We start from the raw sequence: 144,179 nt of genomic DNA on the forward strand, positions 1-144,179 counted from the left end.
TAGAACTTCTAGTACTATGTTGAATAGCTGGTGATAGTGGACAGCCCTGCCATGTTCCTGACTTTGGGGGAAAAGTTCTCAGTTTTTCCTCATTGAGAATGATTCTTGCTCTGGGTTTTTCATAGATGGCTTTTATGATATTGAGGTATGTACCCTTGATGCCTACACTGTGAAGAGTTTTGATCAAGAAAGGATGCTATACTTTGTCAAATGCTTTTTCTGCATCTATTGAGAGCATCATATGGTTCTTGTTATTTCTTTTATTAATGTATTATATCATATTGATTAGTTTGTGGATGTTGAACCAACTCTGCAGCCCAGGAATAAATCCCATTTGGTCATGCCAAATAATCCTTTTAATGTGTTGTTGGAACCTATTAGCTAGTATTTTGGTGAGAATATTTGCATCCATATTCATCAAGGATATTGGTCTGTAATTCTCCTTTTTGATGGAGTCTTTGTCTGGTTTTGGAATCAAGATAATGAGTTTGGAAGTTTTCCTTCCGTTTCTATTTTTTTGGAACAGTTTCAGAAGAATAGGTATTAATTCTTCTTTAAGTGTTTGGTAGAATTCCCTGGGAAGCCATCTGGCGCTGGGCTCTTGTTTGCTGGGAGACTTTTGATGACTGCTTCAATCTCTTACTGGTTAAAGGTCTGTTCAGGTTTTTCAGTTCTTCCAGGTTCAATTTTGGTCATTTATATGTCTCTAGGAATGCATCCATTTCTTCCAGATTGTCAAATTTGCTGGTTGTATAGTTACTTATAATATGTTCTTATAATTCTTTGTATTTCTTTGGTGTTGGTTGTGATCTCTCCTCTTTCATTCATGAGTTTATTAGTTTGGGTCCTTTCTCTTTTGGAGAAGTCTGGGCAGGGGTTTATCAATCTTATTAATTCTTTCAAAGAACCAGCTTCTGGTTTCGTTGATTTTTTCTACTGTTCTTTTGGTTTCCTGCTCTAATCTTTATTATTTCTCTTCTGCTGCTGGGTTTAGGCTTTCTTTGCTGTTCTTTCTCCAGATCCTTTAGGTATAGGGTTAGATTGTGTAGTTGAGACCTTTCTTGTTTCTTGAGAAAGGCTTGTATCATTGTATAATTTCCTTTCAGGACTGCCTTTGCTCTATCCTGTATATTTTGAACAGTTGTGTTTCCATTTTCATTTGTTTCCATGAACTTTTTCAATTCTTTAATTTCCTGGTTGACCCAGTCATTCTTTAGAAGGATGCTTTTTAGCCTCCATGTATTTGAGTTCTTTCCAACTTTCTTCTTGTGATTGAGTTCTAGTTTGAGAGCATTGTGATCTGAAAATATGCAAGGAATAATCCCAGTCTTTGGTACCAGTCGAGACCTGATTTGTGACCCAGGATGTGATCTATTCTGGAGAATGTTCCATGTGCACTAGAGAAGACTGTGTATTCTGTTGCTTTGGGATGGAATGTTCTGAATATAAATGGTCCAGTGTGTCATTTAAAGCTTTTATTTCCTTGTTAATCTTTCGCTTAAATGATCTGCCCATTTCAGTGAGGGGGGTGTTAAAATCCCCTACTATTATTGTATTGTTGATGTGTTTCTTTGATTTTGTTATTAATTCGTTGATATAATTGGTTGCTCCCATGTTAGGGGAATAGATATTTAAAATTGTTAGATCTTCTTGCTGGACAGACCCTTTGAGTATGATATAGTGTCCTTCCTCATCTCTTATTGTAGTCTTTGGCTTAAAATCTAATTTATCTGATATAAGGACTGCCACCCCAGTTTTCTTATGATGTCCATTAGCATGGTAAATTGTTTTCCACCCCCTCACTGCAAATCTGGAGGTGCCTTTGGGTCTAAGATGAGTTTCTTGTAGATAGTATATCAATGGGTCTTGGTTTTTTGTCCATTCTGATACCCTGTGTCTTTTGATTGGGACATTTAGCCCATTTACATTCAGGATAACTATTGAAAGATATGAATTTAGTGCCACTGTATTGCCTGTAGCGTGGCTGTTACTGTATATTGTCTGTTCCTTTGTGGTCTATTACTTTTAGGCTCTCTCTTTGCTTAGAGGACCCTTTCAATATTTCCTATAGGGTTGGTTTGTTGTTTGCAAATTCTTTTAATTTTTGTTTGTCCTGGAAGCTTTTCATCTTTCCTTCTGTTTTCAATGAGAGCCTAGCTTGATATAGTATTCTTGGCTGCATGTTTTTCTCATTTAGTGCTCTGAATATATATATCATGCCAGTCCTTCCTGGCCTGCCAGGTCTCTGCATATAAGTCTGCTGTCAGTCTAATATTTTGGCCATTGTATGTTATGAACATGTTGTCCTGAGCTGCTTTCAGGATTTTCTCTTTGTCACTGAGACCTGTAAATTTTACTATTAGATGATGGGGTGTGGACCTATTTTTATTGATTTTGATGGGGTTTCTCTGTGCCTCCTGGATTTTGATGCTTGTGCCCTTTGCCATACTAGGGAAATTCTCTATTATAATTTGCTCCAATATACTTTCTGCCCCTCTCTCTTTTTCTTCTTCTTCTGGGATCCCAATTATTCTAATATTGTTTCATCTTAGTCTGTCACTTATCTCTCAAATTCTTCCCTTGTGGTCTAGTTGTTTATTTTTTTTCTTTCTTTTGCTTGGCTTCTTTATTCTCTGTCATCTGGTCTTCTATATCACTAATTCTCTCTTCTACCTCATTTATTCTAGCAGTAGGAGCCTCCATTTTTTATTGTACCACATTAATAGCTTTTTTGATTCCAACTTGGTTAGATTTTAATTCTTTTCTTTTATATCTCCAGAAAAGGATTCTCTAGTATATTCCATGCTTTTTTTGTATACACACACACACACACTCATGCACATGACTATATAACTATATATGTATATATGACTATATAGTCATATATATGACTATATGAATATGTGTGTGTGTGTGTATGTGTATATATATATATATATATGAGAAAGAGAGAGAGAGAGACTGGTAAATAGACCAGAGTCCCCACTTGATATTGGGTGTATTCTGTCTCTTAGAAGAAACTATCTCCCAAAATTTTAAAGAGAGAAAAACTTATATATGTACGAAAATAAGGGTAAACACAAAGAAGTGATGGGATATGACTGTTAAGATGAAAAATAAAAGATTCTGAAAAAGGAATTGATGGTTGGGAAAAAAAGGAAAAAAAAGGAGAGAATGTGATCAGGCTGGAGCTATATTTAGACTCTATTTTTATCTATTAGAAGAAATTATATCCCAATTTTAAAGAAAAAAATCTATATACATACAAAAATAACATTAAATACAATGAAGGGATAAAATATGACTGTAACAATGAAGATTAAAAATTTTAAAAAGATTTTTAAAAAGGTATTGATAAGATAAAATAGTTAAAAATGTTAAAATATGAATGAGGAAAATTAAAAAATAGAATAAGAAAAAATAATATAAAAATATTTAATTTTGCAAGACTAAAGGATCACAGGGAAAAGGTCATGAATTCTGTGCTGCTTTCCCCTAACTTTGGAGTTCTACAGTTCTCATTGATCAGTGAACTTGGTCTTGGCTGGATGTTCTTGCTGATCATCTGGGGGAGGGGCCTGTTGCAGTGATTCTCAAATGTCTTTGCCCAAGGTGCAATTGTACCACCCTTGCCAGGGGCAAGGCTAAGTTACCTCCTTGGGTTTGCTCTCCGTGGCTCTTATTCCCTGAACACTTTCTGTAGAGCCTTGGAGTATGGGAATGAAGATGGTGGCCTCCCAGTCTCTGTCCAGGAGTAGCTGAGAGCTCAGGGCCCCACTCCTCAGTGTGCCCTCAGAGAAAAGAAGTCAGTCCCTCCCATCTCCCTGGTCTCCGGGTGCACTCTGTGCTCACATGTCTTGTGACTGAACATTTCTATCTCTGGTCATGGCCCCTTTTGGACTCTCCAAACCCAGCAGATTCCTGCCACATGCTTCTTCACTACTCCTCCCAGAGGAGGAAGTTCTGTCTCCCCAGATCTGCCACCTGTGGGATACCTGCTTGAAGAGCAGTGGCTTGACTTTGCCTTGGATCATGGTTAAGGTAACCCTGAGCTGAGAGCCCACTGCTCAGCTCCCTCTCTGTAGCTGGCTTCCCCACTCCGATACCTGTTAGCTCTGCTGCACTCAGACAGCCCTGGTCTTTCTGTGACCCACGGGTCCTGAGACCACACTGTCCCCACAAGGGCTCCACCCCAGGATTGGCATCTGGAGCAATATCCCTCAGTGGAGCAGACTTCTGAAAGTTCTGATTTTATCCTTCACTGCTTTCTTACTTGCTGAGAGCCGGTCCCTCCCCCTGTGGTCTATCTTCCTGTTGCTTCAGATTCACTTCTCCACAGGTCCTACCTTCCCAAAAGTCATTAATTTCCTGTCCCTAGAATTGCTTCTCTTCTTCTCTTCTATCACCTGTTGAGTTTATAGGTGTTCAGAATGGTTTGATAACTATCTAGCTGAACTCTTGGGACCTAATGCTATTTCAGTTTCCCAGTCCTCTGCCATCTTGCTTCCTCCTAGTGTCTTCTATATGTAGTATCATGTCATCTGCAAATAGTGACAGTGTTACTTCTTCCTTTCCAATTTGGATTTTTTTTCTCTTTTTTTCTTACCTTCTTGCTATAGCTAAGATTTCCAATATATTTAGAATAAAAGTGGTTAGAGTGGGCAATCTTGCCTTGTTCCTGACCTTAGAAAGCTTCAGAGTTTTAGCAGTGAGTATGATGTTGTGGATATGTCATATATGACCTTTATTATGTTGAGGTACATTCCTTCTCTACTCACTTTGTTGAGAGTTTTTTTTTTTAATCATAAATAGATATTGACTTTTTTTGTCAAATGCTTTTTCTGTATCTATTAAAATGATCATATAATTTTTATCTTTGGTTTTGTAAATGTGCTTTGGTTTGTAGATGTTGAATTTTTCTTACTTGATCATAGTGACCCTTTTAATATATTTTTGAATTTGGCTTGCTAATATATTAAAGATTTTTATATCTATGTTCTTCAGGAATATTGGCCTATAATTTTCTTTTTTATAGTGTATTTATAGTGTACTTTTCTGGTTTTGGTATTAAGGTAATGCTGGCCTCATAAAATGGGTTTGGAAGCGTTCCTTTCTCTTCAATGTTTTGGAATAATTTGAGAAGAGTGGGTACTATTTAAATGTTTGGTAGAATTCACCTGTGAAGCTGTCAGTCCTAGACTTTAGTATTAGGAGTTTTTAAATTACTGATTCAATTTCATTACTTGTAATCTGCCTATTCACATTTTCAATTTCTTTGATTCAGCCTTGGAATGTTGTGTCTCCCTAGAAATTTATCCCTTCTAGGTTTTTTGGTGTATAATTATTTATAGTAGTCTCTTTGATCCATTTTATATCTGTGTTGTCAGTTATAACTTTTCCTCTTTCATTTCTGATTTATTTGGACTCTCTCTTTGATGATTTGACTATAGGTTCACTGACTTTTATAAAAAAATCTTTTCAAATGAATCAGCTCTTAGTTTTATTGATATATATATATATATATATATATATATATATATATATACTTTTTTTTCCTATTTTATATAACTCCATTTTCATCCTGATTATTTCCTTCCTTATACTAACTCTGGACTTTATTTGTTCTTTTTCTAGTTCTTTGAGGTATAAAGTTAGATTGCTTATATGGGATTTATCTTATTTCTTGAAGTTGGCCTGTATTGCTATGAACTTCTCTCTTAGAATGGCTTGCTGTATCCCATAGAATTTGAAGTGTTGTGTTTCCATTTCATTTACCTCAATTTATTTTTTAATTTCCTCTTTCATTTCTTTGTTGAATTATTGATTGTTCATTGGCATTAGGTACTATTATTTTGGGTACTTAAATATTTATTTATTTATTCATTTATTCCATTAAAAAATATTTTTAGAAAGGGAGGAGAGGGAGGGGCAGAGAGAATCCCAAGCAGGTTCCATGGCCAACATAGAGCCCCAATGCTCTGTGCTTCCTGGACCTGGATATCTGTTTTCTTCCCCAGATTGGGAAAGTTTTCAGCCATTGTATCTTCAAATAAGTTTTCTGCCGCTCTTTATCTCTTCTTCTTGGGCCCCTGTAGTGGGAAGTTAGTATGCTTAATGTCCTAGAGGTCCTTTAAACTATCCTCATGTTTTAAATTCTGTTGTTCTAATTGGGTGATTTACACCATTCTGTGCTCCAGATTGCTGGTCCATTCTTGTCATCTAATGCTTGTATTCCCTGGTGTGTATTTTTCATTTTAGTTATTGTATTCTTTAACTCTGATGTGTTCTTTCATATATATTCTAAATCTTTGCTGAAGTTATCACTGTCTTTCTTTAGTCTTTTGAATTCAGTAAGCATCTTGATGACTATTACTTTGAACTCTTTATTAGGCAAATTTCTTACCTCAATTTCATTAGTTTTATTTATTTATTTTTCTTAGTGGGGTTTTAGCTTGTGTTTCTTTTGGAACACGTTCCTCTGTTTCATTTTGTTTGACTGTCTCTGTATGTTTCTATGAATTACCTCTGCTGGGCTTAATGGGGTAGCCTTGTGTACAAGTGTCCTCTGTGTAGACAGTGTGCCTGGAAGCTTTGCTAGGTGCCTGGCTGCAGCTGGAGAGGGCACAGATGTGGGGGGAGCATGCTAGATTTATTGTTTTGGGGCCAAACTTTGTCTGGGACTAGAGTGGACAAGGTCTCGGGAGTTCTGCAATACATTAAATGTGATCACCTTGACAGGATAGCTAGAGCTGAAGCACGTGTAGGCCAGGCATTTCTGGGGTATGTTTCATCAGGAATGTCTTAGTAGGACAGTAAGAGCTAGTGAATGTGATATCCCAGGGTTCTGGGGTATGCTGCATTGAAGACACATTGTAGGACAGTTGGAGCTAAAGCGAACATGAGCAGAGTTCCCTAAGCACTCTGCACTGAGGCCACTCAGTGGGACAGCTGGCATTGAAATGGGCATGGGCTGGGGTGTCCTATGGTTCTTCACATTGAGCCCATCCGGGTGGGATCGCCAGAGCTATGGCCAGGGGTTTCTCAGGGCCATGTTGGAGTCAACTCTGCTCTTTTATGTTTTATCCTTTGCACAGAAAGTGTGGCAAATCTATTTTAAAAATTCTTTGCCCTAAGGTTTCTAGCTTAGATTCCACCATGTAAGTGTCCTGTGATACTTTGAGGATAGATGGTGCAGAAGCTTTTTACTACTCTGGAGATGAGGGTGGTGTGGGACTTTGGCAGATAACAGAAGTGATAAAGGGAAAAGATTTATATCTGGGAAAATGCCTCTGTTTGCCTACTAGATTACTGGTTTAATATAAAGGATTTAAGTTGGGAATAGGCAGATTAAAGAGATGCACAAAGCACTGTAAATGGGAAAATAGTAGCTCATATGAGGTTCTTATTATGTAGACTCAATAGATCAAATCATTTGGCCCTTGGTGATCAAACTCCATCTTCAGACCCTCTCCCCTTCCTACAGGTCAGAAGCAGGGCAGAAGTTTGCAACCCTCTAATCACATGGTTTGTTCCTCTGGCTTATGGGCTTTCCAAAGTTCATCTCTATAACATAAATTCAGATGTGGTTGGGAGTGGCTTGTTACTACTAATAGAAGATACCTTTATTACTCTTATTAGAAAATTCCAAGGGTTTTAGGAACTCTGTGCCAGGAAGTATAAAAGTATAATGAAGACCAAATGTATATTTCTTCTTATATTACCATTACATGCACCTGGTTCTCCTGTGAATCATCCATCTCAAGGACACAGGAAGATGAAACTATCATGACAGTTTTCAGTCATCCTTACAATGCCCAGATTTCTTAAAAACTTGCAGTGATTGCCTTTGACATTTGATCTCTTGGGACTCCTAATTGTGTTTTGAAGGTAACTAATTTCCTGTATTAGATTACTTCCTGCTTAGTGTTTCTAGAAATTAGTAAGAGAAGTACCTTTTCCCCTAACTGATCCAGGAAAGGGACTCCTTCAGTAATTTACTTTCCCTGAAATTCGCATTTTATGATTTACATATATATAAAACTGCAAATAATGATTTGACAACATATCCTTTTTTTTCTCAAGTACATATGCATTGTTTATGGAAACTGAACAGATAGGTCTGAAAGAAAGTCTCCAAAATATCAGAGAGATAATACCTTATATCCGCTCTGTGACCACAATGCAACTAGGTTAGAAATTGATAGTAAAAATATTTGAAAAAAGATTTTAGCTACATATTTAAAATCTCTTTCCAAATAAATATGGGTCCAAGAGAAAAACCATAATAGAAATTAGAAAGTAATCAGTGGTGATGAATAAGCTATATATCAAAGTATGTAAGATGAAGTTAAAGCATTACCGTGTTGGGGGTCACCAAGATGACCTTCTGTTTCAATAATTAGAAGGATTCACAAGACTCAGCATATAGTTGTACTTACAGCTATGATTTATTATAACAGAGTTGTACCAAGTATAATCAGCAAAGTTGGGGCAGGAGAAATCAAGAGCAAGTTTCCAAGTACCTTTTCTTAGAGGAATGACATAGGACATGCTTAATTCACCCAGCAAAGACTTTTGACAATGCATATAAAATGTTGCCCATCAGGGAATCTCATTTGAGACCCATTGACCAGGGTTTTTGTTATGAACTGGTTATATAGGTAACCCTTGCCTGGAAGGCTTCCAAATAATGAAAGCAAACTTTTCAGCATAAACCATATTGTTGGTACAGTTTAGGCACAGTGAGACACTCTTACCATTTAAAGATGGGAACCCTCCCAAAATACAAGTTCTTATATACCAGCCAAGGCCCAGCCTTTTAAGAGCCATTTCAAAAGATAGCAGACAAGCTTGCTATGGTATATTTTTTCTACATTTACTTTAAATGTGGGAAAATATATCACTTTAAATGCTTCTGTTACAAATCATCCAGAAGAAGAAATCAGAATAGTGGTAGAATTAACCTCAGGAAAATACATAAGTAAAACAATTAAAAAGATAGAGATTAGTAAAATAGCAGAACTATAATAGAACCAACCAAACTAAAACTTGATTCCATGAAAAGAGTATAAGATAAAAATTAATTGGAAAGAATGAAAAAAAGGTGGTGGGGAGAATAAATAAACATTAATAAAAATGAAAGTGTAATGTTACTACAGATAGACTACTTAAAGGATAATAATATTATAAGAGTAATCTTATGTGAGTAAATTGTGAGAGAATAAAGATTTCTTGACATTCCTATCAAAAGAGCTGTGTCTGTTGTCCTTAATTCTGGATAGGTTCTCTGATAATTTGACCAACTGAATATGGAGAACCATGCTGTTCTCCTTATATCAGACTCAGAGTTTAGGAGACTGGCAGCTTCCATTTCCTGTTTCTTGGAACTCTCATGTTTGGAGCCAATCCATCTTGCTTTATTGAATCCAGGCAATTCTGTGAGATACCCACATGAAGAATAAGGGAGGCATCAGTCCAACAGTCCCAACTCAGGCCCCAGCAGAGAACTTAGCAGCCATGTGAGTGAGCCATCTTGGAAGTGAACCATTTAGCTTCAGTTAGCCTCCCCAGATAGTGCCATGTGAACAAGCCATCCAACTAAACCCTACCCAAATTGGAGATTAGCAAGCATAATAAATTACTGTGTTGTTTTAATCCACTTGGTTTGGGATGGTTTGTTTCACAGCAGTTATAGAAGACTACATAAAGAACTCAATGAAATTGACAATTACATAGAAAAAATATAATTTTCCAAAATTTACTGAAGATAAAGTAGAAAGACAGACTAGTCCCAATGTTATTAAATCAGAAGTTAAAATTTTGCCATAAAGAGCAAATAAAATCCTGATAGTTACACAGATGCCCTCCACCAAATAGTAGGCATATGATTCCTATTTTATACAAACTCTCCTAGAGAATAGAATTTTTTGTTACTTATTATAGTAAGTAAGTAACTAAGCCAAACTCACTATGAAAAACAGAAGTTTTTTTGAGTTTGCCTGGGTGACTCAGTGGGTTAAGTGCCTTCCGCTTAGTTTATAATCCCAGGATCCTTGCTCAGCAGGGAGCCTGCTTCTCTGCCTTTCCTTGCCACTCTGCCTGCATGTGCTCGCTAGCTCACTCTTTCTTTCTCTCTCTCTGACAAATAAATAAATAAATAAAATCTTAAAAAGAAGAAAAGGAAAAACAAAAATCGTAGAAAAATGCCTCTCATGATCATAGATATAATATTTCCAAGGAAAATATGTACAAACAACAAAATATATTAAAATGTTAGTAAACCATGACCAAGTTTTATTTATCCCAGAAATGAAAGAATGGTTTAGATAAAATCTAGAAATATCATTTACCGTATTAATATATATTAAAGCGAATGTCAACTTGCTCGATCTCAAGCAAAACAAAAACTTTGAAAATTATTCAGCATCTATTAAAAAACAACAACAAAAAACAAACAAAAAAGCCCCAGAAAACCAGGGAAAAGAGGATTTCTTTAACCTGAGAAAGGATATTTGTAAGATATCTAATAATTTCATGATTTGTCTTAATACTAAAAACTTTACTATACTTATTTAAATATAATTGGTGCATTTGGGATCACAATTATATATTTTTTCTGTCTTGTAATTGCTTTTATGAATAATTTCCTTCACTAATTTGAATTCTTTATCATCTATGAAGTCTCTATAATTTGCATATTTCTCTGGCACTTTCTAAACCTTCAAACTTATTTTTTGTTAACAGCTTAGATGTATCTTAGAAATCTACTTCCAAAATTCTTCATTTTTTTAAAGGAAATTTCCTACAAACTTTAGAATTAGATTGCCCAGTTCAACAAAAATAAAACCACCTTTGTTGTTATTGGGGTCTAAAAGAGGAAAAATTGATACTTTTATGACATTGAGTCCTCCTATCAAAGAATATAGCCTGCTTCTTTATTTCGTTACTTTTTTTTTCCTCAGAGGCAACGTAAAATTTTCTTCATACAAGCACACCTCATTTTACTATTCTTTACTGCACTTGGCAGCTATTACTTGTTTTCCTCACAAATTGGAGAAATTTGTGGTAACCGTGTGTTGAGCAAGTCTATTGTGCCCTTTTTTCCAACAGCATTGGCTCACTTCCTGTCCCTGAGTCATATTCTGGTAATTCTCTCCATATCTTAAACTTTTTCATTATTATTATTTTTATCATGATGACCTATGATCAGTGATTTTTAATGTTATTATTTTAATTATTTTGGGGGCATCACAAACCATGCCCGTGTAAGACAGCAAACTTGATAAATGTTGTGTGTGTGCTCATTGCTCCAACAATATTGAAATTAGGCCAGTTAATAACCCTGCAATGCCCTCTAGGTGTTCAAGTGAAAGGAGAGTCTCACATCTCTCACTTTAAATCAAACGTTAGAAATGATTAAGTTTAGTGAGGAAGGCATGTCAAAAGCTGAGGTAAGCTGAAAGCTATGCCTCTCGTGCTGAATGGTTACCAAGTTGTGAATGCAAAGGGAAAGATCTTAAAGGAAATTTAAAGTGCTACTCCGGTGAGCACATAAGTAAGACAAACCCCAAAACCAGCTATTGCTGACATGAGGAAAATATTAATGGTCTGAACAGAAGATCAAACCAGCCACAACAATCCCATAAGCCAAAGCCTAAGCTAGGAAAAGGCCCTAACTCTCCTTAATTCTGTGAAGGCTGAAAGAGGTGAGGAAGCTCCAGAAAGAAAAGTCTGAAGCTATCAGGTGGGTTCATGAGGTCAGAGGAAAGAAGCCATCTCCCTAACATAAATGTGCACAGTGAAGCAGCAAGTACTCATACGGAAACTGCAGCAATTTATCCGGAAGATTTAACCAAGATAATGAATGAAGGTGGCTTCACTAAACCACATAGTTTTTCTTCCTTTTTTTTTTTTTTTTTTTTTAAAGAGTCTATTTATTTATTTGATAAAAACAAAAGAGGGAACACAAGCAGGTGGAGTGGGGAAGAGTGGGAGAGAGAAAAGCAGGCTTCCTGCTGAGAGCCCAACGCGGGGCTCAATCCCAGGACCCCGGAATCATGACCTGAGCTGAAGGCAGACACTTAATGACTGAGATTCCCAGGTGCCCCTAAACCACAGATTTTCAATATAGACAAAACAGTCTTCTATTCCAAGAAGATAACATCTAGGACTTTCACAGCTAGAGGAGAAAAACCAATGCCTGCTTCAAGCTTCAGGAGACAGACTGACTCTCTTGCTGGGGGCTAATGCAGCTGGTAACTTAAAAATTGAAGCCAGTGCTCATTTACTGTCCCCAGAATCCTAGGGCTCTTAAGAATTATGCTAAATCTGTTCACCTCTGCTGTATAAATGGAACAACAAAGCTGGATGACAGCATATCTATATATCAGGTGGTTTACTGAATATTTTAAGCTCATGGCTGAGACCAATTGCTCAGGAAAAAAAAAAAAAAGAGATTCCTTTCAAATATTATCACTAATTGACAGTGTGCCTGGTCACCCAAGAGCTCTGATGGTGGGGTGCCTGGGTGGCTCGGTGGGTTAAAGCCTCTGCATTCGAGCCCCACATGGGTCTCTCTGCTCAGTGGGGAGCCAGCTCCGCCACCCCCACCCCCGCTGCCTGCCTCTCTGCCTACTTGTGATCTCTGTCTGTCAAATAAATAAATAAAATCTTAAAAAAAAAAGCTCTGATGGTGATGTAAAACAAGGTTAATGTTGTTTTCAGTCTCGTTAACACTGTATCTATTCCATGGTTCATGGATCACGGGGTAATTTTGACTTTTAAGTTTTATTATTTAAGAAATACATTTTATAAGGCTATAGCTGCCACAGGCAGCTGGTTCTTTGATCTGGGCAAAGTACATTGAAAACGTTCTGGAAAGGATTCACCATTCTGGATGCCATTAAGAACAGTCGTCATATTTTTTTATTTTTATTTTTTTACATTCAATTTTTAAAAAATTTTTATTTTTCCATTAACATACAATGTGTTATTTGTTTCAGAGGTACAGGTCTGTGAATCATCAGTCTTACACATTTCATAGCACTCATGGTAGCACATACCTTCCTTCATGTCCATCACCCAGCCATGCCATCCCTCCCACCCTCCTCCCCTCCACGAACCCTCAGTTTGTGTCCTGAGATTAAGAGTTTCTTACGGCTTTTCTCCCTTCCTGGTCCCATCTTGTTTCATTCTTCCTTCCCTTACCCCCACAACCCCTCCTCCCTACCTCTCAAGTTCTTCATATCAGAGAGATCATGTGATAATTGTCTTTCTATGATTGGCTTATTTCACCCAGCATAATACCCTGTAGTTCCATCCTCGTTGTTGCAAATGGCAAGATTTCTTTTGATGGCTGCATAGTATTCCACTGTATATGTATATCCACACCTTCTTTATCCATTCATCTGTTGATGGATATCTAGGCTCTTTCCATAGTTTGGCTATTAAGAACATTACTTATGTCAACAAAATATCAACATTAACATGAGTCTAGAAGAAGTCAGTTCCAACCCTCTTGGATGACTTTGAAGGGTTCAGCTTCTGTGGAGGAAGTAACTAAAGATATGGTAGAAGTCGTAAGATAATTAGAGGTGGAGCCTGAAGATGTGGCTCAATGGCTGCAATCTCCTGATAGAACTTGAACAGATGAAGAGTTGCTTTTTCTGGGTGAGCAAAGAAACTGGTTTCTTGAGATGGAATCTATTCCTGATAAAGATGCTGTAAAGATTGTTGGAATGACAACAAAGAATTTAGAATATGACATAAACTTAGTTGATAGGGCAGCACCAGGGTTTGGGAGGATGGAATCCAATTTTGAAAGACATTCTGTGGGTAAAATGCTATCAAACAGCATCACATGCTATAGAGAAATTGTTTGTGAAAGGAAAAGTCAATTGATGCAGCAAACTTCATTCTTGTCTTATTTTAAGAACTTGATGCAGCCACTGCCCTGATCAGTCAGCAGCCATCAAGACTGCTACCTAGACCCTCCACGAATAAAAAGATTACAATTCATTGAAAGCTCAGAGGAGGACTAGGATTTTTTAACAGTAAAATATTTTGTAATGAAGATATGTACTTTTTTAGATGTCATACTGTTGCACACGGAATAGAGTACAGTATAGTATACACATAACTTTTATATGCACTAAGAAACAAAAAAAAAAAATCATTTGACTCACTTTATTGTGGTTTAGAAGCAAACCCACAATGTCTTTGAGGTATGCCTGTATATGTAACGCCCTTTGTGAGGGCAAAATTCTCTGATATTCAATCTATTTCCAGTTTTTGTGATCCATTGCACTTAAACTGGTAGAGAAAATGTACAGTTAGGTATAGGTATGTGTCTACAAATAAATATAAACTGGGGCACCTGAATGGGTCAGTCAGTTAAGCATCTGTTTTCGGTTCAGGTCATGATCCCAGGATCCTGGGATCGAGCCCCACATGGGGCTCTTTGCTCATGCTCACTGTCTCTCTGTCAAATAAATAGAGACTTTTAAAAAATAAATAAGTATATACTTAAACAGAAGATTTGCATAAATCAACACGCTTCTCTCATTTAAACTACATAAATTCATCAATTATTTTTACCTTTACTTTTACATTTTTGAGTGTCATTACGAATGGGTGGCTTTTTCCAAACCCAGCCCATTCCAGCCAATTGGAATCTTCATTTTCCTTTTGATGCTAATGTTGTTCTACTTGGCTGTTGCAGAACCCTTCAGACACTCCTTTGTGTCTTCAGCCCTGGTTCGTGCATTTATAAAGCATCCTTGTTTTCTAGCAGCAACATTTTCCTGGCCTATCTTGATCTTTTCCCTGCCCCAAAGAGCAGGGTTGCTTCTAATGAAAGTATTATCAGGATCGAAATCTAAATGCTAGAGGAACAAAGCAGCTTGGTTCACATGGATATTTTGTAAGTGATATAACTCCCTTGGCTGAACACTTAATGAGGAACCATGAAATACCTTTCTTTTTAAAAGTTTTTTTTTTTTTTTTTTTTTTTGTAGTCTATAACGATACATAGTTTAGCATTGTTAAATCCTGTTACTTTCAATTCTAATAAAAGAACATATTTATATTGCTATTTATATCTTAGGTCCTCATGCAGGTTGTTGTTAGGCTGCCTTCTGTAATGTTGTTCACCAAGACTTTGCATTACATTGACCACAATAAGGCAATAAAGTGAAAGTAAATTTAAATAACTACTACAAAAAAGAGGGATACAGTTATGGTTTATCTTACTGGTAAGACTATATACCTTAAAAAATCTAGTGAAGAAAACTAGTGGATTTAATATGGAAATTTGACAGGGTAGTTAGAAATAAGGTAAATATGCAGAAATTATTAGCTTCATCTTCTCCAACAGAGTTGGAGAAATAATCCATTTCTAATAGAGACAAACTGTGTGATAAAAGATTCCAAGAAAACTATTAAGCTACATTACAGAACATGATTAAAAAAAAAAAGATCTGAATAAAATGAAAAGATATGGGATGTAATTATAAATAGTGACTTAAGTTTGTGGGTTGTTTTTCTCATCTTTGGATTGTATGTGATAAAGTTTAAAATGAACATTTATATGAATGTTCCTATGAAAGAATATATAGTTGAGTATAGCTAAATATACACAAAAATGAATAGGTATGGATTCCTTGCTAGATATTAAGTCCTACTATGCTCATACTGTACTAATTGTATGTTATTGCCCTGATGATATATGACAGCTTAGCAATCAATGCCTTATAACAACAAGCATTTCTTCTCATTTGTCTGTGGGTTGTCTGGGATGGCTTTACTTCATGCTTTGTAGTGGTGAGACTGGAATCCAGGTTTTAAATTGGTTTCAGCTCTACTCCATATGTCTTCCCATCCCTAGACCCTGTGGGACATGTTCTTCTCATGGTGATTCACAGAAGGACAAAAGGCTTGCCTGAAACTAGCACACTTTGACTTCGGCCCATCTTCTATTAATCAAAGCACATCACACAGCCAGGTCCAACATCAGTGGGACGTAGGAAATGTGCTATACCCACTCCAGTGTGCTATGGGATCACATGGCAAGAGAGTGGAGAATTGAATAAAACATACTGCCTCCGGTCACTATAGTAAAACCAGTATAGTATTAGCTTAGCTTTCCAGTCATCATGCAAACTTAATATACTACAAATTTAGACAATCAGTTTGGTAGGAAGATGATGGTCCAGGGTATAAATGGCTCTGTCCCAAATGGTTAACCATTTGATTAATGGTAATGAATTTAATTAATGTGAAAGAAACACATTTGATTCCCAATTTCACACTATATTCAAAGCAATTTTAGCAACATTATAATATAAATGATAAAAAAATTAAGATTATATTTAAAGAAATTTAGGGAATTGGGGGTAGAACTTGTAAAATAAAAAGTAAACTGCACCATTAAGAGAAATATAGCCATATTTAACTCTATAAAATTTGAATATTTTTCTGTGTAGCAAAAGCCAAATCAGTAAACATTTTGGGAAAATATTTTCAAAGTATATGGCAATAGTTTATGTTAAATATAACATAGACAAAATTCTTAAAATTGATAGTAAATGAAAGATCCAGTAGGAAAATAAACACAAGTCATACACAAACAGGCATTTCAGAAAAGAGCGAATTCAAATCATAAATATATGAAAATAAACCGAGCCCCTCCATACCAAATTTTCAGAAAAATCACAGTAAATTAAAATTGAAAACTTGCTTTATGCTCACCATATGGGCAAAAATTACAAAATGAATGATAACACCTGTTGTCAGATATCACAGAAAAAAACAATTTTCAGATTTTAATGGTAGAAATATGCATTGTTGGGGGCTCTTGTGGAAATCAATTGGGCAGTAGTTATTAAACTTAAAAACTCATCTTCCAACTAGAAATACTGTACAATGAGAATTCTATAGAAATAAAAGCAAGAATACATAAACATGTATGTAAATTGCTATTTTTTAGGGGAGTGTTATTAATAGATAAAAACTGGACATCTGATAAAGGTCAATAAGTAGGAGATTACACGAATCATGGTATATTTTTACAATATTATTGTCATAGCATAATTGTACAGAATTATTTTTACACCTATGAGTAATCAAGAATTATATGTACTATGAAGTAACAAGAAGTGGGTGCAGAAGGAGAGAGGACCTGGAAGGGAAGTAAGCAAGCAGACACAGTGGGAATCAGTACGAGTTTGACTGAGAGTGATCTCATAGTACTTAGGATACAACATACTATTTAAGAGGCATGATATTTTGTAATTTTCCCTGGGTTTATTATAACATGGTAAACTAGTCACCAATAACAGCTGGGAAATTCATTCTGAATCCACTTATGTGACTTTGAACTCTTGGAGCTTTATGTAGTTGCCAACACGCTTGCCATAGGCTTGGTCCTTCTAGGTTCTTTGAGGCCCTGGGACGTGCGGCAGGAGCAGAGATCAAAGAGCTGCCAAGAGTGTGCAGCAGTTTCTCAGTAGTTCAACCAATGCTTGTATCTGGGATTGACAATCTTATTCTCCTTAAAAGTAATGCAAGGAAAATTATAGGATTTAAAACTGAGCGCAGCTGCTTTATTTTACTGAGGAAGCATCTGGAGTCCACAGGTTACATGTAATTTATGTTCACCTCCTTAGTGGCAGATCCTGTCTCTGCTTTGACTCTGTATTTATGATCCTTTGGTCAAATTTTCAACTTTTTTTGTTTTGTTTTGTTTCCCTTATTTTGAACTTCATTTGTTTCTCAGAATTAATTACCTTCTCTTTCAAAGTAGCTACAAATGGTTACAATTTATTGAGTAGCTTTTATATTCCAGATTCTTCCCATATGTTGCCATTAATCCTTGCACCAACACTCTAAATCTGGATAATATTGTAACTTATTGATGAAAATAGCCATAGAAAGATGCATAATTTGCTCAGGATCCCAGGGCTAGGAAATGGCGCAGAGGGGATCTGAACTGATGACAAGGCCTTCTGTTCTTTCCACTTGAGCACCCTGCTTTTAACATATTCCCTGCCCCCAGTTCTAGTTCCTTTCTCTTTGGGGTGATGATGCCTGTTTTTTCTTTTAAAGCAGTAATTCTCAGCCTATGTGACGGTGGGGAATATTTCTAACAGCAAACATTTTCTCAGACTAATATCTGATAGTAGCTGTGTTCTAGTATTTATAATTACTGAGAAAATAGCTAATGACAATAAACTTGTATAAATTCAATAAAACAATGTATCTTTTAAATTAATTCATATTTGATTAATCTTATTGTACCTACAGATATTTGCAAAGAGTAGCGAACATAAATATATGCAGGCATATTATCTCATCATTTGAAAATGCCTAGGCTATATATGGATTTGAATATACATGTTTTTAAGATTTTATTTATTTAAACAAAATTTTTTGGAAGATTTTATTTATTTATTTATTCGTCAGCGAGAGAGAGATCATAAGTAGGCAGAGAGGCAGGCAGAGGGAGAATCAGGCAGCCCAATGCAGGACTCGATCCCAGGACCCTAAGATCATGACCCGAGCCGAAGGCGGTGGCTTAACTGACTGAGCCACCCAGGTGTCCCTTTATTTATTTTAGGAAGAGAGCATGCACAGGCAGAAGGCCAGGGGCATAGAGGAGGAGGGGGAGAGACGAGCAGACTCCACTAAGAGCAAAGCCTGACTTGGGGCTCAATCTCTTGATTCTGAGATCATGACCTCAGCCAAAACCAAGAGTGGGTTGCTCAACCGACTGACCCATCCAGGCATCTCTGGATTTGAATACTTCTAACAACAGTTTATGGGCTTCCTGAGAATCCACAATTCTGAGTGGAAGGCTATGCTCTGTAATACGTCAGCATCTGCTTTTTCTACTCTCTAAAGTTATCAGCCTCCACTTTGCACTGGATGGCTCTTATCTTTATTGATCTTTGACTTATTAGTTCAGTTACCAACTTCCTTTTGCATTCAGTGCATGATTAGTGGCCTGATAAGATAAGTGGTCCGCTCAAGATGTTAAAACAAGGTGATATTGGACCCAGTGTGTTGCTCATAAGCACTTCTTGGTCCTAGAGCAACTAGAGGCTGAGTACAGACTCTCCTTTCTTCTTTACCTCCCAGATTTGAGGCGACATTAAAACTTTCTTCTACCTACCCAGCCTCTTGGCAGTTCATTTCAGAAGTGTCTTCTCCTTGTGTCACTGGTCCCTGACTTGTTCACCTGGTTGATGCTATCTATCTATTTACTATTATCACTCTGACCAGTTCAGTTCTAACATAAAGGGGTCTTTTAATTGCGTAATCTATGATCTACACCAGTGTCTCTTGTTGGTTTAAACAGGTGTCATTTAAGCAGAAGCAGGAAGTGGTAGGGAGTTCTAATCTAGTGTTCATTAATCTTTGATATGGAGCCATACTTCCTGTTTTTCTGATCTATAATTTTAATTCAAGTGATGACTTATTAAATTGATCTACAATTTTTAGACTTTGAGTCACAGAATATTCCTAGAGGGATCCATTCATATAAGAAGACACCATGTCCGGAACTTCTGAACGCAGGTACCACCAACTTTACCACCTGTACCATTATATGTCAGTCTGGTTTAACTCACTGTACTAAAATTCTGTTCTTGGCCTTTTCTAACTGAGTTCCAGAAGCCGACATATCTTACCTCTTTTCTCACTACCCAACAAACACACATTTTACTTGCCTTGCCTTTTCTAGTCTTCTCTAGGTGCTGGCTTTTAGTGTTCTAACATCTATTCACTTACCAGGAATGTTGTGCTATTTTATATTAAACCTCCATTCTACTTGCCCACACTATGAATGAAATTGGCCATAATCCTAGAAAATTATGTTTAGTATCATAATTGAGAGCACAGCTCTGTAGGGCAGAAGTTGTCAACAGTGGGTGAGAGTAAAATTTTTCCCAGCTATAGTTTATATGGGTCAATGGGAGGACACTGATGGATATTGAATTCTTAAGAGACTTGGGTCAGAACTGAGGAACTGACTATGTTATAATTAATAAATCCAGAGTGGGTCAAGAAGAGATAAAGCCAAGTATGAACCAGCAATAAAAATTCAGGTTGTCAGATCCAAGGGGTCAGATAAAGTAAGTGACATTTAGATATAAAATCAGAGTCTAAAGGGAAACCAAGATAGTATATGAATGGAGACTGTAACTGATTAAGCTCATGTGAGAAGAAGGACTTTTTCAGAGCCCAATTAGTAGACAGTATAGCACCTCCAGTGGTCATGGATGGATGTGTATACACAGTACTTAAGAATATACTAGGAAATGCCAGTCTTCCTACCTAGTTTTGTCTGCCCATCATTACCTGCCTACCAACTTAGTGCGTGGATTCAATGCCAGGCACCATAGTAGGCCTTGCTGTGAGTGAACAGCAGTGCTTTCCTGTGAATGTTGAAGTATGTTTTCAATGCCATAATAAGCAATATATTATCTATACCTCATCACACCTCTCTGTGGTAGTGTGTGTGTGTGTATATATCTATATCTATACCTATATATATAATAAAAGCAAGTTTTCCAAAATAGTACTTAGCATTTTTACAAGAAATTCTTTGATATATCTAATGTTTTTCCTTTTAGAAATTCTGATGGTGATTTAACAAACGGTTTCAATATCTAAAAGTGTGAAACAATCTGTAGTTTAAAAAACACTACTGTAGACAGGATCTATGAAAGAAATAATAAGCTATACTTCCTTGAAATTAAAAGTTTCTCTGTGAAAGATAATATCAAGAGAATTAGAAGACAAGCCACAGTCTTCAATATTTTGAAAATATTTGCAAAAGACATACCGGATAAAGGACTCTTACCCAAAATATATGAAGAACTCAAAAAATCCAACAAGAAAATAAACAACCCAATTAAAAAAAATGGTTTAAAATCTTCAAAAACTCACCCAAGAGCATATGCAGATGGCAAATAAGTAGATGAAAAGACTCTCTACATCCTATATCCTCAGGGAGATGCAAATCAAAACAACGAGACACCACTATACACCCTCTCAAATGGTCAAAATCTGGAATACTGATATCGAATCCTGACATAGATATGCAACAAAAGAAACTCTCAAACATGGCTCATGGAAATGTAGAACAGCACAGCTACTCTGTAAGACAGTTTGGCAGTTTCTTACAAAACCAAACAGACTGTTACCACGTAATCCAGCAGTTGCTTTCCTTGGCATTTACTCAAGGGCGTTGAAAACTTGTGTCCACAGAGGTGGTTGGGGGGGGGGTACTACAGATAGATGTTTCTAGCAGCTTTATAAATAATTGCCAAAACATGGAAGCAATCATGATGTCCTTCTGTAGGTAAATGGGTAATCCATAGTATATCCATACAATGGAATATTACTCAGTACTAAAAGGAAATGAGCTATCAAGCCACGAAAAGACATGGGAGAACCTTAAGTGTATTTTGTTACGTAAAAACAGCCAGTCTGAGAAGGCTGCTAACTGTATGATTTCAACTTTATGACGTTTTGGAAAAGGAAAAACTAGAGAGAGAACAAGATCAGTGGTTGCTAGGGTGGGATGAGGGAGAGATGAATAGGCAGATCACAGAGGATTTTTTAGGATAGTAAAAATACTCTTTATGATATTATAATGATGGATATGTGTTATTATACACTTGTCCAAACCCATAGAATGTATAATCCTGAGAGCAAACCTTATGGTTTAATCTGGATATTATGGACTTTGGATGAAATGTTAGTGCAGGTGTATCCTTGATAAAAAAATTTACCATTCTGGTGGGGAATATTTTTTTTGAAAAATTGTTTCAGTCATTACAAATTTTTTGTTTGTTCATCAACTTGTAGCTCATACAGACTATCCAATTTCTAGCTGATTAATGTCTCTCATTACTAAAGTTTAGAATTTGAGAGCACTGGGGGCTTGGGTGGCTCATTCGGTTAAGTGTCTGCCTGCAATTTAGGTTAGGATCCCAGAGTCCTGGGATTGAGTCCCACCTCAGGCTCTGCTTAACGGGGAGCCTGCTTCTCCCTCTTTCTCTGCTGCTACCCTTGCTTGTGCTCTCCCCACCCCCATCAAATAAATAAGTAAAGTCTTGATAAAATGTGAGAGCACATTCCTTTTTTAAAAATAACTCTAAGTCAAATTTTTTATTACTTTGATTTTTATTATTAAAGTATAGTTGACATACAGTGTTATATTAATTTCAGGTGTGCAACATAGTGATCTGACAATTCTGTACATTACTCACTGCACACTGAGTATGGTCACCATCTGTCAACATACGTTATAATGTTATTGACTATATTTCCTATGTTTCACTTTTCATCTCTGTTCCTTATTTATTTTTCAACTGGAAGTTTGTACCTCTTAATCACCTTTAGTTATTTTGCACACTCCCCTAACCCACTTCCCTCTGACAACTATCAGTTTGTTTTCTAAATATATAAGTCCGTTTCTGTTTATTTTTTTAGATTCCACATATAGAAATCATGTGGTATTTGTCTTTCTCCATCTGATTTATTTCACTTAGCACAATACCCTCTATGTCAATTCAGGTTGTCACAAATAGCAAAATTTCATTCTTTTTATGATGAGTAATATTCCATTACATCCATTCATCTGTCAGTGGACCTTTAAGTTGCCTCTATGTCTTGACTATTGGAAATAATGTCTCAATGACTACATATTAGTGTTTCTTTTCTTGAGGTAAATGCCCAGGGGTGGAAGTACTGGATTGTAGGATACTTCAATTATTATTTTTTAGAGGACCCCAATACAAATTTACATTTCCATTGACAGTGTGTGAGGGTTTCCTTTTTTCAGCATGCTTAGAAATACTTATTAATTCTTGCCTTTCTGCTACTAGCCATTCTGCAGGTATAAGGTGATAACTCATTTTGATTTTGATTTGCATTTTCCTGATTAGTGATTTTTAGCATCTTTTCACATGTCTCCTGGCTATCTGTATGTCTCCTTTGGAAAAATGTTTATCCAGGTCCTCTACCCGGTGTTTTAATAGGATTATTTTCCCTCAGTGTTGATTCTGTGTGTGTGTGTGTGTGTGTGTGTGTATTTTACATATTTTGAATATTAACTCCTTATTGGATATGTCATTTGCAAATACCTTCTCCCATTCAGTAGGTTGCCCTTTTGGATGGCTGATGGTTTCTTTGCTGTGAAAAAGCTTTGTATTTTGGTGTAGTCCTAGTGTGTATTTTTGCTTTTGTTTCCCTTACCTAAGAAGAAATAACTGTACACATGTAGCTTACGCTGATTTCCAAGAGATTACCATCTGTTTTCTTTTAGGAATTTTGTGGCTTCAGGTCTCATGGTAAAGGTCTTCAATCTATTTTGAGTTCATTTTTTGTATATGGTATAAGAAAGTGGTCCAGTTTCATTCTTTTGAACGTTAGCTGTCCAGTTTCCCAACACCATTTATTGAAGAGACTGTCTTTTCCCCATTGTAATTCTTGCCTCCTCAACTGTGTGGGTTTATTTTCTGGTTCTTTATCCTGTTTCATGGATCTATGTGTCTGTTTTTATGCTGGGACCATACTGTTTAGAATACATTAGCTTTGTAGTGTATCTTGAAATCTGGGAGTGTGCTATATCCAGCTGTTCTTTCTCAGGATTGCTTTGGCTATTGGGGATCTTTGTTTCCATAGAAACTTTAAGATTATTTTACCTAGTTCTATGAAAAATGCTATTGGTATTTTGATAAGGATTGCACTGGATCTGTAGATTGCTTTGGATAGAACAGACACTTTAAGAGGACTAATTTTTCTAATCCTTAAGTATGGTATATCCTTTCATTTGTTTGGGTTATCATCAATTTCTTTTATTAATATCTTATAATTTTCAGACTATAGGTCTTTCACCTCCTTGGTTAAATTTATTCCCAGTATTTTTTGCTGTGGTTGCAATTATAGGTAGATTGCTTTTTATATTTCTTTTTCTGCTACTTCATTATTAGATATTTATAGAAATAGAATGGATTTCTGTATATTAATTGTGCATCTTGAAACTTTACTGCATTCATTTATTCTAAAGGTTAATTGGTGGAGTATTTAAGATTTTCTATATACAGCTGCAAGTAGTCACAGTTTTACTTCTATACCAATTTGGAGAATTTTTATTTTTTTCTTCTGTGATTGCTGTGCCTAGAACCTCTAGTCCGATGTTAAAGAAAAGTGATGAAAGTGGACATTTTTATCTTGTTCTGATCTGAGAGGAAAACATTTTAGTTTTTTACCATTGAGAAGGATGTAGTAATGACTATATCACATATATCCTTTATTATGTTGAGGTATGTTTCCTACAAACCTACTTTATTGAGAGTTTTTATTATTAATGTTGCATTTTGTCAAATGTTTTTTAAGCACCTATTGAAATAATCATATGGTTTTTATCTTTCCTCTTGTTAAAGTGATGTATCATATTGATTAATTTGCAAATATTAAACCATGCTTGTGTCTTATTCAACTTGCTCATGGTAATAATTGTTTTAATATATTGTTGAATTCAGTTTGCTAATATTTTGGATTATTGCATTTGCATGTTTATCAGGGATTTTGGCCTTTAATTTTCATTCTTTTTTTTTTTTTTTTTTGAAGTGCTTTTATCTAATTTTGATATCAGGTTAATGCCTTATAGAATAAATGAGGAAATTTTCCTTCCCCTTCTATTGTTTGGTATAGTTTGAGGAGAATAGGTATTACTCTTTTTAAAATATTGGTAGAATTCAACTGTGAAGCCCTCTGGTCCTGAACTTTTGTTTGTTGGGAGTTTTTTGACTACCAATTCAATTTCACTACTAATAATTAATCTATTCAGTTTTATATTTCTTCCTGTTTCATTTTCGTACAATTGTGTTTCTAGCAGCTTATCCAGTTGTTCTAGGTTGTTCAGATTGTTGACATATAATTTTTCATAGTAGTCACTTTTAATCCTTTCCATGGTGTTTCTCTGGTGTCATTGTTATTTTTTCTATTTCATTTCTGATTTTTTAAAAGTACTCTTTTTTTCTTAATGAGTCTAGCTAAAGGTTTATCAATTTTATTTATGTTTTCAAATAATGAGTTTTTGACCTCATTTTTCCTTTCTAATTTTTTAGTCTTTATTTCTGCTGTAGTCTTTATTATTATCTTCCTTCTACTAACTTTAGGCGTTGTTTATTCTTTTCTATTTCCTTTAAGTTTAGACTATTTGGGGTTTTTCTTGTTTCTTGAGATAGACCTACATCACTCTAAACTTCTCTCTTCAAACTGCTTTTGCTGCTTCCCAAAGATTTTGGACCATTATGTTTCCATTTTCATTCATCTCTATGTATTTTTTGATTTCTTCTTTGACTTGTTCATTGACCCTTGGTTGTATGGCATAATTTTTAGCTTCCATGTGTTTGTGTTTTTTCAGTTTTTTTTTTCTTGTAATTCTAATTTTATACCATTGTGGTTGGAAAAAATACTAAGTAAGATTTCAGTCTTTTTAAATTAATTGATGCTTGTTTTGTGGCCTAAAATGTGATCTAGCCTAGAGAATGTTCCACCTGCACTTGAAATGAATGTGTATTCTGATGGTTTTGGATGGAATGTTCTATATATATATCTGTTAAGTCCATTTGGTCTAATGTATTGTTCCCAGCCACTGCTTCCTTATTTTCTGTCTGGATGCTCTATCCACTGATATAAGCAGAGTGTTAAAGTCCCTTAATATTATTGTCAACTTCTTCCTTCCTATATGTTAATACTTGCTTTCAATAGTTAGATGATCCTATGGTTGTTGCATTGATATTTACAATTGTTATATCCTCTGGTTGGATAGATTCTTTTATCATAATGTAATACCGTTGGCTCTTGTTACTGCTTTTTTTTAAAGTCAATTTTTTGTGATGTAAGTATGCTACCCTAGCCTCCCCCACACCCCGACTTTATTTGCATGGAATAGCTTATTTGATCCCTTCACTTTTAATCTGTATGTGTTTTTAGGTTTGAAGTAAGTCTCCTGTAGGCTGCATGTAGATAGCTCTTGTTTTTTAACCATTCAGTCACCCTGTGTTTTTCAGTTGGCACATTTAGTCCTTCTCTTGCTCTCTTTGTCTGTGGTTTGTTGGCTTCTATTAATGTTACACTTTGATTTTTTTCTGTTTGTGTGTCTTTATGATAGTTCTGATTTGTGGTTATCATGGGGTTTATATATAACATTCTATGTGTATAGTAGTATAACTTGTAGTACTAATTTGATGGTTGCTAAAGTTTGAACACATTCCAAGAAGACATTTTTATTCCATGTTCCATATTATATGAAGTCATATGTTACATGCTTCTATTTTGTATATCCTTTGACTATATTTTGTAGATAGAATTGATTTTACTACTTTTGTGCTTAACCTCCATACTGTTTCTTTTTTTTTTTTTTAAGATTTTATTTATTTATTTGACAGAGATCACAAGTAGGCGGAGAGGCAGGCAGAGAGAGAGAGGGGAAGCAGGCTCCCTGTTGAGCAGGGAGCCTGATGTGAGCCCAGGACCCTGGGATCACAACCTGATCTGAAGGCAGAGGCTTTAACCCACTGAGCCACCCAGGCGCCCCTCCATACTGGGTTTTTAAGTGATTAACCTACTACCATAATTATATATTTGCCTTTACTAGTGAATACTTTTCCTTTTGTAATTTCCTTGCTTCTTGTTATAGCATTTTTTTCCACTTAAAGAATTTCCTTTAACATTTTTTAAGGTTTGTTTAGTGGTGATGAACTCTTTTTTTGTTTGGCAAACTTTTCATTTCTCCTCATATTCTGAATGATAACCTTTTCAGGTAGGGTATTTTTGGTTGTAGATTATTTTCCTTTTCATCACATTGAATACATCACATCAGTTCCTGCTAAAAAAATCAGCTAATAGCCCAATGGAGTTTCCCTTTTATATAAATGTTTGCTTTTCTCTTGTTGTTTTCAAGATTCTCCTCATCTTTAATTTTTGCCATTTAATTAGGAGTCTTGGTATGGACTTCCTATGTTTATCTTTTTTTGATGGCCTCCATGTTTTATTTTTAGCTATTATTTATTCAAATAAATTATCTGCTGCCTTCTGTCTTCTCCTTCTGGGATCATTATAAGGGAAATGTTATTATACTCTATGGTGCCACAGAGATTTCTTAACCTATTCTCATTTTTTAAAAAAATATTTTATTTATTTATTTATTTGACAGGGATCACAAGTAGGCAGAGAGGCAGAGAGAGAGGAGGAAGCAGGCTCCCCATGAAGCAGAGAGCCCGATGCGGAGCTCGATCCCAGGACCCTGGATCATGACCTGAGCCGAAGGCAGAGGCCTTAACTCACTGAGCCACCCAGGTGCCCCCTATTCTCATTTTTTATTGTGTTTTCTCTTTTTCTATGAGGCTTGGTTACTTTACATTACCCTTTTTGTTTGCTGATCCATTCTTTTGCATCTTCTAGTTTGCTGTTAATACCCTCTAGTTTATATTTCATTTCAGTTGTTGTATTTTTCTACTCTGATTATTTTTTATATTTTCTATCTCTTTGAAGTTCTCACTGCCTCATCTACTCTTTTGTTAAGTGCAGTGAGTATTTTTAAGTCCACTATTTTGAATTCTTTATCAGGCATGTTGCTCATTTCTATTTTGTTTTGATCTTTTTCTGTAATTTTTGTTTTGTCTTGTTTTTATTGTTTTATTTGGGACATATTCCTCTGTTTCTGGGTTTTATCTAACTCTGTGTGTGTGTTTCTGTGTTTTAGGTAGGTCAGCTATGTATCCTAGTCTTAAAAGTAGTGGCCTAGTATAGAAGAGGTCCTGTGGTACCCTGTAAAGCAATCCCTTCTGGTCACCAAAGTAAGGTGCTGGTAAGTGACCTTGAAAGAGGGGAAGGATATGGATATATGGGGGCTGTGGATATATGGGAAATCTCTGTATCTTTATTTTATTGTAAAACTAAAACTATCTTAAAAGTAATCTTTCCAGAGGTCTGATAGTAGTGCTTTAACGAATACTAATGCTGAGGCCCCACATGGATATGAAGACAAAAGCACTCTAGTGATCCTAGTATAAAATGAGTGTTGAAATCCCTGCATATATAGAATAAAAGTACAGTAAAAAGTATTTATTTTAAAATAAATCAGGAATTAAAAAATAGTGTATAATTTACTGGACTAAAGGAAATATATTTGTACAAAAGAAAACTATTTTCTTATCATTTTTCCCACAAATACTGCTTCTGGAACTTCTTTATTATTTTTTTTCTTGGAATTTCTGTCATGGTTCAAATCTGAAGATTTTATTTTCTTTGGTGACTTATGCTTTTAAATTTTAAGGTGGAACCTTATCTATTCAGCTTTCAATGATTACAAATATTCTAAAGATGTCTTCTAAGCTACTGTCACAACATTAAAATTATAAATTTAACTTGTAATGATCAACTTTAAAGCAAATGACTGTCACAACTTTAGGTATTCTAGGAAAATTAAGCAAACCTTCCACAATTACTCTAGGGTATATTCCCTTCTTTAACTTCCATTGACAGTCTCTTTTGTTGGTGAAGAAATGGCCAGAACATTGATGAAGAATTATCTAACATCTGGTTAAATAATTGCTTAAGGAATGTTAATTGATGGAGTTATCAATTCAAGCAAAATTTTCATATTTCACTAGAAAGATTTATAGTTGTCCTAGTCAGAGTAACTTATTCCCAGTTAATTTATTGATCAAAGATATAGATGATATGCTAATTAAAGTATTAGATGAGACAGAACTGGCAATAATTTTTAAAGTTTTGAATAACATAGTATTTCAAGTGTGAGCAGTGGATATAAAGCTTAACAGTGATAAAGTCATTGGTTTAACCGATGAAAAGCCTCACTACAGAATTTGATTTCACTGCTGGTTATGCTATAACAGGTAGTGGCAAGATATAACTCCTGTTGTAACACCTAAGAAAAGGAAAATCATAAAATGTATTTTATCAGTACTCTGTACTTTATCCAAGTACTGATAAAATTTATATTTCCACAGACATAGGAGAGCTTTAGAAGAAAAACAAGTAAACTAAAATTCTACCAATGTATAAGATTTCCTTGGCAAATTTAGCTCACAAGGTATTATCTTCCATGGGATATTTACCTTGTCCAGAGATGGGCTGAGGATGTGGTTACCATAGGGAGGAACATTCAACCAGGGGAAATAGAAACCAGCAGAGGTTTTGATGGTTGTAAGCTGATGTGAAAGACTGAAATCTAGAGGAAACCCAAACTCCTAGGATGCTTTTTCTCTGAGGCATTTGAATGACTGGGTAACTGGGACACTGGGGGGCTGGATTAGAGAGAGTAAGAGCCCCCACACACTCATGGTACTTTAAAAGAAAAGCCCCATCTAGAGGGCGAGGTCTGCAACAATATAGAGATGACAAAACTCCTCCTAGAGACACTTGAAACTAGAGGTAGAATGATTTTAATTAAAGCTAAACTCCAGCTTTTTATTCAATTTTAATTGAAATATAGTGGATATACAATATTATATTAATTTCGAGTGTACCACATAGTGATATGACGTTTATATACATTACAAAATGCTTACTGTGAGAAAAGTAATTAATATTGATTATCACACAATGTTATCAAATATTTCTTACTATTTTTTCCTATGCTGTACTTCACATTTCTATGACTTACTTATTTTATAACTGGAAGTTTATATCTCTTGATACCTTTCACCTATGTCACCCATCCCTATAGCCCCATTCCCTCTGGCAATCAGTGGTTTGTCCTCTGAATTTATGAGTCTTTTCCTGTTTTGTTTGTTCATTTCTTTTTTTCAGATTCCACATCTGAGTGAAATTATATAAAATTTATCTTTGTCTGACATTACACTTAGAATGCTACCCTCTATGTATGTCTGTGTTGCTGCAAATGGAATGATTTCATTCTTATTTATGGCTGAGAAATATTCGTGTGTGTGTGTGTGTGTGTGTGTGTTTAAAATGTGTATATATTCACAATATATTATCTACCCATGAATGAACACTTAGATTGCCTCCATATCTTGCTAATAATCTTCAGTGAATGTAGGTGTGTATATATCTTTTCAAATTAATGTTTTGTTTTCTTCAGATGAATACCCAGCAGTGGAATTGTTGGAGTATGGTATTTCTATTTTTAATTTTTTGAGGAACTTCCATATCTTTTTCCATATTGGCTGTACCAACTTACATTCCCAAGAAGAGCACACAAGAATTCCTTTTTCTCCACATCCTTGCTAACATTATTATTTCTTGTCCTTTTGATACCAGTTATTCTGACTCAGGTGATACTTCATTATGGTTTTGATTTGCATCCCTCTGATGATTAGTAATGTTGAGCATTTTTTTAAAAATATTTTTTATTTGACAGAGAACACAAGTAGGCAAAGAGGCAGAGAGAGAGGGGAAGGCAAGCAGGCTCTCCACTGAGCAGAGAGTCTGATGCGGGGCTTGATCCCAGGACCCTGGGATCATGACCCGAGCTGAAGGCAGAGGCTTTAACCCACTGAGCCACCCAGGTGCCCCGAGCACTTTTTTTCCCCCATGTGTCTGTTGGCTATTTGTAGGTTTCCTTTGGAATAATGTCTATTCAGGTCCTCTGCCCATTTATCAGTTGGACTTTGTGTGCATATGTGTGTGTGCATTGAGTTCTAAGTTTTTAGATATTTTGGATAATATCTAATAATATATCCACTCCTGAGTGGATATATCATTTGCAAATATCTTCTCTCATTCAGTAGGTTTCCTTTTTGTTTTCCAATGTTTTCTTTTACTGTGCAATATCTTTTTAGTTTGATGTTGTCCCAATTACATAGTTTTGCTTTTGTTGCCCTTGCCCAAGGAGACAGATCACAAAAATATTCTTAAGACCAATATCCAGTAGTATAATTGCCTATATTTTTGCTTAGGAGTTTTAGGATTTCAGGTCTTACATTTAGGTCTAATACATTTTGAGTTTGTTTTTGTATGTGATATGAGAAAGTGGTTGAGTTTCAGGCTCTTGTACGTAGCTGCCCAGTATTCCTAATACCACTCACTAAAGAAACTGTCTTTTTCCCATGATATATTCTTGCCTCCCTTGCCATAGATCAATTCACTATGCAAGCATGGGTTTATTTCTGGGTTCTCTATCCTGTTCTATTGATCTATGTGTGTCTTTTCTAGTAGAACTGCACTGTTTTGATTACTACAGCTTTGTAGACAGAGTTTGAAATCTGGGAGTGTGATACATCCAGCTTTGTTCCTTTTTCTCAAGAGTGCTTGGCTATACAAATTTTAGGATTGTTATAGTTATGTCAATGATGCTATGTTATTTTGATAGGGATTACACAGAATTCATAGATTACTTTGGGCAGTGTGAGCATTTAACAATATCAATTCTTCCAACCCATAAGCATGGTGGTTCCCCCCCTGCCATTTATTGTGTCATCATGAATTTCCTTTATCAAATGTCTTATAGTTTTGAAAGTAGAGAACTTTCACCCCTTTGGCTTAATTTATTCCTAGGTATTTTATTATTTTTGCTGCAATTGTAAATGAGATTGTTCCTTAATTTCTCTAATATTTTGTTATTAGTGTATAGAAATGCAATAGATTTCTGCATATTTTTTTTAATCCTACAACTTTACTGGATTTATTAATTCTAATAGGTTTTTGGTAGAGTCTTTAGGGTTTTCTATGTATAGTATTATGTCATCTGTAAATAGTGACAGTTTTACTTCTTTCTTACCAATTCGGATGACTATTATTTCTTTTTCTTGTGTGTTCTTACGTGATTGCTGTGGCTAGGACTTCCAGGACTATGCTGAATAAGAGTGATGAGAGTGGCCAAACTTTACTTTTCCTGATCTTAGAGGAAAAGCTTTCACCTTTCACTGCTAAGTAAGCTAACTGATGGGTTTTTCACACAAGCCTTTATTATGTTGAGGTATGTCTCCCTTTCAACCCACGTTGAAAGTTTTTATCACGAATGACTGAATTTTTAACATTCTGTGCCTATTGAGATGGTTATATGATTTTTATCTCTGATTTTGTAAATGTGATATATCATGTTGATTGATTTGCAGATGTTGAATCCTCCTTGCATCCCTAGAATAAATCCCACTTGATTATGATGAATGATCCTTTTAATGTATTAAACTGGGTTTGCTAATTTTGTGATTTTTGCATCAGTGTTCATCAGGGAAATTGGCTTTTAATTCTCTTATTGTAGTGTTTTTGTCTGCTCTTAGTATCAGGATAATGCTGGCTTGGCGAGATGAATTTGGAAGTGTTCCTTCCTTATTTTATTTTATTTTATTGGTAATAGTTGATGATAGGTACTTTGAATGTTTGGTAGAATTTATCTGTGAAACCATTGGTTTTAGAACTTTGTTAATAGTTTTTTGATTACTAATTTCATTACTAGTAATAGGTCTGTTCATGTTTTCTGCTTTCTAATTCAGTCTTGGAAGATAGAGTGTTTCTAGGAATTTATCCTTTTCTTTTAGGTTATTCACTTTTTTTGGTATAAATTGTGTCCTCTTACAATCCTTGGTATTTCTGTGGTGTCAGTTTTAACTTTCATTTCTTATTTGAGTACTCTGTCATTTTTTCTTGATTAGTCTACCTAAAGGTTCATCAAATTTATCTTTTCAAAACAAGTTTTTTGTTTCATTAATTTTTTTCTATTTTTTTTTCAGTCTTAATTTTATTTATTTTCACTATTTTTTCTTTCCTTTCTTCTACTAACTTTAGGCTTTCCTTTTCTTGTTCCATTAGGTGTAAGATAAGATTATTTATCATGTTTTTTCTTGTTTCCTGATTAGCCCGTATTGCTATAAACTTCTCTCTTAGAACTGCTTGTGCTCTGTCCCAAAGAACTTGGAACATTGTATTACTCTCGTCATTTTGTCTCAAGGTATTTTTTGATTTTCTGTTTGATTTCTTTATTGACTCATTGGTTGTTAATAGCATGCTCCTTAGTTTCAAGTTTCTTGTAATTGATTTATTTCTAGTTTTGGAACACTGTAGTAGGAAAATATGCTTGATAAGATTTCAATCTACATAACTTTATTTATAAATTTATTGAGACTTTTTTGTGGTTTAGAATGTGATCTATTCTAGAGAATATTTCTTAGCCATAAATAAGAATGTTCTATATATACTTGAAAAGAATATGTATTTTGTTTAGGCTGGAATGTTCTATATATCTATTAAGTAAATCTGATCTAATGTTTCCTTATTCATTTTGTGTCTGGATAATGTATTCATTGGTGAAAGTAGGGTGTTAAGTTCCCCTAATATTATTGTATTGTTGTCATCCTCTTCCTTAATATCTGTTAATATTTGCTTTGTAGTGCTTCTATTTTGGGTGCATAGATACTTACAACTATTATATTCTCATATTGGATTGACCCTTTATCATTATGTAATGCCCTTCTTTGTCTCTGGTTATAGTCTTTGTTTTAAAATGTATTTTTTCTGATATGAATATTGCTACCTCAGCTTTTCTTTTCCACTTGATGTTACTATCTTTTTTCCCATCACTTCAGTCTGTATGTATTCTTGTAGGCAGCATGCAGATTGGTCTTATTTTATTATCTATTCATTCACACCATGTCTTTTGATTATTTAATCCATTTACATTTGAAGTAAATATTGATAGGCGTATACTTACTGCATTTTGTTAAGTGTTTTCTAGTTGTTTTTGTAGTTCTCAGTTCCCCTTTTCTCTTGTTCTCTTTCCGTGTGATCAGATAATTTTTTGTACCTATTTTAGGTTTTTGGTTTGTGGTACCAAAGTTTACATATAACACCCCATGTGTATAGCAGTCTATTTTTTTTTTTTTTAACTTTACACAGATTTTTATTACACGGAGGTTGTCACATATTTGGTTGCTTCTCTACTTTGTACACAATTATTCTTGCTCTCCACAGAAAGGCTGGCTGAGAGGTCTGGCTACAGTTGATGTGGGCACACTGGTGGGTAACATTAGCATTCAGGGTGGCTGGCTATAAGTGCCAGTTGTCACTGTTGGAGGCATGAGAATGTGCAGAGGTGCCCCTTCTCCAGAAGAACCTCCTGTTGGAGGGAGGTACCTGCCTAGGCAAGCAGGTTTGATGGGGAATGCCAGGGTGAGGTAAACAGTACTAACAATGTAGATAAGAAGTGTCAGAACTGGTGCCTGTCGGCATTGGGCCATCTAGGCTGAAGGACAGAAAGAAAAATGGCTTCCACCTGAGTCTGTTCCCTGATAAATTTCCTACCAATCCCTGACCCTCTGTCATATGCCCTACAATTACTCAGTAAATCTTAACCTATGGGCCAAATGCTTTTCAAACTGCCTCTGTGCTGGTTCTGAGGAAGTAAGGAAGTTCTTATCTGTAGATAAGAACAGAATCTCTATTTCCTATGGGACTCAGGCTCTCCTGGAAGTAAGCCTGATTTTTTAGTTTTTTCTTTATTGAAGCATAGTTGACACATAGTTACATTGACTTCAGGTGTACAACAGTGATTCAACTAATTTACTCATCATTACTATGTTTACCACAAGTGTTGCTACCAGCTGTTACCATACAACACTATTACAACCTGATTGACTGTATTACCTGTGCTGTACATTTCATACCCATGACTTACTTATTCCATAACAGGAAGCCTTTACCTCTTACTCCCCTTCACCTACTTTGCCCAATTCCCCTCCAACCCTGCACTCTGGTGACCACCAGTTACTTCTTTGGATTTATGGATCTGTTTCCACTTTGTTTGTTCATTCTTTTTTTAAAGATTCTACATAAAGCTCCAATAATATCCGTTTATCATTGTCTGACTTATTTCACTTAGCATCATACCCTTTAGGTCCATCCATGTTAGCACAAGTGGCAGTATTTCATTTTTTATGGCTGATCAATATTTTGTCACACACACATATCCTACATCCTCTGTCCATTCATCTATTGATGGATACTTAGGGTTGCTTCCATATCATGGTTATTGTAAATAATGCTACAGTAAACATAGGGGTGGATATATCTTTTCAAATTAGTGGGGTTTTTTGGGGGGGAGGGGTAAATACCCAGTGGAGGAATTACTAGATTGTCTAGCGTTTTTAATTTTTTGAGTAATTTCTCTACTGTTCTCCACAGTGGCTGTACCAATTTACATTCTCACTAACAGTGAGTAAGGGTTCCTCTTTCTCTATATTTTTGCCAACACTTGTTTTCTCTTAATTTTTGATACTAGCCATTCTGACTTGTGTGAAGTGGTATCTCATTGTAGTATTGATTTGCATTTCTCTGACAATTAGCAATATTGAGCATGTGTCTACTGACTACCTGTATGTCTTCTTTGGAAAAAATGTCTAGTCAGGTCTTCTGCTCACTTTTTAATTTTTAAGTATTGGATACAGTCTTTGTACATTTTGGATATTAACCCTTTATTGGTTATATCATTTGCAACTATCCTCTCCCACTCAGTAGGTTGCCTTATTGTTTTATTGTTGGGTTCCTTTGCTGTGAAAAAGCTCTTTATTTTGATGTAGTCCCAATAATTTATTTTCGTTCTTGTTTTCCTGGCCTGAGGAAAGCTATCCATAAAAATGTTACTAAAGATGGTATCTAAGAGATCACTACCTATGTTTTCTTTTAGGAGTGTTCTGGTTTCAAGTTTCACATTTAGGTCTTTGTTTTCAGTTTATTTTTCTGTATAGTATAAGTGGTTCAGTCTCACTCTTTTGCAGGTAGCTGTCCAGTTTTTCCAAAACCATTTATTAAAGACTGTCTTTTCCCCATTGTATATTCTTGGCTCTTTTGTCACAGATTAATCGACCATATAGGTATGGGTTTATTTCTGGGCTATCCCGTTCCATTAATCCGTGGATATGTTTTTGTGCAAGTACCATACTGTTTTGATAATTATAACTTTGTAGTGGATCCTGAAATCTGGGATTGTGATATGTCCAGCTTTGCTGTTATTTCTCAGAGTGTTTTGGTTATTAAGGGTTCTTTGTATTTCCATAGATACTTCAGGATTATTTGTTCTAGTTCTATGAAAAATGTTATTGGTATTTTGATAGAGATTATAGTGAATCTTTAGATAGCCTTGGGTAGTCTGAACATTTTAACAATATTCTTCTGTCCATGATTTGTGTTGTCTTCAATTTCTTTCACCAATGTTATAAAAAATTTCAGAGTATAGGTCTTTCACCTCTGTGGTTAAGTTTATTTCTGGGTATTTTATTCTTGTTGCAATTGAAAATGGAGTTGTTTTTCTAATTCTCTTTCTGCTACTTCATTGTTAGTGTAGAAATGCAGCAGATTTCTGTATGTTATTTTGTATTCTGTAAATTTATGAATTCTTTATTACTTTAAATAGTTTTTCAGGGGTGTTTTCAGGGTTTTCTATATATGGAATCATGTTGTCTGCAAATAGTGAAAATTTTATTTCTTCCTTACCAATTTATTTCTCTTTTTCGTGTTAGTGTTGTGGTTAGATCTTCCAGTACTGTGTTGAATAAAAGTGGAAAGAGTGGACATCCTTTTCTTGTTTTTGGCCTTAAAGGAAACGCTCTTAGTTTTTGACCACTGAGTATGATGTGAATTTTTCATATATGGCCTTAATTATATTGAGGTGTGTTCCCTTTGAACATACTTTGTTGAGAGTTTTTATCACGAATAGCTTTTGAATTTTTTAAAATGCTTTTTCTGCATCTATTCAGATGATCATGTGATTTTTATTCTTCATTTCTTAATGTGATGTATCATATTGAGTGGTTTGGTTGCTGAAGTTTGAACACATTATAAAATAACTTTTTTACCCACCCTATAGTTGTATTTTATATCTTTTATTTATAGTTTATCCTAGTTATGGACTTTTTCACTTTATGCAACTCCCTTTAACGCTTCTTATAAGGTCGTTTTAGTGGTGATGACCTCTCTTAATTTTTCTTTGGGAAACTCTTTACCTGGCAAAGTTATCTTTCAGAATAGAAGGAGAGGTAGAGTATTCTTGGGGTAGGAATTTTTCTGTCAGCATTTTGAATATGGTCTATAAAATGTCTGCTGAAAAATTAGATGGACTCATGGGGTTTCTCTTGTATGTAACTTTTGCTTCTCTCGTTGCTTTTAAAATTCTTTCATCTTTAACTTTTGACATTTTAGTTATTATGTGTCTTTGGTGTGGACCTCTTGGGTTCATCTTGTTTAAAACTTTCTGTGCTTCTTGAAACTGGATGTCTGTTTCCTTCTCCAGGTTAAGAAAGCTATCAGCTATTTATTCAAATAAGTTTTCTAATCCCTTCTTTTTTCCTTTCATGACCCCTATAATGCAAATGTTTGCTTGCTTCATGTTGTCCAAGAGATACCTTAAACTATCTTCATTTAAAAAAATTCTTTTTCTTTTTGTTGGTCAGCTTGGTTCTTTCCATTACTCTTTCAGATCCCTGATCCATTCTTCTGAATCCTCTTATCTAGTGTATTTTTAAATTTCAGTTATTGTGTTCTTTAAATTTGGTCCTTTTTGTGTGTTTTATATCTCAAAGTTGTCATTTAGTTTTTCCATTCTTGTCTCAAGTTTAGTAAGTATTTTATGATTATTAAATGCTATCAGGTGTATTGCTTATCTCTTTTATTTAGATCTTGGTCACAGATTTTATCTTCTATCATATGGAGTATATTCCTCTATCTACTTTACTTGGCTTTCTGTGTTTTTCTATGAATTAGGCAGAACTGCTCTTCTTAACTTGAATGTTCTTGTGTATGGTCATTTCCAGTGTAGACTGTGCCTGGTGAAGAGGCTGGCTGCCTGGGTCTGCGTAGTATGAACAGGGTCCCAGGGAACTCCTTGCTGAGACTGCCTTGGTGGAATGGCTAGAGCTGTCCCAGGGCTCTCTGCACTGAGGGTGCTCTTGCAGGAAAGCTGAGGTGGGTACAAGCTGGGAGGACCTGGGACTTTCGGCCAAGAGGGTGCCCTGGGGCATTCCACACAAGTATTCCCCTGGGGATCTCCAAACAGGGTGTCCTGGCATAACAGCTGAAGCTGAAGTTGATATGAGCAGAGGTATCCCAGGGTGCTTAGCACAGGGATGCACTGGTGCGGTAATTGGGGCCAAGACAAACATGGGCTTGGGTCTTCCAGAGCACTTTGTCCTGGAGGTCCCTTAGCAAGCTATCTGAAGCCAAAGTGGTGAGCCTGGAGTGCTTTGAGTTACTCTGTGTCTGTGTCAACTTGGCATGATGGCTAGAGCTATGGTGAGTGCTGACCAGGTGCGTCTAGTGTGCTGTGCTAAGAGTGCTAAGTTCATAGAGACAGTAGGCTGGCTAGGGCGCTGGATGCTGTCCCTGTTTATGCTATCAGTGGAGGAGGAACTCTGGCAACCTGGAGTGAGTTTCAGCAGCTCCTCTGTGGCAAAGTTCTAAGGCTAGTTCCTTTATAGGGTAGTTGTATTTTTAAATAACAGCTACCCCCTCCCCCATTCAGGGCTGATGTGGGCTACAGGTCTGGTGCTTACTGAGATGACCGGCCAGACAAAGCACCTGGAACACTGCCCTTGTGTTCACTATGAAGGTGGAGGGTAGACTAAGCCATATGCTCACCAGCCCTTTTGACCTGGGTAGAGTTTAAACAGCTCTCCTGTTATTGCATGTACTAAGGCTAGATATTTTATTTCTTAGTCTTTTAAACCATGACTTTTTTTTCTATGCCCTAGCATAAATGAATCTGCTTATGGTTCCTCAGTACTATTCCTCTCCACTGCAGTTTGCAGCATTGGTGATGGGTGGTGGTGGTGGGGGGTTCCTTTTGTTGCCAGGTCTCCTCTCTTTTGTAATTCTCTGTGTGGTCTCTCTCTCTTATGCAGAAGCAAGTTTAGTCAGCCCTCAGCCTTTCTTCAGAAAAAATTGTATAAAGATGCATAGATTTGTTATATCTGTGGAGAAGGTTAGTTCATGGTCTTCCTACATCACCATAAACCCTGATGATTTTCAAAGCTACTTGTTATTGGTCCTCTTTTTCTTGGCATAGATTCCCACTTCAGAGGTTCCCAATGTGGAGCTTGAATCCCTCATTCCTCAGGGGGACTTTTTATAATTATGATATCCCATCTGCTAGTGGGTTTCCACTAGATACTTTTTAAACTGCTATTTTTTTCACTGGATCTCAGGGTTAGCAATATTGCATGTGAGGCCTCCAAGAGGTGAATCTCAGTTTCCTTTAGCACTTTGGAGCCCCTAGACATCAGGCCCCTTTGTTTTCTAAGCCAGATATTCTGAAGACTTAGCTCTCTAATATAGTCTCGGGGACTGGGTTGCCTGTGTAGGGCCTCATCTGGGAGAAGCCCCTGTCTGGTGAGATCCCTCCCTATCACATCAGGGATGGTGTGTTTTTTTGTTTTTGTGAGACCATGTCTCAGCCTCTTTTATCCATTTGATGTGGCCCTTTTGTTGTGGAGATTTTTTTTTCTTTATTTTCAGCGTAGCAGTATTCATTATTTTTGCACCACACCCAGTGCTCCATACAATCCGTGCCCTCTATAATACCCACCACCTGGTACCCCAACCTCCCACCTCCCTGTCACTTAAACCCCTCAGATTGTTTTTCAGAGTACATAGTCTCTAATGGTTCACCTCCCCTTCCAATTTCCCCCAACTCCTCTCTAAATCCCCATGTCCTCCATGCTATTTGTTATGCTCCACAAATAGTTGTGGAGATTTTTTTTCAGAGGAAAATGATCCGTTTGTAGCTGGAGATTTGGTGTGTCAGTGGGAGGGGATGAGTTCAGAATCTTTCTATAAACCCAGCTTCGCCTAAGCTCAATTTTTTTTCTTTACTTTTCTTTTTTTTTAAAGATTTTATTTATTTGACAGACAGAGATCACAAGTAGACAGAGAGGCAGGCAGAGAGAGAGAGGGAAGCAGGCTCCCTGCTGAGCAGAAAGCCAGATGCAGGACTCGATCCCAGGACCCTGGGATCATGACCCGAACTGAAGGCAGCAACATAACCCACTGAGCCACCCAGGCGCCCCACCTAAGCTCAATTTCTATTAGGATAGTTAAGATTAGCCTCTCAACTCATCTGCTCAGAACAGGAAAGGGTTTACCTTTCCTGGAAAAGGTAAACCACTTTTCTTTTTTAAAAATATTTTATTTATTTATTTGTGAGGGAGCTTCAGGCAGAGGGAAAAGCAGGCTCCCCACTGAGCAAGGATTCTGGGATCATTACATGAGCTGAAGGCAGACACTTAACTGACTGAGCTACCCAGGCTTCCCAGGATCAGTTTTAGACTTTTTTTTTTTTTAAATACGTATGATGTCTACTACGTAATATAAGAATTAAAAGAATTATGAAGAGGCAAGAAAGTGTATCTCATAATTTAGGAAAATATCAATAAAAGCAGATACACATATATTCTCATACTTGATTGACAAAGAAATAGGAGAAAAGATTGACAAAAAGGCAAATATTTTATAACTAAAATATTTAAGATTTTAAATGTGTTTCAACATTAACTTGAATAAGACAAAAGACCTGCTTATGGAACCCAAGGGCAGGTCAATAAAAGAAACTGAAGCACAAAGAGAAAACAACAAAACATATGGGACATAATACAGGGATACAGACAAGTGGTTTAATAGGTTTATAACTGGAATACCAAAAAAAAAAAAAGATGAGCTACAGCATGGCACAGAAGCAATATTTTGAAAGGTAACTAAGATGTTTCTAAAATAGATACAAGACACGAATCCACATATTCAAGAATCACAAAAAACAGAGCACCAAATACAAAGAAAACTGCTAAGCACAAGTAGTGGAAGGTGATGTGCAGTTCACACTTCATCAGCCAGAACTGGTCAAATGACCACACATCAAAGCAAGTGTTTAAGAAAGGAAAGGATGATAAAATACAGGTGACAACAATGAACCTCCACGTGCATTTTACTGTACACTTTAATCTCACTGAATCTGTCCCTTTCAGAATCTTTTTTATAGTCACCTATATTTGATTTGTGTGTTTAGGAATTAAATATGAATTTGGTAAATTTCAAAAAGATGAATTGTTGTAGCCTTTACTTTTCAAGCACTTGTCTTCTGCTAGGTCATTGAGGTATTCAGTCAGTCATTGCCAGTATCCTTGGACTCACCTTCTCCCCTTTCTGAATTTTCTATGGTGCTGCCATTTGGAAATAGTGAAGTAAAAGGCTATGCCAGTATTGCTAGTTACTATATATTACTTCAATTATTTGTCACCTATTAATTGTCATGCTCTGGGTTAGGTTCCAGAGACAAAGTTATTGTGAATTTTATGTTATTTGGGAGGGAAACAATTTAAAAAATAAATAAAAAATATATTATTGGGTAATAAGCTTGGAAGGGAAAATGGAGGGTTGTGGTTTAAAAATGGAAGCCATGGAAACATCACTAAGAAGGTGACATCTGAAGGTAGTAGGGAGTAAACAAGAAGCTTTTTGAGGAGAAAAAAAAATTGAGGTTGCAGAGATGGCAGGTAGAAAATCCCTACAGTAGGTACGTGTGTGTTTGATATGTTAAAAAAAGAATAAATCAGCAAATGTGACAGTAGGGGAAGGAACAGGATGTGCTGGAAAACAGGGGGTATTAGAAGTGAGGTCAGAGAGACAATGCAAGCCAGGCACTGAGGGTGGGGTTGGTGAGGCTGGTGTGATATTGAAATTACTGGGTTTTTCTCCGGGTTATATTGGAACCCATTAAAAGGTTTAATACAGGTGACATAATCTGAATTAAATTTTAACAAGATTACTCTGACTTATGTGGAAACTAGATTGAAAAGGAACCAAAACAGAAGTGGATTCAAAAGGTAGGAAACAATTGAAATAATGAACAAGAGTGGTGGTATGGACAAAGTAGGAATAGTGGACATTGACAATGTTGATTTCCTTCAATATTTGAAGATTGTGGTAATGAATGTGCTTATAGAGATAGGTGTGGGTATGAGAGAAAGAAGGAATTGTGTAACTCTAAGGTTTTGGGCTGAATAATTAAAATGAGGAAACACCATGAGGAATAAGGAAGAGATTGAAAACTTAGTCTTGGGTTTGTTAATTCAGGCGTCTGAGAGGCAGTTGGATACAGGAGTTTGAATATGTGTGTGTGTGGTAGGGGGTGGCTTTTAAGAAATACTGAAAGCAGTTCTTCAGGTTTCATAAAAGAATGCTAATGAGTAACATGAAAACATACACTGGGAACTAGAATCAAATTCAGAATACTTGAATATTGTAAAATGATGGTGTATTAACTACTCAACTAATATAGCTTAGCCACTAATATAAAGGTCAAAGGACAAAACATTAAAAATAACTACAACTATAATAATTTGTTAATGGACACAATATCAAAAGTAAATTGTGACATTAAAAACAATCAGGAAAAGTAAAAGGCTAGTTTTTTTTTTTTTTAATGAGAGGGACACTAAGTTATCAATGTCAAATAGATTATTATAAGATGTTTTATATAAACCTCATGGTAACCATAAAGCAAAACCCTACAGTTGATACACAAACCATACACAAAATCATCAATCCACACAAGAAGATGCAAGAGAGGAAGAAATGAACAAGAGAATTACAAGGAAGTGACCAGAAAACAATAAGATAGCATTAATAAGGCCTAACCTATCAATAATTAATTTTAAAGTAAATAGATTAAATTCTACAATCAAAAGGCAGAGTGGCTGAATGGTTAAAAGACAGGATGCAACTATATGATACCTATAAGAGACATAAAAAGATATTATATGCAAATGGAAAACAAAAGAGAGCAAGGGTGAATAATATATTTATATCAGACCCAATAGATGTTAAATAAAAAAAAAATCTAACAAGAGACAAAGAAGGTCACCATATCATGGTAAATAGATTAATTTATAAGAGGATATAATAATCATAAAAATATATGCACCCAACATCAGAGCACCTAAATATATTAAGGAAATACACATAGATATAAAGGGAGAAATTGACGATTATATGATAATAGGGAACTTTAATACCCCACTTGCAATAATGGATAGATCATTCAGACAAAATCAATAAGGAAAGTTGGACTTGAAATATACTTTAGACCAAATGGACCTAAGCTCTATAGAGAACATTCCATTCAACAGCAGAATACACATTCTTCTCATGTGCACATGGTACACTCTCTAGGACAGAGCATATACTAAGTCATAAAATCTTACCAAGTGTCTTTTCTGACCACCATTATCTGAAGGAAGAAAATAGAAAATTCACAAATATGTAGAAATTAAACAAGACATTCCTGGAAACTATATCTTGACGACAGTCTCAGCAGCATTTTTTTGGATAGGACACCAAAGCCCAAGCAAAGGAAGTGAAATGAGCCAATTGGGAGTACTTCAAATTAAAAAGTTCTGTAGAACAAAAGAATCAGAAAAATGAAAAGGTAACCTATAGAAAGGGAGAAAATGTAACCTATAGAATGGGAGAAAATATCTTCAAATCATATGGTTGATAAGGAGTTGATATCCAAAATACAGAAAGAACTCATGAGCATCAATAGCAAATCAAATAACAAACCCACAGAAGATACACAAATGACCAGCAGGTTCATGAGAAGGTGCTGAACATTACTAATCATGAAGAAAATGCAAATCAAAACCCCAATGAAATATCACTTCATATCTGTTAGAATGGGTAGTATCAAAAAGACAAGAAGCAACAAGTGTTGGGTAAAGATGTGGGGGAAAGGGAGCCTTTATGCAAGTGTCCATTGACAGGAATGGATAAAGAAAATGTAATTATATGTAGACACAGACACACATACAGATAGATATGATAAACATAATGGAAAGCCATTTGGCCATAAAGAAGGAAATTGTGCTATTTGCAACAACATAGATGGACCTTAGGGCATTATGCTCAATGAAATAAGTCATAGAAAGACATATCTTTTTGTTGTTGGAAACAATGGAGTATATAATACAGTACTATCAACTATACTCACCATGTTTTACATTAGATTCTCAGGCCTTACTCATTTTATAGTTGCAAGTTTGTACACTTTTACCAATCTCTCCCTTTTTCTCCTACCTCCCCACTCCCTGGAAATAACTTTTCTACTCTATTTCTCTGAATTTGACTTTTTTGGTTTTAGATTCCACATATAAGTGAGGCCATAAGGTATATTACTCATAGAAATAGAATGGTGGTTGCCAGGGGTTGGAGGAAATAGGAGATGTTAATCAAAGGGTATTAACTTAAGTTATAAGTTCTGGGGAACTTATATGGCATGATGTTCATAGTCACAGTACTGTATTATATACCCAGTTGCTGGGAGAGTAGATTTTCAGTGTACTCACCACACATACAATTAGGTAAGGTGTTAATCTTATTGAGGGAATCTTTTTACAATATATACATATATGAAATCATCACATCGTATACCTTAAACTTATAATTGAAATAGAACACTATATATCTCAATAAAGAGGGGTGGGAGGGAGGAAGCAGATTAGAGAAAAGGAATTAAAAAGAGAGTATGTTGTGAAGAAAGTGCTTCAAATAAAAGGGAGTAGTCAACTCTGGCATAGGTTGCTGATAATGCAGGTAGAATAAGGACTAAAAATTAATTAGTAGCTTTAACCACCTGGATGTCATTGGCCATCACAAGAAGGACAGCCATCATGGATGTGCTGCTTATGCATTGTTCAAAGGTGCCCATCTGATAAGTTGAGTGGTTGTAAAATACTCCTGTGCTGTGCTCCATCCACATGGAGGGCACAGATATTTACAATTCATGATCCAGAGGGGCACATTTTCTAATTTGTATAGACCTAGTGTTTGCTAGCTGAGACCCTATTGACAAAATCAGTGTCTGGGCCACTTCCTTTTTGGAGCAGATTCCTTTGGAGAGAAGGAAAGGGGAGGAGCTGGAGACACCGAATACCTTCACAGTAGCCAATAAACTGGAAGAAAAAGGGGTTGATACCTGGAGGGAAATAGGGAATCAAAAATTTTATTTTTACTATTTTGAAAATGGGAGCTTTACCATTTTGTCAAAAGACTGATAGGGAAGATTCAGTACAGAGGGATTCTGTGTGCTTTCTTCATACTGGTGGATTTAAAAAAAAAAAAAAAAAAAAGGTTAAACTTCTCTTGGGCTATATACTTGTTGTTCACTGCTTATAAGTAGAAAATGCCCAGCACAAAGGAGGCAGTTACTACTTGTTGAATATTAATCAGATTTTGAACCCATAGCCTCTGATTTCCTATCCTGAACCTTCAAGGATTGGGCAGTACTTCTTCATCATGCAGATCTAGGTACTTAGCAGCAATTTATTTGGACTGCTTTTGTAGGATGCATTTATTCACAAGACCAATAATCTCCCTGCATGTTTTCCCATATCTGTATGTGACTTAAGTCGTGCCAAACCTCGTGCTAAGTATTCAGTATAATCAAGACTTTGTACATTCAAAAGCCACTTGATTATGTGAGTTGGATTAACATTTATCATCCTGCCAAATAATTCATTCAATAAATTTAAATTTAAAATTTGTTTTAAATGCTGAGTTTTACTGATTATAAGATAATATATGCTTGTGATGGAAAATGTAGAAAATGCAGAAAAGTAGAAGAAAAACAGTTTACCCAATCCCAGTATCAACAGATAATTGCTTTTGATCAATTAGGTACATTTTCTCCTGTCCCATAATATAAGTGCATGGTTCTGGAAGTCCCTGCACTAATCGTAATAACAATTAAATTGCTTATGCACATACTAGATGCATTATCTCATTTAAACTTCACAACCAACCTGTGAAGAAGGCATTAGCAATGTAGCATTTTACAAATGAGGCTCCGAGAATGAGCCATTTTCCCAAGGCTGTAAGTGCAGCCATATTAAAGCCCTTTAATTCACCCCTCTGATTTCAAGTGCTATTAAATCTAATTTTCTTTCAGATTGGTAAGGGTCCATTCTGCTTTTAAGTGTCTGTCATGTACCCTTTAACAATTAAACATTCTTCTTGAAAGCCTTCATTGATTGAGTCCCCTTGAAGACTCTGGGACTTCTTTGCCCCTGCTCTCTGATCTAAGCAGCCTGCTTTGTAAACATAAAGTTATTTCATGAGCCTGTTCTTTTTAAAAATCCTCAAGCTCCAAAAAAAAAAAAAAAAAAAAAAAAAGGTTTATTTGATTTTTTTTTTTTGTTACTTTCAAAGAATCTAGTAAAAATTCTTGATACAATGGAGGTGATGAATAAAAATGCCAACTGGTAAGTCCTTCCATACCTGTAGCCTAATCTTTATCCTACATTTTGGGTTTGTTTACTCTGTCTGGTATTGGGGGTCAGCAGGGGGTGAGATGAGAGAATAGTTGAGGACCTTCTTTTCTGTCTAATAACCTCTTCTAAGGTTTTCTTGGGGGAAAAGAAACAGCATTCTGATGGCAGAAGGCAGAGGTAGAAGACTGATGTGAGACAGGGTTTAGGTATTTACTGCACTGTGTGGATAATGACAGTGGTCAGTTCTTAACAGGAATAGTGGTTCCCACATGGGAGCATTGTTAAGCTTATTTGCTATAAGTGATCCCTGCTGTGTTAAAGGGGGAAATAAATATCCTAGTTTTATTTTATTTTTGCTACAGAAGAGAGAATAATTTCTTGAGATACCTAGCTTTTTTAGCGGCCTGCCAAAGTTACTATTACCATCATTTGTTATAGTGACTTTAAAAAACAAAACAAAAAATTCTTTAATTCACTGTGTCTGTTTCAGAACCTATTTTAACATTCAGTCATGCCTCTTTGCTGATCTTTTGACTGCTGCTGTGTTGGCATTAGCTTTGCTATTTATGATTCTGCATACTTATTATGACTCTCACATGTTCTTTATTTCAGTACAAAAATATATTTAACCTGTCCTAAAAAACTTTCTTAAAACCAATCCTTCTGTAGTTGTTTCTGCCTATGTCTTAAATCTTGATGACCAAATCCAGAATTGTAGAAGGGAATTCCCTTCTATTCCATGGAAATGAAATATTCTTTATTCCTTTTCAGGTTTCCAGGAGGAAAATAATCAATTTGGGGGAAATATTTATCTGTAGTTCATGAAAGGGACCACTGTTTATTTGTACTTCATGTGAGAATGCTAGAGCACTTCCTGTCCCATTTTGTATATACTTTGGCCACCTCTAGTCATGATTATGTGAGAGATCCTACATATTTGTCTTCTTAAGGATAAAGGCTAGAGTTCAAAGTTGGGCTCTACAGCTACTAGCTTGGACTTCTTTTGTAAAGAGAATGGAAAAAAACACAAGTTCATGTTTTGTGCTTTCTTGGATTTCATATAGAGCCCTTTTCTTTTCCCCCAGAGAAAGTAGACCAAGCCATCAACATTGTAGCCTCTGTCTTGGTCCACTTTCTCTACCTCAACCTTTTATTCTCAAGAAAAATTATTAGATATTATATTAAGTTCTACCCTCTCCTGTCATGCTTGTCACCCCTAAAATGTGATATATATTCTTATTTCACATGATTTTATGAGCCCAGATATATGTCAGGCCACTAGTTCTCAGCCAGATTTATTTCTTTCCTCACAAAGGGAACTTGGCAATGGCTGGAAGCATTTTTGATTGCCATGACTGAGGTGGTAGAAAGTACTACATCATGGCAGAAGACAGGGATGCTACTCAATATCCAACATTACACTGGAGAGTCCCCATAACAAAGAACTGTCTGGTCTAAAATGCCCAGTTTGAGATATCCTCCTGCACAGGGCCCTGAATATAGAAGTTGTATAAAGCATGACATTTAAGGTAAAAACATCTTATAGGTGCCATAGCATAAAACAAGACTGGTTAGGGTACAATGGGTATAAAATGAGTTATACTAGGGCTGGAGTGAGTAGGCATGTCAAATTTTTTGACAAGATAAAGCTTTCAAACTTGAAAAATGGGAACTTCTCTTGTTATGTAGGAATGCAGTGAAGTATAAGTAGTCAAGAAGTGAATGAAGCAAAATCTGGAGTGCAAACCAACATATCAAATTTAAAGAAGACTATCAGGTAAAAATATGGGATGAGCACCTATCAAAAATCCTATATGGAGAACTTCACACAAAATTCTAATCACTGGTCTTTTTTTTTTTCCTAGAAAAATACTTAGAAGCAATGTGAGGAGAGATATCTGAATTCCATATTTGGACACTAGAACCAGGCAGGCAATTAGGAAACTGTTTTACCAAACTGGTAAGAAATGATGGGGCTTAAGGGAAATTGTCTTGGACTGTGAGCTAATGGGATTCCCTGGTGACCATTCAAGAATATGGCAATTGGGGGTGCCTGGGTGGCTCAGTGGGTTAAGCCTCTGCCTTCGGCTGGGGTTATGATCTCAGGGTCATGGGATCGAGTCCCACATCGGGCTCTCTGCTCAGTGGGGAGCCTGCTTCCCTCTGTTTCTCTCTGCCTATTTGTGATCCTCTCTGTCAAATAAATAAATAAAATCTAAAAAAAAAAAAAAAAGAATATGACAATTGCCTTTTTTTTTCCCCTTCACAGACTATGCGGGTGGCATGTGAGGTCGGTCATTACAGGTTAAATTAACTAGATCATTTTCCTTTGGGTCACAGAAACATTTACTAGAAGAAGATTGTAAAGCAAGTCATGTAAGATTGTTCTTTGCCTATCATATTCTAGGTGTACTTCCTAGTTTCTGGCAAATAGGTTAAGTGAATAATGGTATCATTCAACAAGGAAGTGAACATAAGCAAGGAGCAGATTTTTGAGGTGTGGTAACATGTTCACTAGGATTTCTGTGGAAGGTTTAGGAAGAGAGACTCTTTACCATTTAGGAACAGACTGTCAATGATAGTTTCAGTAAGAATAGTGGAAAACTCTAGGATCCAGAAGATTCAGAATTGCTATGGAGAAGCCTGGCAAACAACAAGAAAGGAGCTGTGTCAAGGAATTTAACAGAAAGCTATCTTTTAGCCACTGTTGACTTCAGGGAAGTAGATTTTGGGTGGGATGGATTATCACCCTTTTTTTAATACATGTCTATTTAAATTTTCACAATGAGTATGTATTATTACAAAACACAGTCTTATTTTACTAGAGTATAATTTACATACAATAAAATATACTCTAACTGAATAGATTAATGCTCTTTAATGAATATTTTCACCTGTGTAATCTCACTGTAATCAAAATATAAAATATTCCGCCATCCTAGAAAATTTGTGAGCCATTGCAATCAAGACTGCAGCATCAACTTCTGCCTGAGTTTACAGCTTGCTGACCTGCCTACAGTTTTCACCAGCCGGCTCCCATACTGTGGGAGCCAATTCTTAAAAAACAAAAACTCTTTAGATGAGTTTGTCTTTTCAACCTTGTTATTAGTTACATAAAAAGATTTATGCTTGATGAATTAACACTTTCATCATTAAGAAATGTTCCTCCTCTTAAAATATTTTTTGTTCTGAATTCTAATTAGTTTATTAATATGCCCACTCTGAACTTTTTAGTTTGTATGCCATATCTTTTTTTTTTTTTTAAATCTAACAATCTCTGCAGGGCAGTCCTAAATGATGGCTTAAAAAGATTCACAGACCTGTACCCCTGGGGATAAAAATATATGTTTATAAAAAATAAAAAATAAAAAAAAATTCCTAAACTTACCTCCTTCCATAGATAACAATGAATCTATACCTACATACAGAACAACTACTAAACACCCACCCTCACCATGAGGGATATCATCAAGGAGCCTATGCACAGACTTGCCCACCCCAAGGCACGGTAAAAATCTGTAACAATAGTGGTTTAAAGGACAACTAGACAGAGGAAGATGGTGGAATAGGAGAATCCTGAGCTCAGGTCCTCTAGCAGCCACATCAAGATCACAGCTACATCTGTGAGACTAAGTCTGAAATGACCTGAAGATAGGCAGAACAGACCTTCCAGAGGCATTTATAGAGAACAAGTCATATCTTAAAGGGTAAGAAGGGCAGAGACATAGTTGGGAGCCAAATCTCTGGATGGGACTGATTGCAAATGGGAGGGACATTACAAGTTGAGAAGAGTAAGAAGATCAGACCACACACTAGGCACTGGGGACCTGCACTGGGAAGACCAATACCTATCACATTTGGCTTTGGAAACTAGCAGAACTAAATGGGAGAGCTGGAGGGTGAAATGAAACTCAGTTCCTACACTTAAATATCCAGTGTACTAAATAATTCAACCTGAGATCCAGCACAGAAAGCAGAGTCTGAAAAGTTCCCGGGGTATACATGAAAGAGATTTATGGAATACTCTTAGAATGCAAGCAGGAGTGGCAAAGATCTGCAGGAGATTCCTCTGGAAACAAAAGTGCAAGGTAGAGCCATTTCCCTTCCTCTCTCCAGGCCTACATAGCCATATACTTGTGGGAACCAGTGCCAACACTTTCCACCTACCTTGCAGGCACCACAGTTGCTACCCTGACTTTCCCTTGTGGACCTGGGTATCTAACCTGCCTGCCTCCACAGGCATCCCTCCAAAGTGGCTCCTGCTCCACCACAGCTGGTAGGCAGCCCAGGCTTGGACCAGTGCCACTCCAAAGCAACTCTTGCCCTGGGGAAAGGGGCAAATAAGTCCCCACATCAGTGCACCTGCAGCCTGCCCTCTTAGCTGGTTATGCAGGGAGCAAGCCCACACTTTTGTATGCTTGCAGCTGTGGCAGCACACCAAAGAGCTTGTGGCTGCCACCAACCTCTTAACAGTATGGGGAACAAACCCCTGCCCAGTGTACCCAAGGAAGGAAAGGGGTCATTGTAGCCAGCTGGGCTTGATGAAATAGGGGCTCTGACACAACACAGCTCACAGCATAAGGGACACTTCTGGTATGTGACCAGGGAGATTTCATTATAGGGCACCACAAGATCTTTTCTATACAAGATCACTTCTTTGCAGATAGGCCATATTGCTGACCTACATAATACATAGAAACAGAGACAAAATGAGTAGACAGAGGAATATATCCCAGATGAAAGAATAAGACATAATTACTCAAAAGCTAAAAGAAATTGAAGTGAGCAATATGCCTCATAAAGAATTCAAAGTAATCATCATAAAGATATTCACCAGCCCTGAGAGCAAAAATGGATGAACTCAGTCTGAACTTTAACAAAGGGATACAAAATATAAAAAAGAACCAGTCAAAGCTGAAGAATTCAATAACTAAAATAAAATATCCAGGGTGCCTGGGTGGCTCAGTCAGTTGAGCATCTGCCTCTGCCTCAGGTCATGATCCCACAGTCCTGGGATCAGGTTCCCTGCTCAGTGGGGAGTCTGCCTCTACTCCTTCATCTGCCTCTCTCCCAACTCAGGTGCGCACTCTCTCTCTCTCTGTCAAATAAATATTTTAAAAATGAAATAAAATTTAAAAACCCACTAGAGAATCAATAGCAGATTATAGGATGTAGAAGAATGAATAAGCCATTTGGAAGACAGGATAATGGAAAGCAACCAAGTTGAAAAGCAATAATAATAATAATAATAGCTTCAGTGACCTCGTGACCTCATCAAGCATAACATTTGCATTATAGGGATCCCAGAAAAAGAGGGTGGGGGGGCAGAAAACTTCCCTAAGCTTGGCAAGAAAACAGATATCCAGGGCCAGGATGCAGAGAGCTCTTAACAAAATGAATACAAGGAGAGCCATACTAAGACACACAATAATTAAAATATTAAGAGTAATGATAAAGAATTTTTAAAGCAGTGAGAGAAAGACTATAGTGACATAGAGGGAAACCGTGTAATTCTCTCAGGTAATTTTTCAGCAGAATCATTGAAGGCTAGAAGGGAATAGCATGATATATTCATACTTCTGAATAGAAAAACCTACAATCAAGAATATTCTGCCAGGTATTCTATTCAGAATATAGGAGGTATAAAGAGTTTCCCAGATAAGCAAAAACTAAAGCATGTCACCACTAAGCCAGTCTTATAAGAAATAAGGGACTTCTTTAAGTGGGGGGAAATAAACCGATCATAACTAAAAATTAGAAATTAGGAGACAAAAACAAATTTTAATGCTAAAGAGAAACATATAGTAAAGGTAGTAGATTAATCAATTATAAAGCCAGTATGGAGGTTAAACACAAAAATAGTGAAGTCAGTTATATCTAAAAAAAATAAGTCAAGGGATACACAAAATATATAAAATATGATGTATACATAAAATATTGAAGTGGGAATAAAAATTTAATAAACTATCATATGCATAGGGTGTTAATCAAAATGTGTAACAGGAGCGCCTGGATGGCTCAGTTGGTTAAGCAACTGATGTTAGCTCAGATCATGATCCCATGGTCCTGGGACGGGGCCCCATGTCAGGCTCCTTGTTCAACAGAGAGTCTGAATCTCCCTCTGCCCCTCCCCTTCCCCTTGCTCATGCTCCATCTCTCTCTGTCTCTCAGTTTCTATCAAATAAATAAATAAAATCTTAAAAAAAAAAAAAAAAGAAAACCCAGAATGTGTAACAGATACACAGAAAATAAAGACAAAGGAATCTAAGCATAACACTAAAGAAAGCCATCAAACCACAAGGGAAGAGAGCTAGAGCAAGGAACTGAAGAACTATAAAAACTGTAAAATGAGTAACAGAGTGGCAATAAGTTACATACCTATCAATAATTACTTTAAGCATAAATGGACTAAATGCTTTAATCCAGTGATGTAGAGTGACTGTATGGTGAGGAGAACACCCATCTTTATGCAGCTTACAAGAAACTCTCTACAGATCAAAATAAATATACAGTCTGAAAGTAAAGGGTGGAAAAATATATTCCATTCAAATAGAGGCAAAAACAAAAAGCTGGGGTAGCAATTCTTATTTCAGACAAAAAATATTTTAAAACAAATACTGTAGCAAGAAACAGAGAAGCACATTATATATTGATAAAAGGATCCAATCCAACAAAAGAATGTAGAAAATCAATAAGGTAACAGTGGCTTTGAATAGCACATTAGACCAGATTGACTGAACAGATAAGCAGAATAGTGAGATAGCCTCTCTGTTCAAGTGCACATGGAACATTCTTTAGGGTAGGAGAGTTAGGCCACAAAACAAGTCTTAATAAATTTAAGCTGACTGAAATCATATCAAGCATCTTTTCTGACCACACTGCTGTGAAATTATATATCAGTTATAAGAATTGGACAAAACATAAGTAGATGGAGACTAAACCACATGCTATTGAACAACCAACGGATCAATGAAAAAAATTAAAAAGGAAATAAAAAATTACCCTGAGACAAATGAAAATGAAAACCGAATTCCAAAAATCTATGAAATGCAGTAAAAACAGTTCGGAGAGATAAGTTTATGGTAATAGAGATCAACTTCAAGAAATAAGAAAAATCCCAAATAATGTAACATTACAGCTTAAAAAACTAGAAAAAGAAAAAGCATAGCCCAATGTTAGAAGAAGAAAAGAAACAATACAGATGAGAATGGAAATAAATAAAAAGAGAAATTTAAAAAATAAGTACAAAAGATCAATGAATCTTCAGTCTAATGAAATCTTGCCATTTGCGACAACATGGATGGAACTAGAGCGTATCATGCTTAGCGAAATAAGTCAAGCAGAGAAAGACAACTATCATATGATCTCCCTGATATGAGGAAGTGGTGATGCAACATGGGGGCTTAAGTGGGTAGGAGAAGAATAAATGAAACAAGATGGGATTGGGAGGGAGACAAACTATAAGTGACTCTTAATCTCACAAAACAAACTGAGGGTTGCTGGGGGGAGGGGATTTGGGAGAAGGGGGTGGGATTATGGACATTGGGGAGGGTATGTGCTTTGGTGAGTGCTGTGAAGTGTGTAAACCTGGTGATTCACAGACCTGTACCCCTGGGGATAAAAATATATGTTTATAAAAAAAAAATTAAAAAAAAAAAGAAAGAAAAAAGATCAATGAAACTAAATCTGGTTTAAAAAAAATAAATAAATAAACAAATGGTGTCTAGGTGGCTCAGGTCATGATCCCAGGGTCCTGGGATTGAGCCCCACATGGGGAAATCCCTGCTCAGTGGTAAGCCTCCTTCTCCCTCTACCTGTGCCTTCCACTCCCCCTTCTTGTGCTTTCTCTCTGTCAAATAAGTAAATAAAATCTTAAAAAAAAAAAAAGATAAAAAAATTCGATAAACTTGCAACCAAACTCAAGATGAGATGAATAAAATAAAAAACAAAGAAGAAATAATAACTGACATGACAGAAATATAAAAGAATATTATGAAACATTCTACAAATGTAGAATATTTATTCTGCAAATTATTCTACAAATGTAGAATATTATGAAACAAATATTATGAAATTAGACAACCTACAAGAAATGGATCAATTCCTAGAAACATACAATCTTCTAAAAATGAATCAGGGAGGGAGAATAGAAAATTAAAGCAAGCTGATTACTAGTAATGAAATTGAATAATCACACTCCTAACAAACTATAGTCCAGAGCTAGATGGCTTCACAGGTGATTTCTAGCAAATATTTAAAGAAGAGTTAGTGCCGGTTCTCCTCAAATTATTTAAAAAAAAAAAAGAAAGAAAGAAAGAAAAGAAAAGGAAGGAAAGCTTTCACATTTATTTTATGAGACCAGAAATACCCTGACACCAATATCACACACACACACACACACACACACACACACACGCGCGTGCGCGCGTGAAAGAAAGAGCAAAGAAAACTACAGGTTGACACCACTGATGAACATAGATGCAAAAATCCTCAATAAAGTACAAGCAAACCAAATTCAACAATACATTTAAAAAATTACCACAATTAAGTGGGATTTTTTTCCAGGGATACCAACATGGTTCAATATTTACAAATCAATGTGGTACATCACATTAACAAGAGGAAAGATTGAAAAACATTTAATCATCTCAACAGATGCAGACAAAGCATTTAACTAAATTCGTCATCCATTCATGATAAAAAAAAAAAAATCTCAACAAATTTGGCTTAAGGGGAACACACCTCAACATGATAAAGGCCATACATGAAAAAATTCACAGCTAACATAGTAGTTCACGGTGAGAAACAACAAGAGTTTTTCCTCTAAGATCAGGAAAAAGGCAGGATCTCTTTTCTTGTACTTTTATTCAAAATAGTACTGGATGTTTATAGTAAAGCTGTCACTATTTGCAGATAACATGATAGCATAAATAGAAAACTTTAGAGACTCTACCAATAAATTATGAGAAAAAATGATTGAATAAAATTATAGGGCATAAAAATTAATGTACCAAAATCTGTTTTGTTTCTATACACTAATAAGTAGTGGAACGAGAAATTAAGAAAACCACTCCATTTATAATTGTGCTGAAAAGAATTTAAAGACCTAGAAAAAATGTAGGAAGTTAAAAGACCTATATTCTAAAAATTATAAGACATTGATGAAATAAATTAAAAATGACACAAATGGAAAAGACAGAAGAATGATTAAAATGTCCTGATTACCTAAAGCAGTTTGTAGATTCAATGCAATCCCTATCAAAATATTACCAACATATTCCATAGAAATATAACATACAACCCAAACATTTGGCAGAACCACAAAAGAACATGAATAGCCAAAGCAATCTTGAGAAAGAACAAAGCTACAGGTATCACAATCTCATATTTCAAGATATACTACAAACCTATAGTAATCAAAACAATATGCCACTGGCACAGCCACAGACATACAGATCATGCAACAAGATGGAAAGCCCAGAAGTAAATCCTCACCTATATTGTCAATTAATCTATGATAAAAGAGACAAGAAAACAAAATAAGGAAAAGACAGTCTTTCAATAAATTGTATTGGGAAAACTGGACCACTTTCTTACACCAAAAATAAACTAAAAACTGATTAAATACCTACATGTGAGACATGAAACCGTACAATTCCTAAAAGAAAACATAACAATAATCTCTTGGACATTGTCCTTAGTAACATATTTCTGGTTATGTCTTTTCAGGCAAGGGAAATAAAAAATATAAGCTACTGGGATTACATCAAAATAATCCTTTGCACAGCAAAGGAAACCATCAACAAAACAAAAAGGCAATTTACTGAATGAGAATAGATATTTGCAAATGTTATATCCAATAAGTGGTTAATATCCAAAATAAATAAAGAATTTATACACCTCAATGGCAAAAACAAAAAAGGAAAACAAAAACAAACAAACAAAAAACCCAAAAATACTAATTAAAAATGGGTTTAGAACCTCAAAAGACATTTTTCCAAAGAAAATCTACAGGTGGCCAACAGATACATAAAAAGATATTCAACACCACGATCATCAAGGAAATACAAATCAAAATCACAATGACATATCACCCAATATCCAACAGGATGTCTAGAATCAAAAAGACAAGAAATAACAAGTATTGGCAAGGATGTAGAGAAAAGGGAACCCTCAGTGAACTGCTGGGGGAATGTAAATAAGTATAGTTACTGTAGAAAACAGTATGGAGGTTTCTCAAAAATTAAAAATAGAAATGCCATGTGATCCAATAATTCCATTATTGGGTATTTACCCAAAGAAAATGAAAACACCAATTTTAAATGCATCCTTATGCTTATTGCAACATTTATAGTGGCAAAGATATGAAAACAATTCAAGTGTTCACTGATAGAGAAATCAATAAAGAAGACACACACATACACACATAATGTAATATTATTCAACCAAAAAAAGGAATGAAATCTTGTCATTCATGACAATGGGGATGGACCTAAAGGGTATTATGCTATGTGAAATAAGTCAGAAAAAGACAAATACCATAAAATTTAACTTGAAACAGATTCTTAGAGCCAACTGGTGATTGTCAAATGAGAGAAGGTGGGGGGAATGGGCAAAATAGATTAAGGAGATTAAAAGATATAAACTTGCAGTTTTAAAATAAAGCAGTCACAAAAATATAAAGTACAGCATAGGGAATATAGTCAATAACAACATTGTATGGTGGCAGAGAGTAACTATACTTACTGCAGTAAACATTAGGTAATATATAGAATTGCTGATACAATATGGTATATATGTGAAACTAACATTGTATGTCAATTATGTTTAATTAAAAAAATTTAAAAAGATTACAATTAAAAAATAAAAAAGGATTACAATTCAAAAATAAGTAAATAAATGAAAAACTAGAGTGTAAGTGAAGGAAATCCATTTGCTAACTCTAGAGTATCCATCAAACTGGAAGGAAACGCCTACAAGTCTTTCTTGAATCACAGGTGCTGGCAAGCTCAGTTTTTTTTTTACATTCCTATTCTACACTGATAATGTGGATTAGAATATGGTTCAGGAGGTTTAGCTGGCATACCAGCACCATTCCAGGGAGCCACACCAGCTCTAGCTGTTTTCTCCAAGACAGCTCTTACAGTCTGCCCTGGGTCCTATGCCCACAACAGTTCCAGCACCAGCCATCCCCCACCAGAGTGGCCCCAGCACTGAATGTACTGGGACACCTTCTCCACCGTGGATCACACCTGCTCTAACTTCATGTGTCCCATCAAAGTTGCCCTGGAACTGAGGTCCCAGCCTGCAGCCACTCCTGTTGCATCCATCCCAGCAAAACTGCCAGGGACATGCAATTACAGAGGGGGTGTTTCTGCAGAAGACCAACCTTCAAGGCCAGGAGAAGTAACTATTCTGCCCAATTCATAGACAAACACAAAGTCAAACAAAAAGAGGAGATAGAGGAATATGTTCCAAGCAAAAGATAAGATAAAAGTTCAGAAAAAAGAACCCTAATGAAATGGACATAAGCAATTTATCTGATACAGAGTTCAAAGTCATGAATAAAAAGATGCTCATTGAACTCAGAAGAAGAATGGAGAAAGACACTGAGAGACTCAATAAACAGTTAAAATACCAAGAGAGAACAAATCAGAGCCAAAAAATAGAATAACTGAAATGGAAAATATGCTAAAAGGAATCAAGGGCAGAGTATATGATACAGAAGAATGGATCAGTGATCTAGAAGACAGTGTAGGAAAGCACCCAATTTGAACAGCAGAAAGAAAAAGAAATTTTAAAAAAATTAGAATATTTTAAGGAACTTCCAAGACAACATCAATCATACTAACATTTGCATTATTAGAGTCCTAAAAGAAGAAGAGCAAGGAAAGGGCAGAAAACTTATTTGAAGATACCACGGCTGAAAACTTTCTTTACTGGGGAAGAAAACAGACATTCAGGTCCAGGAATTCAGTGTCCCAAACATGACAAACCCAAAGACATCCTCATCAAGACACAATCTACATGACAAAAAGTAAAAATAGAGAATCTTAAAGGTAACAAGGGACTATTCAGTCACACACAAGTGAACCTCCATAAGCCTATGAGCTGATTTTTCATCAGAAATTTGGCAGGCCAGAAGAGAGTGGCAGGATATGTTTCAAATGTTCAAAGAGGAAAATTTAGAGAAACACGGTTTCCCAGACAGGCAAAACCTAAAAGAATTCATTATCACTAAACTAGCCTTGCAAGAAGTGCTAAAGGGTCTTATTCAAGTAGAGATGAAAAAGCTGTAACTAGAAATTAGAGACTACCTATTACTAGTAAAAGCAAATATATATGGTAAAGGCAATGGGTCAGCCACTTAAAGGCTAGTATGTATGTTAAAAGACAAAAATCATAAAATCAGCTATCATTATAGTAAGTAGTTAAGGGGTACACAAAATTTAAAAATATAAAAGAAGACATTAAAAACATAAAACATATGGGGGGATAAAACTGTAGTGTTCTGAAAATGCTTTGGAACCTAAGTCACAATCAGCTTCAAATGGACTGTTACATAAATAGGTTGATATATATGAACCTCATAGTAATCACAAAATAAAATTCTAAGACAGACAGACAGACACACACACATAAATAAAGACAACCAAAACAAAACAGTAAAGAAAATCATTAAAGTTCTAGTCTAAGATAGCAATGTAGGAAGACCCTGAATTCATCTCCACAGTCACACCAAATCTACACTTGTTTACAAAGCAATTCCTTCTGGGGAACTGCAGGCTGACCAAAACAGCTTCTGCACAACGGAAAATAGACCACATGGAGAATGGCAATAGAGTAGAGACATGTTAACAAATGAATCCACTACCCCAATGCTGCCAACTTCAGTGGAAAGTATTGAGGTACGCTGAGCAGATTCATTTGCCCCATAGCACAGAGGGTGGGGGGGAAGCTAGTTTAAAAGAGACACTAGAATGGAAAAGATCCAGCCTTAGAACTCTCACCAAATAATGGGGGAGCTGCTGGAATGTTTTCCAGGTCAGAGAGGCTGCCAAGCAGTAGTTTTTGTTCCCACTCTGCTCTGATAGCATAGACAGGACCAGAGTTCCAGGAATTATACCTGGCCTCCAGCCTCAGTAAGCACTGGTTCCCCAGCCCACATCAGCCCTGGACATCTTAGAGCATGGGGCAGAGGGGTTGGGGTAGGGAGACTGCAATTAAAAAAAACCAAACAAACAAACAAAAAAAAACCTTTAAAATATGAAGGAACTAGCTCCAGAACCCTGCCAAATGGTGAGAGAACTGCTGGAGCTCTCACTGGGTCTGAGGCACTGGTGAGCACCAGGTTTATATTTCTTTTCTACCTTGATAACATGGGTGGAAAAGAAGTCCTGGTGCTATGACCGGCCTACCACATCAGGGAGCCCTGGGCCCCTAGCCATCCCTGTAAAGTGGCCCTAGCATGGCACACACTGGTGCTCAGTGCTCACTATAGCTCTCATCATCATGCCAAGATGACAGAGGTGCACTGCTTAAGGCTTACATCAGTTTAGCTCCAGGCAGCTTGCTAGGATACCCCCAGTGCAAAGCATTCTGGGCCCATCCAACTAATACCTACTTAGCTCAAGCCACTTAGCTAAGGCATCCTGCCTACGATCCACTTGCTTCTCCAAAGGTCCCCCAGGACGCCATGCCTTTCATACTCTTCAGTTTCAGGTATCCTCCCAGGGCACCTTCTACATGAAGAGCATTAGGACTTTCCTGGCCTTGTACCCACTTTAGTTACAGCTATATTGCCAAGGTGCCGCCTATGCCAAGCATCCCAGGACTTGCTGGCCCAAATCCACCTCATCTTCAACCATCCCACCAAGATGCTGTCTGCATACAGAGACCCAGAACCCCCTACTTATACCTACTTCAGCTTTAGCTGGGTACCTTGCCAGGGTACCTTCTGCACAGGGAGACCTGGGGCTGTTCCAGCCCATACCCACTTCAGCTTTGGTCATTTAACTAGAGAAGCCCCAGCACAGAGCAGGACAGGACCCCCAGTCCATGCTACATACAGCTCCAGTCAACCAGCCAGCCAAAGTCACCAGACACAAAGTTTACACAGGGAATGACCATATCCAAGAGCACTCCTTCAAGTTTAGCTGTTCTGCCTAATTCATAGAAACTAGTACAGTAAGTCAAGCAAAATGAAGAGACAGAAGAACATGATACAGATGAAAGAACAAGACGAAAACCCAGGAAAAGAAGTAAATGAAATAGAGATAAGCAATAAACCTGATAAAGAATTTAAAGTAATGGCCATAAAGATGCTCACCAAACTTGAGGTAAGAGTAGAACTCAGTAAAAACATTAAGAGATAGAACATAAAAAAAAAACAATCGAAGTTGAAAAATACAATAATAGATGGATGCCTGGGTGGCTCAGTCAGTTAAGCATCTGCCTTCAGCTCAGGTCAGGTCAGGCAGTAAATACATACTTATCAATAATTATTTAAATGTAGGTGGTCTAAGTATTCCAATCAAAAGACTTCAGTGGCAGAATGGATTAAAAAAAAAAAATTCATTATGCCCATGATAGGCTTGTTTCAGACCTGAAGACAGACTGAAAACAAAAGGATGAAAAAGATATACCATGCAAATAGAAGAAAAAAAATCTGGGGTGACAATACTTATATCAGACAATATAGACTTTAAAACAAAGGCTATAATAATAATAAAAAAGGACAATTACATAATGATAAATCAACCCAAGACAGGGATATAACAACTGTAAATATCTATGCACCCAACATTAGAGCACCTAAATATATAGAGCAAATATTAACAGACAAAAAGGGAAAAATTGAAAAATTGATAGTAATACAGTAATAGTAACACCCCATTTACATCAATGGATAGATCATCTAGGCAGAAAGCTCAGAAGGAAATACTCTTTGAATGACACATTAGACCATATGGACTTCACAGATCTATACAGAACATTTTATCATAAAACAAAACGCACATTCTTTTGCAGTGCCCATGGAATAGTTTCCAGGATATATCACATAGTAGGCCCCAAAACATGTCTCAATAAATTGAATCTTGTATTTTTGTATTTTTTTGCAACCACATAATATTAAACTTAAAATCAATCCCAAGCGGGGAGAAAAAACTAGAAAAAACACAAACATGTAGAGACTAAGTAACATGCTACTAAACAGCTAACTGGTGAATTAAAAGATCAAAGGAAAAAAAAATAACGTGGAGACAAATGAAACTGAAAACAGAATGGTCCAAAAATCTTTGGGATGTAGCAGAAACATTCTAAGAGGGAAATTTACACAGCAATAAAGTTCTACCTCAAGAAATAAGAAAAACCTCAGGTAAATAATCTAACTTTATACCTTAAGTAACTAGAAAAAGAATAAACATCTAGGGATAGTAGAAGAAGGCAGTAATGAAGGTTAGAGCAGAAATAAACAGAGATTAAAAAACAAAACAAAGCAAAAACAGTAGAAAATATCAATGAAACCAAGAGCTGGTCTTTGGGGAAAAAAAATGGATAACCTTTAGCTAGACTCATCAAGAAAAAAAGGAGATAGGACACAAATAAATAAAATCCAAAATGAAAGAGAAGTAACAACAGATACCACAGATATACAAACAATTAGAATAAATGAAAAATTATATGCCAAAAAATAGGATGATCTAGAACAAAAGGAACATACAGTCTTCCAAAATATAAAGAAGAAATAGAAAATTTGAGCAGACCAATTACTGGTAACAAGATTGAATTTGTAACAAAAAACAACAACAACAACAACAAAACAAAAAAACCTCCCAAGAAACAAAAGTCCAAGACCAGATGGGTTATTCAGAAGTGAATTCTACCAAAATTTAAAGAAGGAAGAGTTAATACTTGTTTCCCTCAAACTATTCAAAAAAAATTAGTAGAGGAAAGAAAAGTTCCAAACGACTTCTCTAAGATCAGCATTATCTTGATACCAAAACCACACAAAGGCAGTACAAAGAAAACTATATACACAGATACAAAACTCATGAACAAAATTTTAGAAAAGCACATTTAGCAATACATTAAAAGGATCATTCACCATTAGAAAATGGGGTTATTTTGGGAATGCAAGGGTTGGTGAATATTTGTAAATCAATCAATGTAACACATTAACAAAGTAAAAGATAAAATCATATGATCATCTGGTTGTTTTTGTACTTCTCTATTCCTTTCTTCTTCTCTTGGTCTCTTCCCCTGTGGTTTAATGGTATTTTTAAAATTGAAGTATAATTGACATGCAGTATTACTTTCGTTTCAACTATATTACAGTAGTTTCAGTAACTACAACATAGTTATTTGGCAACTGTTATGCTCAACACATGAAAGATACCAACAGATCCAAAAAAAGCATTTGAAAAAATTCAACATCCATTCATATAAACTCTCAAAAAATTGGGTTTAGAGGGAATATAACTCAACATAATAAAGGTAATATATTTAAAAGCCTACAGCTGGGGTCCCTGGGTAGCTCAGTGGGTTAAAGCCTCTGCCTTCGGCTCAGGTCATGATCCTAGGGTCCTGGGATCGAGCCTTGCATTGGGCTCTCTGCTCAGCAGGGAGCCTGCTTCCCCTCCTCTCGCTCTCTCTCTGCCTGCCTTTCTGCCTACTTGTGATCTTAAAAAAAAACAAAACCAAACCCTACAGCTAACATCAATGGGGAAAAACTAAGAGCTTTTCCCTCTAGATCAGGAGCAAGACAAGGATGTTCTCTCTCACCACTTTTAATTAACATAGTAGTAGAAGTTCAGGCAATAGCAATCAATCAAGAAATAAAAGGCACCCAAATTTATATACTTGCAGATAACATAGTATCTATAGAAAACCTTAAAGATTCTACTAAATTCATTGATTCTAACAGTTTTTGGTGAAGCTCAGGATAGAAAATACACAGAAATGGTTGTGTTTCTATATGTTAATAACAAAGTAGCAGAAAGAAGATTCAGAAACAATTCTATTATCAATTGTACCAAGAATAAAATAAATATAAAATGCCCAGGAATAAACATAATCAAGGAGGTGAAAGATATGTACTCTGAAAACTTCAAAATAATGGTGCAATAAATTGAAGACAAAACAAATGGAAAGATATTCTATGCTTATGGATTGGAAAAATTAATATGGTTAAATTGCCCACATTACCCAAAGCAATCTATAGATTTGACTGCCATTCCTATCAAAATACCAATAGCATTCTTCACAGAACTAGAACAAATAATTCTAAAGTTTCCATGGAAACACAAAGAACCCCTAATAACGAAAACACTCTTGAGAAAGAACAACAAAGCTGGGGGTATCACAAGCCCAGATTTCAAGATATACTAGAAACTTATAGTAATCAAAACAGTATGGTGCTGGCACAACCACAGACATACAGATCTTGTTATAAAAATAGACCTATAGATCAACGGAAATGGACAGAGAGCTCAGAAAGAAATGCACACTTAACATGGTCAATTTACAACATGTAGGCAAGAATATACAATGGGGAAAAGTGTCGCTCTTGCCAGCAAGAACGACCAGGAGACCTCAGCGAAGCAAGCTTTATTTCTGGGTAGCTGCTGGGATCCCTCTCTCCCCACCCCCGTGCATGTCTATATATACCAAGGTTGCACAACCAATCACTCGCAGCCACATAGATACAAAATCCTAAGTTCCGCCTACTGGCTCGCATCCAGCCGCCATCTTAATGGCGTGTTTACTTTCCGGCACCGAAAGGAAAGCACCAACAAAATAAAAGGCACACAACAGAATCAGATAAGTTATTTTCAAAAGATATATCACATAAGGAGTTAATACCCAATATATATAAAGAATTTATACAACTCGACACCTAAAACCAAATAATCCAATTAAAAACTGGACAGAGGATAGACATTTTTCCAAAGAAGACATACAGATAGCCAGCAAATACATGAAAAGATGCTCAACACCACTGATCATCAGGGAAATGCAAATCAAAACCATGAGGTATTACATAAAACCAATCAGAATGTCTAGAATCAAAAAGATAAGAAATAACAAATATTGGCAAGGATGTGGAGAAAACAGAGCCCTTGTGCACTGTTGGTGGGCATGTAAATTGGTGTAGACACTGTGGAAAACAATATGAAGGCTCCTCCAAAAATGAAAAATTTAAATAACACACAATCCAGTAATTTCACTACTGGGTATTTACCCAAAGAAAATGAGAACATTAATTTGAACAGATATAAGCACCCCTATGTTTATCAAAGCATTATTTACAATAACTAAGATATGAAAGCTACTGGAATATCCATTGACAGATGAATGGCTAGAGAAGTAAAATACACACAAACCCACACCATGGAATATTACTCAACCCTAAAAGAGGATGAGATCTTGTCCTTTGAACAACATGGATGTACCTAGAGGGTATTATGTCAAGTAAATTAAGTCAGAGAAATACAAACACCATGTGATTTCACTTATATGTGGAATCTAAAAAGCAAATAAAACAGAAATAGACTCAGGGCGCCTGGGTGGCTTAGTGGGTTAAAGCCTCTGCCTTCGGCTCAGGTCATGATCCCAGAGCCCCGGATTGGGCTCTCTGCATAGCAGGGAGCCTGCTTCCCCTCTTCTCTTCTCTCTCTGCCTGCCTCTCTGCCTACTTGTGATCTCTGTCTGTTATAAATAAATGAAATCTTAAAAAAAACCAAACAAACAGAAATAGACTCATAGATACAGAGAGAGCAAACTGGCAGTTTCCAGAGGGGAGGGAAGCAGGGAGATGGGTAAAAGAGAGTGCAAGATACAGGTTTCTATTAGGAAATGAGTAAATCATGGGGTAAAAGTATTTTAGTAGCACTGTATGGTGACTGATGGTATCTTTCATGTGGTGAGCATAACAGTTGCCAAATAACTATGTTGTAGTTACTGAAATTACTGTAATGTAGTTGAAACAAAAGTAACACTACATATCAATTATATTCAATTAAAAAAAATCATCAAACCACAAGGGAAGAGACGAAGAGAAGAAGAAAGGAATAGAGAAGTACAAAAACAATGAGAAAATCACAAAATAACAGTAAGTTTGCACCTATCAATAATTATTTTAAATGTAAATGGTATAAATGCTCTAATCAAAAGGTAGAAGTTCATAGAATGGATAAAAAAGTCACACCTGTCTATATGATTTCTATAAGAGACTCATCTCAGACCTAACAACATGCAGAATGAAAGTGAAATAATGGGAAAAAAATGTTAAATGCAAATGCAAATGAAAAGAAAGCTAGAGCAGCAATACTCATATCAGAAGAAATAGACTTTGAAAGAAAGACAGTAACAGAAAGTAGGACATTATATAATGATAGAAGTGTCCATCCAAAAAGAATGTAACATTTATAAATATTTATTTGCAAATATTTATTTATTTATAAATATTTATGCACCCAACCTAGGTGGGGTATATCATGAATATTAACTGATGCAAGGGGAGAAATTGACAATAATACAATAATAGCAGAGGATTTTAATGCCACACTTACTTCAATGGATAGATCACCTGGACAGAAAATCAATAAAAAAATATTGGACCACACATAGACCAGATTGACTTAACAGATACAGATGATTTCATCCCAAAACTGTAGAGAAAACGTTCTTGTTCTTTTCAAGTACACATGCAACATTTTCCAAGATAAATCACAGGTTAGGCAACAAATTATTTCATATATATATTAAACATGTCAACAAATTTAAGAAGATTGAAATTATATCAAGCATGTCTTTTCTGACAACAATGGTATGAAACTAAATCAGTTACAAGAATTGGACAAAACACAGGTATGTGGAGAATAACATGCTATTAGACAACCAATGGGTCAAGAAAGAAATCAAAGAGGAAATAAAAGAAAATACCTGAAACAAGTGAAAATGGAAACTCATGTTCCAAAATCTGTGGAATGCAGCAAAAGCAGTTCCAGGGGGGAAGTTCATAGTGATATTGGCTAACCTCAATAAACAAAGAAAATCCCAAGTAAACAATCGAACTTTATACTTTAAGGAACTAGGAAAACAAAACTGAAAGTACAAAGAGGGAAACAATATAGATGAAAATGGAAATGGAGACTAACAGAACAGATGATCCATGAAACTAAAATCTTGTTCTTTGACAAGATAAACAAAATCGATAAACCTCTAGTTGGATACATCAAGAAAAAAAGAAGAGGGCCCAAATAAAATTAAGAGGCAGCAACTGGGGGTGCCTGGATGACTCAGTTGGTTAGGCAACTGCCTTTGGCTCAGGTCATGATGCCAGGGTCCTGGGATCAAACCCCATGTCGGGCTCCTTGCTTGGCAAGGTGCCTGCTTCTCCCTCTCCCTCTGCCTGCTGCTCTGCCTGCTTGTGTTCTCTCTCACTCTCTGTCAAAAAAAAAAAAAAAGAGGCAGCAACTGACAATAAGGAATACAAAGTTTCTTAAGAGAATATAATGCACAATTATACATCAACGAGTTGGAAAACCTAGAAAAAATGAATAAATTCCTGGTAACACACAACCTTCCAGGACTGTGTCATGAAGAAATAGAAAATCTTAATGGATAGACTACAAGTAATGAAATTGAATCTGTAATAAATTCCAAAAAACTGAAGTCCAATATGACAGATTCATAGGTGAATTCTAACAAACATTTAAAGAAGAGTTAATACCTACCCTTTTAAAATTATTCCAAGAAACTGAAGTGGAAGAAATACTTCCAAACTCATTTTACAAGGCCAGCATTATCCTGATGCCAAAACCAGACAAAAATATGACAGAAAAAAAGAATTAAGAGGCCAATATCTTTGTTAAACACATATACAAAATCCTCACCAAATGTTAGTAAACAGAATTCAACAATACATTAAAGGTATCATACACTACAATCAAGTGAGATTTATTCCAGGAATGCAAGGATGGTTCAACAAATCAACAATAATTTGCAAATCATTCAATGTTATACACCATGTTAACAAAGAATATAAGTAATTTGATATTAATAAGAAAAATCATTTGACTATATTCAGCATCCATTTATAATAAAAAAAAACTTTCAATACAATAGGTATAGGAAAAAATGTACCTCTACGTAATAAAGGTCATGTATGACAAAATTACAGCTAACATCATATTCAACATTGAAAAGATGAAAACTTTTCCTCTAATACCAGGAATAAGACAAGGCTATCCCCTCTCTTCACTTTTATTCAGCATAGTACAGGAAGTCCCAGCTGCAGCAATTAGGAAAGAAAAAGAAATAAAAGGGCATTCAAATTGGAAAGGAAAAATAAAATTTTCATTGTTTGCAGATGATATGATACTATATATAGAAAACTCTGAAGACTCCACGAAAAAAGTCTATTAGAATAAATGAATTTAAAAAAAGAATAAGTGAATTCAGTGAAGTTACATGATACAAAATTAACATACAGAAATCGCTTGCATTTCTATTCAATAATAATGACCTATCAGAGAAATTAAGAGAACATTCTCCTTACAATGGTATCAAAAAGAATGAAACACTCAGGAATGAGTTCAAAGACCTGTGCTCTAAAAACTAGGAAATACCGAGGGAAGAAGTTGAAGACAACACAAATAAATTAAAGATATTCTGTGCTCCTGGATTAGAAGAATTAATATTGTGAGATGTCCATACTATCCAAACCAATCTAGAGATTCAGTGTAACCTCCATCAAAACACCAATTTTTTTTTCACAGAACTAGAATAACTCTAAAATTTGCATGAAACCACAAAAGAATAGCCAAAGCAATCTTAAGAAAGCATAATGTCAGCTCCATTATGCTTCCTGATTCTAAATTATACTATAAATTAAAATAGTATAGTACTGACACACACACAAAGAAGACACATAGATGGATGAAATAGAATAGGGAGTCCAAAAATAAATCCACACTTACATGGTCAATTAATCTATGACATAGGAGGCAAAAATATAGAATGCAGAAAAGACCTAATAAATGGTGCTGGGAAAACTGGACAAGTACATGCAAGACAATAACAATCACAAACCAAAAAATTGGACCACTGTCTTATGCCATATACAAAAAAAAAAATCAAAATGGGTTAAAGAATTGAAGACATGAAACCAAAAACCCCTAGAAGAAAATATAAGCAGTAATATCTTTGATGTCCGTTTTAGCACATTTTTTTTTTTTTTTTGACCAGACTCCTCAGACAAGGGCAACAAAAGCTAAAACAAATGGAATTTCATCAAACTAAAAAGCTTTTAGAATTTATAGCACATAATTTTAACTCATCACAGATTTTCATGTAGTGTTACACAACTTTTCATTCAGTGTAAGATCCTAATGGTAGTATATTTCAATTTCTCCCCTGAAGCCTCAATGCTACTTTCATCAAGATGAATTTTTTCACGTCTTGTCTAAATAGTCAATTATCTTTTAACAACACTTAATTAAAAGTAAATCTTATAAATTTGCCAGTCTTATTATTTCCAATCTTTTCATTCTTTGTGTAGGCCCATATGTCCTTCTGGTATCATTTTACTTCTGCCTGAAGACTCTTTTTTTTTTTTTTTTTAATTGAGGTATAGTTAACATACAATAATGCAATGTTCTATTAGTCTCAGGCCTTTAAAATTTTTTTTTTTTTAATAGTTTTCTGGTGATAGGGGCACCTGGGTGGCTCAGTGGGCCAAGCCTCTGCCTTCAGCTTGGGTCATGATTTCAGGATCCTGGGATTGAGCCCTACATAGGGCTCTTTGTCCAGCAGGGAGCCTGTTTCCCGTTCTCTCCTCTGCCTCCTCTCTGCCTACTTGTGATCTCTGTCAAATAAGTAAATTAAATCTTAAAAAAAAAAAAAAAAAAAAAAAAAAAAAGTTCTCTGGTGATAAATTTTCTGAACATTGGTATTTCTTAAAAAAATACTTCACTTTCAGTTTGAAAGATAATTTTGCTGAGTATAGGATTATCAATTATTATTTCTTAATATTAGTTCTTTAAAGTTATTACTCACTTTCTCTTTACTTGTATTGTTTTCAGTTAAAAATTTGCTATCATCTATTTTTAGGTTTTTCTTCATATAATGTGTCTTCTCCCCCCTGCTGTTATTAAAGTTTGCTATTAAGTACTGGTCTTGAGCTATTTGACTATGATATGTCTTGGTGTAGTTTGTGTTTCTTGTGCTTGAGATTCATTGAGTTTCATGGATATGTGTGTTTACAATTTCCCTCAAAAATGGGAAACAATCAAGTATTATTTCTTTTAGTATTTCTTCCTCTCTCTTTTGGAAATTTTAATCACATATATATTAGGGCACTTGAACATCTCCCATAGCTCATCGTTCATTTTGAATTGGTTATCTGTGTTCTATCAGTCAGTTCTATTGCTATTCGTTCCAGGTCATTAATCTTTCAATCTTCCCTTTTTCAATATCTGATCTTCCATAATACCATTCAGTGTAATTTTTGACTCTGATAGTACAATTTTCATCTATGAGAAGTTTTGTTTGAATCTTTTCCATAACTTTCATATTTCTAATTAACTTTTGAACATACGAAATATCGTTATAATAACCATTCCAATGTTCTCTTTCAATTCTAACATATATATTACTTCTGTGTCTATTTCTTTTGACTGAATATTCTCTTCAGTAGGGGCTGTGTTTCTTTGTTTTGTTTTTGCTTTGTTGTCTTTACATCTTTGCAAAAGTATCCTGCATTGTTTCCTCTATACATTTGGGTGGTTCTTTGCCTACCCCAGGTAGTTAACTCCTATATATGCAACAACTAGAACTCTGATGAATAGCGAAGCATAGCAATGGTCAATTTTAAAGTTCCTTGTTCTTCTTCAGGGGATTGAGAAGACTTTTAAAATAGTTTCTGAGAGGCAGTAATTACAGATATCTTTGATGGTCAGGATGAAGGGCTCAAATTCCACTCCCCATACCGAACATCACTTACATTCACTAATTTGTATTGGGATGGAAGATCTCATGGGAATAAGTAAAAGACTCAGACCTGGATACCAATGAGGTTCCAGGATATACTCACATATGGAGGCCTTTTCAGGAAAGGAAATAGGGCCCCTGAGAGAAATTTAATGATAAAAGAAGACTGAAATAGTGAGCCAACAAAGTAGACCCAAGGGAGAAATGGAATATTGATTTTAGTTTAGCTGGGTGGCTGATGCCAGAACTCATCTCAATTGTGCCAGAGGGAGGATGGGGTGGGGGGCAGGCAGAGAAAATGGGGAGAATGTAGCTATGTGCACATACAAAATGAAAGAACTGAATGGAGCTCAGACAACTGTACTGGAATGCAATCTAAGAGAATATAAAAGAAGAGTTAAAAGATTTTTCACCATACTGCCTTGGCCCAGATGAAAGAGTCAAGAGCTACATTGCAATGGTACAGTAGGCAGCTTGGTCAAGTAACACTTTTTCATGTAAATGGATCCCGGGACCACACATTCTACAACAAAGCTATAGCAATGCTCATGGTGTCATTGTCTTGCCAGGTCCAATCATTATTGTGGTGGCAGTAGTGGGCAAAAGCACTGAACAAGACATGGTGACAGCAGCAATGGTGTTAAGGTATAAGGCAATCAGGCACCTAAAAGCAACAGCAAGACCAGATGGCTAGACATGAGTAACCTGTCTATGGGATTAACAAAGCCTGAGCTGAAGCCATGGTATTTCTAGCTGTGAATAGTGAGTGAAAGTTATTGATAGCTGCTATAAAGCTTTATAGTTCTATGGCCTTATGAAAGGGCTCACTCCCACCCCCCACATCTCTACTCTCATCAGTTAAGCATAATACAGAAAAGGTTTCTCTTTATCATATCAAAAAACAATAATGAGGATTTCTGATCTCCAGTTACAATAGTGGCAGTGATAGAGTTAGGAGTGAAATTTAAGCCTTGAATAGCTCCTTGGTAGGACTGAGATGTCTGGGCTGCATGATTCTTACTGGGAAGCAGTGGCACTCAGTGAAAATCAAAAATCATGGACACATGTTGACACTGCTTTTGAGATTCTCAGAAATACTGGTGTAAGGGAACTCTGTAAAAGACCCATACCTCCTTCAACAGGTGGGGGCTTGGGGCATTGATATTTGAATGAAAATATTAATGGTGATATATCCATATTTGCTAGGTAGAGAAATTTCAGTACTTGAGCTATACAATATATATGGTTAACCCTTGAACAGTGTGGGGGTTAGGGACACTGAGCTGCCACAGTCAAAAATCTGAGTGTAAATTTTGACTCCCCCAAAACTTAACCATTAATAGCCTACTATTGACCAAAAGCCCAAGTGATAATATAAACAGTTGATTAACACATATTTTATACATTTATCAATACTCTTAAGTTTACATCATCTGTTTATAAGAGGAATAATCTGTCAGTTCCTACATCAATATTATATGACATAAAACACTGTAAATGCTATATATATTACTAATGTTAGACATCTAAGAATGAAAAGATAATGTGAAAAAAATTCTTACAGGTATAATTATTCATGCATTGATAATGAAGTAGCAATGTGATTACTTTATGGTAGTCTGGTGTAATTGATATGATTGATTCACAGTGGCCTAGGTTACATTAATGAATGAATTATTATAAAAATTTATAAAAATGAATCAATTATGAAAAATGGATCATTATAAAATTTATAAAATGAATCATTATAAAATTGGAAACATTGTTACACTTTTTAAGAACCATTTACCCGTGGGACGCCTGGGTGGCTCAGTTAGTTAAGCAGCTGCCTTCGGCTCAGGTCATGATCCCAGCATCCTGGGATCGAGTCCCACATCAGGCTCCTTGCTCAGCAGGGAGCCTGCTTCTCCCTCTGCCTCTGCCTGCCATTCTGTCTGCCTGTGCTCGCTCTCTTTCCCTCTCTCTCTCTGACAAATAAAATCTTTAAAAAGAAAAAAAAAAAACCATTTACCTGTGATGATAGGCTTATATCTAGTTTCTCCATTTATGAGAAAGAGACATACTACATGGTAATATAATTCTTTGAAAGTAAAGTTATAAAACATAAGAAAACAAACACATTATTAATTTTATATTAAATGTTATCTTATACTTATGTAAGGATTTCCACTTCCATACAAATCTTATAGGTATTGTACATAATGACTGCTTAGGCAATGCTAATAATGATATGAAAATATCTCACAGTTTTTGCTGTACAGTTATTAGATATTCATATGAAGGCATTCACACACATAAACAACAGATGTTTGTTAACTGTATAGCATGATGATTATTTCCTATTCATTAAGTGGAAGTGGATCGTCATAAAGGTCTTTATACTTGTCTTCATATTGAGTAGACTCAGGAGGAAAAGAAAGAGGAGGAATTGGTCTTGCTGTCTCAGGGGTGGCAGAGGTGGAAGGGGAGGCAGGCCAGACAACCATCTTCAGTGTAATTTCACAGAAATATGCCATCATTTCTCACTCTTTAGCTTTTTCATTTCTCTAAAAATGTTTTTATATGGACCGATCTTTTTGCAGTGTCTTGATGTTCCTCTGCTTTTTGGGAGATCTTCCAGCATTACAGGTGGTACTCTCTAGATGGTGTTATTCAAAGTTTATGCTAATTGTACTAAATAGGTTGAAAAATAACTGAGAACTGTGAGAGAGGACTTTTTACCATGATATGCGACTTACTCAAGATATGAACTATTCATGGGGACATGATTAGTGTCCTAAGGCATTTTAAGCTGATATCCATAACACTTGAACTTATCTCAATAGCAACAGGGCATGGCTACGAATTCTAGTAATACAGTATGTATTACTATTTTATGCAGTTATGATTTAATACCACATCTTTACATTTGTTTACATTTATTTCAACTGCCAATGGCATCACGTATGGTCTGTAAATGTGTAAGACTTAATCAATTTCAGCTTTTTAAGATAGATTTGTATTTATGGTAGTAAATGATAAAATAGACTAGTATCTGCATACATTTATACATTCATGACATACCTTTCTTAATTTTTTTGTATCTAGACTACATAAGTCTGAGTTTTTTCAAATTATTGAAAATCTCAAGAATATTTTTCAATATAGTTATTGAAAAAAATCTATGTATAAGCAGACCTTTGTAGTTCGAGCACGTGTTAAGGGCCAACTGCAATTAGACAATTTAATAAATTAATCTTGATTGCGGACTATTTTATATGAGGCATTATGATAGATCCCATAAAGGACTAGTTCGTTGATGAATGACCTCTGCTTGGAAAAATGCTTATAATTTCATAGAAGGGACTAGAGGAGTACAAAATGTGTACTGTATAATATCAAGTACAAAAAGACATCAATATATTTTTCTGAATACTATGTGGAAGCATTTGGTTATATCCTTAGAATTTGGTTTCAAGTGGCATGCATCTGAGAAATGGAGAGTCCCAAGGAGGAAGCAATTTTACCTATCTATTGGATTCAGGGATAGGAAGGAGGTGGGATCGAAGGCAGACATTGAATGGCAGATAGTATTCTGAATCACATTGCTGAGAAAGTAAGAGCAGATAAGGGAGAGGGAACCAGTAAGGCATAACGTGGAAAATGGGGGCATTTTGAAGGTTGGGTGGATTACAAGTAGTATGTAGGGAGTTGATGAAAGCAAGACCAGGAAGATGGGTTGAGGGACGTGGTGAAGATTTCAATGACGGTTAAAGGCAGTAAAGAGTGTTTTTGAACAGAGAAATAATAGGATTATCAGCCTCTGCATTATTTCCCTAGTTCCACAAGTCTGGACCTATTTAACTTCCTCCCTCAAAACAACCCTGCCAAGTTCTCATACTAGACTAAGTAAAAAGCATAAAATATTTCATCAGAGTTAGCATCGTCACCCCTATATCCTGTGGAGCTTGTATTGGCTACCCCTCCATGACCTCTGGAGTTACCCATCATTCTCATTTCTATCTCTAAGGCATCAGATTGAAAACCTGATTGGTTCTCTTGTGCTGTTTATGCCTGAATTCTGTCTGAGCCTGCCATTCCCTTGGAATACTATGGACATTGTGATTTTCCCAGTAACTGTGGTGGTCTGTCCTGCTTCGGTGACTAGCCTCATGCCAGTTTTTATTTTCCTTCTTCTTTTTTATTTTTTTCCATTTTATTTGGTAAATGACCATTCATCTTTCTAAAATTATAAAATTTGTAAAATGATAAAAACCATTAATTTAGCAGCTGTAAAGCAGTGGTTTGATATGAATAGCTGGAGTATACTAGAGTATATTATGTTAAGTGAAGTAAGTTAGTCAGAGAAAGACAAATCCCATATGATTTCACTTTTATGTGGAATTTAAGAAACAAAACTGATGAACATAGAAGGAGGGAAGGAAAAATAAAATAAACAATTGGGAAGGCAAAACAGAAAACCAAGACCATAAGGGCCTGAAGTACAGCAGCATCCAGGGGAAAGAAAAGATGGAAAGGAAGAGCTAGTAACAAGAGTGGCACATAAAAAGCACTTACTACTGCTGAATTAATAAAAAGACATGCGAGATGTGTGGATGGAGGGTAATTTAGGACTTGGTAACCAGGTACAGAGGATGATAGGGAGAAATCACAACTGACTTGAAGTTCCACACGTGGGTGACTAAGAGGAGTGATGTGAGCAATCAGGTCACAGCTCCGTTCAATCAGCAATATCTAGCTCAGAAAAAATACATTTGAGAGCCAAGTGATGGGGCTTGGATTGAACTACTCTCTGCTCAAATAAAGTAAGAAGCTGGAGAGTTTGAAATGGGGCATGCTGAACTTAAAGATGAAATTATTAAAAAAAAAAATAAATAAAGCCTGAAGGAATGTGGGTATGTTTGAGGAAGAGAGGAAGCATGAATGTTGATTTGGGAATCTCAGATCCTGGGTGATAGTTAAAGCCTTTGTGATACAAGAGGAAGTGTATAGAAAGAAAATAAAGAGCCTAAAGACAAAGTTTAAAAAGTAAAAGTCCACATGTATGCTTTAAGTCGTGTATGTGATAGAAAGATCTAGAATAGTAGTGTGGATCAGTGTCAGTAATAAGGATAGTGAGGTGAAAACAGGAGGAAAGGGATCAAGTAAAAGCAGTGTGTTTTCTAAGCAAGGGAAGTGTCACTGTAAGTTCCTTTTATGTCTCCTCCCTCCTCCACCAGAATACTGTTGTTTAGTTCTTCCATACAAATGTTGTAGCCATCACTGGCTGGCATCTCAAGTCCCCAGATATTCTGTGATTATGTTAGATAATACAAAATTTCCATTTTAATAGACCCCAAATGGTTGAACATTTGAAAATTGGACATTTTTTATGGTTCAACCTAACATGTCAGTGGGTTGTCAGTGGAGATATGCACAGCGGACTCTCTAGGCAAGTGACTATTTTTGGTTCTCAACAGGTTCTTCTACCCTGATAACTGGACTGCATTATCTGTGAATTCTAAGAATTTCATTTCCTTCAAAAGTAAAAGTACTACCTCAGCTCAAGTGGGTTTCTATCTCTTTCTGTTCACTGCTACCTTTAAGTCATGATGCCAGGCTTCTGGTCTTGAGCCATTATAGGGTCAGGGTCCTAGTGGTATAAGAATGGTAGGACTTGCAAAGGATAAGTCTAATGGAGCCCAGCTTATTGATGAACTAACAAACATCACTCCAGCGGGGTCATCTCGAGGCAAGCAGTTGTTTGGAAGTAAAGGGAAGTCCTCTCCAGAAATAATAGAAAGAACACCAGTTTGACACCTGGTATACATGATGGTTTTATGATAGCTGTGTTGGGCCAGTTCCCAAGCTTCTGGATGCTCCAAAGATGTCTGTTAGAAAGATGCCATGCTTTCTGTGGATCATGCTGTCATGCTTGTGAAATCAGCATCAACCAAGGATGCCTATTTTCCTAGCTACACCCCTGCTGCCCTTCCCCGAAGAGAAAGCACATCTTTCTGGGTTGACAAGAAAGGTCCAAGGTACTTTCCTCTGTGCTTTTGTCTCAGATATTTAGTAAGTACCCAGATCCTTTCTCTTTTGTGTTCTCCATAATACCTCACTATTCTTTAGGTTCTTTTGCAACACTTTGTATTGAGCCTTTATAACCAAAGGTAATTAACCAAAAAATGGACTTTCTTCTCTTTGAAGACAAGGGATGCTTAATTTTAAACTTCTGTAACACAGGAAGGAACAAAAAGTTAACTTTCTATATCAAAACAGCCTTTCACATTCATATCCTGCCACAACTGATTGTCCTAAAAATGGTTAACAGCAGTGAGTTGTCTTTCCACTCTATAAAAGAGGGTAAGTTTTGAAGTGGTTTCTCTTGCATACACAAGCGCTTCATAGCTAGAAAAGTCTTCTGTAAAAGTTTACTAAACTGAGTAAGGGTCACAAGGAAAATGAAATCTTCCTTGAGGTAAACTGTGTTCATCATGTAAAGTCTGGAAAGTCAGCTTATTGAAGGGCTCTGTCATTCTGCTGGCTTCTGTCTGATTGGCCACTAGATGATGTCTTCTGGAATAAACAGAAATTTTCCAAATTACAGTACTTAAAACAATTGGGTATTTTTAGAGCAAAAGTGACAAAACACAAGGCCATTGTGTAAGCACTGATTCTCCAAGGAAATGTATGGGCTTAGAGCTTTGGGCTTTAAAGACTGAGAGGCAAATCAATTCTGTCTATTGCCCTAAATTTAAACACACCTACTATGGTGTGTTTCCTTAGAGGAGAGAAAGTGTAGCATTTTATTTCTAGCTGATTATGGGAAAGAAAAAGCAGGGTTTCTCTGAAGGAAGACAATGTCTGCTGTGTTATGAAGAATGAAGATTTAAGCAGTTTAGCTACTCTGCTTATTGTCTTGGGGCAAAGGAGAGTAGACAGCTGAATCTTGTTGAAAGGAAAGGGGGTACCAATCTCTAGCCATTCCCCCTCTGACTTGCTAGATCCTCTAAAACACACACATATGTCTACTAGAACATCTGTGTCTTTCTCTTGGCCATGCATTAGGTTTTAGTGACCTTTTGTAGGAATTCAGATATACAGTGTTTATTATTATTAGCAAAAAAAAAAAAAAAGAAAGAAAAAAAAATAAAACTTCTAATCCACACAGAGCACCCTGTGGGTGACTGACTGGTCACTGGGCTCAGACATCAGTGTGACACTATATTTTTCCCTCCACCTTGTTGTGACTGTTAGCATGGTTCCACGCCAAGCCCTTTCTAAATATTTTCTGTGCAACTGAAAGTCAGTCTTTTTTTCTCAGTGGTTCTGGTTTCTTTTTGATCCTGAAGTATTTCATCTTCTAGGAGGGAGAGGGAAAGGGAGTTGATGTTGAGGTTTTAGTCAGGGAAGACAGAAGTGAGGAAGAGATTTTGCCACATCTGGAACTGAAAGTTCTCCAGCAAGTCTATTACAGTTACTGAAACACTGATCACATTTTATAGCTGGAACAGACTAAACGAATCCAATAAACTACATTAAGATCATGAAGGGGACAGATTTTGGAAAAAGAGTGTTTTGGAAAGATGGAGATCTGTGATCAATCAACTCTTCATATCTCAAGCAAAGAATTATTTCTTTTAAAGGAAGAATGTGCCTTTTTCTCTCTAACATTTTCATGCCCTCAAAGGTGCCTGAATTCCTGATACCCTACCATTATCCTTGAATTCACAAATAGACCTTTCCAAAGATCAATAATTCTTTTGAAGCTGAAGAAATTAGCAAATTGTAGAATCTTTTACTGTACAAGGTAGCTTCTGCCAAATTAAATGAAGCTGCATGATGAGGGGATGGCCCCATATGAAGGGAGATATATTAGATCCATTCAGCTTGTGCCAGGCCATCAAGCAACAGCAATCTGGCAACATCTCAGATGCTGCTCTATTTTGGCACATGTCTGTCTAGAACCTCTGGTTGTGCCTTTGCCTCTTTATGGGGTTTAGCAAATATTTTCAGAGCTAAATGTTAACCTGAAAATGTAGGATCCCCTGAATTTAAATTAAATCTCATATTTAGGGTGCCCATATAGTCCTAAGAATTCCTGTCTCCTTTCTTAAAAATTTCTCTTTCAAACAGAATGGTTGTTCCTGTGTAACAGAACACACACATATCTGTTGGTGGTGAGATTTGGAGATAGAAGATGGGAATGGAGTTCCTTTCTGCTTCCAATATGTTGGTCATAACTGGTTTTTCATATCTGAACAGTGTGGTTCATGAGCACGATTTTGAGGAAAAATATAGTTCTAGAAGTTTCTGTAGAAACTTTCTAGTCCATCTACAGCTGAGCAAACCAAAGAAACCAAAGTTAGAGCCTCCCCTATTACCTTGTCTCTTGATCTTAGGAGAATCACCATAGAAACAGCAGTCTGTTTTCTCCCAGAACAATGACTTAAAAAACAAAAACAAAATAAAACACAAAACACAATAATAGCTAGATAAAGATAAAGAAAATGAGGACTGGCAATACTACTGTGAATGAAATGATATCAAGCAAAACACCTAATTTCTCTGAGCTTGCATCTCCATCTGTAACAAAATCATAATGAAAATCTTAGTGATTTCAGTGATCACTTAGTGATCATAGTGATCTCTTGGCACTGCCATGATGATCAAATGACATGATGTCAGTGAAAGCTTTTTGAGAATTTTAAGCGCTATATGGATACTAGAGTCCTTTGCCTCACTTAAATCTTTTTGTAGTTTTTATTTTGGGGGGGAGGTGGCCACTAGATTTGAGCTTAAAACAGAATCCTTGACAATATGTATAAAAAGTACCAATGTTGAATATTTGTCTCAATTAATATTCCAGGGTGTGTGTGTGTGTGTGTGTGTGTGTTGCATGTGTAGGGTTGATAGTCTCAGTCTAGCCTTGGTGTAATCTAAAGGTGGGCATTTAGAGTGGAATATGTCATTGAAAAATTTACTCAAAACTACACAGGAAGAGAAATACAGGTCTCCATTCTTTCCTGGCTCGCTTGGCTGAGTGTTTTCTGTCCTGTGGGTTTCCTTGAAGCCGTGTCTCTTAATGGCCATCACCGCAGCAGAAGCCAGCTGTGAGAGCAGACACCAAGCCATTCCAGATGTGGAATGCTACACGGAAGCACCAGAGGGCAAGTTTTAAGAGCTGAGGAAAGGGGTGCAGTAAAAAGATTTAAAAATCTTTAATCTACTCGGTTTCATCTCAAGCATTCCAAAAATGCAGGGTTCTCTGCCTATAGAATCAAACTCCTGCAATAGATTCTATTTCCCAAGCCTAAGTCAATTTGGAGATACCCAATATAAGCAAATGCCCAACCAGAGGTTTATAGTGACCACAAGAGCAAAGAAAAAAGGAAGGAAGGGCATTTTTCAAGCAAACGGCTTTCATGCATTCAGCAACAATCTCACACGAAAATCTTGGTATGTGTTGTTTGTTTACAGTTAAACAAGCAGCTGGGCATTCCGTCTATGAAATGCTTTGGTGATAAATTCTAAACAGGGCAGGCATGGGAAGGCCGGTGCAACTCTTCTGTGGCGATCAGATAATATAGAAACTATTTCCAGCCATCACTTCTTTTGGAAAGTCTCAAATTTGGAAGATTATCTATTTGAGGGGAGATGAGAAACAGGAACATAGGAGAGTGGGAATGAATACGAGTCCAAACAAATGGAGTTAGGAAAACAGTATTGCAATGTTTTTCCTCCTCAATTTAAGCCCTATCTGAATATGAGCAGAAAACAGAAAAGAAGGCAGGCAGCAAGCCAGGCATTCGTCCTACCATCCTGATCTATTCGCTCTAAGAAAGCATCCGCTACATGCCATAAGACCTAATTACCAAGAATTGCCTCTCCTGCCCCACAGCAATCATTTTGATGACAGGCTTCTCTGCACTGTAAAACAAAATGGGGAACCTGTGCTGTATAAACTGCCTCAGCGCTTCCCTTCCTTCCTGTGCTATCAGCCTCCCCATCTCATTTATTTTCCACACATTAATGGTAGCAGTCACCTTGAGCCGGTGATGCAGAGTAATTTTCACAGAAACCTTGATCAGAAACCATAAATCAGCCTGATGTGCTTTTATGGTCTAATAACATTCCGGTTGCTCCTACAGGCCTGTATGTAAAACTGCACTGCAGTGAGTCCTTTGGATTTTTTTTCCCCCCTTCAGTCCCCTGCTGCGCCTGCGCTCTCAACGCTCCGCACCCCTTCTCCCCCCGCCCCTGCCCCTTCTCACCCTCCACCTCTCTAGGCATAGTATTTATCGACACACACCTAGGCGTGTGCACTGAAGTCACGTGGATGCAGTTCATTCGTAACAAAATCACATTTAAATGGCATTATGTACACACCCGGTCATGGCGGCAGCGGAAGCCAGTTCTCTCAAGATGATAAAATGATGCATTCGTTAGCTTCTCAGTCGTATGTCTTAACAAATGAACTGTCTCTGACCAACAAAACAAAATGACTTCACTGTTTTAGGAGCCACTGGGTCCGTTCAGTGATTCGATTATATATCCTTGTCGGGATAACTGGATACCGCAGCCAGGTTGACTCTTGCCCCATGGCTCCGAGCCACGCGGGGGTTTGGGTGACTTGAAGCCGAGTCGTATCTGACACGCGGTCCCCACGGTCCCTGTCTGCAGTGCCACCGCCTGCCTGATGGCCTCGTGCTCCCACTGCTCCCTAGGAGGCTGAGAGGCTCTGGAGTGACAAGGAATCCGTGGAGTGGCAGGAGGCAGATCAGTGGGTTTGAGGCGGGAGGGAGCTGGGTGGGGGAACGTGGAGGGAGCCCAGAGGGGTAGTGGTGAAAATGGGGTTGGGTTGGCCGCATGGAGGGTTGGGCTGAGAGATGGGGCGCCTGGCCTGTCTCGGAGGTCTGACGGGGAGCTTGGGGCTGACCAGGAAGCTGCGGCGTGTGCTTGGACTGAGGGCAGGCTGGGAGTAGAACTAGCACCTGCATCTGAGTCAGGTGTACCACACATCCTCCTCAGCCCGCCAGACACTCCGCCTGGGGCTGTGTACTTCAGCTCAGGAACGAACAGAAGCAGCAAACTACACCAGCTCAGACCCAGTCCACACCCCGTGAGCCAGCCAGCGACACATCCCCTGGGTGTGTGCCCATCTGGAGCACGCAGAACCAAGAGCCTCTCAGAGTCCTGTTTTCCTCAGATGGGCAATACCTAACCCGGGAGCCAGTGTCACTCTTGTACTGACACTTGGTGAGCTGGTGCAAGAAATTGACTAAAGCCAGTTAACTCCGTCCTGGAGAATGTTTAGCTTTGCTTTGGAAGTGAGGAAAGCTGGCAACGATGTCTGATTTTTCACTGCTAACGCACTGTGATAATTACTCCCCAGTAGACCTACATAAATTCCAACATTCTTAACTGGTGCTTCATGAATATACACCAAAGGGGAAAAAAGTACCCTGGGGCCTTAATCAAATTGGCCAAGATACTACTCCTTGCTTGGTTAAAAGATACCCCTCCAATTATTTATACATAGATCTATTTTTATACGTCTACTAACACTGCTCACTCACGCATGCACGCACACTTTTGGCATAGGAACACGGCAAGCCTTTGTAAGGGCACTAAATGTCAATGTAGGGGTAATTGCAGAATGCGGGTCTCACCCTCATCTGTAGGGCTCTTGTTTTCAGCTGTAAATCATGAGGTCTCATTCCCTCGTTTCACACCAAATGGTGTTAGGTTAGGCAGTAGCCACAGAATTTGTCAAAATTCATTTCCTATACACTTGAAAGGGTTTTCTTTTTTCTTTCTTTCTCTTTTTCTCTTTTTCTTTCTCTTTTCTCTCTCTTTTTTTTAACCACCCGTTTCTCGGGGAGCTACAACCAGTTCCATACTCGGAAACTTCAGGAAAAGCTCAGCGTTGAATTTTCAGAAATTGACAGGCAATTTCTCCTTTTTGCAGTAGCCCAAGCTATTCAGGACGGCAGTAGCAAAGGCTAAATGTGAAAAGGAAATGGGGGGTGAGCAAAAGCCCTTTCTCTCCACAGTGTCTACCACCCTTCGATTCACAGACTAGCATTTGTTGTCTGTTTAGGAGCTATTTCTAAACCCTCCTAGCTGGAGGCAATGTACACCAGACCAGTGGGGTGGGAGCAATAAAGGAGAAATGCAGTAAAGAACAAATTCTTTTCAGATTAGCTGATTGGCAGTTGTGAATAATGCAGCTCTAGCACTAAAGCAAAGAAAGAGCAGCTTCAACCTTGGCACTCATTATTTTGCTGTAAGCCTTTTTTTGCTAGGAACATTTTTCTCTTTCAAGTCTTAAACTATGTTAACTCCTTAGGATCCAGCCATTTGTCCGAAAGGGCAGACCAGAAAGACCCTTTGTTGAGAAATCTAAGTCGTGAATGTGTGAGGATCGATCACAAGAAACAACCACATTCTTAAACCCTCTTCTCACGAGGAACCAAAATTAGGATGGAAAAAGCTTACCCTGGGGGTCAACAGCATTTATTCTGCATCGGACTGGACAGACATTTTGAAAAACAGTATTAAAGAAGCTAGGCGCATAGGTAGCTTATAAGGGATAGCTACCGAAAGAACTCGAACCATTAAAAGGGAGACCAGACTGTATGAGACAGTAATTTAGTGATTCTAAAGACATCTGTGTTCTTGGCAGTCACGAGGATACAGTCAACCAGAGTGATCTTCCTTAAATCTTCTGATCTAGATCTAAAAGTAAGTTATGGGCTGCGTTCATTTCAAATTACTGTAAAATAAATACAACATAAGTGCGCCTTTTCTCATAATTATTCCTACTAACAATAATACATTATGTTCAATCATAACATTGAAAGACAAGGCACCGGGTTTCTAAATTATTTGTCTCTCCACACATTTCTAAGGACTATCTTATCAAAATATCTCTTTGGATAATTTTAATTATTTTTATCTTTTGGAGCCAATGACTACATTATAATTTTTAAGTATTGCTGCTGTTTTTCTTATCACAGAAAGCAATAGATGTTTTAATAAAATGCTACAAGGCTAAATATGTAATTTATCCAAAAAAATTTGATCGGTCAGAAATAATGATTGTTAAAAATACGTGGTTACCTATTCTCAGTGCTATCAGTGGCAGTGGCAGTGTGTGAGGAAGGAATTGAGATCTCCTGAGTGACAAAAACCTTTTCCACTGTTCTTTATCCTTTTTGCATCCTAAATTGTGAACCCTTATGAGCACAAATCCTACCTCCATTATCTTCACAATCACCTCAACCTTATTTAGAGCCTCAGATCTGGCAGTTGATATGTATGTTTTTGAATAAAGGCACACATAAATAAGAGTATATATAATTAATAGCTGAGATAATAGAGGATGTATTCCTAAAATACGCCAGTTCTTTTACTTACAAAGTAACGCATTTCTAGATCTCTTTACACCAAAAGCAATTTGGGAGGAAAAAAAAAATTAATCTTTTCCAAAACCATTTGCATACACTTTGATCAGTCTCCCACCTGATATGGTTGCTAGGAGTTAAAAAGCTCAGTTACTGTGGACTAATGCTCAAAAATCGGAAAAAGCTATGTACTTGTTTATTTTTAGTTCACAGCTCCAGTCTTGGATGTTTTATAAGGCTCAATAGTCTGTCAATGTATAATTATTGAGCATTTAGTCTACAACCTAAGTTTCCCAATTAATGAAGAATGCAGAAGACATGAGATAATGTACTTCAAGCACTTTCCTTGTAAAGAGAACCATCTGGGTCTCAAGAATTCCAGTTGGTGTCCCATAGATGCTTCCATAGAAATCTAGGTAGAAAGGTTTATTTCTTGAGGTTGAGAGGTGGCTCAGCCTCTGAGACTCTAAGAGAGTCCTGTCGATCTTCCAGTGTAATCTCCTGGCCAAACTAACATTTCAGAGAACTGAGCCTTCCCCCCTGCCCCCGCCTTCTTCTCTATGCTTCCATGGTGCTATTTGTTCTTTTCCACATGTAATATCACAGTCCTCTCTTTTCTTGATGACATTCTACCACCCTTGTAGGCCCATTTCAAATAATCTTTAAGAATGCTATTCCTGCCACCCCAACCCAATGTGTTCTATCCCTTACTTTGCGTTCTAAAAAAAAATTGCATCCCATGCTTCCAGCTTATGTGCATGGGCCTGTAGTAGTCATGGGAGATGTTCATTCCTTTCGATGATGATTGTCAATGTTGTCTTTTAAATATTTGTACTTATACAGATAGGGAAGAGAAGGGTGCGTCGTGATCTTTTCATGCCTATTGATGGGTGAATTCTAACTCTGGGTTTACAAATACCCCAAAAGTTAAATTTTTGCCTTTATTATGGTTAGATTACATTCATTTTATTTTTTCCTTTAAACTTTTCTGAGGACAGACACTCTGTTTTGCTCAGCTTTGCTCCTTCTGGACCATGTAGCACAGACAGAGCCTTGTACATGGCCAGGTGCTAAAAGATTTGAATTTAAATAAATTGAATACAGTCTATATGGAGCATTAAGGTGACACAGAGAATACATCCAGATCTTCATTTACAAATTACCTGCCAAGCATCCATGGTGGTGATTAGGTTCAGAAGCACATAGAACATAGCTTCGCCGCCCAGTAACTTCCTATCTAATAGAAAGGCAGGTTGATAATTGTAGGCGATACCAATTCAGTGTCAATAGTAAGATACTGGGAATCAACAAGGTCTTTCATGGAAACTGTTAGAGCCACATCTAAGGGAAGGACTTTTCATTTACTTCCCTCTTCTTTCCAGACCTTCTAAAGATGCCTTAGGTGTGTGAGGAATAGAAGTGGAAAAGAACTCTACAAAGAGTCAAAGAAAATACGGGGAATATTACAAGAGAATGAGTGAGCTAAAATGACCCGGGAGAGACTTGCATACATGGCGTGTGTACATGGGCAGGCGAACCCCAAGTAATGAGAGGTGAACTGCTCAGCCACATTCTGTGGGAAGTGCCCTAGGAGGAAGCTCTTGTTTCCGAACCCAGCAAGGACAGGTGAGCAGAGCAGCTACCTCACTGGGAATTCCTACCCCTGAAGTCACTACTTCATCAGCGGCCAGTAACAATTCTGAGTCGGGTCATCGAGTCTGTGCACCATGAAGAGCTGACATGAAATTAATGTTTCAATGTTCTCAAGTTCTATGTAAAAACCATTCTTTTCCTTTCTTTGAGGAGTATCATCTTTTAGGTGTCATGTTTTGTTTAACTTAATTTCCATAGCAGCCACAGCCAACTGAGCCTCTTGCCTCAGTACCTTGTTCACAGAGTCACTTAATAAATATTTGGAAAAAAAATAAATAAATTCGTGTGAAAATGAGACATGCCAGCCTATTAAAAAGGGTGATCAATACATTCCCCAACTTGGACAGTTCAGGTGGTGGGATGAAGGAATTCAGTGTTCTTTATCATTTATCTAGCAGTCACTATTATCTCAGGCAAGGGAGCATGTGGCCATTTCTCAGGATGAATCAGGCCCCATTTTAATAGTTAGTTCCGGCAGTTCAAAGTGGAATGGATTTATTTCGAGAGGCTCAAGAAAACCTCATTTTGAAGGTTCTAATAAAAAGTAAGGATGATAAAGAACACTGTTTTTCATGATAAGGAAAATTCTGCCTTTCAAGAGAGACATCATAATTTCTTCTAATTATAAGAAAAATGTTGCTGCCTTGAGTGTTCTTATTCATGTGTACAGCCAAAGGGATTTTCTGCATAAAAGAATAATTAGGTTCTATCCCTTCATACTGGGAAAAAAAAAATCAGCTATCTTTCTTTTCTTTTATACATTTTTCCCCCTCATATTCTCTGACCTCTACTCTGCTGAATCTTTTATATGTCATGGAAGGAAGATTTAGAAGGGCTTTGATTTCTCCAATTCCTTTGGCGGCTGGCAGTGTTTGCCGTGCTGAATTTGGAAGTGCCTAATTTGGGAGTTCTGTTCATGTCGGGCTGTAAACTGATCAGATTTCATTTTATGTGTGAAGATCATTTTCAGTCTGTGGATTTAAACATTTTATTTGCCTGAAATACACAGTACATAATGTACTATGGGCTTTTACTTAGGAAAGCTCTTAAACAACTTAGTTTTAGAGACAAAGGAACATCCTGGGAAGGTTCACCCTTGAGCCATGCGAACAGTGAAAGAGAAGCTGGCGTCTCCCAGTGGTCCTGACATGGTGACTAAAGTCACATCTGGAGCAACAGCAACATAAAGAAAGGTGTGTGGGAAAGATAGCTGAACACTATTAGAACTTTCTATCGACCTGATTTGCGTGCCATAATTCTCAATTGTGTAGATAACCGCCATGAGAGGAGAGATGTGCAGCTGTAATGAAATTAATTTAAACTCAAATGTCAGCAAAGTAGAAAGAAGGGCTGCTCAAATTCATAGTGAATGATAATATTGTTTGAACCTTTCCGAGAGATTAGAATTTGTTAGACTTCAAAATAGAATATGATCATTGGCTTTAAAATAGAAAGATCAATGATAAATATGGACAGGCAAAGAAGTCTTACGGATTCAATTTTTCTAAGAAAGTTGAGTGACTTTTTGAATAATGACAGCCACCACCATTTACTGAGGGCTCATTCTGGGACAGACCTGGTTTTGGGGCTTTCAGAATATTATCACCACTCCATACAGCAGCGCTGGGGGTGGACACAATGGGAGGTAAACTGACTGGTGGGCCAAGATCACATAGTCGGAAAGAGGAGGTCAGATCTCATTCCTGGGTGATTTTATATCAGTAGGCTGTCCAACCTGGCATCTAAAGAAAACTGAGTGTGACCTTTTTCTTATACAGAGTTTTATTACACGAGCTAGATGCTAACATATAGATGGGGAAAAAAAGAAAAACAAGTTTATTTTGGGTAAATGTCTCTTTGAAATAATAATGGCCTAAGATGAGTGGATTGGGTCACCACAGCCACTTTAATCAGGAAGACAATCTGTGTTCTTGCTTGGAGATGGATGACTTTCAGTTAATGATTGAGGAGGGGAGACCCTTCCATTCATAGCTGCCCTTTAACACCTGTTATTCTTTCCTTTTCACAGATTTTTTTTTTTTCTTATTAAGCTGTTATCTATAGAGTTCCTGGGGCTATTCCTATCCTATCAGAAGAGGAAAATGAAATCACTTTGCATATAAAAAGCACAACACCCTCTTAGGCAGGAAGGGAAATAGTCTTGAGACACCTGTGGGCTCCACACAGGGTGGCAGCAAATGCAGCCCTGGAGAGCAGAGGCTTCAGAGTCAGACTGGCCAAAGCTGCCCTGTTTACTACCTGCTGCGCTGTTTACTACCTGCGTGTCTTTGGACAGGTTATTTCATTTCCCTGTGCTCAGTTTCCTTAACTGTAAAATGGCGATGATGATAAAACAGCACCTGCCTCATGAACTTGTTGGGAGGATGAAATGAGCTCCTATACGTCGAGGGCTGAGAACCTTGAGAGCACGTAGTAAGTGTGGTGCAAACGCGTGCTGAGTATGCCAGGTACGTGCTCTCACTGAATCCTTACCAGATCCCTGTAGGGACACACTTGCTTCTTCCTCCCCTATCCCCTGTTCTCTAGTCCCCAAATGGATGCAGTGCATTTAGAATCCAGATTGCTCCAATGTATGGATGACTTTACTTTGTTGTTGCTGCTCCTCCTGCCTGATGAAATCTCTCCAACGGCCTCCACTTCCACTCCTAAGTGTCACCTGGCTAATTCTTCCTGGTCACCTTCAAGAACCCACAACGTTATCACCTCCTCGAAGATCTCCCTGATCCCCATCAGCCTTGACTAGGCACCTCTCTATCTACGAAGTCTAACAAGTTTCTCAGACTTATTTGATTCTCTTCATTCTAAAACACAAGCTCCTGAAAGGCAGGTCTTGGAGATTGCTTCTCTGTATTCCTAGGGCCAAACCCAACTACCTTTCACTGAGCGTTCCACTAAATGTTTGTAGACTAATTAAGACTCCTAGCAATAAAAATCTTCTTGAGTCTCTTTGCAGTTGAGACTTCTTTTGGAAGCAATTCAAACAATTAAATAGCAATAAATAAATATTTTCTGGCCAAGTCTGGAGTGTCGACTGTGTTCGCATTCGAATATCCAAAATAGAAGTTTGTTCCCATCTCCTGTGAGAAAAGCAGGGTGCTTGAGATAATATTTGATATTTCTAAAGAACTTTCTAGTTTTCTAAGTGCCGTCACCTGCATTATCTTTGAGGCCCATGACAACTGTGAAGTAAATAACACAGGTATTATTATCCTCATTTTACAAATGAGAAAACTGAAGCTCAAAAAGAACTGGCAGACATAAAATCACCCACACAGAAGTAAGGTAATTTGAAACCCGTTTTAGGACTCTAAAAATATAAACATTCTAGCACTGACTATATGCGGTTGTTATTTCCACTGTATCATACTGCTCTCATATTACTTACAATCAAGTTGGGAAAAAAATATAGAAAGAAGTAAAATGTATTAATTTACAGAGAAGTGCCAGGAACTTTATGTGTCGGTTCTTCAAAGCATTCACTCCTCCAAACAGTGCTGGCAGGTAGGAATTTTTTTTTTTTTTTTAAAGATTTTTATTTATTTACTTGACAGACCAAGATCACAAGTAGGCAGAGAGGCAGGCAGAGATAGAGGAGGAAGCAGGCTCCCCGCAGAGCAGAGAGCCCGATGTGGGGCTCGATCCCAGGACCCTGGGATCATGACCTGAGCCGAAGGCAGAGGCTTTAACCCACTGAGCCACCCAGGTGCCCCGGCAGGTAGGAATTTTTAATCCATTTTGTAAATACAGAAAATCAAGTTCAGAAAGGGTAAGTTGCCAAAGATGGCAAAGTTATTAATGGTAGAGTCGGATTTCAGACTGAGGTTTGTCTAACTCCAAAGTTCAAATATACTTAATACAAAAAGGAGGGGCCCAGCAGGCCAAGGACGCATGACAGTCTTGAGTCTAATCTGGAATGGTATTGATATCCAACGAGTCTGGTCTGGTCTGTGTGGAAAGCACTAAACACAAGGAGTTTTTGAAAGAGCTGGAAAGTAGTTTGGTCCCAAGAGAAAATAACTGGATTGGAGCTGGATTTCAGTCCCAGCTGGTGGTTGAGGAACAATGCCTCATCGACTCTAAAAACGGGCTTGGTAAGTAAGGGCTTTCTGGATGCCCACACAGTGATTCAAGAGTTTCAAGCAGAGACACCATCCCAGCAGGGAGGGAGCTGGGATGGGAAGCAGAAACTGAGACCGAAAACGAATCCCACAGCAAAGGCACCTCAGGCAGGGGAGTGGAGGAAGACTCTGCTCATCTTCCTGAGATGGGCTCCTCTTTCTCACACATCCTGTAAGTTTTCTTCTCTTTACTCTCAGTCCCCATGACTTCACTCATCATCTCTAGAACAATAACCCCAAATGTCTACAGTTCAGATCTGTCTCCTGAGTTCCATAAAAGTGCACTGCCCGATGGACATTTCCATGTGGTTGCCGGCAGCCGCCCCTCACCAAATGTATACAGAGTTGAATTTACCATATACTGCCTTCTGGAAAATCTGTTTTCCGTGTAGTCTCTCTATCAGTCAACCAGAACACCATTTATCCATCTGCCCAGGCAAGAAACTTGAGTGGTATCCTTTACTTCTCCATCTCATTAACTATCCCCCACCCCCACCCTTACCCAGTCAATCCCCAAATCGTATGATCCTATCTTCTTAACAGCTCCTGAAGCTGCCTCAACAAATCTGCAACTCTCAGAGCTCAGGTTTTTGCTATGCCTAGGCTACATGATTGCCTCCAGCCTTACTCATCTCCACACTGTGCTCCCCAGTGGCCTCAGGGTTATTTCTAATTTTCCCAATGGGTCATATCTTCCCTGTGCTCAGAAACCTTCCGTTTATCCCTTGTTGCCCAAAGAATGAACTCTGACCTCTTTGGTGTGAAATACAAGAATCTTCCTGACTTGGCCTCTTCTAACCTTTCTAACCTCACAGCTTACTTCCCCACCACAAAGCTATCCATACCCTTTATGTTCCCATGAGACATTTTAAAGTCCCTTAAAGTCATCAGTGACCCCCTCTCCCTCATGTAGATCTGACAAGTGTCTTCTATATTTCTCTTGTATCCTTTGTCATATTTACTCTAACATAGCACCTGCCATTTTTATTAAGATTGTTTAAATTTTTAACTGTTTAGTGAACTGTATACCTAAAAACTGTATACAGTGACAGATGGTAACTGGACTTACCATAGTGATCATTTTGTAATGTATATAAATACCAACTCACTATGCTATATGCCCGACACTAATACTGTTTGTCAATTACACTTGAATTAATTAAAAAAAAAAAAGGGGGAATGGTGTGTTTTTCACTGTTGTTCAGTTGGTGCATAAAGGTGATCAACTAACATCAGCTGAGTGCATGAGAGGAATTCCAGGGGGACCACACTAGCTTGAAGACCACAGGTCAAGTCTAAACTCACTGAGGGTACAGGGATGAGGAGTCTAATGATAAGGCGTGGCTCCCACTGGCTCAGGACCTTAGAGACTGAATTTGTAGCTAGAAGATGTCCTGTACCAGTAGCTGGCCAAAGCTGCAGGCACTTAAGCTGATTTTAGACCACAAGCTGGTTCCTCTGACCTAGCTTCAGACTTTTATTCCTTTGTACTTATCCCTAAAAAGACTAACACAAAGACTTGCTCCTTCTTTGGGCCCTGGTCCATGCTAAATCTTATGAGCTTGCTTGGACTACCTTCCCTTGGCGGTCTCATCCTTTATAAGCCCCATTTGTAATGAATGATTTCATAGGCTGAAATAAAGGCAGAGATGGTGGTATGGGATCAAATTAAGTCAGTTTGCAGATCCAAGATTTATTTTAGTTCAACAACTTTCGTATTTCTCTTTGGAAGGACTCTCAAATAATGAATTAGTAAGCTCACTTAAACAGAACAGATTCATATTTCTAGTTTATTAGTGGGCCATGTATCCAAAAACTTGCTTCAGCATGTATAAAGCATCACAGAGAAAATCCATCCATTGGCACTGGGCAGATTCTGTGTTTCCTTTTTTGCCACATAATCCCTTGGCTGTTCCTTTGATCAGCAGTACAAATCCTAATTAAGGTTTCATCTGATAATTTGATTTCATGATAAAGATCTATTCTCAGTCAGGAGCTCTGCCTCCTTAAATTCCCGAGGTTAATGAAAATCACTAATCCAATGGATAAACAGGCAATGGAGAAGTCAAATCATAACTTTCATGTTTTCGGAAAAGCTGTGATTTAAGGGTTTTTGGAGGCTCTTACAACGAAGAAAGATTGAGATGCAAATTTCGCTGAGAGGAAAGAGAAAACTTCCTGAGTGTGAAAGAACATTATGTAAATGGCATGGCTGTATTAAAAGTACAGTACTTTCTAGTGCCACAAATAATCACACAGGTGTTGAGGTAGTTCCCCTGCTAATGACAGGGGAGGACAAGAAGATGAAGGAGAACTTTGTAGAGTAAGAACAGTGCAATGGATTCTGAGAAGGAAAACCAGATTCTTGCTGCACGTCCACTTGTCCTGTGGCCCCAGAATTTCTGGGCAAACCTCTCAAGTCCGAGTCTGATCAATGCCAAGTTCATCAAGAAAAGGTCACATTCTTTCATTAAGAAACCAACAACGATCAAACTTGGGAAGTAAATTGATGGATTTTTCTTTTCAGAATCCTATTAGTTCTGGGAAAATTCCAAAAGACTTTTACAACATTCCCCAAATGGCCAGAACTAATAGCAGAGTTCAACATATTAACATTCAGCAGAATGAATCCATATTTATTTCATGAAATTTAATTATATACCAGAAGAAAAAAAAAAAAAAGAACCAAGAGGGACATAGAGGAGATAATACCAATGCTCTGAGAAAATAAGAAAAGGAGAACAGTTTCATAGATCGCTGAGAGACAGCAAGAGAAAACAAAAGCTAAATTTAAATATGCCTATGACCACTGGTTTTGAATACTGCTATGAAATATGAGACATCACCTGCTAAATTTAAGGAAGGTCTTATTTATTTTCATTTTATTAGAACTGGAAAACAGGTTTTGTTAGGTCTATGGTCAAAGGAACGAGACTGATACGAAGCAAAAGTCAAGCAAAGCTTTATTTCACGCCAAGCATTGAGAATCAAACTGACCATTCTGGGTTGCCTCTTACAGAGAGGCGCAACCCCTCCCAGCGTCACGGAGTAACTTTTATAGAGCAAAGGCCATGTGGTTGAGCCTGGCCACACAGGTGGCCAATGAGATTGTAACACACATAGAAAGCTGCACAGTCATGCTAGATCACATACAGGTGGCCATCTGAATTACAATTCACCCCAAAGTAGCTATTTGAACTAGCCTATCACCTTGGTCAGAATTGGCGTCCAAAAGGTGCCCAAAAGGTGGGGCCCACACTCCTTGGTAGCTAGGGAGATAGTACATGCCTCCACTCATTGGATTTCTCCAACTGGCCGGACTCATCCCTGCATTTGGGCTGTTATCTCCATCTGACCTGACCGGCTCTTATATTTGGGCTCTGTTATCAGGGACTGGTCGACCATATTTCCCTGGTTTCCTGGACTTGCTTTGAAGTAAGTGTGTGTTGGGGGGGTGGCAGGGTCAGTTTAAGTTTTACTGCATAAACAACAAAATGGCTGTTCAACGGAAGTGGAGCTACTCCGGCTAAGTAGGCCCTTACAGTTCGCCCTATCATCTAGTTCTAACGCACTATCTGTGGGTTAAAGAAACCCACAGATAGTATATCTGTGGAAAAAAACCACAGATATATTACATAGGCACTAATATACCCTCAAAGTCCAGGTAAAGAGTAAACTAAGTTTATGTTTGCATGTTTTACCCTGAAAGGTCATCGGTTCTAATTTCTCTAATCCTCTCTGAGAAGACTTCACATAGATAGCTCGAAATCATTTACAGGAAATTTTTGTTGAGGAGCTGAGAAATAAGATATAAAATATCATTTCTATTTCGAATCATAGAAAGATCAATAATGATGGCAAAGTCACTGCCTACTGCGAGCCCTCAGGTGAGCTTTGTGAAAGAAGTTCTTGGCTTGAGGCTATTTTGAAGTGAATGCAAATCATCAGTTATTGAAAAATCTGATACTAATTGAGTCTCTTAACAAAATGTATGCTAAGAATCTCACTGCTTTCTTATTTAAAAAACAGCTGCCAGAGGGGAGGGGGTGGGAGGGACAGGGCAAAATGCTTGAAGGGGAATGGGAGGTACAGGCCTTTGGTGGTGGAATGAAGAAGTCACAGGAAGAAAGGTACCCAGCAGGGAATATAATGGAGGGTATTGTAGTGGTATTGTAGTGGGGTTGCATGGGGACAGATGGGAGCTACACTTCTAGTGAGCCTAGTATCACATACAAATTGTCCGATCCCCACGCTGTATATCTGAAGCTAAGGTGACATTTTGTGTCAACAGCACTTCAATAAAATAATAAATAAATAAATAAATAAATAAATAAATAAAAAGGGTGGCTCTTTTCTAGCAGAGTGAAGGAGAAAGATAGTAGGAAGATATGACCTGACCCAACAATGAAAAGGCATTCATTCCCCTTTGTTATCATTCTACACGCAGAAAAAATAGCCTTGACTATGACTTTAAACCTGGTAACAAGGTGTGTGTGCTGTGTGTTTGCAAGGGAGGAAAGGGGATATACATTTAGCCCTTTTTGAGTCAAGGACTTAGGGTTCTATCTTTTGCGAGGGGGAAAAAAAGAGAAAGGAAAAACGCCACAACAATTTTCATTCCTGAAACGCATCCAGAAGTTTAAGCCAGTCTTTTCAAAAGAGGCGGTTTTGTCTCGATCAGATGCAGTCCAGGACTCAGGTAAACTTAAATGGCTTAAATCATGTACAGTGGACTCTAAAGAGAGTGCATCTAAATGCAAAGTGGTTACAGGAATACAACAATCAGCTTGTATAATAGATTCTCCATTTCAAGCCAGAAGTAAACAATTCCTCTGTAAATGCTCTGTAAGAACCGGTCCCTCCTCTCCCCCCACCACCCCCCACCAGTTTAAAACAACTTACATTTTAGATGCAAGAATATTTTCAGATTAAAGAACTTGTACAAAACCCAAATTACGGATAAAATTTCCTGCGTTTGGGTATCAAAATAAAGCGAGAGAATAAACATTTGTTGAGATTTTTCTATGGACGAGGCACACCACTAGGCTGGGATAAGAGGGTGCAGCTCAGTGTCCATGGCCATCCGTTCCCCTAAGGATACAAATCTCTATTCTTAGGCAAACATTGTTTCCAGTTACTGTAATAATCCTACCAATAAAAGGGAAAAAAAAAAATCTATACAGCGGACAGGCAATGGGCCACTGTGGTTCAGGGCACAGACCTGAGCTAAACCGCCTGTGTTTGAATCCCAGCTCTACCATTTCATAGCAGATCTTGGTCAAGTTACTTAACCTTTGCACATCTCAGTTTTCTCCTCCATAAATCGGATCTAATAATAGTAATATTTAGGATACAAGAGTGATATAATGCATAAATGAATGAATCCACCGGAAGCATCTGGCAATTGTGAGTGCTCGATGAGAAGCAGATGATACAGGAGTCCTAATGCCCAAAACAAATACCATACACATACACAAAGATAACCTGCATGCATGTCGTACACAAAAGCATGTATAAAGACATGTCTATTTTCTAGGCAGTTACATCTAGTTAGAAAAGACATGCTGTAAAGAGATAGGCACTAAAGCAGGGAAATCTAAATTAAAAAATGGATAGCACCCACAGTTAAACACAGTGGACTGGACTCTTACAACTACTTCTGCACCTTCCTCAAACCCATTAAAATTATGAACCGACAAGGACAAAGAAAGGAACCAGGACAAAGAAAGAGACAAGGTATCCATATAAGTGCTATAGGGGTCCCGGCAGGCTGCCCCAAGATGGACCACTTTAGTATGAAGATTATTTTGAAAAAATAACTGCAAAGCAATCAAAACCCAGCACATTCAGGAAAAGCTCTTTACCTCCTCCCCTACCCACATACAACTGCCCCAGAAGAGTTTAGAGGACCTGTTCCAAGAAGAGAACAATGTCTATAGAAAGTTACATCACCATTTGAACTAGGTATGGTAGATGGGGAGGAACCTAGCAAGACCCATGGGATCAAAGTCCTTTATGTCCCACTGTTTCTCTAAGTAGCTCAGCAAAGACTCATTTACCAAACATTTACTTTTTCATATTCCTGTGAATTACATGTCTTCCCTTTGAAGTTCCAGACCCCTACCCCCTAAAAAGTGTGCATAAAAAGCATTAGGAGCTCCTCTTCCCTCCTCGCCAATTCTTGCAAACAAGTGGCTAGCTTTTCCCCCCTTCTACTTCCCCTTAGGACACACACAAATGCTGAAAAGGCAAAATGGAGGCAGAGAGGCTGTGGACTTCACAGCATGAAATAAGTTATCAAGCAGGTGAAATGAAAACTAGGAACATGGCTCTATCAGTCTTTCTATTGAATCATGAACTTCCTAGCTCCCCACACTTCATCTTACGCTTAGCATCTGCCATCCTGCTGCTTTGCTTCTACCCAGAGGCAGGAAGCTGTAGGATTCCTGACTGGTAAGATGGAATGGAAGGTAATGCTGTTCAGAGAAGTACTTCAAGGAAACTGGCAAGTCCAGTTGGTGGGAAGGGATGCAGACAGAGAGCCTCCATTAACTTTTCAATACTTTACGTTTAAATACAAGTAGGGGGCCAGGTTTCACCAGTTGGTTGAAGAAAATCTCTACAATATCTGAGACAGCCAGAATATAAAGACTTAGATATCATAGGGCCAATGTAAAAGGGAGAGCAAACATTAAAGAAAGTATAAATATTCTCAGGATAAGGAGAAAAGGTATTTGTAATCACAGTGGGAGCTGGGTACCTCAAAGAGAAAACAAAAAATCATGTGAAACAAGGCAATTTTGAAGTTGGAATCTGAGGATTGGTAGTAAATATTTTCAGCTGGTCCTTCCTCTTGGGACTTAAAAAAAAAAAAAAAAAAAGTCACTGTCTTTCACACAGGAAAAGGTACACCGTTTCCTTCTCCTTAACCCTCATGCACAGAGCCAGAAAGGTGAGGATGCAGAAATCTAAGTCCTGCCATCTACCCTAAAGTTTCTGGAGAGTCAAAACTGCTCTTACACATACCTCCAGACAAAGGGCTCGGATACCAAGGCAGTGATAGAAGTACATCTTAAGTGATGAGAATATTAACAGAACTCCTTCCTTTGCAAAAGACAGAAACCCAACTCTGTAAGCAAAGAGAGGAATGTTTTAGGGATTAAGCAAGGAGAGATGGCATGGTGCTAACCTGGCAGCTCCCATCAGCTCATGTGCATCGCCCTTCCTGGAAGTGGGTAGTAGACAATGTTAGGTGTTTGTTTCAATGACAAAACAGAAAGGTATAATAAGACCATGGTTATGTTAACTTGAGAACTTTAAAATAGTATGTGATTCAAGAGTCATTGAAAAATTACTAAAACTGCTATACCTGTCATTATTTATATTTGATGGCAAAAACATGGTTTTTATACATTAATTTTTTTTTCATATAAACCTTTAAAAGAAATATTACACCAGACAAGAAGACTTCATTAAGATTCTTGCAGTGGGGAGAGGAGATTGGATTTACCTCCATTAAAACAGAAGGCAGGTAGATCACGTATGGGCTTGGGTGAGTTACTAAGTACTGGAAGATATGAATGAGAGAGGTTAGTCAGTGTGTTTGCTAACCAGCACTTAGGAAGTTAGGCTCCTACCTTCCTACAGAGGTCCAGCGACTACAGCATTCTTTCCTGATGATGACATTTCAAAGAGATGGCTTCCAGGTCCTTGAGAAAAACATATTTGGATTGTGTAACTGCCAAGAGGCTGGGACAAGATTTACATCTCAAAGGATCAGAGAAAGAATTCACAACTGCAAGCTTTTTAAAACAAATGGTCTAAAAAAAGAAAGGTCAGGGTCCCACATTTGGGAAGAACCCATCCGAAGTTTAGTTAAACCGATAGCATAGTAAAGCTATCTTGGTCAGTCTTAAATATGAAAATTTAGTAATGCTATTATAAATAAAGTGGAAAGAGCATGACATTTGGAGTAAAAAGACCAAGGGTTCAAAGTCTGGATCTTTACTGCATCGGTGGTGTGGTCTCTCATTCAGTTGTAGGGAAAACAAATATGGTCAATTAAATGAGATAATATACATAACAGTGTTTAGCACAGATTCAGACAGAGTGAGAATTCAGTTCATGTTGGGCCTTCCTATTAGTGAGACTGGAATTCAGGTCCAGCAAAGATTTCTGGTGTCTCCTGACATGATACACTGAAAAGAACACAAGTTCATCTCTGAGATATTTTTGCCCAAGATGTATAACCTGAATCTAATCCCAAGAAAACACCAAACCCAAATTGAGGTGCATTTTCCAAAATAACTGACCTGTCCTCTTAAAAATTATGCATGTCGTTAAAGAAAGAATGAGAAACAGCTTCAGATTAAGGAACCTAAGGAGACATGATAGCAACAAAAGGCAGCATATGTTCTGGGATTTTCTTTTGCTCTAAAGGACATTATTGTGCAACTGGCAAAATCTGAAACAGGTCTGTAGATTAGATAATTGTATTTTACCAGTGTTAATTTTCTGATTTAGATAAATCTTATGGTAATTATGTAAGAGAATGAGTTTTTAGGAAATATACACTGATTATTTAGGGATAAAAGGACATAATATCTGCAACATACTCTCAAAAGGCTAAGAAAGAAATAATGTGTATAAGCAGAAAGAGAAAGGAAGAAAACTCTATAGGGCAAATGTGGTAAAATGTTAACATTTAGAGACTATAGATGGAGAACATACAAAAATTCTTTAAACTCTTTGTGATAATAGAATAGTGCCCCCTCTTCCCAGAAGATATCCCTGTCTAGCCCTAACCTATAAATATGTTAACTAACATGGCAAAAGGGACTTTGCAAATGTGAATAAATTAAGGATCTTGAGATGGGAAGATTATGCTGAATTATTCAGGTAGGCCCAATATAGTCACAAACATCCTTGCAAATGACAGAGGAAGGCAGGAGAGTCTGAGAGATTTGAGGGTGCTCCACTGCTGGTTCTGAAGATGTAAGCAGGGAACCATGAGCCAATGCAGGGAACTTCTTGAAGCTGGGAAAGGTAAGGAAAAAGTCTCTTTCAGAGCCTCCAGGAGGAACACACAGCCCTGCTGATGCCTTGATTTTAGTCCAGTCAGACTAAATTCGTGGTTCTTTTTCACAACAACATTAGGAAACCATGGTGCTATTTTTTTTAAAGACTTATTTATTTAGAAAGAGGGCATAAGTGGGAGGCGGAAGGGGAGAAGGAGAGAAAATCTCAAGCAAACTCCACATTGAGCACCCAGGGACACGGGGCTCAATCTCATGACCCTGAGATCATGACCTGAGTGGAAACCAAGAGTCAGATACCTAAATGACTATGCTCCCCAGGTGCCCCTACCATCCTAGTCTTAGGACTTTCCTGTAAGTCTGGAATTATTTCAAAAATAAAGTTTTTTTAAAAAAAGTTTCTGGTAGCTATTTCTTCCAAAGAGAGAGTCATCTCTTAGGAGTTGTAGTTTAAATGATCAGAGGTGGGATTTCAGATAAAATCATGAAACAGCCATTAAAATAAAAAAATAATTACACCAGAATCTCAGTAGGCTACTCAGTGAAAGTCTGCATTGCCATGTGCCACGGAGCATATTCTATAACTATTTAACTTATTTTAATAAAAGCTAGCATGCCAAGAACTGTGGACCACAGGTTATCATTCTAATTAGCATAGCAGAGGTATTTATAACAGTCCCATTACACATCACATTTCCTATTTCTCTCCAAACGGAAGTTAGTTGGCATGAAGTTCCATTTTGTTCTTACCAAATTTCTCCTCTCTCCTCGCAACTCTTTTCTTTTTTTCTTGACAATTATTTAAAGTTGTCCTCTTCAGAACCAATTAAAACAAAGGGTAATCTCTTACCCTTCATTTTCAACAACACAAGGGAGAGCTGATAGTCAAAGCAGCACAAATACTAAAAAGATAAATAGACCCCAGGGTAAAATAGTTGTGGGAATGTGTGAACAATGTGTAATGACTGATGTTGAGAGTAAATTCTTGGTATGAATCGGGCAGGTTTTTCTTTAAAATGTGAGCCTTAACCTGTGGCTTAAAACAGATGAAAAGTGTGCCCTAGCATCTAATAAGATAAACTGGTGATATTTATATTGGTCTTAAAAACAAAAACAAAAACATCTCAAAGAATTGAGTTTAGAAGACAAAGTTTGCTGATTCTAGGATTTTACAGACATACATCCAAAGATGAAATCAGATACGGAGTGAGGTTAGTGACAAATGAGACTTCAAAGTGAGAAGCCAGGACTTAGCGGTCAAGGGGAGTTTAAATCCTAGAGATTATTTCAGTTTCTGAAACTACGCTGAAATATTGACCGCATCAGACAATTTCCATCTGTAGTAAAAGTGTAAATAGTTTGTCATTCTGTTGTTACTTCCCAGAGTCACAACTTACTATTAATTACAGAGGACTGACATCAAAGTAGTTACCAAATCGGATTGTGCTGAGCACCAGGCACGAAAAATGGGCTCCTTCTTCCTTCATGGGCACTTGAACTCTATGGTGTTGAAACCTGGACAGGCTCTCAACAGTGCCAGAGGCGTCTGAAAATAACCTTGGCCCTGAAGAGAAAATGTGAGCCGGAACATTTCAGCTTTCTATGGGATGTTTGAGTCTTTGTTGGTTTAGGCTAGACCCTTGATATTATTTAACATGGTTTATTGTACATAATTAGATTCTAATTTCTGGAGAGAGAGACATTTATTTTCAGCACTGAATTGGTAATTCGAGCGAGGGTAGTTTTAAATCCAGCGTGAGTGTTATTCATGCTGTATACTAACATACTTTGGAGGTAATTGTTTCTACTGCTTTTTAGGACACAGCTTGATGAATAAAATAAATTTGGAAAAGGAGAGACACAAAATGCAGAAATATAGACCATTAAAAAGCTTATAAACCCACAACAAATACTTTAATTACATTGGATGAATGTAAATCACGAATGCCGAGCAGCTGGATGCTATGAAAATGTAAATGTAGACTAATCAGTGGAAGTAGAATAAAGCTGGAAGCAGTATAAATCAAAATATCCATTGGGGAAAGCAGAGGGGTTGCCATCAGGCATTTTTATATAGGCACATACTGGACATCCCAGCACACATAGACATACGCACGGAAGATAATGGCAAGATCTTGGATTGGGCATCAACCTTAAAACGGCTCTGTGGATTCTTATTTCCATAATGAGCTTACTCAGAATGTGTGCCTGATTTAATTTTTATGAAGCCACTAAGCCATCCTCGCTATTTTAATGATTTGGCTGGACCTGAAATTTAAAAATGGAGATTTCCTGGTGGTACTCTGAACTGTCTAGAGTGAACAAAGGAAAAAAAAAAAAAAAAAGTGGGGAGAGTTTCAAAACAGTCTTTAGTGCATTAGCACACCTACAGTAATGCTAGTCATAAGGGTAATCTAAATAAACAGGGAGGTTACCATAATTCTTGTTAGCTTCTCCTGTGTAATTTTAACCTTCAAAACTGCTTCCAGTTCTTTAAAACCCAAATGAGATCTACTCCCCCTTCTCCAAAACCTTGCCTCTCCTTGGCTTTTTAAATTGAAACCTTCACCTCTCTGTCGGCACAAAAATGCTTTTCCTCTGTCTTCTGGATGCAACCAAAGTAGACCTTTCCTCCTACTAGTCCCTCAGCACTGGCCAAAATATAGGAGTGAGAATAAAAACCGGTTAGATTTTTGCCTTACAAAATTCAGTGCAGCAAAAATCTTTCCCTGCACATTTCTATAGTAACTTATGCTGCCTACCCCATCCCGAACCTGGCTATACGTATATGAGAGTCACCTGGGGAACTTTTAAAACTGCAGATGCTTGGACCCTTCCACGGGAGATTTTGTTATTAATTGGTCTGTTGTAAAGCTTAGGAATCAGACATATATTTTTCTAAAACTCCCTCTGTGATTCTAATGTGCCCCAGAGTTGAGAAAACTGCTTTAGGTCTTGTGTCTTATGGCAACGTTGATTAAAGTATCTGCTTGCAGAGTATTCCCGAGAAGAACTTCGCCTTTATTCTGATATCCTGTTTCCAGGAAAGAAATTTCTCTCTGCCCCAAGCCCGAGCCCCTTCACCCTTGAACTTTGCTTGTGATTCTGGCAAATAAGCTTGAACTTCTAACTCCTAAAATAACTGTTTGTGTTTTGGCCAAGCTCATCTGTAGATGACCCAGCCACAGATGGCTTGAAAACCAGCTCTGTCAAGTCATGCCTACAAAATCCATTTCAGAACCTACTGACACCAACCACCATAATGGTCTCAGAGGCTTTGCTTCCCCTGCGTCACTTGGCTCATAAAGGCTGATAAGAATATAAGAAATGAGGATACTTTTCGTCTCCCTTTCAGAGTCCTGACCATTAGGGTATCAAAAGTTTTATTCATAAGCTGGTGAATGCCTAATAACTCCCTAAATGCTATGCTAGTATTAAATATTTTTGTACTGAGATGCTTAGACCCAAGGTTATCACGGGGTCTTGCCTTTAATATTAAAACTCTAAGTATCCACTTAGCATTGCAATGTGTAATAATATACACTACAGACCTCTAGAAGGCAAACACTGGGCCCTGTCTGGGCATGCAAATTAAGGGGGACAGAGGTGGTTGTACGTACTTGGGTATAGGAAGTAAAAGAAGGAAAGTGCTCCCACTGGCCTTTAGAGCAGAAACCATTAGCACTGGCAGGAAAATGATTTTCGAGACTATCTTGGACTTCAGTCAGTCAGACCAGTCACTCTTCCTATGGGAAGCCTGTAAGGGTCGATATGTTAGCAGTCTTTCTCCTCTATGGGCTAAGATGAAAAGTAGAAGAGAGAAGAATTTTCTGGCTCACTATTGTGGAAAGCCAGGGCATCCATTTTGAAATGTAATGAAACGGCTGGCACACTTGAACATGTAATAAGTATTTCTATCAAAGAACATAGAGGAACTGATAAAGCAGAGAAAAGAATCTATGAGCCCAAGAGAGGAGACTTAAAAGTCATTGTAAATCAATCTGGAAAGAGACCTTAATATTACCTGTTCAGTGACTTTTCAATTTGATCCACTGAGCTCAAGGGGTTCTAAGAAATTTACTCCACGGCACTGTGGGAGGGACCACAGGGAAGGAATTGATGGGGTTCTAGGCTCCTAACAACTTTGCTTCAACAGAGATGTTCAAACTTAAATTATAACATCTATTTGAAACATTGAAGTATTTTTTAAAAGAAATTCAGAAGACCTTCATTGAAGAATGACCAGCTTAACTACCAAGAAATTAGAGGACGAATCGTACACAAGGAGCTATAGAAGACCTTGAGGGAATTTGTGGAACATGCCAAACATTATTCAATATTAAAACATTGCAAATATTAGTCCGCTTCAGGCAAGAGAGAACCACTTGTCCACTTAAATCAGGGAACAATAAAGAGGTGAGAGAGAAGGATCCTGATTGGCCAGATCTCCATAACTTTCTGACTGAGGGATCGATGGGGGTCATTTACCCAAATTAAATCATAAAAGGGCTTGAATTAAGCTCTGTTAACACAGAGAAACTTGAGAGAACAAAGCTCCCTCCATCTGGAAACGTTTTCTTTCTTTGATTTACAAGAACTATTCCATCTTGGCTTTTATCCCTCTTTACTACATTAGGATGAGCCATGGCACTGGTTTAAGATGGAGATTTTCTAAGGGAGGCTTGTGGAGCATCTTTTACAGCAGGAATCAGCAATGTTTTCCTCCTACAAGTCAAAATAGAAAGTATTTTAGCTTTGCAGGCTAGATGGTCTCTGTAACAAGTATCCAATTCTATAGAGGTAGAGTGAAATCAGCCATGCACAATATGCAAGAGAAGGGGCATGAAGAATTTGGCCCATAGCCTATAGTTTGCTGACCTCTGATATACACAAGAGGACTGTCTTGTTTATTCAAGTTTTCCATTTGATGTTCTAAAAATTACACAGCTGGCACCAATACTTCATAAAGGGACATGCCTAATAAATCCCTAGATTTCTCATTAGCAAAGCGAGACATGCCAGGTACATGCTAACTTAGAGCATACCACAGATAAGAATTCTCCATTAGTAAGTATAAACTAGGAGATGTGATTAGAATATGTACAAAAATATTTGACCATGTTACTTCTTCTCCATTCTCCACCCCTCCCTCCTCTGCCATCTCCTACTTTCTGTAATTTTCTCCCTCCCCATGTTGGTCCCAGGGTAAGGATCGGCTACTAACCTTCTCACCCTGTTGTCATGTGAGCTTTTTGAGGGTAGAGGTCTTTATCTCCTTTGTTACTGATGTGGTATTAGCTTAAGCCTGTGGCCAGGATGAGCAAACTCATACCTGGAATGTGTACCAATTCAAGATGTACCATAGTAGAGGTATAATATAACCAACTTCTAAGAAGTGGCTGGTCTCTTCAAAGATTGGTGCCCTATTGGAAGAGCAGTGTCAGATTCTGTGGTTGGAATTTTGGACATTTAGCAGTTGCAATAGCAAAGCCATCTTTGGTAAGTGGGAGTCCATGTTTCTGACCCATAGAACATTCATCACACATCCAGTTTGTCAGCGCTGGAGTAGCAGGCAGCAGATGCTGGTGCACATCAATTGGTCAAGGCATACTTCTGACAATTTGACTGTTTCATGCCTCTTCCATGGTGGTATTAAATCCTACATGGTGGAAGAGTCTTGATGAACTCTATCTTATCCAATTTTATGTTGTGCCCTTTTTTGACCTAGCACTCTCAGAATTCAATTCCATTGTATGCTTCCTTACCTATTGTTGATACTTTTTGCTTAGGTCCTGCAATTTATTCCGATTATAATCCTTCTCTTGCTTTAGCCAGGCTAGTGGCTTCTCTGTTGGAGTATTGTGACTTAAACCTGGTTATTGGTTTGAGGAGTGATGAGGAATTGGTTTGAGGAGTGATGGAAATAGATCTTGGACTGGAGTGTATGTGTGGGCATGTTTTCATTAGAAACAGAGGTCTCTGCATCATTTTCAAGGCAGAGAAAGAGAATTCTAGTCTTTAAGGGGGAGTGAGCCACTTTGCAAAGTCAGAGGATTAAGGAGGATCTCAAGATTCAAGATTCACGAGTGCATTGATTAGATGTTCAGTCTCATGGCTCCACTAGTTACCAACCACTGTTTTTATATTGGTATATCAGACTTGCCATGGCTAGGAATTCAATTTTCCCTGGAGCATCACTGTCTCTATAATTGATTCTAACCTGTCCAAAGATTATTTGCCCTTAAGTTATAAAGGTAAGAGTCCCTTTATTGGCTGCCAAGGAGATCCTCTGATTTTAACATTTGTCTTAGTGATTAATCACTTCCAGGCTTTCTCTTCAATGAATAAATGGCACCAGAAATAGCCACACAATTCCATTATCCTTATTATGATTGTTTATTCTCAATCTTTCAAGTACCTGAGCCATTACACTTTCTAGTACATTCCCTTCCATTAACTACACGCTTTGAATTTACCACTGGGCAAAGTTTTAGTAATTGATTCAGTACAGCATGTCAGAGATGATTAAGACTTTTTGCTATACTTGCCAGTTGATTGGTAGGTGATCAGTTACAAAGTTCTGTTTCCTTGGTCTATACTCTTGGAATCAACTGTCTTTACATCTTCAGTGTGGTTTCCCAGAAAACAAATTGTGAGATGGAGAGTTACATACAGCAAGTTTATTTGAGTGTGCTTTTGGCAACACCTGTGAGGAAAGTCAGGACTGGGAGAAGCTGAACTACAATGGAATTATACAAATCCTCAGCTTGTCCCATGGGGAATCTCAGGCACTGGGATGGCTGTTCATAGTCGTCTCAGCCTGCAGAAAGAGGACCAGGCCTTTGCACCCCTGCACCAACCAGTACTCACTGGATATGAATTGCCTCTGGAAAGAGAATATAACCTCAGACAAGGCAGCTCCCTTTGACTGAGGGAAATTCCGGGTTGGAGGGAATTCCACTATGAGCCACCAGCAGGCAACATCCTAATAGTTAGAGGGAATGGTTTCCTTGATTCTGAGCGATCAGAGCTGTGAACCACATCATCCAACTAAGGTAGTAACAGTGGAAATAAAAACGGATGATGTATTTTAGATTTATTTAGGAAGTAGAAGCGACAGGGCTTAGACATGAGGTTTGAAGGAGCAGGGGGAAAAAAAAGAATATGGAATGGCACTAGATTTTTAATGTGGGTGACTGGTAGAATTGAGAAATCATTTATTTTTTTTTTTATTTTTTATTTTTTTTTTTTAAGATTTTTATTTATTTATTTGAGAGAGAGACAGTGAGAGCGAGCATGAGCGAGGAGAAGGTCAGAGAGAGAAGCAGACTCCTCATGGAGCTGGGAGCCCAATATGGGACTCGATCCCAGGACTCCAGGATCATGACCTGAGCCGAAGGCAGTCGTCCAACCAACTGAGCCACCCAGGCGTCCCGAGAAATCATTTATGATAAAACAAATAAATCAGGATCAGTTGGTTTTTGAAGGGAAAGATAGCAGTTAAATTTTGGACCTTCTTAGTTGTCTATGGAGAATTTAATGGGGATTACCAGATGTTTAGAAAGTTATGAAATAGGGTAACTAGGGAAATGACAGTAAAATTGTTCTAGCCAAGATCATTGACACCATCCTATAGACAGATCTAACAAATGTTTTTAAGTTCTTGGCTGGCCAAACTGGTTTATCACACTTGCCACATCTGGATGAATTCAGAGCTCCCTATAAAAGAGAAGCAGATGCTGCATATTGAAGTGTGAGGCCAACAGATTCATATCATAGACACATTTTAATTATGTATACAAACTTTTTCTTTCTCTTTCTTTTTCTTTCCCTACATGGATAATTTCCTTACATGGATAATTCACTGCATTAAGTGTGGCAAAGCATGTGGTTTTCCATGCTGGGATAAGGAGGAGTCCTGGTAAACTAGAGTGTGGTAATGGTGCCTGATCAAAGAGAGGAGAATGTTGTCACAGGAAGGCAGCACAATGTGCAGTGTCAGAGTCCCAAGAGCCTGACACGGGGGCAGGGCTGGAGGGGTGATGACTTATTATGGTAAGTTAGAACCCAAACAGGATGACGAGAGCACACAAGCATGGGGATGAAGACAAAACTGGTTGAAGAGTATCCTTTCCTCCATGGAAAATGGTTTTATTGGTTGTCAAATATACAAAGTGTCTGTATATGAATGCATTATTCATATTTCACTTTCATATCATATTTGATACTACTGATAACTGTCATACTTGAAACGTTTTCTTTCCTTGGCTTTTAGGACAACTTTCCCCCTTGAGTCTTTTTTACTTCCCTCATATACTTTGCAGATTTCCACTTTGTCCACCCTTAAATAATGATTTCACTCTCAACCTCCTATTTTTCTCTGAGTGATCTTATCAACTCCCACCTTTATACAAATGATCTTCAAGTTTCACATACACCAGTGAACAGTACCCTGGCACCAATTTGCAATGATGTGGCAATTAAATTAATAATAAAAAAAAAATTACAGACTGTTGCCTTCTGACTTCCAGACATAAATAGCTCAACTATTTTAAGCCTCTTGTTGGAAGGATGCTTCCCAAATTCTCCGGTTCATCCTTGTCAACTCCAAACTGTTACTTCTTGATTTTCCCTGTTCTTCTGTCAGATGGCAGTCATTCCTGCCTAACTTCCAAAGCCAGAAGCCACGAGAATCATAACTATGGCCTCTCCCTTATTCTCATACCAAGTTGCTCACCAAATCCTATTGATTGTACTTTGATACCATTTCTTGGTCTCTAATCTCATTTCCTTCCAATCGTTCTTTATATGGTTTCCAGTGAAACAAAATATTATCCCGCCATTCCCCTGCTTAAAATTCTTCAACAGGTTCCCATTACCTAAACAAAACATGAGAACTTTCTGGCACCTCCTGCACAAATGCTTTATCATCTCATCCCTGACAATCTTACACTCAACTCCAATAATACTCTGTGTACTTGGATTTGAATGCAATGACTTGAAACAGGTTTCTACTGAGGTCTGAGTTCTGTTGGGAGTTTTTAAAGATAATTAATTGTCTTCATTTGTCTGCAAGAAAACTTGCCCTTGAAATAAACGTGAAAAGTACACAGACCATTTATATCCTACAGTCAATGAGTTTCTGAAATAATCAAAACTGTATTCTAGGAACAGGAGATGAAACATAGCACAATGAATGCAAACTTACCAATCTCTTGGAATTTAATTTTGTGAACTTGATTCTATAGATAAGAAATCAAAAACCTTTCAAATCATTTTTATAAAAGAAAATAGATAGCTACATACTTCTGTAGTAAAAACTAGACAGCGGGGAAGAGTGGGAAGATGCAATTGAGGCATCTTCCCAGTCCTCTTTATGACGTAGGTGAATTTTGAAATTCCAAATACCTTCTTTTGAATACTACTTCCTCCTCTAGGATGTGTTCTGACTCAAATTCATGAAAAGCCTTCAAATAAAAAAGTGAGCCAGTAGCATGTCCTATAGACAAGACAGGATGATTGCATTTGGAAGTTTATAATCATTTTACACTATGAAAATTACACCAAAATTTTTGACCATTAGACAACATTAGCAATACTTTAGAAAAAGATGTAAGACAAAAATTCATTTTTAAATCTTTATTTTTATGAGCTTGGACCTAATACTTCTTAGTAGACTGTTGTTTAACAACTTCTGGTAATCCAAATACAGTAAGGCCACAGGGAATTTGAATTTGAGGATCCAAGTGCACTCCTCAGTTTCTGGCCACATTTTTATAATCATTGAATCCATTTTTATGAAATTGTGTTTATTTTCTTAAGTGGCAGGATATTAAAAATACTTTGAAATGTACCTGCTGCTCAGGACTATAGGTTCATTTTCAGTATGTCCTTTACAGAACACAGGACAAGGTCTTTGGCATAGATGTTCAATAAATAATAAATACTTGTGGTTCAAGTTTAATTGTATTTCATGTTCTATAAGAGAGATTTGGTATTTGGAGTTTTAGCTGTGTGTGAAGCTCATTCTTCTATCAATCCTATCATTCTTGTCTTGGTGGATTCACAGAAAATATAACTGCATATTTGGTTATTTTTATAATTTCCCTTTCAATTTAACATTAAAATTCACTGACTGTATTGCCAAAAAAGTTCTGACTCTCAAAAAAAAAAAAAAAAGTATTCCTACTTTATTGATAACTTGACAAGATGCATGAAATCAAAGAAACAGAATGAGGCAATGCGGTTTGAAGAAGCCCACTCAAAGAAAATTTCTATTCAAACAAGCACCCAGATTACCTAAGCAGGGACACCGAAATGGTGCATACACTTACATAACAAGCCACAGATAATGATAATTGAGGCCCAGTGGTTCAGTAGCATATGTCTGACCATTCCGTGCCCAGAGATACATCCAAGGTGCTGATTAGGCTTCATGAAAGACAGCCATTCTCCTTGTATCATTTTTTTTAACCTTAATTATGCTCCTTCAACTTGCATTTTCACTGTATTTGACTAGACAATGACAATCTAAGCACATTTCCACAAAATGTGCAATTTCCATGGGAATTGAAAGTGCACTTGTAAATTTAAAGTTCAGCTTCTTGCTGATCATTTGCTACTTTATTTCCCACATGGACTTAAAGTGCCCCATTTGCTTACAGAGCTGGGAATGAGCATATAGAGACCAAAATTCTCCTTTTAGTATATACAAAAGTGTCCAGTTATGGGGGAAAATACTATTATAATTTTTATACTTTTTGCTTTTTTATTTCAATGACATTTAGGAAAGTGAGTTTTTCTTAAGTTTTCTGATCTGTACTTTGAAGGACTTCAAATTAAGACAGTACTGAAATTTTAAAAGAACATAGTAAGATCATTTAGTTTAGAAATTGTATTTCAGAGAACTTCTATGCACTGAATCTCTAGAAGCACTATCTAAGAAAAACTGAAATCTAAACCTTCCAGGTTTTCTTGTAAATTATTTCCCTAGAGACACACCATTCTCTTCTTCCAGGGCATCACCACCTTCCTCTCCTCCCATTCTTTCCATATTAGAATGTATCTAGTTTAAGAAATATGTATTAACACAAGAAATACGACTCTACCCTAATAAATCAATCCAATGTAGTAACTAATGGCCTATAACATGAAACCTGAAGTGCAGTTATCTTGGGAAATACACTGAAACTTTCCACATAAGACAGGTTACTGCATCAAAATGTCCAAAAGTCCTTTATTGCATCTATGAGGCAACTCCTTAACATAGATCTAAAAACATTCAATTATCCCATAAGTACTTACTTAGCATTTAGTCTATACCAGATTCCATTCATGGAAGTAGATAAGACAGACAGGGAGCTCTCACATTTAACCAAGGGTGGTGACTTAGAGGAGAGTGATGAAAAGCAGCTTGCAGGTAAAGATATGTTATATAAAGCAAAATAAACAGGAGGTTGTATTAGAAGATGCTTTAGTTTTCTATTACTACCCAATAAACTAACCCACACTTACTGGGTTAAAACAACAATAATAATTTATTTTATTGACAAATTGCACTTTAGTCCCAGGACTTAGTTGGAACACCTCATAGCTATTCTAAATGATGTCAGTTAACGAGCTTTAACTCTCATGGATGGCGATTTGGTAATAACTGTTGACTGCTTTTCTCCATGTGGGTCTCTTCATAGCATTGCTTTGGCTTCCTTACAGAATGGCATCTGGAAATCTATGAGCATATGTCTCAAGAGGCAGGATGAGGAAGTTTCCAGTCACTATGGCCTGAACCTGAAACCTAGAAAAGTGTCATTTGTGCTGTGTTCCTTAGGTTATATAGTCACTAGTCTGCTCAGGCCCAAGGGCATGGTTTTAGACCCACTTCTTCAAGGGGGAAATGGAAAGTAATTTAATCTTTAATCTTCTCAGAGGTAACTGGAGGGAATAGGCAGAAAGGAACTCTTTGAGGAGTTGGCATTTAGGTTGAGACCTGATGGATTAAAAGGAGCCTCAGGATAAGGCTCATTTAACATTCATTCATCCATGATTATTGTACACCTCTCATTCAAGAGACACTTTTAAAGACAAGAGATACATAAGCATGAATAAGGTATTGTATTTGTCTTTGAATGTTTGTATTCAAATAACAGAGGGAATATATAAGAGAAAAACAAGAAGGCAATGTGGTAAGTGCTCCAAAGCATGAGTACATAGGTGCTGTGGGATTACCTAGAAAGAAATTAAAGGTGCTTGGAGAGTTCAGAGAGGTCTTCCTAGGGCAGGCAAAGTCTGAGCCAAATTTTGGAAGGCAAATCTACCAGATGAATAGGGAAGAGAGACAGTGAAGGAAGTGGGAATTAAAAGAAGGGAACAAATATTGGCAGAAGATGACGAGCTGTAAGGGGAAAGGACAACTGTAAGAAGATTAAGATGGCTTAGCTAGAGGCTCAGCTGTGAAGAGGAGCTGAAGCTAGGGCAGAAAATGGAAGGTGTGGCCAGATTACCAGGGACTTTAACTATGCCATGCACCTGCTAAAGAGAAGAATTTATCTTGCAGATTAACAAAAAGCCACATGAGGTTCTAAGTTCTAGTTATGTCACTACCATCAGTATAACTAATAGAATTATATCTAAGTATGTTAAATGTCTGATCCTCCTCTTAAAAATACTGAGTGTTCTGTTGAGACCACGGCTCCTGGAACCAAAATGAAGGAGTTAAAATGCTGGTACCATGACTTTCTCAGTGTGACCTTGGGTAAATTACTTAATCTCTCCGTGTCTTAATTTCCTTCTCTGTGAGATGGGAATAATAGTTCCTCTTCTCAGTGATTTGTTGCGAGAATTTGAGGAAATCATTTTATGGGAAGCATTTAGATAGAATAGCACTTGGCATGAAGTAAATATTCAGTACTTTGATTTTTATTAGACAGTCCTCCTTTTGCTTTGTGAGACTGTGCTGTACCCACCTCCCCAGCCCTCCTCTAAGTTAAGGCAAGAACAGCTACAGTACCTGCACGGCTAACATGGTCACCCCATGCTAATGAAATTAAAATTTATCCATTATAAATAGAAATTAGAACATTTATCTATCTCCACCACATTTAACATAAACAAAGATATTGTTTTGCCCTTTAGAGAACCTTCTGGGATGAATTCTATTCTTCCAAACACAAAGTCAGTTTAAGTACGGCTCATATAATAGACAAAGAGGTAGTCAAAAAGAAGTCTTGGTTTTCTTTCTCTGACCCTGCCTTCTGCATATGTCACCCCCAACCCAGGTCGCATCCTACCCTTCCCCCTTCATTCCTCCTCTGCCCTGTCCCCAAGACTCCTTCATTTCCTCTCCCTTTCTTATACCTAGTTAAAGAAAATCTATTAATATCTTCAATTTAAAAAAAATACCCAATGGACCTGTAGTTAGTTTCTTGCAATTGACAGCAACTATTTTAATTTGAAGCTAAACTGCTCTCTCTCAGTTGCCAAGTGGCACTTTGAATAAAAAGAAGTCTCTTAGGAAACAAAGTTACCCACTTTAGGTGGGGGCGGGGGAAGGCATTAAATATCTATTTCCACTTCAAACGCTGATCACTAGGCTGAACCATGGCTAGCTCCCTGGTCATTGTTAGTGACCAGAAGGGGCTATAAAAGACACCACTGTCTTTCCTTTCCAGCACTCTCTGGGCACACTTTTGTGCTCAAGTGGGTGGCACACATGGCAGAGGCAATCGTGTGTAGCAGGCAGCTGGATGAGAGCCTGACCTCTGAGGGCCATGGCTTTTTGCTGTTGCCCTTTGTGTTGGCATGCTAGTACGCATGTGTGCAGTCTCTCCTCTCCCAGAGCTGGATGGCTCTGACCCTTGCGGTAACTGCTTAGGATGGGTGGCTGATAGACGCTGCTTTGTGGGGTGTACAACGCCTAAAGGCCAGCGGGAGCCAGACAATGTTGGGAGGGGGAAAAAAAGCATCAAGAGCCAATGCCATTCGTATGGAGATTCAAAACACCAATTTCTACCTCACCTTTTGAAATTAGCAGCTCTATATGGTGTTATTATTGTTATTTAACATTTATTGAATACCCACTATGAAGCAGTTTCTGAATGGAATATTAAAAAGCTACAATCTCTACCCAGTGGGCTGGCAATTTAAATAAGATAAACAACACAATAAGCGCTAGGAGGAGGGGACTGGCTCACACCTATAGAAGGTAGCAGTAAAGGTTCCTTCTTTACTCCAACAGTCCTTGGGTTTTTCAAACTATATTTTTCTGACCTGCCATCAGTCACCTCTGTGGTGTGTGTGTGCACACCAACGTCATGCCTTGTCCATCAGCCATAATGAACAAGTGCTTCAGAGGAAAGTAGAACTATTCAGAGCTGCTGGGTCTTGAATTGCTGACATCGGCTTTCTAAGGAACACATTCTGTATTGATAAATGTCAGGGACCTGAAGAACAAATTTAATTCCAGGCAAGTCCAAATTTGACTGCCCCAGATAATGGCACAACATCCAACTTCACTAAACAGTGTATGGATGGAGTCTAATGAGGGTGTTTAATAGTCTTGAAAAGATTCAAAGACCGTCTACTCATTGCTCATCGTTAGCCACTTTGGACATTTTTACTGCTGTTTGTCTCCCTTCATATTTGATTTGTTTGCTTGAATTTGAGATCTATGTTCAAACAGAAATGGCACATTTATTTAATCCAAAGCAAATGGACTTTTCATATTTATTATTTAGATCAATAAAAGGACCCCCTGTGCACTCTGTGCTGAAGGGCACAAGAACAAATTTTAAAACACTGGAGTCAGCAGTATCACAAAAACTCTATTTTAAAAACAATTCCCTCAAAACAGCCCCCTCTCAAGGATCACTAGTTTGGAAAGTTATTTTCCCAGCTTTGCAGGTCACTTGATTAAGGCTCCCCCAACCAAAATAGAAAGGGACTTCCACAAGTATGCAAATGAAGGTGTAAAATAAGGAATGTTGTTTGAACATGAATATTTAGTAGTTTCCAGAAATGTGGTAGCTGGGTTATATCTTGATGTACAGCTTTCTACACTGTTACATGTAGAACTAACTGGCTTCCGCAAGTGGTCTGTAGATTCCAGAAGTGGTCATAATTTATAAAAAGGGAGTAGGATGTGGTAGAGACTCTCTCTATATACAAAATTCCTACAGGAAAATTAAATTAGCACAGGTTTCCCTTTATCATACCTCAGACTGGTAAGTCACACTAGGAGCTACAATTAATGCCCTTGTAGGTGACCCACCCCAACCCTCATATTTTCAGTTCCATGCCCCTCTTCAGTCATTCACTTCCTTGGCCATACCATGGCTCCTTCCTTCTAACTTGAAATCGATTTCCACAAAGCCATGTCTTCACCCAGAAGTGCTTCACCCCTGAAACCATAATGTCCATTTCATTTAGTCCTTACTTCCTTTATCACAGACTCAATTCCTTTGACTCTTGCTTTTGTTTCAAACCACTTGCCTTGCAAAGTAACTCACTCTCTGTGGATTTTTTCATCCACCACGTTCAAACCTGTTAAAGCTTCTCTCATCTCAACAAACACAGGAAAAAAAAAAAAAATTCCTCTGTCAATCATATGTCCCTCCACAAGTACTGTCTATATGTTTCTCCCCTCTCTGACCCGATGTCATAAAAGACTCAGCTACATGTGAGGTCTCTACATTCTTGTCTCTTGAACTCACTGCCATCCTCCACTGGAATTGTTCTGGCCAGAGTCACCAACACTTTTTTAGCAACCTTACATTGATGCCACTGCTGGTGCATTTATCAGCCTTCTCACCACTCCTGAGGGCGGTCAGCAGCCCCTAACAAAAGGAGACCTGTCAAAATTCACTAGGGTCTCTGTACAGACAGACTACTCTAAACAGCTCATTGTACAAATCAGCCCTGGTTTTAGATCAGCTCTGCCCTGATACTCTGCTGACTCTACATAGTCAGTCTCAGTCTTCATTTTAACCACTGGAGCATTTAATACACATTTGTCCTTCTCAAAATGCTCTCCTCCCTTAGCTTTCATTGACGTCTTTTAGTTTGGTTTTCTTCATTCTTCCCAATTTGTATCTCATTATGGGTTGACTTCTAAAAGTAACACGTAAAAAAAAAAAAATACACCTGCATAAAGAGTTATTGCTGATAAGTACTGAAGTTGTCAATGAAATGTAAATGTGTCAAGGTGTTCACACTCTGAGACATATGTAGGAATTGAAACCTACTGAGAGAATAACTGTCTTTCAGCTCATGCTTGGTCAAGACTGCCTATTTCATGTAATCACATATATTATTTGCATTATTGTTCTTCCTCTTTTCTGGGGGAGGGACTATGTACAAAGTGGAATTAAAAATTTTTTTATAATATTTAAAACCATCTCGGGGCACCTGGGTGGCTCAGTCACTTAAGTGTCTGTCTCTTCATTTTGTCAGGCTCTGTACTGAGCATGGAGCCTGCTTAAGATTCTTTCTCCCTCTGCACCCCACCCCAGCTCACACAAGTACAAGTGTGTTCTAACAAAAAACTCCCACACAATCTCATACTTATAGAGAAGTTGCCAACATGGTACAAAGATTTATTCTTTTTTTTCTGATTTAGAGTAAGTTGCCCACATGGCATCCTGTCATCCTAATGCTTATGTGTGTTTCCTACAAAACAAGGCATTCTCCTATGTAATTATAATATGGACTCAATATTAGGAAATTATGGTAGCACCATCGCTTTGTCTCTGAAGTTATCAGTTTCCTCCTATGGTCAATTATATATAATTCCTGCCCAGAAACCTAAATTGGAGCAGGATACAGAAACCTACTGACCAGTCAGTAATAAGAATCATCAGAATTCATCACAGATGGAACCACAAACAAGATTAAGGCAAGGGATGAAAAATGATTCCACAGTACCTAGTGAAAAATAAATTGGTCTAAATATAAAAGAAAAATGTCGACATGATTCTAGGCATTGGCCTCCCCAAAATAAGTCATTTCTTTGTACTTTGTAAGCACTACAGAAGTTTTAGTTGGGTTTTCAGTCATTTTCTTAGACTTTAAAGAATTTAAGACTCTGACTGACCCTGCATTTAAAAATTTTGTCTTTAAATCAAGTTCTTTAAATTCATAGTTCTAAACTGAGGACAATTTTCTTCCCAAGGGTTTCCAGACGTTTGGCATTGTCCAAAGACATTTTTGGTTGTCATAACTGGGAAGAGGGTTGTTACTTGCTTCTAGTAGGTAGAGACCAGGGATGCTGCTAGACATCTTTCATGCTCAGAAAAGTTATCCAGCCTACAATGTCCACTGCAAAGTTTGAGAAACCTTGCTCTAAAGCAAAGTGGTTCCAATTCAATAATAAATTAAAAAAAAATCATTCAACACAATTAAGTAGATTTTATTTCAGAGATGCAAGGGTGGCTTAATATTTGCAAATCAATGTGATACATCATATAAACAAGAGAAAGGATAAAAACCCTATGATCATTTCCATAAATGCAAAAAAAGTATTTGACAAAGTACAATATCTATTCATGATAAAAATCCCTCAACCAAGTAGGTGTAGAGGGAACATGCCTCAACATAATAAAGGCCGCACATGGAAGACCCAGAGCTAACATCATACTCAACAGTGAAAAACTGAGAGTTTTCCCCCTAAGATCAGAAACCAGGTAAGGGTATCCTCTTTTCACCACTCTTATTCAGCATAATACTGGAAGACCTGGCCATAGGAGTCAGACAACAAAAAGAAATAAAGAGCATCCAAGTTGGAAAGAAAGTAGTAAAACTTTCACTATCTGCAGATACTATATATAGAAAACCATAACAACTCCACCAAAAAATTACTAGAAGTGGTCAATGAATTTAGAAAGGTCACAGGATACAAAATCAATATAAATACACCCATTGCATGTCTATACTCTAATAATGAAGTAGCAAAAAGAGAAATTAAGAAAACAGGTTTACAATTGTACCCCCCAAATAATGAAATATGTAGGAAAAAACTTAACCAAGGAGGTGAAAGACCTGTACTCTGAAAACTAGAAAGCACTGATGAAAGAAAGCGAAAATGAGGTCTGAGACTAGGGCTAAAAGCAGCCCTCACAGGGTCCCAGAGGCGAGTTCCCAGAAAGCAGCGTTCTGTAGGAGGGCAGACTGGGCAGGAGATGTCATAAGCCTGGCAGATGCTTCCTTAGCAGGAGCTTGAAACAGACCAGTGAGTGAAGTGAATTCAGTGGTTGAGGTGAGGTACACTGCCTGGGATCCTCAAAACCCAATTCAGACTATTCTCCCCACCCTCTAAAAATAAAATAAGAATTTGAAGGGAATAAAAACAAATGGCAAGATATTTCATGCTTATGATTGGAAGAACCAATATTGTTAAAATCTCTATACTACTCAAAGCAGTCTACAAATTTAACGCCATCCCTATCAAAATATCAACAACATTTTTCACAGAACTTGAACAAGTAATCTCAAAATTTGTATGGAACCAGGAAAGAGTAAGAATAGCCAGAGTAACCTTGAAAAAGAAAACTGGAGGTATCACAATCCCAGATTTTAAGATATATTACAAAGCTATAGTAATCAAAACTGATGGTACTGGCACAAAAACCAGACACATAGATCAATGGAACAAAATAGAGTGCCCATAATTAAACCCATTGATTATAGGGCTAATTAACCTATGATAAAGTAGTTAAGAATAAAGTAGTTAAGAATATACAACTGGAAAAAGACAGTTTCTTCAACAATGGTTTTGGCAAAACTGGACAGCTATATGCAGAAGAATGAAATTGGACCACTTCCTCACAACATACACAAAACATATTCAATATGGATTAAAGACATAAATGTGAGACCAGAACTATAAAAATCCTAGAAGAGAGCAAACGCAATAATTTCTCTGACATCAGCTGTAGCAACACTTTTTTGATAGGTCTCCTGAGGCAAGGGAAATAAAAGCAAAAATAAACTATTGGGACTACAGCAAAATAAAAAGTGTACACAACAAAGGAAACAAAAAAAACCTAAAAACCTACTGAATGGAAAAAGATTTTGGAAATGGCATATCTGATACTCATATACATCCAAAATATATAAACAATTTATAAAATTCAACACTAAGCGCCACCCCCCATAAGCCAAATAAAATGGGCAGAAGATAGGAACAGAAATTTCTCCAAAGATGACATAGGGATGGGCAACAGAGACATGAAAAGATGCTTAAAATTAATTATCAAGGAAATGAAAATCAACAGTACCATGGTATATCACCTCACACCTGTCAGAATGGCTAACAAATTAAAAAAAAAAAAAAAAAACCCAAGAAACTACAAATATTGGTAAGGATGTGGAGAAAAAGAAATCCTCTTGCACTATTGGTAGGAATGCAAATTGGTGCAGCTACTGCAGAAAACAGTATGGATGTTACTCAAAAAATAAAAAACTGAATTACCATATGATCCAGTAATTCCACTACTAGGTATTTACCCAAAGAAAATGGAAACACTAATTTGAAAAGACAAATGCATCTCTATGTTTACTGCAGCATTATTTACAATAGACAAGATATGGAAGCAGTCCAAGCATCTGCTGATAGACAAATGGGTAAAGATGTGGTGTGTATACATACACACACACACACACATATGGGTAAAGATGTGGTGTGTGTGCACACACACACCACATCTTTACCTATGCTAGTAATTTTCCACTGCATGCATATATATACATGCACAATATTACTCAGCCATAAAAAAGACCGAAATTTCACCTTTTACAACAACATGATTGGATCTAGAGAATGTAATGCTACGTGAAATAAGTCTGTCAAAGAAAGACGAATACCATGTGATCTCACTCCTAGGGGGAATTTAAAAACCAAAACAAATGAACAAAGAAAAAAAAAGAGACAAGTCGAAAAACAGACTTTTTTTTTTTTTAAATTTTACTTATTTATTTATTTAACAGAGAGAGAGAGAGAGAGAGATCATAAGTAGGCAGAGAAGCAGGCAGAGAGGGGGAAGCAGGCTCCCCACCAAGCAGAGAGCCCGATGCGGGGCTCGATCCCAGGACCCTGAGATCATGACCTGAGCTGAAAGCAGAGGCTTTAACCCACTGAGCCACCCAGGTGCACTGAAAAAGACTCTTAACTATGAAGAACTGATGGTTACTGGAGAAGAGGTGGGTAGAAGGATGAGTACAAGAGGTAAAGGGGTTGAAGAGACACTTAGTAGGAGAAAAACTGAGTAATGTATAGAGCTGTTGAATCATGGTATTGTACACCTGGAAACACTATATGTTAACTATACTGGAATTAAGATTTAAAACAAAATAAAGCAAACTGGTTCAAGCTGAAGATCTTCCAACCTCACTTCAACATATTGGTAAGTTAAATACCTTTACAAGTGAATTTTACTGCTTCTGGAATTGTTTTAAAAAAAATTGTTTAGAGTTCAGGTTCCATATAACATAAGCTGCCCACACAGGAGAACTCACAGGTGGGACCCATGAGGGAAAGCAGGAAACTATAGCCAGTCTCAATAAGATGTGAAGGAACTCATATCCATTTTTCAGCTTAAGTTTAAAAAAAAAAAATGTAGATATTTGAACCAAGAGTGAGGCCAGTCCTCAAAAGTAAACTGTGCAGGGCATCTCAGTGGCTCAGTGAGTTAAAGCCTCTGCCTTCAGCTCAGGTCATGATCCCAAAGTCCTGGGATCGAGCCCCACATCGGGCTCTCTGCTCGGCGGGGAGCCTGCTTCCTCCTCTCTCTCTCTCTGCCTGCCTCTCTGCCTACTTGTGATCTCTGTCAAATAAATAACTAAAATCTTTAAAAAAAAAAAAAAGTTAACTGTGCTCCTACTGAGGAAATTTCTAAATTTGTAAATGCACAGGAGGCAATAGAATGGAGTGGATTGAGACCTTGCTGCTCAGACTCATAAAGTCTATCAAACTATAAAGACAAAGACCCCAAACACCCAGAAGAAATATTTCCCCATGGAATGGTTACCATTAGCAACAACATCCTGTTGCTAGGCAAGTTCAGGTCAGCTCTGGGAGTGAATGAGCAGCCTCCAGTCACATGGCAATGGCAATGAACGATGTACAGCTCCCCCATGACCTATGGAGTGTGTTCCAGCAGCTACTGTTTTGTTATTGCAGAGGTGAGGAGAATAGGTTCGTTAGAGGTCCCCATTTGATTACACTCACCCACGCTTTCAGATATGACCTGGCTTTGAGAACATCAAAAGTTGCTTTTACACAAAGTCTTTCTTTGGATGAAGCTAAATTTGAGTGCTGAATTTAAAGTAATAGTGAGAAGTGATTTTTCATTTATCAAATAATAAGATGAATTTTTTTAAAAAAGAAAAAATTGGGAAGTGAGCATGAAAAAGGTTAAGCAACTCCATCCATGGCGTTCCTAAGACAAACTAAGACTTGGATGCTCAGTTAATAGTTTAATTGGTGGAAAACATTTTAATAGCAAAGGCCAAGTTGAGAGTAAGACTATGTATTATACTGTCCATCTTCATGTTACTAAAAGTAAAACTATTTTGAAATAACATGACAGGGTGGGCCAGATTGTCAGAGGGCCAACATAACTAACTTATTTGCAGTACTCACCTTCCCCACAAAACCTAGGCTTTAGCAGAGTTAAGATTCCCAGGATATGCCACCTGATACTGAACCTCCATGATTTGATACATATTCTTTTTTCTCTTATTTGATCGACCAGCTCTACTTATTCTTTACAATGTATCTTACCAAATTCAATGTAATGACCTAAAATATGAACTAAAATGTAATTCCAAAGAACCATGACCACTATGACCACTTCACAAAGTAATTCCTGGTTAATCCAGGTAGTCATTCCTTCTTTTATGCTCTGACATAGTTTACCTCTGGTGTAACTACAGTGAGGATGTGTGTATCTGGATTTTCTGGAAATTCTTTTTTTTTTTTTTTTAAAGATTTTATTTATTTATTAGTCAGAGAAAGAGAGCGAGCACAGGCAGACAGAGAGGCAGGCAGAGGCAGAGGACAAAGCAGGTTCCCTGCTGAGCAAGGAGCCTGATGTGGGACTGGATCCCAGGTCGCTGGGATCATGACCTGAGCCGAATGTAGCTGCTTAACCAACTGTGCCACCCAGACGTCCCTGGATTTTCTGGAAATTCTAATTTTTAACACTCTAACCCAGGAGTTCATTGTTTGTGGTTCCACAACTCTGGTCATCATTTTGTCTCCTTTGAATAATGGCGGTCCTAGAGAACATGGACTATTTCCCTCCATCTTTGTATTACCAGTGCCTCAGAAATACCAGTATACAGATCTGGTTTAGTATGTTTGTTGGATGCATTGGTGAATAGATGTGTGTATAATTATTTATTGCACCTTTTAAGTCTCTGATATTCTTCCAAAATGTTTCACATGTATTTCTTTAGGTACCACTTGAGATGAGGACTAAGGGTTGGAAAGACTGACCTAGTTCTTTTCTTACCACATTGATAGTCAGTGGTATGTATTTTGCCTGCTGTGTTCATTAATGTCCTGGCTGCTCTAGGTAGGACAAGTACTAGGCAAAGATAAAGTTTATTTTTAGTACCCCTCCAGTTCTGTGTCCTTTTGCTACCTTACCATTTTCTGAAATTTTCCATTTCTTTCCTTGAATTTCAGGTATGTAGAATTGGGCTAATCACAGGGTTATGACATACTCTCATCATTGACCCATATATGTTTTCAGTTATTTAGATATGATTTTTTAAAATAATGTAATAAACATCCATGTACCCACAGCATAAAACAAAGCAGTCCTATTTACCTAATACTTCACCCGCACCTGAAGGAATGGTCATTTTGAATCTTGGCCTTATTTCCCTGATTTCTCTTTTACATAATGTTTTATTTCATGGCATTTAGATGTAGCTCTAAAAGCAGATTATTTTAGTTATTTTTAACTTTATATAAAAGGTACTGTCTTTTGTTATGGTAGTTCATTCTTTGGCAGCTTCTATTATAGACATTTGTGTTGTTTCCAGGTTCTTGCTAGTGTGAACAGTGCTGCTATGAACATTCTTGTACCTCTTGTGGCATGTGGGAAGGGCATAAGCTTTGTATGCAGGGGTACGGTTGCTAGATTCTAAGGTATGTGAGGTAAATAACATGTAAGGTGTATGATAGAACACATACCTTTGGGATATAGGATTATTCTATTTTCCAAAGTGGTATGACCAATTTACAGGTTCAATGACCAAACAAAAATGTTTTCTAATTAGATAGGGTTAAATGGAATTTTATTATGGTCTTGAATGAAAATGGACCTCTTTGCCTCATTCCTGTTATAAAGGCAACTCTTCTAATAGTTCATCATTTAAGATGATACTTGAAAAGGTTTGTTCTTCTTTTCTTTAAATAATCAAGTTAAAGGAATTTCCTTGATCTTTATAATTTACTAAGAGGTCTTTTTAGTTTGAATTGTAGTAAGTATGCAAAATGTCTTTCTCGCATCATTTGAGATGATCTTGCATTTGTTTCTAATATCAAACCAGCCTTGCATATCCTGGATGTATCCAACTTGGTTGCAGAATAATAAATTTACTGCTTCATTTTATTGGTGAAAATTTTGTTAGGGATTTTGATACCTGTATTCATTAATAAAACTGATCTCTAATTCTCTCATCTGGTATGGTTTTTGTTTGGTTTTAATACCAAAGTTATACTGTCCTTATAGCAATAATTAGGAAGCCTTCCCTTTGTTATTGGCAAGATTTAAAAAAAAACTGGGGCAATCTTTTCACAGAAAGTTTGGAAACTCTTCTCCAACATCATCTAAGCTTGATATTTTTTCTGTCTAGAAAGTGGTTAAACCCTTGTTTCAAGTGTCTGATAGTCATGAGATTCTTGTGAGGATGTTATTTCTTCTTTAGTTTCAGTAAATTATATTTTTCTGGAAATCTATTTCATCTTAGTTTTAACTTTACATAAGAATTATATTTCAGTAGAAACAGATGACCCTACATGATGAGAGAACATTTTTTTTTTTTTTGAGAGAACACTTTTTACCTCAGATTTTCATTTGCTATATGTGGAAGGAATAATAGAGTATTAAACAGATACAATATACTGGTTGTCCCTCATGACATAACTGTTTTAAGAGAACTTCAGTGGTGGATGAAACCTTTAAAATTCAAGACAAATGTTTAAAATGTAGGGAATAGGCTGTCACAACATGAACCTGAGATCATATGCCTAGTTAAAAGATAAAATATACCATTTTTTTCTATTCTTCCCCCCAAATTTTTAACTAGAATCTAAGGAGGTCTTTAGAGTTAGCCTCTACTCAAGGGAAGGAAGAGACAGAGTGACAATTTAAATGACACCATAAAAAGGGGAAATTAATTACAAATGTGAGAAATTCTACAGGGCACTGACTCAATTTCTGTAAAATTGGTGTGATAAACAAAAGTGAGGTGGCAATAGATCTAGATTGAAAAAGATTTAAGAGCTTCCTAAATGTAAGGTATGGGTACAGTTTAGATCATAATTTGGGGAAAAAAAAAGTTTAAAAAAAATTGGAAAACCTGGATAAACTGCTTACAGAATGGGAGCCTGACTTGGGACTTGATTAGAGAGCCCCAAATGAGATCATCACCTGAACTAAAGGCAGATGCTTAACCAATGGGCCACCTAGGTGTCCCAAAATACCTCTTATTGCATTCCACAGATTAACCCATGGAATAAGTAACAGCATCTTTTTTTGTTTCTGCTTATTATTTTCATATTAAGTTACAAGTTAATTGCTGACCGTATATAGAATCACAAGATTATCCTCCTCTCCCCATACTCTGCCAGAACTCTCTATACATCATTTATATCAATTTTGGAATGTGCTGCTGTGATCATCTATATTCTTAGTACTTTTTGGTCTATATTCTTAGTACTTTTTGGAGAAGTATGTTGCTATCACTAGGATGGTGCAAATTTATCCATTTCTTCAAATGTATTTAAGGCTATTTTTTTTGTCCATAAACACATTTATAATAGCTTTTTGGTAAACTGAAATTTTATCATGATGCCATAACCATGTAAGCATAATTTTTTATTCTAAACTCACTGCATCTGATATTAATTATAAATAAATCAGAATAATTTAAGCATTTATCTGCTATTACGTGTTATTTTTTATTCTTTTCTTCACTTTTTTTTGTGTGTCCTTAGACTTTAAATACGCTCATGTAAACAGCTGTATCAGGTAAGTTTAACTCACTGATATTTGCTGTAATTTACATAACAGTCAACCTTTTAGTTTGGATGCCTGAGTTGGCTAACCCCTATTTATTTTCTTATGCCCTCACACTCTACTCCAATTTTAATCTTCAGGGATCTAGACTAGAGGTCTGAACTCACACAAGTACTTCCTTAAGCAAGTACTTCTTTGTCTTAAGGATAAAGAAGAAGCAGTAGATGAATCCCAACAATTCTTATTATTTCCCCCCCACACACACACATTTGCCTTGCTGCCTCTTGCCTCAGGTCAGAGCTGCATCCCTTCCATACCAATTCATAACAGCCCCTTCTCCACCCTATGGATTTGCCACAGTGGTTTGTATTTCATGGTATGTTCCTTATCTTTTTTTTTTTTTTTTTTTTAAGATTTTATTTATTTGAGAGAAAGACACAGAGAGCACAAGTTGAGGCCATGCAGGGGAGCAGGGCAGAGGGAGAGGGATAAGCAGACTCTGCTGAGTTTGGAGCCCAATGCAAGGCTGGATCCCAGGACTCTGAGACCATAACCTGAGCTGAAGTCAGACACTTAACAGCCACCCAGGTGTCCCCCTTAACTTGATCTTAAAGGAGAAAGCCTACTTCACCATCTTGGCATATTATAAAAACATGTTTGGCATCACTGGCAGTCAAAAAAAAAAAAAGTGCCATTTTCATCTACCACACTGGCAAGCAGTATTTTAAAATAAAGATTCCCAAATTTAACAAAGGTTTAATAAAACAGATTTTTTTTTTTCAAGAGTGCTAGTGAGGTCTAGGGAGGTACCTTCTATTTTGAAATATGTATCAAAACTCTTGTAGCCCATAAATTCTTTCATAAATTCTCCCTACATTACATTTAACCACAAAAATATCTACTGTTGTTTTATTTATGATAATTAAAAACTGAAAGCAACTTTGAGTTTTAACACTTGGGGATTTATTACCTACTTATGCTATGTCCAGAAAGTAGAATATTCTTCAGTCATTTAAGATAAGTATTTTTATCTGGGTAATATAACTATGAATGATTTAAGTTTTCTTATTACTTACCCAAGTTCACTAAGTATTCTCTAGTGAATATGTATTATTATATTAAGAAATTTCCTCTTGTACATCACTTATCCTTAAAAGCCCTTGACCTATAGACTATAATCAACTATTCTTGTGGATTAGCCCTGCAACATCTTTTGCATTTTTACCAGTACCTTTACTTCTTCTTGACAAAAGAACAAACTATGGAAATGGTAGACATACCAGGAGCTTTTAGGAAATAGAATACCCCTCCTGACTCATTCCCTATTTTCTTGTACCATCTCTCTGTTTGGAGATACACACACACACATGCACACACTCATTCTCTCTCAAAAAGTGTGCAGATGGGGCCCCTGGGTTGCAAACTAGGAACTAGAGGGTATCAGAAAGCAGTACTGCTCAGATAAACACTGAAGCACAAATCCTATATGATTCCTATCATGACAACCTGTTAAGTTAAACATACCTTTCTAGGAATCAGGCATTTAGTCATTTCTATTTTGTCTAGGAGCAGAGGTTCTTTTTTTTTTTTTTTTTTTTTTTTTTTTTTTTTTTTTTAAAGATTTTATTTATTTATTTGTCAGACAGACAGAGGGAGAGAGAGCGAGTGAGCACAGGCAGACAGAGAGGCAGGCAGAGGCAGAGGGAGAAGCAGGCTCCATGCCGATCAAGGAGCCCGATGCGGGACTCGATCCCAGAACCCTGGGATCATGACCTGAGCCGAAGGCAGCTGCTTAACCAACTGAGCCACCCAGGCGTCCCAGGAGGAGCAGAGGTTCTTAAACAGGATTCTCTGGATCCCCTTAAAAGGTCCATAAGGCATCAAAATATTCTGACTACTAAAATTGAAGGTTAACAAATAAGTTTGGGCTGTACCAGCATTGATTTATCTCCTACCTTAAAGATGTCAATCTTCTTCACTAAGAATTTTATTTTACCTTTTTTTTTTTATTTTTTAAAAAAAAAGGTAACTTGGAACAATCGGAGAAGAAAGAACTTAGACAAACCAATTCCAACAGTCACACGGTATGGTTTATCTACCACAGAGAGATGCAATGTATTTTTTGTTCCCTTTCATAGAAATATAGCTAAATCTCAACCTACAGAGGAAATGAAATCATTCAATTAAAAGTCTAAGAGACACAGAGAGGTTGATCCATCCAGTTTTGTTCTGTTTTTTTTTTTTCTTTTTCTTTTTCTCTCTCTCCCCTCATCCCACCTCCATGGCCACCACCCTTAGTCACTCAGAAGCTGAGAAAAGACAGGTAACACTTGGCAGGCTCTTAGGAATGTTGTAAATAATATGCCTAATTTAGTGCCAACATTTTAATGTAAAGATTCACGGATTATAAACTAAATAATGTGTATTTCAACCTCCTTTATATATATATATACACACACACACATATATATAACATATGTCTATAACATAAGGAATTAGGATCAGAGCTTGGTAGGTACATCGATGCATTCAAAATTTAACAAATATTTATCAAGTGCCACTAACATGTCAGGTGTTCTTGTAGGCCTTGGAGATATAGAATATTGAAGAAGCAGTGGTCCTTGACCCCACATGTCTAACCTTCTAGGGTAGAAACAAACAATAACAAAAATAGATACATAGTATAAGTAGTGAAATTGTCACAAGGAAAAATGAAACCGAGTAATAGAAGTAAGACAAATATGTGAGAAGAGGTGCTGTTTTAGACAGGATGTCCAGGAAGGTGCTTCTGAGAGCTCATCTGTGAAGGGAGATTTGAAGAAGGATGGAACAGTGATGCTCTCTGGGAAGCATGTTCAAGGCTGAGGACCACATTCAGCACCACTGAGCCTGAACATCTTCAGGGGTTGAAAAACACAAAGGCAGGTAGGGAGTGAAAGAGTGGTAGCCAGGGTCTCATCCTCTAGGGACATGCAGGCTTGGTGAGGACTTGAGATTTCATTCTAAGGATGTTGGAAAGCCACCAGAGCATTTTAGGAAGGGGAGTGTCTTGATGGGACCACTCATCTGTAGATACGGTTTTTAAATGGTAGACTTGGTGGGAGAACTCACATGAATGTCTGCCTAGTCCTGGTTTGCACATATTGTCCTGGCATATTTACTCATTGCACCCCCTTCGCCCTCACTGGTGTCCTGGGATGGACCGCTCATTACATAACCACCTTGAGCAGCAGCCAAGTCCCCCTTTTCCCTGACTAGTGATTTTCCTGCTATACTGTGCAGTGCATACTAATCTATTTGGCACCAAAATTTTAATCTAGTTTTTTAAGTAAGGAAATCCATCACTAAGCCTTCACTATAAAATAAGACAGATAAGCTGTAATTCATAGGGAAATATAAAATTACGTAAATAATCTACTTTATAGTGAATAGAACTTTTGGCTGGCTCACTTGAATTGAGAGCATCTCTTCTGTAGAGTGACGGATCGCCACCTGAGCAGCAGATGGGTGCCACACACTTCTTGCCCAGTCCCTTTGCCTGTCATCCTAAGCTTTGATCATTGGGCCTTGCCCAGCTAGAGTCAGTCTTAAAAGGATCATGAGGATGAACTGCAGAAAGAGAATGAAGGATGATCCTGGGTGTAGGGACCACTCTGATGCATCATTTGTCCCCCAGAGCCAGGCACGTTGCTAGGCACATAACAGATAATATTTTTCAACAAATGGTTAAACAACCTAAATAATACCAGATCCTGGAATTTAAAGGTAGGATTTCATCACCAATGAGACTGACACAGTGTAACTAGAGGTTGGTATATCATATATTTTATTGTAATTCTATCATTTTAGTGAAGTGTGACTTCTATTACATTGTTTTCATGCCTATTTTTTCCTTAAATGTGACTCATCTTTCAATTAATCATTGATAACAGTTAATGAACCACATTTCCTAGCTATAAAGGTAACTGATAGTTATTAAATTACTTTGAAATGGCATTTTGCTGTGTGAAGTTGTTAGGAAACTGTGATTTCCACCCATATTGTTGCACAAATGTGTCCACACTCAGTGGTTTACTGGATTACACAGAGGACCATACAGCAGCAACTGAATGATAGTTCATGATCTATGTGGTCAAAACTTTAGCCAAATGTTACACCAAACAGTTTGAGATTTTACAAGTAATTTTTGAAGTACAATTGTATTTTCTTATATTAGCAGTCCTCATCTGTTACCAGACCGTATAACTCCCTCCAAGTGCGTCTGGGAAGTCCCCTTTCCTTCTAACAAAGCACTTATGGTATTACAGAACCTGTTGCAACTTAAACATACCACTGCAGTTTTCTTTCCCTTTCTCTAGTTTTTCTTCATTAACATTGCTGGCACTTGTTTAAGACAGAACAGGTCTCTTTGCAAAGACTCTTGGGAGAAATAGAAAAACAACAAGGTAACTCTGGGCTAATGTAGCTTTCTTTGTAACATCTTCAACTTAACCTAATTATCTAGAACACTGAATGTAGGACTTTTTGCTGGGATGACTTTCCTCTTCATAAAAACAGACCACTTTTCCTCAAAACATTTTAAAGTCCAGATACCAGGTTAGATACAGCAACCACTCTGGATTCCGCTCCCACAAACAGACTTTCACTGGTAAAACTACTTTTTCAGCACCCAGGGCTGTCCGTGTAGATACAGTACAACTCCATCATGTGTTTTTCTGAATTTACAAATGTAATAAATTGATTTTGAGAAAATGGGTGGAACTACTGGTGTCCAGAGTAGGCTCTCTGGCACTGCTTCAGGGCATGGGCAGTAAGGGCACTGACCTGTGGGTGGATGTCAAAAGCCATAGGTTAAAGCCTGACTCTCCCTGGCTGGCTGTGTGACCTTGAGTGAGTCATAGGAAGTCTCCCACTGTGTCAATTCCCTCTCTCCTATAAAAGGATTGCAATGGATGATCTAGAGAGCCTTTTCTAGCTCTACAATTTTTCTAATGCTCCCTTTAGTTTAGAAAGAGAGGACTTTCTTGTGGCTTACATCTGACCTGGTGCTTTAAACCTTTTTGCCTTGCAGCTGCTTCTCTATAAAGTTAAATGTTCATTCCCGCGTATGCCATGGTTTATTAGAAATGAGTGTCAGGAAATGTGGAGAATCCTATATTTAACATCTCAGAATTGGATACTGGTTTGATATAAATAGCAAGTTGTTATCCGAGTAGATTACAATGGATTTACTATCAAGTAAATTAAATCACTGGGGACAGATGTGTTTTTAGAATTGTCTGAGACAATCAATCTGTGAGTAGAAAATTTTTGGTACCTGCCAAGCTGTCCTGTATAATTCGAAGATATGTCACCCAAGCACTTCCCTTTCTGTAGCCAATAGAGAAGGTTAGCAGGAAAGAAATGATCAGAGAGGGGGGCAAGTATATGCTATTCTAAATTGTATACTACTGGCTTTCTGGAAGTTATGAAGCATTTGGAAGGATGAGCAAAAGGGAGTAGAAATGTTCAACAAGAAACAACATGATGAAAAACAAAAGGTGCAGGAGATGAGGGAGAATAATAATTTAAAGTAATACTGTATGGCCAATAAAATGTCTGAATTTTATGAAAAGAGAAAAGGGGAACAAATAGTAGCAGAGACATGATGAAAGGCATGAGCCAGAAAGATGATCTGAACTCATTATAATGGAAGGAAAATGATGAGGTAGAGAAAGCCCACAATGAACATGTGGCAACTGCATAAAGGTCAATGAGGTAAGAAATATGCATGGTAACCAGTCAATGGGAAAACCATCTTCAAAATGCTTTCCCAGTGAGATTTGAATAATTATTACTAATGGCCATATTCAGTTCTTTACATTAAAGACATGGCCAACTTTGGCCAACTAGAACCATGGTCATTCATTGTCCCAGAGAAAAAAATTCTATCACTGATCAGAACCATCCTTGAGACGGTATGTTTGGCAAAGCAGGAGGTAGCAAACTTCCCTTGTAAGGGCCAGATTGTAAATACCTTTTAGACTTTATGGTTGCATTGTTTCCTGTTGATTCTGTAATACAGTTATTATAAATTCAGTAGCTTACAACCACACAAATATATTATCTTATAGTTCTTGAGATCAGAAGTCCTAGAATCAAGATGTTGGCAGGGCTGCATGCCTTCTGGAGACTGTAGAACATTTTTCCTTGGGTGTTCCAGCTCCAAGATAACCTACATTCCTTGGATTGTGGCCCCTTCCTCCATTTTTATAGCCAGAAGCAGAACATCTCTGAAACCCTTTCCTGACCCTGATATTGGGCTCACCCTGGTAAGTCAGGACAATCTTCCCATCTCACATCCTTAACAACATCTGCAAAGTCCCTTTTGCCATTTAATTAACATATTTACAGTTTCCTAGAACTAAGACAAAGACATCTTTGGAGGCCATTATTCTTCTGAGCATATGGGTTCTTTGGTCTCTAAAGTGTCATCTCTGACACTTTAGAGAAAGAATGGCCGTAGACAATACATAGAACAGTGGGAGTGTCTATATCCTAATAAGTCTGCATTTATAAAAATAGACCCTGAGCCAGAACTGTCCCATGGACTATAGTTTGCCAAGATTTTTTTTTTTTAAGCTCCCATGCTAGATATTTCAAGCAGGAATTTAATATAGGGAATTAGAGGCTTCCATGTACATTAGAAGAATTGAAGGAAATGAAGAGAGGAGAGGGATCCATGGGCTTTCATGATATCTAGAAGAGGAGAAGGCCCAAGGTAGCAAATGATCCTGGCTGTTGAAAGCACAGGTCTGGGCAATTTTTAGGAGGAAGCCAGGGAGCCCTAGAGGCTTTACCTTTATGCATACACCTGCTCTTAGCTGGCACTGAGTCTGGGGAATTGATATTCCTTGGTTTTAGCTTCTTCATGAGAGACCTTAGAAGGTTATAGGTGGTATTCAATTTCATCAGATGATACTGGCAAAGACTGTAAAATCTGGTTTCAAAAAATAACTTAAAATGAGTATGGAGGGATGCCATGGAGTAGCAGCTACATTAGAGAAATATTTGTTGGAAGGTGATCTTCTTTCTGCCAGAGTTTAGTTCCCAGTTTCACAGTTTGGCTGATTGTAAATAAGCATGTGAGTATGTCTGTTTTCGTTGGATTTTGTTTTTACTAACTGGACATGATGCAGTTTGCTGAGACAGGTTTGAGATTGGAGATGGATCTCAATCCTGCTTCCACCTCTCTCCACCTAAATTACCTTGATCACTGCCTTAAGCATCAGGTTTCATCAGCAATAAAATATTTGTGATCATGTCTGTCATGTGACTTAGGAAGAGAATGAACTAATACATGTCAAGTGCCTGATATAAAGTTGATACCATCCTTCCTCATTTGCTCCTGAGATGGAGTATCTTAAAGAATTTAAGTAAAGGGTGGTTTCTCCATCAAGTGTTATTTGTCCGAGAACAGCTCTGACACCAACTTTATGAAGCAAATGTAGCAGATTTATGGTGGAGGCAGTTGTTACCATAAGGACCATTTTCTGCCAAATTTTGCACCTCTGACCGTAAAGGGAAGGACCACAAACACTTAGATACTTTCAGAAGTGGTGGAAAAAGCTTCCACCTTTTTCCTTCTCTTCCCTCCACTGACTCCCTTTTCCCTTGACAGCTTTTATACAATCCACCCCATGGACGAGAGGATCACTGTCTCCTCAGTACAATGGCTCACTAATCTCTTCTGTGGAGTGACAATCAGGTGATTAAACACAACTGATGAACCAGGTCAGGGTGGTGAATACTATGGACCTGGCCACTCTTAAAGGAGAAGGAAATCTCATTTTGCTTCAAGTCCCTGACACATTCTCAAAGTTTTATGATTAAGCTGAAGTCTGATTCCCATTTGATTTAGTTCTTTTGTTCATACTCTGAGGTCAGAACTTGGGGTATGGGGAAGAGATAAGCATTAGGATTTATACACCAAATCCTATTTTGTACCCTGAAGAGTTGGCTCAAGACATGTTCTTTCTATTTTTATCTTTGGTTAGTAATGACTTTCATTTAAAAGTTTATTAACATAAAGCCAAAAAAGTATGCTTTACTTTCTACTTATTATTCAAAGATATATAAAAACTTCACCTAAAATAATTGTTTCCTCGTATGTTGTGCTACACTCTTTTCCCTAAGAAGGTGAGTGGATTTACAATATAACAATGTGGTGAATAAGTTTTGGTAGAGAATTAGAATGGCTCAGGAGACAGGAAAAGAGGTATGCACAGTATGCATTTATGCATTTTACTTCTTGGGCACATTACATATTTTGTCTTAATTGAAGTTTCTACTTTTATTATTATCCTTACAGAGGGAAAAAACTGAAATTAATGTAACTTGCCGAAAGATCACCAGCAGATTTTAACAGTGTCCTGAGAACTGGCCAGAGGCAGAAGCTTAACGAAGAAATACTCGACTTTGCTGTCTGAGGTTCTCATCCTTCATCTGGCTCCTTATCATTAGTTTTGGAGTGCGCACAGAGAGGTCCCTTGCATACACATGCCTACAAGCTCCTGACAGGCCTCATGCACAAACGGGCCCTACAGTGAGCTGGAAATCAGCAGTACAGCCAGGCTGAGAAACCCTCCACTGCCAATCATACCAGAGGCAAGAACAAGTGAAGAATGTGCTGTCAGCTCCTGGCATTTCTCCCTACAGAGGAAACTGAGTGCCGGCTAATAGAGGCCAGAGGTCTCTGTGGCCTTGGGATGAATTCAGGGGTTCAGTGATTGAGCAGAAGGGGGAGGACCTAGCCTAAGGGAGGGTAGTAAAACCTCTCTTATGAAGCAGAAAATCAGCTAGAACAACCCACTCATAAGTAATAAACTGGCATTAATAACAGCCTCGCTGACTCTGAGTTACTGTGTGCCTTCTGTTAAATCAATGGAAAGATAAGCTTATCTATGGGTATATCTACAAGTATATACTGTCTATAGGGGAACATTTATAAGGCCCACCTTTCATGTTCTCATTTGTTTGTCTTTAATATCTGGCTTAATATCAGTAAGAACCACCACAAACAAAAGCATTGAGAAAAATGAAAATTCATGTTCCTGGAAATTTATAAAAATCATTCTAACCTCTGCTTCCAAACACAGAGTTTAAGATAATAGTCAGAAAAGTTTTCCCTAAAACTAATACTTGAACTCAAAGCAGTGTATCTCAATTAGTTAGAACACCAAATTAAGCATCTGCAAGCATGAATTCCAGAATTCTAGAGCTGGAACTATCATTAGCTGTCTATAAATTGAGTCTCAAGTTCCTGGTGAGAAATGTAGGACCTGCTTGATGATGTTACTGGTTGCCGAAGAGTCCGAATCGTATAGCAACTCTGTGAACACAGAGAATCTCAAGTGTTAGAAAAAGATAGGCTCTATCTTTTCAGAAATCTGTGTCACCCTTTCACACAACACTGAATCATGTCAGCAATGATGCAGGCACTATAAGTCATGGAATTTTCTTGGAGGAGTTTTCTTCTCAGGGAGACTTCTAGTTCAGGTTTGCAAACACGAAAAGGATTCAGGAAAAAGCACTTTTCACATGGATTGAGACTCTTGGAAAAGACCAAGAACGGATACAAAAGCAAACTGCATTTGAATTCATTTAGGGAGAGGTGGCTACGGGGTGCCACATGTTATGGTATTAAACTGAATTTTATTCAACATCCTTATTAACCACCTAGAAGATGAGCAAAAGGAAACATTAATTAAATCTGCAGATGTTGCTAAACAGAGGGACATTTGAGTTCATTGTGGGCAAAGTAACAATATAAAAAGACTGGGTTTAAAAGTAGGCAGAACAAAACACTCATGAGTATTTGTTTTGGTGCCATAAAGGCTCAAAATATACCTGGAATGGAGTATCAGATGCTTAGCTAAAGGCCTTGCACAGGGCAATAGAAAATAATTAGCAATGATAAGGATACAAATTACAATATCATTGGCAACAAAAATAGCTGTTTAACTAAATTCCTGTTTTATCATGTCATCCTTTTGCCTATCATCCAGATAGAGTTCACTTCAGAGATGAGGCATTATAGGCATGATGGGACCTGTGTGCTGTGATGTGGGCCTGGGAGTAGAAAGCAACCACATGTGGAGGTTCCTTCAAATCTACACTCCAAGACCGATTTCATCAGGCCAGTCCCAAGTCATGGGACTCTTGTTTTCAGGACCTTGCGCTAGTTTATCTTGCGGGAAGCTACCAGAGTCATCTTCCTCTAACACTCCTCAACCTGCCATTTCCCCGTCTCAGGAAGCAACACATAAAAAAGAGCTTAAATATCCCTGAGTTAAGACCCTTATCATTTTTTCCCTAATTTTTTTTTAAAGATAATTAGCATGTTCTAAATAAATGCCTATTCATTACTCCTCTGAATACTTTCTTTTTTTAAACTTTTGATGGGTCATCCACTAATTTTCTTTCTGTCCCTCTACACTTGTGTCAGGTGATGTCCCAATGAATAGGTGGCACACTAAGAATACTTCAAAAAGGGTTTATTTATAAACAGACTACTTGTAGAGGCATGGGTTTCAAGGAACCACATATTGGGTGCAGTCACCCAGGGTTTAATACAAAATTAACTGTTAGACCCTCTAGGTCTGAAGGGATAAGAAACTTATCAGAAGTCATGTAAGGTTGACAGCCTTGAGAGATGCAGTGACATTTGACTCAGGGGCATATAGCCACCTGGAAACAATTTTGGTGGGATGGGATGAAGGGGATGAACACCCTCATATCACAATCTTCCCTCCATCCAATCATCTTTTGGGGCTCACCACTGGCAGAAACTACCAGAAAAGGACAATGAGAGTCATTCATGTGGCCCAAGTAGTTCACCTTCCCATGGCAAGGAGAAGAGTGGAGAAAGGTAGAAGGGTATATGGGGAGGGGCACGAGTGGAGGATATATGGCATGACATGCTCCCTTAGCACTTTGAGAAGATAAAGATTTTGGATTGAGGCTGCAGGTAAGTGAACCACCTTAACTGCATTCTAGCCTCCTCTTGCCTAAGAATCAAGTCAATTGAACATATAAATAGTAATCAATTGACCTAAGTTCACTGTGTTTTAACAACTTGAGACTGAAAGTTTTGTTATCATCTATATGAAATAGATAGTATATAATTTATAATCCTTAAGTTATAAACAGTAATTACAAATTAACACCCAGGAATATGTAACACATCTTAAATAGACCATTATCCTTACAGTGAAGTTGCCCAGTGTACTGTCCCTAACAACTTACTCTAGAGAATGAATGCTGCTTAAGTTTGGTGTTTATCATTCCCTTGCTTTTCTCCAGATTTTTTTTTAACCCCAAATAACATTTAAATATTGCCAGTTTTTTAACTTTGTATAAATAGGGTCATACTGTATGTGCCCTTACATGACTTGTTTTTTCAAAAATCAACATTATATTTCTGAGACTCATCCACATTTTTGCACAAAGCTGTTCTTCATTTACTTTCATGATGAATCTCATGGTTAGTTCATCCTCCTTTGATGGACACGTGTTGTTATAATTTGGTAGTACTGAAAATATACTCATTATGAATATTCTCTTTCATGTTTCCTGGTATACATGCACAAGAATTTCTCTAAGATATTATCCAGGACTGATTCAGAGGGTATGTATTCTCAGCTTTAATAGATAATACCATAATGTTTCAGTTTAATTTTCCAAGAGCAGTGTTTAAAAGTTTCTATTGCTTCTCATCCTCATCAACTCTTAGCTATGTCATTCTTTGAATTTTTGTGATCTAGTGGATGTAAGAGAGTATTCCATTGTGGGTTCTTTTTTGTTGTTGTTTTTGTTTGTTGTTTTTGTTTTTTGTTTCCAGATCAGTGACTGCTAATGAATTTCAGCAACTTTTCCCTCACATTTCCTCCTTGTGGAAAAAAAACAATTAAATGTTTTGTTTATTGGTGGAGAAATTTTTTTCATTTTCTTCTTCATTTGTAGGAATTGTTTCAGACATGAACATTTTGATGATTGTGCTGAAAATACCTTCTCTTCAGCTATGTATTTTATATTTTCTTTAATGTCTCTTTTGAGAACCAGAAATTCTTAATTTTATTAAAGTAAACTTTAATTTTTTTTCCTTTATGGCATATACTTTTATTGAATAAATCCTTTTCTTTTTCAAAAACTTAAAATATTCTTTACTTTTCAATAAATTTTGGTTTTTGCCTTTTATATTTAAGTTTTTAATCCACTATATATATCTTTTCCAAAATTATTTTTCTTGGCCATTCTTCAATATAAATTAAAAATTTTTGCTGAGATTATTATTGGAACTGCATTGAATCTTTAGACCAAATTAGAAGAACTAATATTTTTAGTAAATTTAGTCTGTTTATTCATATTTAGTCTGCTTATCCATTAACATTGTATGCTTCTGTTTATACTTTGATATCTCTCAACAAAGAATTCTACTTTTCTCCATAAAATGTCTTAAATGCCATTAGATTTATTCTGTTATTTCCAGTTCTGCTCTTATAAAATTTTTCTAAAACCTGAATTTTACATTTTTTTTTAGCCACTTATCCTGGTGGATAGAAATGCAATTTTAATTTACTGATCTTTCATTAAGCAAGAGAGTCAGTCTCGTATTAATTCAGATTATTTATGGAGTAATTGGTTTAAAGGTAGACAAAGTATCTGTGAATAATAGTTCTGTTAATTCCATTTCAGTCCTTATATATTTGCTTTTCCTTGCCTGAAGATGCTGTCTAGGAGCTTCAGTATTGGATAAATGAGGCAATTATGGACACACTTATCTTTCTCTTGATGAGAAAGGGGATGCTTCTAACATTTTATCAGTGGGCAGAATTTGTATTATAAATAAACATAATATTTTGAAGCTAAAATTTTATAACTCCCCTAGATTATTTTTGTGTCAACTCAGGAATCACTTTTGTTGAAAAATTCTGACAGTTTAATTTGGCAGAAGTGAGACCTAAAATTAAGCTTATGAAGATCTAAAATTCAAACAGATTTAGAAGGAAATTGGAAAAACATAATATTTGAATATTTCCTCTTTTCTCTTTAACCCTCCTCCCTACCATGGACTTCATCCCTCCAAAGTCCAAACACACTTCACTCCATTATTGTTCCTCAACCTGAAATATAGAGCTGTCATTGTTGGAATTGTTTGAAATGCTGAAGATTAGGGAAGCAACAGGTTTGAGTATAAAACATTAGGAGTACATTTTTTATGTGTTTAAGCAAAACTGATTAAGTATCCATCTAGTAATGTCTAATAGGCAGCCCATTGCAGTCTGGAGCTCAGAGGTGAGGTCCAGGCTAGTGACAGGAATCTGGGACATATCTATATGTATAGATGGCAGTTAAAGTCCTAAGACTGGATGGAATCACCAAGGGGTGAGTGAAGACAGTTGAAAGGATCAAGGGCTGAAGATTGGGAACTCATTTTAAAGCATGAGATATGAAGTAAAACCAATAAGACAACAAAGGAAGAACCATCGGTGAAGAAAGACAGCCAAGAATACCTGGAATTATTAATTGCAGTGCTGAAATGGTTTCAAGGAGGAGGGTGCAATCACGTGGACAAATGATGCTCATAGTTCCAGTAAGAACAGAACTGTACACTGAGCCCTGGATTTTACAACAGAGGTCACTAGTAGCCTTCAAAGGTCTGGTGAGATGATTGATGATAGGTTCAGGTAAGAACAGGGAGGAGACAGGACATTATTCCAAACACAGCCATGTGGCCTCATGTTTTCACTTATCAATCGATATACTATAGCTTCCATGTGCTCATTCTTTTTATTATTCAAGTTTTAATTAACAATCAGTGTTATATTAGCTTCATGTGTATTATATAATGATTCGACAATTCTACACATTACCCAGTGCTCATCAAGATAAGTATATTCTTTTTTTTTTTTTTTTAAGTTTTATTTATTTGACAGATCACAAGTAGACAGAGAGGCAGGCAGAGAGAGAGGAGGAGGCGGGCTCCCTGCTGAGCAGAGAGCCCAATGCGGGGCTCCATCCCAGGACCCTGGGATCATGACCTGAGGCAAAGGCAGAGGCTTTAACCCAATGAGCCATCCAGGCACCCCAAGATAAGTATACTCTTACTCTCCTTCACCTATTTCACCCATCTTCCCACCCACCTTCCTTCTGGCAACCATCATTTTGTTCTCTGTATTTAAAGAGTCTATTCTTTTTGTTGTTGTTGTTAATTTGTTTTTGCTTATTCTTTTAGGTCATCAATTTTAATGGCTGAAATAGTACTCTAACATGTGATTGTGTCACTGTGCATATGATTCAGTATGTTTGAATACATTGGTTTTTCCTTTTTGAATATACTAGAATATTTTAATACTTTTAAATTCTGACACTCTCTATATATTTCCTTAAGTTAAATTGCCATAGGCAGACTTGCTGGCTCAAAGGATACATGTAACATATGTCATATAATTATATGTAATGTTTTAGATCACAAATGGTTAATAGTGAAATTAAAACCATGTTTATTTACTATCAATCCAATAAATGTAAATTATACCCATTGAAGGGAAGTGTAATCAGAATTTTGAGAACTATTCTCAGACTGCTTACATAAGTGAAAGTAGTTTAGAGTCAAATCTGGTTAGTTTTTTTGTTTTGTTTTGTTTCGTTTTGTTTTGTTTTTTCCTTCATGCTTCCATTCAACATACTTTTGAGTGATTGCAATATGCCTGACCCTGGGGACTCATTGACTATGAGATAAACATAATCCTATTAAACTATTGCCTTATATCATCCTGCATTTTCTTAGCTAGTAAATAGTGTATAAAATAATTTTGCCTTTATCTCCTGTTTCACCAGTTGATAAGTAGGATTTATGTACTTTTTGCTGTTTAACTGATCTCTCGATGCTGGGTAAGGTCCATTTTTACCAGTTATTTTATAAATATGTTTTTATATCTTTTTTTTTTTTTTTTAAAGATTTTATTTATTTATTTGACAGAGAGAGATCACAAGTAGGCAGAGAGGCAGGCAGAGAGAGAGAGGAGGAAGCAGGCTCCCTGCTGAGCAGAGAGCCCGATGCGGGGCTCGATCCCAGGACCCTGAGATCATGACCTGAGCCGAAGGCAGAGGCCCCAACCCACTGAGCCACCCAGGCGCCCCATGTTTTTATATCTTGACTGAGCTAGAAAATTTTGAGGTTAAGTAGTCTTATCCCTTCTATAACCTCTAATTATTACCCTGTCATTAATCATGGGATATAGATTTTTATATTTTGAGGTTAGGACTGGAGGAATAAATGTCAGGGAATCACTGAAAGCTCCAGTACGGGGTGTTTGGGCTTTTTGTATTTTGTTGTTGTGGTGGTTGCTGTTGTTGTTACTTGCTAATTGGGGATTGGTAGGACAGCAGAGGTGATTTTTTTTTTTTTTTTAAAGACATGGTTCAATAAAGGTAGCCCTTTTAGATGATGCTTGCAGTGTGCGGAGTCTACTCCCTTAAGACCAGAATCAGAGATTAATAAAACTTCCCAAGGTTCTTCAAGGCCAATGGGCTTCTATACCTGTTACTAAAAAAGCCTGGTGGGCTAAAGATGGGGGACTGCTTGGTGGTTGTAACATAAACAAGATACAATTACACTGGTAAAGAGAAAAGAGCAAGAGAGAAAGAGTATGTACATTTGGAAAGGTACAAGAGATAGCAACTCTCTTATTCTGCTACTGGGAACATCAGTTGGTACCTCCCTGGAAAGTAATTTGGCAACAAGTTTTTAGAGTCTTAAAATGTTCCACTTCTAGTAATTTGCCCTGGGAAAGTATCTGGAGGTATTGTCAAACATTTATGCATTATGATATTTATTACAGTGTTATTTATGAAGAATAAGGAGTTGAAAACAATATAAATGTTCACCAATAGGCATTTGGTAAAATAAATTAAGGTATATCCATGTGATTTATTACTATGCAGCAGTTTATAATCATATTTTCAAAGACTATGTGATGGCATGGAGAAATATTCACAATATAATGCTAAATTAAAACTGTCAGATACAAACAAACAGCATTAAATAGCCGCCACTTATTGAACATTAATTCTATACTAGGATATGTATGCAGGGTTTTATAAACACCTCATTTAATAATCCTCCAACAAATCTGCAAGATAGCTATTGCTATTCTCAATTTATATGTTGTGAATCTAAGGTTAAAGTTAAGCTGCATTTCAAGTCCAAATTGTCCTACTAAATGGAGCAGCTTCAAATATGAGAGATGCTAGAAGGGAAATGTTTCTTGAAATCAGAGAAATTTTATGTGCTTCAAATTCATGGGAGAGAAAAAGCAGATTATGAAAAAGTTAGAATGTATGAAGGGTTATATCCTTTAATATACTTCCAATTAATCTGGAAAGTGATGAAGATGCCTTCAAAGTTTTCTGAGAGAGTGAAATTGTATCTGCCTTTTGTGTTAGAATGATAGGAGAAGAATTGTACCAATGATGGAATTTCTATAGGACACATGACAATTGTTTAAATACCAGCTGATGAAGATCTAGTCTGTAGGAAGTAATAGCAAAGATGGAGGGGCAGTTTAGAAATACTGTGTTAGGTAAGGACTAACTCGACTGTGAGCCACATGAGAAGTTCTAAGATACAGAAGGAGACAGGCATGCCTTTCTGTTTCCATTATTAGTCTCTATATACGTAGCAAAATCTAATGAAGTAAACTCTCTGGGCAAGTTCAAATATACAGACTGGGAATTTGGTTTTGAAGAAGTTTTATGTGAGGAAGCATTTTAAGGAGGCAATCCAGAAGCAGAAGTTTTTGGAATTCAGGGGAGAAAATTACGTTTTCCAAAACGATACTACAGGTATAGATTTTAGGGTTATTTGCATATTAAAGTTATTTGAAGCCATGGGAGTAAATAAGATTTCCAATAGAAAGGATATAGAATGGGGCTTCTCCGATGGGCATGGATGAATGTATCCAAATTGCCTTTAGAGAGTTTCTCAATTATATATTCAGTCATTGCCCACTCGAGAGATTCTATTACATCTTCCCCTTTTATAGTGGTGAGGAAGACTGGTTTGAAAAAGTAGGACTGAACCCCTGTTTATGTATTTTCAACTGCCAGACAGACTAATAGATGCTTAATACACATTTATTAAATAAGTGAACTGATGGATGCAATTAGAATTCTTGAAGCAAAACTCCCTGAATTAAGTGTTGAGGTTAATATAACTCTGATCATGTCCCTAATTGGTGATGAGATATATCAGAAAATATATTTCTTTTGTAAGAGCAGTAAGGCCAAAAAGAAATCACTTAGCATATCTGAACTTACATGTGGTTTGCATTTCCACATTGTATTTGTAATTAGATATTGAATTTTCTGATTCATTTTCTCTTAGGAATAGCTTCTAGGCAAACTCATAAGGGCCTGTTTCATCCCAATATGTTCCCAAGTAGAGTAAATTTTTCAAAGAAAACAGATACCAAATCATACTTTTATAACTCTGGGACAGTGTATTGAAAGAGAAGAGCCATAAAAAGCACACAGAATGGATTGAATATACAAGTTTATGCCTGAGCTAAGAAGATGAAGGATAGGAGGAAAAAAATAAAATAAGGAAGATGGGTGAGCTATTAAGAAGAAAATGGTGGTGTAAGTTTGGAAATCACAAGTGGTAGACTACGTCATGATCCAGAACAACTTGAGTGCTCTTCAGAGAGGTGTCATTTATGGGCAGGAAGAAATCAGATGATACCAATCATCTCTTCATATAGAAGATTTGATGATATGCCCCTTGCTTCACAAAGATGTTTACTTAAACTAGAAAGGGAAACTTTTGTGCATATACAGAGGGACCAGAAGAGAACAGAGAACATCAAATACATAGAAGCTGGTTATCCTCCACATCTTGTCCACTTCAGCTCATCTTGGTTGTGATGGGACAAGATGCTAAGAATCATGTATTTCCTATACTGTATGTATATTAGAGAGCTACAGTGAATCACAGGAGCTGTAATTTCCTTCCTTTAGGATTTCTGAACATACTTCTCAAGGAAGAAAAGGATTTGGACGGTAATTCAGTAAACTTTTGTGGTGGTGTACTGGACTATTTTAGAAAAAATAGCGTTTTTCCATGAAAAACATTTTAATCCATTTCAAATCAGCCAGACTGACAATGAATAAAAGTACAATGAAGTACAGTTTATACTTGAGTTAGTTATGTGGGCACGATGTTAATCCCACATAGGACACAATCCTCTCCTAAAGTTATGTTCTTGAGTAAGTTCATTTACTTCTAAGGATGTCATCATAACACTTGAAGCAGCAGCTGAAGGAGGAGGATCTGGATTTCAGTGATAATAGAGATGGAGTAGAAGACGGAGATGAGTCACAGATAGGGGTAGAATTAACTAGACTCAGAGACATCCCTCCTTCATTTAGGTCTGCTACTCAGCCTGTATTCTCCTCTCCTGTGCCTATCAGAACCAGCATACCCTCAGGTCTGCTTCACAAAAGGTCCTGATGTGCTCAGGCATATCCCCAAGGCAGATGGCAGGTTTTCAGAATTGGTCCTCCAACCTGGACTCACTTTGAGGGCTAGATTCTAAAGCTGTATATGCATACCTGGAAGCCTGCCACCAAGAAGGATAGAGGGTAAACCTTTTTTAGGTTAGGTGGCAAAGAAATGTAAAAGCCATGGTTTATGTGGAATGAAGAAACCAGTGTTGGAAAAAATCTTGGAACAAGGACTTTCATTATTTTGCAAGTCTCCATATAGAATAGGCACATTTTTTTTCCTAGTAAGGGCAGGGCACATGAACTTGAGGAGATTGAAGTAGACCCTAGGGCATCTCTTTCTTGATATGCTTTTCTAACTAGTTCTTGGCATTTCTGTGAACCTCTTAAAAAAGTCTTTGCCTAGGGTAGGGGGAGCAGATATTCTCATATTTAGCTTACTGAGCCATAAGTTGGCATAAACTCTTTGAAAGGCTATATATATATATATATATATATATATATATATATATATATATCAAGGGCTTTAAAACTATATATATTTTATATATATAATTATGTTATATATATATGTGTGTATATATATGTATACACACACACACATATATATACACACATATGTGATATATCTCCTTTGATCGAGAAAGACCTCCTCTAGACTGAATATAACAGGTAAGCTTCCTATCTGACACTAAGACTGTGGTCCAGAGGACTTAACTACCTGAACTGTACTTAAGGGAATTGTTGAGGAGAGCTCAACACCATTTGCCAGTACTTCCCTAGCTACCTCACTGAGGCTCAGCATTTTCTGGCTGAGACCCATGATCCAAATATCTCCTAGAAGACATAGGCCTTAAAGGTCACTGAATTTCTACCACTGGTATTGCTTAGGTCTCTAATCTGGACTATAATCCTATTTGCCGACCTGTGGTTATATCAATGTTTTAACTATAGGAACACATTTATTTTTACTCTTAGAGGTACCATCTTCCTATTCCCACAGCTCACTGGATCACTAGAGTTTATCATCCTTAGATAGAAAGAAAATAAAAATTCCTACCTTCTAGGGCCTTTAAAAAGACAGCACCGAGTTCTGATGAGCTTTATCAGATCCTTTACCTCTCCCACAGGAAGCTCAGGGAACACATATTTATCAAAAAAAAAGTTACCATTGAGAAATAGCTTCATTGTTTACAATGAGACTTTCTCATTAATTTTGGCTTGAGAAATCAAACATCTGGTAAATCTAGAACCTATTTTTATCCAAGAAAGTAATGAGGAAATAAAATAGCTATTCAAATAAGCCTTGGTCAAAAGGAATATGCTGTTTTACCATGTGCCTCCAACCTGAAGGAAATTTCAGTTATGATCTAACTTTTGTTAAATGAAAACTTGTTGATTTCCATTAGAAGACATGGAGGCTAGAAGAACTCTCTAAAGGTATGTTACTAAATACTTTCTCTTTCACACCTTCCCTTGAGTATCCCCAAACTTGAAGCTTAGTGTAATATAGAACAGTCAGATTTGGGGAAAAAAAAAAAAAAAAAGCTGGGGTGGGGGAGGGCAAGTTCACTCTCAGAGGTGATTTTCAGAACTGGAAACAGTGACTTCAGTGTTACATGAATACAAATGCTCTGGGGACAGTTTCAGTAACTCATGGATTAGTGAAGAGAAGGATTAGGGCCCCAAAAGGGGGGGGGGGGCTGCTGCTGGAAGCTGAGGGTGCAGTTGACAGCCTAGGAGGCTCTAAACCCTAGAGTATATTCAGCTTGACTTTCTCGGCATTGGCGTAGAAACTGAGAGAGCCCCCAGAATAAGTGTCTGAATTGTATTCTTGAGCCTGAGGAAGCAGAGATGGGGAGCAACA

The sequence above is a fragment of the Mustela lutreola genome, chromosome 7 (assembly GCF_030435805.1).
Source record: "Mustela lutreola isolate mMusLut2 chromosome 7, mMusLut2.pri, whole genome shotgun sequence".
NCBI classification, from domain to species: domain Eukaryota; kingdom Metazoa; phylum Chordata; class Mammalia; order Carnivora; family Mustelidae; genus Mustela; species Mustela lutreola.